The sequence below is a fragment of the Eulemur rufifrons genome, chromosome 2 (assembly GCF_041146395.1).
Source record: "Eulemur rufifrons isolate Redbay chromosome 2, OSU_ERuf_1, whole genome shotgun sequence".
NCBI lineage: Eukaryota > Metazoa > Chordata > Mammalia > Primates > Lemuridae > Eulemur > Eulemur rufifrons.
Window position 1 is genome coordinate 11,133,020 of NC_090984.1, and position 108,377 is coordinate 11,241,396.

Sequence of the window (108,377 nt, forward strand, 5' to 3'; positions counted from 1 at the left end):
CGTGCAAAGGCCCTGAGGCTGAAATAAGCTAGATGCGTTAGACCAGGGGTTCTCAGACAGGGGGAATTCTGCCCCCTGGGGCACATTGCAATGTCCAGAGATATTTTTTAATTGTTGCAACTGTGGTAGTCGGGGTGGTGGAGGCCAGGGATGCTACTCAAGATATGCTATGCTACAATGCACGGGACAAGCCCCGCCGCAGAGCATGGTCTGGCACCAAGTATCAGTCATGGTGAGATTGAGGAAGCCCAGTTTAGAGAATAGAAAGAAACCCGGGGCCAAAGTCAAGGTCAAAGCCTTCTGATCCTCCTATGAACATCAAGAGGTATCACCGAGGGGTCACAGCCATATACAGCCATACAGCGGAGATAGGTCCAAGGAGCCTGTTGGGACCCAGGGAAATGGGGGAAGGAACAGAAATTACGGTGCAGGGAAATTCAAGGTCTAGAGACGGGTGAGACGAGGTGCTAAGGGAAGGTCTGGACTGACACTGGAGCCCAGAACTGGGGCCTCAGAGAAGTCAGTGGGGTGTGGCCAAACCGGAGGGTCCGGGTGGGTGTGGGAAGGTGGCTGAATGGCCAGGTTGGCTTTGGGGTGGGGGCCAGACCGGCCCTCACTCCCCAACTCTGCCCTTCAGGCTAGTGAGAAATTTCCCATTCTGAGCCTCAGTATTCTGATCTGTCAAATGGTGACAGTCAGCTCCACTTAATGTGTCGCTACTGCTGACTAAAGGATTAACTCAGGAGGCCTGGCCTGTCCACACCCTGCACATTAAAGGTTTATTGCTTGACCTCCTCCTGGGAGTTGACCTCTACCTCCTTGGAATATCCTGTCTGATAAGAGTGTCTTTGTTTGCCTGGAGAGTCTTGAGTCACCCTAGACAGTCACAAAGTGATTTCTGGTGTGAGCTTTGGGTCGCATGGTATCAGTTGAGCCCTGGACGTGCTGGAGATTGCGGTCAGCCATGCAGGTGGTCAACCTTGCCTACATGGTCAACCCCCAATAAAAACCCTGGACACCAAAGCTCAGGGAGGGGTTCCCTGGTCAGCAGTACACCATGCGTGTTGGCACATGTCGTTGCTTGAAGACTTAAGCACTGTTCACACAACTTCACTGGGAGGAGACACCTGGAAGTTCATCGTAATAAACCACAACCACGAGTATAACAGCTTTTCTGAATTCTCAGAGTCCTCCTAGCAAATCATTGAACCTGAGGAGGGTCTGGGTGACCCCTGAATGGCAGTGTCTTTCTTGAGTGGATAAGGCAGGTAAGGGAAGTTGAGGCAGAAAGGATAATATGGACAAAGACACAACGGTATATGAAAAAGCCCAGGTTGCCCAGTAGAAGCGATATCACTGTTTATAGAGTGCCCACTACCCACTGGGCACTTTACAGACCCATCCCCCAACTGCCTTATTCATGTGGTGTCCATGGTGGATTTTGGCATTGACCTTGATCTGGTAACACATTGCACTCCATTGCCTATGGCCTCTGAGTGTCCTGAGTGGCTCTCGTTCCTATGTCACAGACCGTGTGGCTGAAGCCCCTTACGTAAACCCCCCAGGAAGGGGATGGCGGAGCCAGCGTTCAAACCAGGCTCGCGGATGCCAAGGTGTCGTCTGTTCTCTCTGCCTCCAGCGGTGGGTGGGTATAGTTGACAGGAGGTGGGCAAGGGTCAGGCCCCCAGGGCATTTTCAATAATGTCGAATCATGAGAGTCTTCCCTGGACATACAGCATATGCTGCTGAGTATTTCAAAGAGCATGTCTCAGTTTGACACCAGTAGGACCTTTGTCACCACTCAGAGGCTTGCCGATCTCCCTCCTTGTCAAAGAGAGCTGGTCTCAGTCTCCATGCAGGCGAAGATTGAAAGCTGGTTTCTCACCACTGCTGACCATTCAGAACAGGTCTTTCTTTGTGGTGGGGACTGTCCTGTGCCTTGTAGGGTGTTGAGCAGCATCTGTGAACTCCACCCTCCAGACGCTGGTGACACCCTTCCCACCAGTCGTGGCAACCAAAACTGTCTCCAGACATTGCAAGTGTCCCCTGGGAGCAGAATGGCCCCTATATGAGAACCGATGGTTTAAATAGCACACGGGGCCAGGCACGGCGGCACACGCCTCTAATCCCAGCACTCTGGGAGGCCGAGGCAGGAGGATTGCTTGAGGTCAGGAGTTCAAGACCAGCCTGAGCAAGAGTGAGACACTGTCTCTACTAAAAACAGAAAAAATTAGCCAGGCATGGTGGTGCACACCTGTAGTCCCAGCTACTCAGGAGGCTGAGGTGGGAGGATCACTTGAGCCCAGGAGTTTGAGGTTGCTGTGAGCTATCATGACACCACTGCACTCTACCCAGGGCAATAGAATTTAGACCCTGTCTAAAAATGAAAAAAAAAAAAAAAGAAAGAAAGAAAGAAAGAAAGGGAAAATTAGCTGAGTGGCACACACCTGTAGTCCCAGCTACTCAGGAGGCTGAGGCGGGAGGATCGCTTGAGCACAGGAGTTTGAGGGCACAGTGAGCTATGATTGCACAACTGCATTCCAGCCTGGGTGACAGAGGGAGACCCTATCTCTAAAAAGTGTAAATAAATAGTACACGCGGTGCCTGGACCTGGAAGGACTGTTCCTGGTTGGTGGGCGAGTGTTTGTCCCTCTCACCTTTGCTGCCGGGGCTGGGCACAGCTCCCGGCATCTCCCCGTGCACACCTGGGCTCAGGCTCCACTGACAGGGAGGCCCCGGGGGACCCAGGTGTTTGAGAGGCTGGCTGGTCCCTGGGCCCCAACGCCCAGTGCCAGGAACCCGCCGTTGCTGTGAGGGCTGGGAGCTGGGGAGGGAGCCTGTGTGTCGAGGAGATAACATCCAGAGGCCGCGGCTGGGAGGCCACTGTCTAATGTCCGCAGGTAGCACTTACAGACCGGCGAGGACAGTGAGGGGGCAGCTGGTTCAACTCCCTGGGTCGAATCAGCCTCCTGAGTACCTAGGACTACAGGTGCGCGCCAACATGCCTTGCCCTTAATAGCACCAGATTTAACTAAGTGAAATAGAAAAAGCTGTTGGAACCAGTTAAAGGGGTGCCAAGGCTGTGCAGGAAATGCCACCTGTCAGCTGTGCCTCTAGCCACCCTGTGGGGACACCACAGCCAAGAATAGGAACCAACTGGATAGTTGTAGCTAGAAGTACAAATGGGGCTCAGTCTACATCACAGGGTGGAGACTAACTGCTGCCCATATGGATTTCAATAGAAATGGGTCACAAACTGTTCCCCCACAGCGAAATCTTTCAGCCAGATCCAGGGTGGAAAAAGGCATCAGAAAAATGATACTATGCCTACAGTGTGCTTTAAAATAATTGGGGCAGGCGGGCGCATCTGTAGTCCCAGTGACTTGGGAGGCTGAGGCAGGAGGATCACTTGAGCCCAGGGGTTCGAGGCTGTAGTGAGTTATCATGACGCCACTGCACTCTAGCCTGGGCAACAGAGCAAGACCTTGTCTCTAAATGAATGAATGAATTTTAAAATCCAAGATGAAGGTGTGGGCAGGGCTAGTTCCGTCTGAGGGCTCTGGGGAGGATTTGTTTCGGGTCTCTCTCCTAGCTTCTCATGGTTTGCTGACAATCTTTGGTGTTCCTTGGCTTGTAGAAGCATCACCCCAATCTCTGCCTTCATCTTCACATGGCGTTGTCCCTGCATGTATATGTGTCTGTCCCTGCATGTATATGCGTCCAAGTTTGCCCTTTTTATACAGACATTAACCATGTTGGGTGAGGGTCCACCTGACCTGGCCTCATCTTTTTTTTTTTTTTTTTTTTTTTTGAGACAGGGTCTTGCTGTGTTGCCCCGGCTAGAGTTCAGTGACAAAATCATAGCTCACTGCAACCTCCAATTCCTGGGCTCAAGCGATCTCCTGCCTCAGCCTCCCAAGTAGCTGGGACTACAGGAGCACACCATCGCACCCAGCTAATTTTTTTTATGTTTTGTAGAGCTGGGGTCTCACTATGTTGCCCTGGCTGCTCTCGAGCTCCTGGCTTCAAGCAATCCTCTCACCTCAGCCTCCCACCTCAAAATGCTGGGATTACAGGCATGAGCCACCCCGCTCTGCCACAAAGTTGTGTTTTGATCAAAATGTGAACGTCTTGAATTTTTGCCCTACACCCTAGGGTTGTTAGAAGGAATTGTGATCCCAGCATAAATAAAGTCTGTGGAAACCTCATGCGCACCCTTTGAGATATGCAATATCATCCCTTTCTACAGCTGAGGCCATTGAGGCACAACCAGGGGACTGTGTCACCAAGCAATGGGCTCACTGCTTGATGCACGTAGACGCCAATACCGTGGCACCTGCTTCTGAGAAAGGAAAAACTCCACCGTCAGTGAACTGACAAGGAGACAGGAGGCAACTGTCAAATCCATCTCCCCGATCTGGGGGTGGGTCAGGCTTTTATGGCATTTCGAACTAGTCCCAAGTTAATGCCAATGTGTTCACAGTTAGGAGATGGCAGCTTTCTTCCATCGCGCATGCCCGGGCTCCATGACTTACAATTCTGTCTCTGTGCCGTCTGTAACAACTTAAGCAATGGTTAGTCGGTTTCAGCTGGTCCCGGAGTTACACAAGGCTTGCTCAAGGTCACGCCTTGTAGCAGATGCGCTCAGCAATCTGGTCGTGTGTGCCCTTCGTTGCCTACTGCTAGGGTTCATGCTGGAATTGCCCACTGGAAGGTCAGAAATGCTGGGAAACCACAATGAGCTGCCCCTTCGCACCCACTATGTTAGTAATGATAATGATAATAAGAGGAAAATGTTGGCAAGGATGAGAAAAACAGGAACCTTTGAACCTTTGTCCATCGCTGAGAGGAATGTGAAAACAATCTGGCAGGTCCTCAAAGAGTTAAACATAAAATTATCATGCGACCCAGCACTTACATTTCTAGGTATACACCCTAAAGAATCGAAAACATGTTTACTCAAAAACTTGTACATGAATGTGCATAGCAGGGTGATTCATAATACCCAAGAAGTGTGGCTCACACCTGTGATCCTAGCACTCTGGGAGGCAGAGGCGGGAGGATCGCTAGAGCTCACGAGTTCGAGACCAGCCTGAGCAAGAGCGAGACCTCCCCGTCTCTACAAAAAATAGAAAAATTAGCCAGGCGTGGTGGCACTGAGCCCGTAGCCCAGCTACTCAGGAGGCTGAGGCAGGAGGATCGCTTGAGCCCAGGAGTTTGAGGTTGCTGTGAGCTATGATGACACCACTGCACTCTACCCAGGGCGATAGAATGAGAGCCTGTCTAAAAATGAAAAAAAATGAAAGAACAGAAAGAAAGGGAAAATTAGCTGAGTGGCACCCTAGCCCAGGTGACAGAGTGAGATGCTGTCTCAAAAATAAACAAAAGCCACCTATTGTACGATTCCATTCATATGAAACGTCCAGAATAGGCAAATCTATAGAGACAGAGAGCAGTAGTGGACACGGCAAGATGGCAACAGAGGGGACTGAGAGATACTGTACCAGGTTTCTTTTTGGGGTGACAGAAATATTCTGGAATTAGATAGTGATGATGGTTGTACAACCTTGTGACTATACTAAAAACTTTTAAAAAGGTGAAAATGGTGAATTTGATGTTATGTGAATTTATCTCAGTTAAAGCATGGGCCAGGCGCAGTGACTCATCCCTATAATCCCAGCAATTCGGGAGGTCAAGGCAGGAGGATCACTGGAGGCCAGGAGTTTGAGACCAACCTGGACAACATAGTGAGACACTGTCTCTAAAAAAATTGCACAGCCCTCACCCAATAAAGGACAGGTTTGATGCAGAGTATAGGCATCTTCCACAGCTCTCCAGTGAGACTGAGTCCCAGCTGTCCCCAAAGGGACAACCCACCTCTCCTGGCTCACCTCTCCTGGCTGCCTTGCCTTGCCTTCCTTGGCTACCCACTGTCCCACCAAGCCACTGGTGCTTCCTGGCATCGCCTGCACTCCCACCCTTGTCTCAGTGTCTGCTTTGGGGGGAACTTAAACTAAAACAGCTGGCAAGGAATGGAGCCTGGATGGGAACCCCAGCCTGGGCGGAGCTCTGAGGGCTTTTGGTAAAAGTGGTGGGAAGGGAATTCTATGCTGGAGGAACAGCATGTGCAGAATGCTCAGAGACAAGTTCATTCATTCAACAAATATGTATTGACCAAGCCTATCAGAGCCAGATATTGATTCAGGGGCTGGGGCTGGCAGTCTCCCTGGTCTTCTGGAGCTCACAGAAATGGATGTGACAGCCATTCAAATACATCAAAAGAATTTTCAGCAAGTGATGAGTTCAGTAATGAGAATGTTAGGGCAAGCGACAGGGAATGTTTAAGAGGAGGCTCAGGCCACAAGAAAGGAGGAGCTGGCCCTGTTGGGGATGAGGGGGACAGCATTCCAGGCTGAGGGAACTGCAAGGCGGCCACACCAGAGCTCAGAGTGTGAGGAAAGAAGGCGCAATGCTGTGGAGTGGGGCTTGGACGCTTGTGCCCTGAGTCCATTGCCTCTGCAGCGGGCCCAATCCTTGGCCTGCCTGAGACTGCCTGGCACCGGAGAGGAAGCCCTGCCCTTCCTCCAGACTGTGGCAAAGGGGCGGGGAATGTCTGCTTCCCTTTCCACTTCCAAGGGAGTGGAAGACTGGAAGTGGGTGTTCCCCGTGCCAACCCACTCCCCTTCCCAGCCCATCCCCGTCTCAGAAAACGGCCCTCCCTCCTCCCAGAGGCTCAGCCCAGACAGGGGATTCTTCCCTCGTGTCCCAGCATGTCTAGTTGGCCCTGCCTCCGAAACTGATGCCAAATTCAAGGTCTTTCTCCAAGGCCACTGCCCAGTCCAGGTCCCATCATTGTTCACCTGGACTAGAGCAATCGCCTTTTCCCCGTCTCCTGGCTGCAGCTCCTGCACCTGTGAACACCTAAGTCACATCAGGTCCCTCCTCTGCTCAGAACCCTCTATGGCTCCCATCTCACTGGGAGTAAAAGCCAAAGTCCTTCCCAGGTGACAAGCACCTGCACAATCTGCTCAGTCACCTCCCTGGCTTTCTGTCCTCCAATTGTCTCCTTCACTCACCCTGCTCCAGCACACCGGCCCCCTGACAGTTCCTACCTCAGGGTCTTTGCACTTTCGGTGCCCTCTGTTTGGTACATTCTTCCTCATCTCCTTCTGGTCTTTGTGCAGATGTCACCTAAGTCTGTCCAGAATACTCTATTTAAAAGGGTAACTGGGACAGGCATGATGACTCACACCTGTAATCCCAACACTTTGGGAGGCCGAGGTGGGAGGATCACTTGAGGCCAGGAACTCAAGATCAGCCTGGGCAGCATAGCGAGATCTGTCTCTATAAAAAGATTTTTAAAAAATTAGCCAGGCATGGCGGCGCATGCCTGTGGTCCCAGCTATTTGGGAAGCTGAGGCAGGAGGATCCTTGGATCCCAGGAGTCGGAGGCTGCAGTGGGCTATGATGATGCCACCGCACTCCAGCCTGGGTGACAGAGCGAGACCCTGTCTCTAAAAGAGAAAGAAATAAAAATCAGGAAAAAGGGATTATTTATTGGTCTTTCTGAGGGCGGCAGCACAGACTATGGACACCTTCCCAGGAGGGGGAGCTGTCCTATCCCCCCCTCTTACACTTCGCCTTGCAACCAATAAAGGCCATTCTGCCGGGGGAAAAAAAAAAAAAGATTACATTAAAACCCTCTCATTTCATAATCCCCTTCCCTGCTCTATTTTTTTCTCCTTGGCACTAATCACAAACACTCCATATATTTTATTTTTGTTTCTTGTCTGTCGCCCCTACTAAGACGGCCTCTAAACAATGGCAAGGATTTTTGTCTATTTTGTTCATTGCTGTGTCCCCTGCACCTGGAAGGATGCCTGGCACACAGTAGGTGCTTAATAAACACTGCGCTGCCAGTTGAGAAAAGGACTTTGTGTGTGTGTGTGGCTGCAAGTGGCACTTTGGCCGCGCGGGGGAGCTCGCCGCCCGTGCTCCTAGGGCCCGAGCCAACGACCTGGGTCAGACCCGCTGGAGAAAAATTGCCCGAAAATAACCAGGCGGGACGTCCCCGTTCGGCTCTGTGACTTTTGCCCAGGCCGTTCCGGGGCGGGAATTCAGTCCCTCCAGCCACCCGCCCCCCCCCCGAGAAAAAGATCCCCGTGGAAATTCCTTAGGAATGACCAGGGCGAGAGGAGGGACGCGTTTCTGCACTGCCGGTGACTCTCAGCCCCCTTCCCCGGGAGGAAGGGCCCGCGCGCCCCCAGGACCTTTCCTGTCCCCTTCTGGGGCGCGACCTCTCTGGCCGCTCGGAGGTCTCCATAGCGACGCCAAACGCGCCCCATAAACAGGAAGGCTTAGGCGGCGCAGCTCGGTGCTCGGAGTCCCCAGCCTCAACACAGGGGATGACGAATTTTGAGGTCAAATGCGCCGGCGGTGGCCCAGCCCCCGCACACATTCAGTGCAGGCCCACGGGGTCCGAGCTTCGGGTGCCGCGCGCGGAGGGCGGGGGTTCGAGCCTCGCGTCTTCCCTTTTGTCCAGGTCTGAGCCGCTGCCTCAGCTTCCCCGCAGAGCCTGAGACACCAGCGGAGGAGGCTCGGCGCGTCGGGACCACGTGGCTTCCTTCCTTTTTCTGGGAGCTGTAAAGGCGCCCCCCGCCGCCAAGGCCAAAAGGGGAAGCGAGGAGACTGCGGGGGTGGGAGCACCCATGGGTGGCAGGGGAAGAACGCTGATTCCCCCGGACGTGATGCGGCCGCGCATCCTCGCTCCCACGGTTTCTGGGCGCCAAGGAGATGCCCGGGCCTGTTCTGGCGCTTCCCGGGAAATCTGTGTCAGCTGGGCGGGGACATGCCCCTTGGAGGGAGCCCCGGGAGGATTCCTGGGCCCCCTCCCCAACCGAGGGGCTCGTCCCCTTGGTTAAAGAGGCCCACGTGAGCTGGAGAGTGAAAGCTTGAGTTCGGATCGCTGCTCAGCTCGGAGCCTCAGTTTACCAATCTGTGAATTGGGCACAATAACAGTCCCTCCCTGTCCAGGGTAGTGGGCAGTATTCAATAAAGCGCTTACTGCAGTGGAAACAGCGAGTCAAGCGCAGCCTAGCTGAGGGATGGGACCCGTGGGGGTCCGGGGCAGCCCCCAGGGTCGCTGTCCCGCTGCTGCGGCCACAGCCGCCCCATTGCTTCAGTTGGGAAATTCCGGGGGCGCCCAAGCAGTAGGCGAAGGAGGATGACCGGGCTCGGGCCAGGCACGCTTGGGTCCGGAAAGGCCCTCGTTCCGGAGGGGAAGACTCGAGATTTCCGGGAAAGCAGCCCCGCCCCTCTGCCCCCCTGGCCGAAGACTATAAAGGGACCAGCGCGCTCCTCCGCGCCCCAGTGGCGGCGCGCACATCTGCCCTTCGGTGCTGTCACCCTGGCCCTGCATCGGCCCGCTATGGCTCCCGGTAACGCCCTGCCCGCCCTGCCTGCGCTCCTGGCCCTGCTCGGGGCTCTGCTTCCAGGTGAGTCTGGGGTGGGGTGGGCGCCCTCCGGCAGCTCCCGGGATCCCGGCTGCGCCCTGGGCGCCGCGGGAGGACCAGCTCCCAGGAGTAGCTGTTTAGCGGGAGGTGGGGCTGGAACCAGCGATTGGAATTCAATCAACAGCCCAACAGCCAAGGGTTCAAATCCTCCACCTGTGGGCTCGGGCTATATAAATTGCCCCTTATTGAGCCTCAGTTTTCCCAGCTGTAAAATGGGGGACGTGATAGCGGCCACCTGGCAGCGTTTCGTGTCGTGGCCCAGCACAGCACCTGGCTCCGGGACGAGCGGTCAGATGGTTTAGGGACTTACCCTCCCACCCTCTCCCTCCCCTCCAAGCCTAGTAGGCTCAAGAACATCCCCGCCCCAAAGACATATTCTGTTCCTCATCCTCTGCCCCTGGGGAAGTCCTGGGCTGCTTCTCCTCGGGGGAATTCCAGAGCTGACTTACCCAGGGGCCAAGAGCTGAGAAGGACGCCCCAGCACTCCCCTCCCCCAACTCCAGCCCAGATAGGGAAGCGGGAAGCAGGGCAGAGGGTCGCTGGAGGTGGTCAGTTTGGAGAAGCAGGACAGCGGAACTGACACCTTGGTTAACAGCGCTAAAAAGGGTTCTCATCTAGACTCCCGTCTGGACTCCATTGCCATCCACTGCTTTCTACCCGAGGTATCGCCCCTCTCCCAGCCTCACTGTTTCCCTCTGTGAAATGGGAATAATTCCAGAATCCCCCTTGGAGAATTTACAGAGCTGTTGTTCTCACACACCTCCACCCCAGATAGAACACCCCCGATACAGCAAATCTGAGGATAGGAATCTTTGAGGGGAGGCTAGGAAGCCAGGGCTCAGATAGATATTTTTTAAGCTTTGGAGGCACCAGAGTCTGACGGATCTAATCAGAACAAGCCCCTTCTTTCTTACCTGCGCTTACCAGCAAGGTAGTCACTTGCTGCCTGCCCCCGGCTGAGTTACTTGCATTAGCAGGAGGTGGGGTGACTATAGTCGCCCACTTTACAGATTGGAAAATTGAGGCCTAGAGAGGGAAAAGTGCTTATCCAAGGGAACAAGGAGCCAGGATGATTTCTGGAGGGCTGGCCCCCTTCACGTGCCCTCTTGGGAGGGAGAACGGCTCTGACTTCATGTTTTTGTTTGCATTTTGTGGGGTTTTTTTGTTTGCTTGTTTGTTTGTTTTTGAGGCAGGGTCTTACTCCGTCACCCAGGCTGGAGTGCAGTGGTGTGATCATAGCTCACTGCAGCCTCCACCTCCTCTGCTCAAGAGATCCTCCCACCTCAGCCTCCTGAGTAGCTGGAACTACAGGCATGTGCCACCATGCCCATCTAATTTTTAATTTAAAAAAATTTTTTTTTAATATTTTTGTAGAGACGGGGTCTTGGTATGTGGCTGAGGCTGGTCTGGAACTCCTGGCCTCAAGTGATCCTCCCGCCTTGGCCTCCCAAAGTGCTGGGATTGCAGGTGTGAGCCACCAGGCCTGGCCTGACTTCATGTTAAAACCGACTCTGCTAAAATCCTTCCTTGGGCTCCCTATTGCCCTCAGAACAAAGCAAACATCTTTATCATGGACTACGGTGCCCACGTGACTTTCCCGAACTCATTCCACCCTGCCCCAGGACCTTTGCATTTGCTGTTCCTTTTGCCAGGCATCCACTTCCCTTTCCTCTGGTTCGCCAGGCCTTTCTCGGCACTCACATCTCTGCTGAGACATCACCCTGCCCCCAAGGCACTCTCGGTTCTATCACCCTGTTTTGTTTTCATCAAATCTCATATTAACATCAGTTCTTAATTATCTTGTTTGTTCATGAAATGTTTCCATCTCCCAAACGGAAGGCAGAGAGTTTTGTCTAGTTCGAGCCTGTGTCCCCAGTCCCCAGTGCAGGCAGGGCACAGGGTCATGTTATGGTGATGAGCCTGATTTGTAACGCCTGTCTTCTCCTCACCTTTTTGTTCCAGGATCTGAAGGTGCACAAACGTCTGTATCCCCTCCAAACGCCACGCTGGCCCGAGGAGGCTCCGTGCAAGTCAACTGCAGTTCCTCCTGTGACCAGCAGGCCACCTTAGGCCTGGAGACTGACTTGGCTAAAACAGAGGTTGCCCGTGGAAACAACTGGAAGGCCTATGAACTGAGCAATGTGCATAAGGACAGCAAGCCGTTATGCTTTTCGACTTGCCGCGGTGAACAGACAATGGCTGCAGCCGTGCTCACCGTTTACTGTGAGTGGCAGGGCCCAGGGGGCTGGACCAGGCAGCCTGGGTAGGGGACACCTACAGGGCCAACTGGTGGGGCCAGGGAGGGGCTCACTGAAGAGCATGTGGGGACATCCTTGGAAAGTCCCGTTGTCATTTGGAAGTCCCTCGGTGAACCTCTATGCATGCATTTAGAGCACCCACAGAAATTAGCACATTTGAGAATGCCAGCTCTCTCCGCCTCATTCTTTAAACACATGACAAGGCCCTGGTAACGACACTTTAAAAAAAGATACAGATTAAGCCGTGCCTGTATTCCCAGGAGCCTGAGCTGGGAGGATGGCTTGAGTTCAGGAGTTCAAATCCAGCCTGGGCAACATCGTGAGACCCCCCCATCACTATCAAAAAAAAACAACAACAACAACAAAAAAAAAAACACCATGCAAATTAAAACTAGCCCTGAGATGGCATTTTATTTTTGCATATTGACAATGATCAGAAGAATTGATAGCAGCTGTGTTGGCCAGGCTGAGGGGACTTGGGCAGTCCTAGGACAGTGCTACATGTGGCCCTGCTCATGAGGAAACTGGTGGGGGCCTGGGGTTATTCCCTGAAGCTGTTTTTGGTTTTGTTTTGGTTTGGTTTTTGGAGAGAGGGTCTTGCTTTGTTGCCTGGACATGAGCGCAGTGGCATGATCATAGCTCACTGCAACCTTGAACTCCTGGACTCAAGTGACCCTCTCACTACAGCTTTGTTCGGAGGGCAAACGTTGGCAAACCTCTCAAATGTGGAGGGCCAGGAAGAGAAACTGTGGTTTGGCCATACCAAGGAATAGTATGCAACTGTGCAAAAGAATGAGTGAGCTCCAAGGTGTACTATAAAGTTGCAAAGAAAGAAAGTTATGCCAAATATGTGTGGCACGCCACTCTGGAGTTGGGGAGCGGCAGGGGGGAAGGAGGGAGAGGCTGTATTTATGCATAAAAGAGCCTTAAAAAGACATTCAAGAAATGACAGTACTAATTGGCTGTGAAGAGAGAGGCTCTGGGAGAGGGCTGGGGAGTGCAGAATTCTCTCTGTTGTACCCTTTCCTACCTTGGGATTTTGAACATTGAGAATGAGTTGCCAAGGCAAAAAAAATAAATAAATATAATCCAAAGGAAAATGAAACAAACAAAACAAAACAAACAAACAAAAAAAAAAAAAAAAAAAGGAAGAGAACTGGCCAAGTGGCTTTGGAATTAGCCTTGGGTTCCAAGTCCCAGCATGCCCCTTCATAGCTGGGTGACCTGGGGTGACATGGTTTCTTGCTTTCCTCTGCTGTCACGTGCAACCTCCTCCGAGGGGTGTAATGATTCAGTAAGGCAGAAAGGACGACCGACTCTCATGATGCCGGGGCAAAGGCAGCCTTTGGGCAAATACCAGCTTTGCTTCTGATCCGGAGGATGGTTGAGCAGTTGCTGGCCACGGCCCTCCCAAGTGAGGGAGTCCCCAAACATTCCCAGCGACCTCTGAAACCCGGGGGAAACCTCTTTGAAGGACTGTCTGCATCTCTGCCTAGTGCTCCAGCTTTGAGGCCTGGCTCTGCCACAGTTCTCCCTGTGTGACCACGGGTGCCCCACGCAGTAGCAAGAGGGTGAAAGGTGAGGGCATAAGGGTCACCTGGGAGACACTGACTCTGGTTTGGTCTTGCCCCAAGCCTGGTGTCAAGAAGACGAAGCCTCCCTGGATAGCTGAGCCTTCTCCAGAAAGGTCAGAGAAGGTGACCACTAGTTGGGCTTTGAAGAATGTGTAGGAGTTCATAAAGACAGGCATTCGATAGCAGAAAGCTGGACTTACAGGAAACCAAAGAGCCGTTGGCTGCAGGCCTTATCCACACTGTTGTGGAGAATAACTGTATCCAGGAAGAGAGAGGTACACAAATATTTGAAGAGCGGAATGACTAGGATTTCGTAAGGGACTTTAGATCTGAGTCAAGGACAGGTAGGGGCAGGACAGACTCCCTGCCCCCAGTTCCTGGCCCTCAAGGGAGGGAGCTGGGCTCAGGCAGTTGCTGAGTTTCCTCGGGGGTTGGCAACACCTCAAATTCTGCACCTTAAAGTTTATAGCAGGTGGTTAGAGGTAAGAACTGATGCCTTAGGGTTTTCTTGACCTTATTATACTTTTTAACAGCTTTGCTTTTTTTTTTTTTTTTTTTTGAGACAGAGTCTTCCTCTGTCCCTGGGGCTAGAGTGCAGTGGTGACATCATAGCTCACTGCAGCCTCAAACTCCTGGCCCCAAGCAATTCTCCCACCTCAGCCTCAGATTGCTGGGATTACAGGTGTGAGCCACTGTGCCCGGCCAACAGCTTTCTTGAGATATGATTTATATGCTGTAAAATTCATCCTCTTTAAGTATACCATTCTGTGATTTTTTTAGTGTATTTATAGAATTGTGCAACCATGGCCACAATCTACTCTTGAAACATTTCCATCACCCTAAAAAAAAAACCTCCTGTCCATTTATAGTGATTCAACCTGTGAAGTGGATTAATAATAGTCCTACCTCTAACAGCACCATTTTAATTTTTTATTTTATCTTATTTTATTTAGAGATAGGGTCTTGCTCTGTTGCCCAGGCTGGAGTGCAGTGGCATGATCATAACTCACTGCAACCTCAAACTTCTGGGCTCAATCAATTGAACCTTCTGCCTCAGCCTCCTGGATACCTGGGACTACAGGTGTGCACCATGACGGCCATGATGCCCAGATAATTTTTCTATTTTTAGTAGAGAAGGGGTTTTGCTATTGCTCAGGCTGGTTTTGAACTTCTGAGCTCAAATTATTCTCCTTTCTTGGCCTCCCAGAGTGCTGGGATTACAGGTGTGAGCCACTGCACCCAGCCAAGAAGGGTCCTTTTAAAACAATGTCTAGTGGACTGGGCTACTGAATTTATTAGATTTATTCCACCAGACTCCTGGTGATAGACTTGGAAATTCTTTTCCACTTTCTACTCTAAGACGCTGTCATAGGCCAGACATGGTGGCTCAGGCCTGTAGTCCCAGCACTTTGGGAGGCTGAGGCAGGAGGATCACTTGAGGCCAGGAGTTTAGGGCTGCAGTGAGCTATGATCTGGCCATGCACTCCAGCCTGCGAGACAGAGCAGAGTGAGACCATGTCTCTGAAAAAAAAAAAAAAAAAGGAGAAGAAAAAAAGGGAGGGAGGGAGAAAGAGAAAGAAAAGGAAGGAAAGAAAAAGAACAAAGGAAAAAAAGAAAAAGAAAGCAAAAACTGCTGCCATAAATAATGAATTTTTTGGACTTGGTCACAAACACTTGGAGCTTTCTCACCAGTGTCCCCAAAGCTCTTGACATTCCTGTCCACTTAGATGGAAGGGTGTGTTTTGGGGAGAAGGTGAAGCGAAGTCGTAGAGCTTCCAGGCAGGTGTGACCTGTCTGTGGCCTGGCAGTGCGGTCCAGCTCACAGGGACCTGTCCCCTCTGTTTCCCTGCAGGGTTCCCGGATCAGGTGGAGCTGGCACCCCTGCCCTCCTGGCAGCCCGTTGGTGAGAACCTCACCCTGCACTGCCAGGTGGCCGGAGGGGCTCCCCGGTCTCACCTCACTGTGGTGTTTCTCCGTGGGGAGGAGGAGCTGAACCGGCAGCCGGTGGTGGGGGAGCCCGCCGAGGTCACGGCCACGGTGCTAGTGGACAGAAGCGACCATGGAGTGAATTTCTCCTGCCGCACAGAACTGGATCTGCGGCCCATACAGCTGGGACTATTCGAGAACACCTCAGCCCCCCATCAGCTCCGAACCTTCGGTGAGGCATTGGGGGGCCAGCAGGGCAAGGGTGGGGTACCCTGCAATGGGGGCCACAGAATCTTCTGAGAAGGCTGTGACTCCAGTTAAGGGGTGCCTGTGTCTTAGGACAGGGATGACCGAGTCTCCCGGGAAGAGGATGTCTCGGTGGGGGAATGAAGTGGAAACGCCCCAGGAAAGGGCTTCAGGACGTCCACCCCCGTCTGCTCACGCCCACTTTCTCTCCCTAGTCCTGCCATCAACTGGCCTGCAACTTGTCACCCCCCGGGTGCTGGAGATGGGCACACAGGAGACCGTAGTCTGCTTTCTGGGTGGGCTGTTCCCAGTCTCAGAGGCCCAGGTTCACCTGGCACTGGGGGACCGGAGGCTGGATCCCATGAGCCAAATCATGTACCGCGGCGACTCTCTCACGGCCAAGGCCGTGCTCGAGGGGAGGGCAGAGGAGGAGGGCTCCCAGCAGCTGACGTGCGCGGTGATGCTGGGGAACCAGATCGTGGAGACTCGCCAGAGCGTGACCATCTACAGTAAGAAGGGGGAGAGGCGGGGCTTCAGAGGGGCGGGGCATGTGTGGGCGGGGCTCACTGTATGCTCCGCCCCCAGGCTTCCCTGCACCCAACCTGACTCTGAGCGAGCCAGAGGTTTCAGAAGGGACGGAGGTGATGGTGGAGTGCCAGGCCCGAGCTGAAGCCGTGGTGACGCTCAATGGGGTTCCAGCGGGGCCGCCAGGCCCCCAGGTCCAATTCTTGTTGAACGCCAGCGCTGAGGACAACGGGCGCAGCTTCTCCTGCTCTGCTGCCCTGGAGGTGGCAGGGCAGGTGCTGCAGAAGAACCAGACCCGGGAGCTCCGCGTCCTGTGTGAGTGGGGCTGCTAGACAATGACCCCTGTCCTCCAAGGCCCAATCTCTGAAGTCCCATAAGCTTTTGCCTTTCAAGCCCTATTCCCTAGGAAGCCCCCTCCCCACATTCCTACCTAAGTCCTTCAGTCCTAGATCGGGAGAGGTGTCCTGGTCCCTGACCTCAATCAGTCATCTTGTTGTGTCTCTTCAGACGGCCCCTGGCTGGACGAGAGGGACTGCCCGGGAAACTGGACGTGGAAAGAAGGCTCCCAGCAGACTCTGAGATGCCAGGCCCGGGGGAACCCGTCCCCCTACCTGAACTGTTCCCGGGAAAAGGATGGGGCTTTGCTCCCCATCGGGAACCTGAGTTGTGTCACACGGAATCTTTCCGGCACCTACGTCTGCCGGGCCATCAGCAGTCGTGGCGAGCTCATCCGTGAGGTGTCCGTGACGGTGCTCTGTGAGTGTGCCAGTGTGCAGGGCTGGGTGGGGTAGGGGCAGGGAGCCTGGCTCTGTCCTCACCACCTGTTGTGTCTTCCCGACAGACTCAGACCACCAGAATATAGTGGCCATCGTTGTGGTGACAATCTTAGCCACGCTGGGCGCTGTGGGGTCTGCGGCTTATGTCTATAACCGCCAGCGGAAGATCAAGAAATACAAGCTACAAGAGGCTCAGAAGGCGACCACCATGAAGCTGAACACACAAGCCACACCGCCCTGAGCCCATCCCAGGACAGGGCCTCCTCCTTGGCCCCCCACATGGTGAACAGAGTGGTGGACATATGCTATTCGGCTACATCCACTGCTACAGGATGCCAGAGGACAGGACAGCGGCCTCAGTCAGATGCAGATGGCGTTTGGGGTCATAGCACCTTCAGCCCTCATACATGACCTGTAGCCACAGGACTGAGCCAAGAGGAGGGGGCAAGACTCAAGGCATGATTGTGAGGAATATCAAAGTCTAACCTGGCTCCAGTGGGAGTGATAAGAGACACATACCCCCAACATGGGGACACATTGCCGGGAAATACTGAAACTCACTGCCTGCTGTGTGCACGGAGGCCCCATAGCCCCAAGGAAGAAGTGGCCCTGCACAGACACATGCAGCATGGAAACACAAATGCCCATACTTCCTCTGACAGATGCCAGCTCTGGTGCTGCTGTCTACTAACTGTCCTTAACTCTCGATGATGACATATTTATTCATTTGTGATTTTACCAGCTATTTATTGAGTGCCATTTGTGTAATCTAAGATGGTGAACAAGGTGAATTATAGGTTCCTGCCTTCATGGAGCTCCCAGCCTAATCTCATTCAGGGTCACCAGGGACAGTTGTACAGGTTCTGAACTGCACAAAAAGATCAATTTCACACTCATTGGCCAAGCTGCTTTCCCCTAGAAGGGTGATTTTTCTATCTGGCACAAAGACACTACATGGACTAGCAATGGTTACATGCTCAGGGACCACCCAGTGAGTCCTTACCCACCCACCCCCACCCCCCAGCACTGACACTGACCTTTGTTAGTCACCTCCCCACCCACATGTGTCTCTGCCAGTGTTCGCAATGGCCATGCCCTAACATGCGTGATCTGAGTCTGTTGGGAAGACACATGGGTGCCTTGGCAGCTAAACCATGGACTGCCATGAAACTGTGTCCAACACCTGGGTGTCTCCTTGTCCCACTTGTTTCCGTCTCAATGGAACCACAAGGGAACAGAATGCTTCTGCAGCTCCAAATTCCTGGAGCAACCAGGGCCCTGCAAGCAGTAAGGGGAGGGGCTGAGGCCTTGGAGGACCCCCCTGCCACCTCTGGAAGCCTCTCCTCTGTGCTAATAAAGCTTTGTCATCCCCCTAGACTTGTGTGAATTGAGGGGAGGTGTCGCGTCCAGCTGGATCCCTTTCTAAGCAGCTATGCAGCAACCCTGTCCTCCCACTTCCTCCCCCAAGAAAAGGATGTGGGTTCAAGGCCAAACGCTGAGGCTCTGGTCCAAATCTGGGGCTGTTTATGACCTTTTGGGACGCTAATGAAAACTAAAGTCTCATCTCCAGAAGAAGGTGATGCTCTTTGGCTTACAACGGGGTCTGGAATCCCACTGTGGAGCTAAGGAAAGGGAGTACTCTATGCAGGGCTACTGGGCCCTCAGGGGTGGGGGGGGGGGCCTCTCGTCTCTCTCGGGGCGGGGTGGAGGAGGCGGCGCTCCGGCCTTCTTATCTCCCGAGCCAGCTTCGGCTCTCTGGCGTGGGGCCCCTCAGTCCAGGCTCTTTGCTATGGGGTCTGTGTTCCCCCTGTCGCTGCTGCTTTTGTTAGCGGCCTCATACTGGGGAAGTGGGACCGTACGGGGGCGCCGGGTTAGGCGGGCACAAGGTCCCAGGGAAAGCCCTCCCGCACCCCCCGGGACCTCAGCGTCATTCTGGGTGCGCATAAACCCGCAGTCCGTGGCCGTGCCGCCGGGGGCCTCAGTGCGGCTTAACTGCAGCAACAGCTGCCCCCTGCCGCCGAATTCCAGCCTCCACACCCAGCTGCGGCGGGGCGAAACGTTCAGTGGGCCGGGTTGGGTATCTTACCAGCTGCTCGACGTGAGGGCCTGGAGCTCCGACGTGCGCTGCTTCGTCACCTGCGCAGGAGAAACGCGGGGGGCCACCGCCAGGATCACCACCTACAGTGAGGGACCGGGCTTAGGCCCGGCTGGGGGAGGGGGAAGGGAACTGGAGGAGCGGGATGTAGTTGACAGTCGGTCTAGGGGGCGCCCGAGGACCTTACTTAGGGGCTCGCTCTTGCCTTAGAAGCACCGCACAGCGTCATACTGGAGCCTCCGGTCTTAGAGGGTGGCATGTATACTCTGCGCTGTCACGTGACGCGCGTGTTCCCCGTGGGCTTCTTGGTGGTGACCCTGAGATGCGGCAGCCGGGTCATCTATTCTGAAAGCCTGGAGCGCTTCACTGGCCTGGATCCAGCCAATGTGACGCTGACCCACGCGTTTCACGCCGGACTCCGCGACTTCGGGCAGCCGGTGACATGCCTCGCGCGCCTCAATCTCGACGGCCTGGTGGTCGGCAGCAGCTCAGCACCCATTACGCTGACGCTCGGTGAGGGCCCCTTGTAAATCCTCAGTACTTGGGGACCGGGGGACAGGGGGCGGGGGGTGACAGGGTTATAACCCCAGGAGGGCGCACAGACAGACTCAGCGTGAGCTCCAAGCCAGTCATCAGGCCTCCACGTGCTCCGTCCCTAACTCTCACCTCCTGCCCCAGCTTGGAGCCCCGCGTCCAAAGCCTTGGCCATCACTTCCATCGCAGTTCTTGTGATCATCCTTGTCGCTGTGGGGGCTGCCTACCTGCGTAGGTGCCTAGCGATGCGATCTCTGGCGTAGACGGGGCGTTCTATGCCGGCTGAGCAGGGGAAAAGAAGAATCTGGAACAATTTGGGGAACCCTCCCGGATCAATAAAGCCTTCCTCAGCCAACCTTTGTCTCGAGGCCTCAGGGTCCCCATTACTGCATCTCCTGGAGGGAAGTGGTCTCCTTTTTTGGCCCCACTGCTGCCACTTTCTCCAAGTTCCTTGTCTCCCTGAGGGCACCTGAGGTTTTCTTACTCAGGGCCCATCTGGGGTCCCAGACCCCCAGGCCCGCACTCCCAGTTGGTGTAGGAAAAACCTCTCCTGCTGGCATTATTCAAGCGGCGCAGACGGGCTAAGCAAGGGCCGGGGAGGGCCACAGGCCGGGGTGGGGCGGAGGGGGTGGGTTCATAGTATGGCTTTTCCTGATTGGCTCTGCCGCTACCACGCAGCAGCTCTGATTGGATGTTAAGTTTCCTGTCCTAACCCCACCTCCAGGTTAGAACCGGTGCTTCCCAGGAGATCCACCCAACCGTGCGTGTAGCCGGAGCTCACCATTAACGCCGGGGGTCAGACCACACATGTGGGTCACATGGACATATAGAGAGACATGGATCCGCAGAAGAGGTATCCATATAGAGACAGCGGGAAGGGGTAATCAGATGGTCCACATGGAATGCCACAGACTTGCGTCCTGGCAATGTCCTTGTAGTCACCAGACCAGGTGGGCACATGCGGCGGGTGTCAAAGCCTGGGGTCCTGGATGCGGGGTTAAAAGCGTCACCGTCGGCCTCTTGGTGTCGCATGGAGGCAGAATCCAGGCCCATACTAGGTGCTTAGCAGAGCCGGCGCCATCCAGAGCCCCGCCCGCCGGCGCGGAAGGCGGATTCGCGCTCACACACGCCGAGAAGACACGTGCCCGCTGCACCCTGGGTAAATACAGACCCGGGGCTGAGCCGATTCTGATTTAGACGCCCGCGAACGCTGCGCGCACGCACCCGTGTCCCCAACTCGCTGGCACTTTCGTCCCGCCCCCTCCGTCGCGTGCTGGGGCCGAGCGGGAGGGGGATTAGGGGTGTGGCGCCGCGGGGTCAAAAGGAGAAGCATCAGTGAGGGTGGCATCCCCACGCTCTCCGCTAGAACTGTCCTTTCTCCATCCTGTGCTTCCCAAACCTCTCCAAGCCCCCACATCAATCCCTGCCCTAAGAGGCGCTGGTAGGAGGAGCTAACGTTGGGGGCGGAGCTCGGAGTCCAGCTCATTATCATAGCATCCAAACCAGGGCTGGGGAGGGGGTTTGAGAAGGGCAACCCAGCATCCCCCGACCTCCGAGTCGCCGCTGAGGATGACGCGGGAGAGCGTGGTCGCCCCCAGAAGGCTCCGGGCGATCGGGCCAGCCGCCGCGTAGACCCTGGGGGTCGCTCGCTCCTGTCAGCCTGCCTTCGCCAAGGCCAGGAGCTTAGCGCACGCTCGCCTGCCGCCCCCCCGCCGCCTCTGCCGCCGCCCCCTCCTTGGAAACCAAGTTACCAACGTTAAACCAATCCCCGAGCGCAACTCTGCCTCCCCCACACCCCACCCGCCGCGCCGCGCCGCGCCGTCCTCTAGCCCAGCTCCTCGCTCGCGCTCCCCTCGCCTCCTGCGCTTCCCCCGTGGCGGCGATGCCAGGGCCTTCACCAGGGCTGCGCCGGGCGCTACTCGGCCTCTGGGCTGCCCTGGGCCTGGGGCTCCTCGGCCTCTCAGGTAAGAGCCCGCCCCGGCTCGAGATGGACAGAGCGGGGGCGGAGTTGCCGGACCCGGGAAGCGGCCCTGTGTCCCTCCCGGCTCCTCCCTCGCCTCGTCCCACGCTTCTGTCCCTGCCTCCAGCCAGGTCCTCTCCCCTCTCCCCCGCGCCCCCACACACACCAAGACCCAGCTTCCTGACTCCTCGCTCGCCCCTACCCCCTTGAAGACCCTGGGCGCTCTTCTGCGCCCAACCCCGCGCCCTGGAGACCCCGTGGCTCTCGTGTCCCCTCCCTGGGTACCTCCTCCCGCCCTGCTGTGCACCACGGTCCACGGACTGGCATCTTCTCCACTCGCGGTCCGCGAAGACTCCATCTCTTCAACTACCGTGACTCAGAGGCGCTGTTCCCGCTCCACCGGGAGCCCTGGCAACCGGCTCCCTCGGCTGTTCCCGCGGTTCCTTCCACCAGCCCAGCCCCTGGGCCTCTTTCCATGTTCCCCACCCAGGTTTAGGTTCCTTCCTTATCCTTCACCCAGTTTCATATCTCCTTTGCCCTCGCCCAGCCTTAGTCTCCTCCTTTCCCGGCAATGTGCCAGAACCCGAGAACCCGTTGGTTCCCCCTCCCCCACCTGGGGTCCCATTCTCCCGGCATTGCTGTGTGCATCGAGGACCCCATCTTTCCTCTCGTCTCCCCCCTTCCCTCGTGCTTTCCCACTGCTTCATCGGCGCTTTGCAGACCAGGGCTCTCTGCTGCCACGTCCCAGAGACACCCTCGAGGTTTAGACTCTGGGAGCACGCGCCTCCAAACCCGAGGCCTGGGCAGGACGCGGGACTCTTGGGCTCTTTCCTGGCTGCGGCCTCTGCTCGGTCCCCGGGAACCCTTGACTCGGCATAGGGGCGCTAAGATCTCAGGGAGTTGGCTCCCCAGGCTGAGCCCGCGTTTCCCTGGGCAGCGGTCGCGCAGGAGCCCTTCTGGGCGGACCTGCAGCCCCGCGTGGCGCTTGTGGAGCGCGGGGGCTCGCTGTGGCTGAATTGCAGCACTAACTGCCCTCGGCCGGAACGCGGTGGCCTGGAGACCTCGCTGCGCCGAAACGGGACCCAGAGGGGTTTGCGCTGGTTGGCCCGGCAGCTGGTGGACATCCGCGAGCCGGAGACCCAGCCCGTCTGCTTCTTCCGCTGCGCACGGCGCACACTACAGGCGCGTGGGCTCATTCGCACTTTCCGTGAGTTTTGGGTGGCCCCGCGCGTACTCCACTACTTTCCCTCCCTTCCAGGCCCCGCCCCCTGGGTCCCGGGGTCCTCCCCTTCAGGCCCCACCCTCTGGATCTCCAAGCCCTCCAGTCTTGGACCAGGCTCCCCTGGCTTCCACGCCAAGTCCCCCTAAGTCCTGGCGTTCCAAGAGCCGCTGTTCCCTCCTTGCAGAGCGGCCGGATCGCGTAGAGCTGGTGCCACTGCCTCCGTGGCAGCCCGTGGGCGAGAATTTCACCCTGAGCTGCAGGGTCCCCGGCGCCGGGCCCCGTGGAAGCCTCACTCTGACCCTGCTGCGGGGCACCCAAGAGCTGATCCGCCGCAGCTTCGCCGGCGAGCCACCCCGAGCGCGGGGCGCAGTGCTCACAGCCACTGTACTAGCTCGGAGGGAGGATCATGGGGCCAATTTCTCGTGCCGCGCGGAGCTGGATCTGCGGCCACACGGCCTGGGACTGTTTGAAAACAGCTCGGCTCCCAGAGAGCTCCGAACCTTTTGTGAGTAGGTGTGGGGTGGACATGGGGACCAAGTGGAGTAGGGCGGGTTTTTAAGAAGTTTCGAGACAGATACATCTGAACGCTAATCCTTCAACATTCACCAACTGTTTTCCTCTCTGTGCCTTGAGGGTGATAATACCATAAAATAGTGCATATAAAGTGCTTAGTACGTATTGAGTGCTCAGTACATAAGTTCGCTCAAGCTCGGTACTTCGACCCCCTAGCCCTGTCCCCGGACACCCCGCGCCTCGCTGCTCCCCGGCTCTTGGAAGTAGGTTCTGAAAAGCCCGTGACCTGCGCCCTGGACGGACTGTTTCCGGCCTCAGAGGCCAGAGTGTACCTAGCGCTGGGGGACCAGAGGCTGAGTCCCGATGTCACCCTGGAGGGGGACGCACTCTTGGCCACTGCCACAGCCACAGCTAGCGCCGAGCAGGAGGGTGCCAAGCAGCTGGTCTGCAGCGTGACCCTGGGGGACGAAAGCCGCGAGACCCGGGAGAACCTGACCATTTACAGTAAGAAGGAGAGTGGGGAGGGGGTTGGGGGTGGAAACAACTGTGGCTTGGGGGTAGGGCCAGAGGAACGCGAAGGCGGGGCAAGGAGTGGGCGGGGCCTCAATTCCGGAACAGGCGTGGCCCGAGAGCCCCCAAAGGGGCGGGGCAGATGGAGGGCGGAGACTGAACAGCTGGAAAGGCGGAGCCTGAGAGGCGGGGCGTGATGCTCTTGGTTCAGGCAAATAAGGGGCGGGCCTTGACCGGCGGGAGGGGCGTGGTCAGCGGACCCCAGCCAGTGCTCCGCCTCCAGGCTTCCCCGAGCCCCTCCTGACCCTGAGCGAGCCCAGCGTCCCCGAGGGGAAGATGGTGACAGTAACCTGCGCAGCTGGAGCCCAAGCCCTGGTCACACTGGAGGGAATTCCAGCCGCGGTCCCGGGGCAGCCTGCCCAGCTACAGCTAAATGCCACCGACGACGACGACAGGCGCGGATTCTTCTGCGCTGCCACTCTCGAGGTGGACGGCGAGACCCTGAGCAAGAACAGGAGCGCTGAGCTTCGGGTCCTATGTGAGTTGGTGTTAACCCCTCGCCCCGCTCCTTGTGCCCTCCAAGGACCTGCATGGTCCCTGGCCGTGTCGTCTAGGTAGGGCCATTCCTCACCGCCCACGTCTAGCCTCTCTGTACCCCACGCCCCTGCCCGCAGACGCCCCACGGCTGGATGATTCGGACTGTCCCAGGAGCTGGACGTGGCCCGAGGGCCCAGAACAGACGCTGCGCTGCGAGGCCCGTGGAAACCCAGAGCCCTCGGTGCACTGCGCGCGGAGAGACGGCGGGGCCGTGTTGGCGTTGGGGCTGCTGGGTCCTGTCACTCGCGCACTCGCCGGCGTTTACCGCTGCACAGCGGCCAATGTCCAGGGCAAGGCGGTCAAGGACGTGATGCTGACGGTGGAATGTGAGTGGGGATGTGCAGAGAGCATCTCTGTCTCGTTGAGGGTCTGGGGGTGGCTGGCCTAGGGTGTGAGACGTACCTTTGGGCGGGATTTTGGGAAAGGGAAGGGGCTGGTTACTGGGATTGGGAAAGGATCTTGGCGAAGGATGGAGAGAAAGGAATTGGTGTGTCCATAAGCTGGGGCGTGGCGTTTGGGCGGAGTCTTAGAAACGTGGGCGGTCCAGGCAGTCTAACAAATTTTAGGCCCCAAACTGGGGAAGGGCCTTCGAGGCTCATGGATCCCCAAAACAGATGGCTGACTAGACTAGCGCGACACCTCCTGGGATCGGCATCCCTGTGTAGACCAAAGCCTTCCCAACCCTTCGTGGCAGCCCAGGGACACGAAAGAGGGGCTGGAGACATTAGACTGGCCCCCAAACCCCAAAGCTAACAACACACATTCCCCTCTCCAGACGCGCCAGCACTGGACAGCGTGGGCTGCCCCGAACGCATCACTTGGCTGGAGGGAACAGAGGCCTCGCTGATTTGTGTGGCGCACGGGGTCCCACCGCCCAACGTGAGCTGTGTTCGGTCTGGGGAGGGCGGGGCTCTCATGGAGGGCCTGCTGCGTGTGGCCCGGGAGCACGCGGGCACTTACCGCTGTGAAGCCACCAATGCTCGAGGCTCTGCCGCCAAAAATGTGGCTGTCACGGTGGAATGTGAGTAGTGGCAGCACAGCGTCTGTCGGGACAACCCTGGCTGGACTTCCTGTCCCTTGTGTGAACTGCTACAATCCTGCTCCCCAGATGGCCCCAGTTTTGAGGAGCTGAGCTGCCCCAGTAATTGGACGTGGGTGGAAGGATCTGGTCGACTGTTTTCCTGTGAGGTCGACGGCAAGCCAGAGCCCAGCGTGGAGTGCGTCGGCTCTGGGGGCGTCAGTGAGGGGGTGCTGCTGCCGCTGGCACCCCCATACCCTAGTCCCAGAGGCCCTGGCACCCCTAGTGATCTGGCACCCGGTATCTACGTTTGCAATGCCACCAACCGGCACGGCTCCATGGTCAAAACAGTCGTCGTGAGCGCAGAGTGTGAGCGGGGCCCGGGCGGGCAGGGTGTAGGGCTGCCCACGGTCCGGGCCCCTCCCTGACACCCCCCATGGCTGCTTTGCAGCGCCACCGCAAATGGATGAGTCCACCTGCCCAAGTCACCAGACCTGGCTGGAGGGGGCTGAGGCTGCCGCGCTGGCCTGCGCCGCCCGGGGTCGCCCCTCCCCAGGAGTGCGCTGCTCCCGGGAGGGCGTGCCCTGGCCTGAGCGGCAGCTCGTGTCCCGAGAAGACGCGGGCACCTATAGCTGTGTGGCCACCAATGCGCATGGCACAGACTCCCGGATGGTCACCGTGGGCGTGGAATGTGAGTGAAGGCAGCATCGGATGAAAGAGACACAGTATCTGGAAAAGTGAACTGCAGGGGTGGTTGAGCCCATGAGAGTTCAGGGCATCTGTCCCAGTGCCATTCTGGGGGACAGGGAATCCCGACCTAAACCTGTGGATAATGAAAGGTTTAGGGAACAGGACCCACGTCCCTCTCAAATCCTGGGTCAGAAGGACACTGGCCTGGGGCTCCACCTCCTCCCATTCAGTGAAGAAGGGCGCAGAATTTTAGTCCCAACAACAGCCGGTAGTGGGGGAAGGGGGCTCGCCGGCCTATCAGAGGAGGGTGGTCGCAGACCTGTGTGGTGGGCCGGTGGAGGGCACCTGGTCAGCGCTGGGCCTGCGCTAAGCCCTACTTCACTCTCTGTCCCCCTGCAGACCGGCCGGTGGTGGCAGAGCTGGCCGCCTCGCCTCCCGGAGGCGTGCGGCCAGGCGGGAACTTCACCTTGACCTGCCGCGCGGAGGCCTGGCCTCCAGCCCAGATCAGCTGGCGCGCGCCCCCGGGGGCCCTCAACATCGGCCTGTCAAGCAACAACAGCACGCTGAGCGTGGCGGGTGCCATGGGAAGCCACGGCGGCGAGTACGAGTGCTCAGCCACCAACGCGCACGGGCGCCACGCGCGGCGCATCACGGTGCGCGTGGCGGGTAAGTGGCAGCTAGGGGCGGGGCGAAGGATATGCACGGGGGCGTGACCTGAGCGTGGGGTGCCTGGGCTTGGGGCCCCTGACCACGTCTTTGCCTCCCTCTCAGTCCCCATAGGTGAGACCAGAGTGCACCAGAGTAGAAGTCAAGGGCACCTGACCGGGTGGGGTTGTTGATCGCAGGGTGGGAGTGGGAGGTGCAATTCCAGCGGAGGGACCCTTCAGGGCTGTCACTGCTTTGGGGAGGGACTTAACAACTTGGGGTGGGTTGTGCGTGGTGGAGACGTGACCCAACTTACTCTCCACTGTGTCGCTGGGGGAAAGAGGGGTTGGAGGGTCACCAAGGGCAGAAGATGGGGGGGCGACCAGATCTCCTCCTCCCACTTCCTGTAGCTTCTAGGGCTTGGGTCTTTCTGGGGTGCAGAGACTGACCTGATCCTGCCAACCCTCATGCTTCTGAGGATGGGGAGAATTGACTTGTCACCAGGGGGCTGGCTGGTCGCGGGCTTATATCCCCATGGGGCTGATGTGCGATGTAAATTAGGTCTGGGGTCTGGGGTCGCACTGGCGCCGGAAGTGGCCTTATTGAATGGGGTCTCTTCTTTCTCCCAAGGCCAGATTGTGAGTTCCTTGGGGCATAAGGACTGACCTCATGCCTGTAGGCGGGGGGAAGCGGTGGCGGGGATTCGGGGAGCCCCCACCAACTTGGCCACGCTCCGTGAGGGTCTCCACCCCTCAGGTCCGTGGCTGTGGGTCGCCGTGGGCGGCGCCGCGGGGGGCGCAGCGCTGCTGGCCGCGGGGGCCGGCCTGGCCTTCTACGTACAATCCACCGCCTGCAAGAAGGGCGAGTACAACGTGCAGGAGGCCGAGAGCTCGGGCGAGGCCGTGTGTCTCAACGGCGCGGGCGGCGGCGCCGGCGGGAACGCGGGTGCGGAAGGTGGACCCGAGGCCGGGGACACCGCCGAGTCACCTGCCGGGGGTGAGGTCTTCGCCATCCAGCTGACCTCCACGTGAGCCTGGTCCCCTCTCCCCGCGGGCCGGGGGACGCCCCCCAGATGCGCACAGGGGGGCTTGTTTATTGCTTTATTTATTTATTTATTTATTCATTTATTTATTTATTCAACTCCAGGGGCGTCACCCCCGTTTTCTACCCGTCTCCCCCAATAAAGTTTTTATGAAGGACTTCGGGTCTCTGCTTCTGCTTCTGCCAAGTTAAACAAGCCCAGGGTTCAAATCCCGGCTTTGCCATGCATGCAAAAAACTTTCTTTAAAATTTTCGAGCCTGCTGTGCCTCAGACACAATCCGTGGCATCTTTTTGAGGTGTGACCTGGAGATTGTCCTCCATCCCTGCCCTGTTTCCTGCTCTTATGAGCCCTTGGGCAGGGGTGGGGACCTTACTCCTTCCTTCTCCTCCCGGCGGCTTATCTCTTCCGCCCAGCACTGCCCTCTGGTGTGGGTCATTCTAGGAGGTGGGAGCTAGGTGCTTCCCCGGGCCTGTTTACTTACTGGCAGGGGCAAAGGCAAGGCCACCTTGCCAGGATGGGCAGTCCCCTTTTGCCTCGCCCCTGCACTGACACCTCACCAGCTATGAGTGTCAGCCCTCAGGATGTCTCTCCTGCTAAAGGGTGCGCCCCTGCCCCACCCCTCAATGCCTCCTCCATCCTGTGTCCACCCACGGTGCCTCAGTTTACCCCCAAGTGCCTTTTCACTGGGCGCATCATGATTCAGAACAGACACATGATCGCAGCTGCAACCCCCACTGTGTATCACCCATCCGCTCACCCCCAACGGCATAAGGCGGAACAGCTGGGCCTCCTCCCCACAGCCTCAGAAGCAGGAACACAGGGCCCTGGAAAAGGAAGCCACCCTGGGCTGCTGAGCGCCATTGGCTGCCCCATGCAAACACTGAATGAGCAAGGATGAGACGAGGAGGAAACAGCACGAGAGGGCAAGCCAGTGCTGGGTGCCTCGTGCCAGGTACAAAAGGCACAGCAAGGAGCAGCCCCTGTCACCCCTTAATCATCTCTCTCCACTCCCACTGGCCTCTTCGAGGTTTCTGGAAGCCCACAAAATCCTGCTTGCTACGTGGCCTTTGCTCTTGCTCTTCCTTCTGCCTGGTGTGTCCTCACCTCCAATAGTCCCAGAGCCAGTTCCTAACCCTCAGGTCTGTGTGCAAATGTCACCCCCTCAAGGAAGCCTTCCCTCAGTCCCATGGTAAGGGGCTAAGGTAGCCCCCCAACTTTGTATTTTTTTGAGACAGGGTCTCACTCTGTCTGTCACCCAGGCTGGAGTGCAGTGGCACAATCATAGTTCACTGCAGCCTCGAACTCCTGAGCTCAAGCTATCTTCCTACCTCAGCCTCCCGAGTAGCTGGGACTACAGGCATGCACCACCATACCTGGCTAATTTTTCTATTTTTTGTAGAGAGGGGATTTTGGTCTTGCTCAGGCTTAGGATTATAACTTAAGATCCTATTGAGGCCGGGCGAGGTGGCTCACGCCTGTAATCCTAGCACTCTGGGAGGCCGAGGTGGGTGGATTGTTTGAGCTCAGGAGTTCGAGACCAGCCTGAGCAAGAGCGAAATCCCATCTCTACTAAAAATAGAAAGAAATTATATGGACAGCTAAAAATATATATAGAAAAAATTAGGTGGGCATGGTGGTGCATGCCTGTAGTCCCAGCTACTCAGGAGGCTGAGGCAGGAGGATCCCTTGAGCTCAGGAGTTTGAGGTTGCTGTGAGCTAGGCTGACGCCACGGCACTGTAGCCCGGGCAACAGAGTGAGACTCTGTCTCAAAAAAAAAAAAAAAAAGATCCTATTGGACATTTAATTGAATATTTATTTTACTGTCTCCCTAGAACCTCAGCCACCCTGGAGCAGGGATCTTTGTTCTAGTCACAGCTGAGTGTCCCCATTGGGGCCTGGCACACATCATTGCTCAACACATGTTGAATAAATGGGTAAAAGCAGCCTTCAGTTTGCAGACACTCAGTTTGAGACCTTCATGAGTTCAGGGTATATCACCAAGAATTTCTCTATGCTGAGTGCTGGGGAGGTCATTCATGGACACAGATGTGGTGAGTCAGACCTCAGAAGTCACTGTCCAGTGGGGCAGATGGGCCAGAGAATTGAAAAATCTAGTAGCTTCTGAGGTGGGCATGGTGGTGCGCACCTGTAGTCCCAGCTACTCAGGAGGCTGAGGCAGGAGGATCGCTGGAGCCCAGGAGTTTGAGACCGGCCTGGGCAACATAGTGAGACCCTATCTCTTAAAAAAAAAAAAAAAGAAGAAGAAAGAAAGAAAAAGAAAGAAAGAAAGAAAGAAAAAGAAAATTCTGGTAGGTTCTAGGAGGGTGAAGACCAGCAAGGAGGTGGATGAGAGGCTGACATAGGGTGGGAGAGGGTGTCTATTTTAGACTGGGTCTTCAAGGAAGGCTTCTTTGATGAGGTGATGGGGCTAGACCTCCCCACGTGACAAGAATGTGGCAGCCCCAGGGAGATGTGGAGGGAGGGTGTTCCAGGGGAGAAAGGGTGAGACCAGATGATTCAGGGATCTGACAATTGGAAGATCTAGACCCCAGCCCTGTCCCTACAGGGCCACCCAGGAGAGACAAGGAGGGTCTCACTGGCCTTGTGCTCATAGCAGGGACAATCCTGCCCTTGTTTCATCCCAGCCATTCTGGACTCTCCCTTGAAGTGAGCGCTGGGGCTCTGTGTGTCCCACTTGCCCAGGGCCGGCCTCTCACAGGTAGCTTTTGGCTCTAGGCTTGGGGGAGAGGGGACACCCTTTGGCTGGGTTAGGGAGATCTGGAAAGCAGGCAGGGGACACCGCAGGGCTGCATGTGTAAGGACTGAGACAGGGTGACAGTCTGCAAGCTGGGGTGTAGCTAACCGATGAAGGGCCCCCTTGGGTGTGCACCTCTGTTATCCGTGTGCGTCATCTACATGTGTTTTGTGTGTCTGTTGATACATGTGTCTGTCAATGCTTGTGTGTCAAGGCTTGTGCCTTGCTGTCTTGTGTGTGGTCTGTGTCTGTCTCCATGTATGTCTGTTGATGCGTGTGTCCTTTGGCACACATGTCTATTGGCACACATGTGCCTGTTTTGTATGTCTTTCTAAGTGCGTTGTCCGTTTCCGTGGGTGGTGGCTGTTTCCCCAAATGGGACAGTGTGGTGAATGTGGCTGATTCTGTGTGTCAGACCATAGCCTGTATATGACTGTCCCTGTGTGTGCACGTGCACGACCCTCGCAATGAGAAAATACCACCCCACTGTCCCAGGCTGGGAGACGGGCACACAAGATGGGATCCCCAAATCACACCTCTTTTTCTCTCTGAGTAACTGTTTTATTGTTCTTGCTATGAACAAGGTAACCATCACTACCCACTGCGTTTCCCGAGTGGGGCTCAGCCCAGCCTGACTGGAGAAAGGACCAAGCAGGGGACGGGTGACCCCGAGACAGGCTCTGGGGCCTGTGGCCTGGGTCTTTGCCCTGGGATCCCTGAATGGGGACACAGGGCAGGTTGGCTCTTAATCCACTCCGCCTAGGAGAGCTTCTGTCCATTCTCCGTCTGGGGAAACTGAGGCAGAATTGGCTCATAGCTTTTTTTTTTTTTTTTTTTTGCTCCAGATGAGGAATCAGTGAAGGCTCGGGGCTTAATCTGCCTGAGCTGGGCTTTCGTGTGGGTCCAGGGCCACTCCACATCTGCCACATAGCCTCCCGGGCTGGACACTCTTCCTGGGCACCAGCCAACAGCCAGAGCAGCGGATGCCATACTTCTTGTACCTGGGGTGGGGGTACAAGAAATCACCCTTCAGGACGCAGCGGGGGCCCAGAAACCACCGCAAGAAAACCACTTTCCCCAAGAGCTGGATGTCGATAGACTGATTTGGGGACCCCCCCCAATCCCGATTCCCTCCTCCATTCTGAGGACCTGATACCGCAGGCATTGCAGAGAGGGGTCCCATCTTCGGCATCTCTCCAGAGTGGAGTCGTCTGGGTCCTGCATGAGGCACAGCACCGGGGCCCTGAAGGGTCGGGTGGCAAAGGGCAGGGGTCAGAGGCCAAGCATGTGGGCCAGAAGGGCTGGTATTTTGTAAGGGTCTGTGTGAAGGCCCCACCTGGCTCCGGGCCAGCCCTGGGGTGTTGCCAGATCTAAGAGAGAGTGTAAACCAGGAAGGGAGACAGATGGCACTGCTCGGCAGGGGAGGAAGCTGGGGGTGGGGTGATTCAGCCCGAGTGGAGGGGGACACTGTGACTCCCCCTGGAAGGGTCTAAATGGGGAAGCGGGATGGGGAAGGGGGGCAGGGAGGAAGATAGGGAAGATAGGAAATTGGCACCCCCCAAAATATTTATAGCTGTCAAGTCTTCAGAACTCACCCAGGGCCTCGCTGCCTGCAGGGTGGGCCTCCGGAGCCCTGGCGGGGCACGCAGGGGGCCCCTGAGAGCGGCTGCTACAGGCCAAGCTGGGGGGTAGACAAGGCGTTAGCATTAAGGGGTTTGTATCTTGTCCCCGACAGCTCCCCCAAAATAAAAATTTGCTATCAAGACATCAGGCACCTCCCGAGGAAGAATCTGATGCTGAAAGGCCTGGCTTTGCCCCTCATTCATTATCATTATCATCATCATCATCATCATTGATATTATTTTAAGAGGTAGTAAGCCTGGGGTCAGCCTGCCAGGTTCAAATCCCAGTTCTCAGCCAGCACGGTGGCTCGTGCCGGTAATCCCAGCACTTTGGGAGGCCAAGGCGGGAGGATCACTTCAGGCCAGAAGTTCGAGACCAGCCTCGGAATATAGCGAGACCCTATCTCTACCAAAAAAAAAAATCCAAAACTAAAAATCAAATCCCAGTTCTCCCACATTCTTGCTATGTAACCCCAGGAAGTTATTTCCCTCTCTCTGCCTTAATTTCCTCATCTATAAAATGGGCTTCCCAAGGCTTCAGTGAGCCCATACATATCAAGTGCTGCCTGTTACCTCTTATTGCTGTTGTTCTCATAACCATTACCATTATTGGGCAAAATAACAGCAGCCATTGGTAGCGTCCGGCCTGACACATAAAGAGGAGACCAGGTCTCACACTGGCAGGTACACCTCAGTGGCAGCAGGGCTGGGTCTTGCACCAGCCTGAGGTCTCGATGCGTCAGAGACTGGGCCTTGTGTACTGTGGGGCTGGTGTGGGAGCCCATGAGCTGATGCCTGGGAGCACCCGTCCCCAAGCCTCTGCCTGGCACCCTGAGTGTTCTCCTTGTTACTGATATGAAGGGCGTCCTGGCCCCTGCCAGCCCCTACCTGTATGTGGAGATGATCTGCAGGCTGGAATCTGGCTTTATCTGAAACTTCAGAGTCACCCCCTGGAACCCGGGGTCCACTTTCTCAGTGCCCCGGCAGGGGTTCTGCTGTTTCCGGGGCCTTCTCTGGGGTGGGGCCGGGGGAGTTCCTGTGGGGTCCAGGCTGTGGCATTTCTTGCTGATCTGGGTCTGCATAGCCTTGGAAGCCCTGTCCAGAGGTAGGGGGCCCGGAGTCCTCAGAGACATCGGCTCGCAGTAGGGTCCCAGGGCCTGGGTGTTGTGGGCAGGGGGCTGGGCCAGCTCCTCTGCCGTCACTTGGAGGAAGTGCAGGGCGGTGACTGAGTCCGGGCATGCAGGCCAGAGAGACCTGGGGACAAGGGGCAGTGGGGTCACCCAGTTCCCTGGGTGACTCCTGGGCCCAGCAGGCCTGGGGGGTTCCAACCTGTGTCTGCTCCTTGTTAGCTGTGTGCCCTCGGGGAGGCTACATGCCTGTCTGGAGCCAAAAATTACTCCTAACGCTGGGTTGAAGGTTTAAAAGTTGCAAAGTAATTGCAAACACCACGTGCCTACTGTGTGTGCGCCCGGCACCATTCTCAACCCTCCACATCAGTTAACCACGTCATCGATCCAGTAGGTCGCCCAGGCAAGGACCACCCTAGGAGACCGAGTCAAGATCTGAAGCCTCCGGTTTGCTATGATGATCACGATGATTTTTATCATTATTACTGGTTTACGCTCCATAACCCCTGGATGAACCCTTCCTGGTGCCTACATGGGCCTCAGAGGCATAGAATTGCACAGCCTCTGATCCCTGGATGACCCCAAGTGTCCTTAGGAACCAGAACCTCTTCTTTTGTTAAGTACCAGTAACTAACATTGCCACCCTGGATAACCCCGGGAACCAAAGGTCATGACCCCTTGACCGCTGGGTCAGGTGCAGTCAGAGGGGCGTGCATGATGGGGGAAGGAGGGAGCCCGGCCTTACACACCTCCTACTGAGTCTGCAGCATTCTGGGGTCCTCAGCTCCTGCTGGGTGGGGGACCCTGGGGGCGGCTCTGGGTCCAGACAGGGCGGCGCCAGTAGCTCTGGTGCCATCAGGCAGTCAGAGCAGTCTGGGCCTGGCTCAGCTTCCATCACGCCACCGCCCAGCCCACCCCCACTTCCCAATTTCACCTGGCCCCAGCCCCGCCCCCGCTGGGCCCACCAATGAGCCCCACCTGGGCAGCACGGAAGGGCCAGCACATCTGACGAGGATCAGAGGATCAGCTTTGGCGCCTCCATCCCTCCAAATCCCTCCGCAGCTGCAGGGGCGGGGCCTTCCACGAGGGTCCCAGGCCTCCGCCCTCAGCACACTAACTGGCCGTCACCGGCCATCACTGCTCGTGGAGGGGAAGGGGGGTCCCCAGCATATGCAGTTGTAGACCCGGGACCTGCCCCCCCCACACAAAGGACACTCAACATACTGAAGGTCTGTGAGACAGTTTTATTGCAGCTCTGATTTAAGTCCACCCCTCCTGGCACCCCAATTCTCAGGGGTGTGCGGGAGGCCGCCCCGGTAGCGGCCCTATCCCCACCAGAGCCTGGCCAGGCGATGGGATCTCTCCCAAGCAGGGGCTTTGGCCTTCTCCAGGGCTTCCTGCTTCTTTCTCCGGCCTCTCAGTGCTCTGGGCTGGGCTGGCAACTTGACTATTCCTTCAGTCCTCACTCTGGCGCCACGGCGGTCCAGGCCTGTCCAGCTGCCCATGTCAGTGGGGCTTGGGGATGTGGCCGTCCACGTAGAAGTTCCTGGTGATCTTGGGCAGGGTGAATTCCGCCCCTTCCAGCTCTGGTGTCAGCACGATCTGGCAGCCCAACCGGGAGTTCTCCTGCAGGAGGGGGGCCATGTCCAGCATGTCATCTTCCCTGGGGTAACAAGGGCAGTGGTTAGGCTGGCTCGGCTGCTGGGGAGATAGGGGGTCCGCCGGGAGCAGTCAGAGGGGCAGCTCCCCTTCCAGGAGCTGGAGGTGGGGTGGGGTGGGGTGGGGTGGGGAGGGGAGGGGAGGGGAGCACCTCTGGACTCCTGGAACGCAGAGGCCCGTGGCCAAGCCTGCAGCTGGGAGGAGCTCACCTCTCCTCAGGAGGCGGCAGCAAGTCCAGGTGGTCCTCACTCACGTACACATGGCAGGTGGAGCATGCCAGGGAGGCTTCGCAGGCCCCTGGGGACAAGAAGTGAGGGGTCCGGTCAGGAGGAGAAGCCTTGTTTTACCACATGCCTCATCTGTCCCTCCAGGGCCTGCACACGCACTGTGCACACCCTCCACCCTGTCATTTACCTGGCTAGCTGTTCCCAACTCTTACTCTGTCAGTCTCACTCTGTCACCCTGGGCAGAGTGCCGTGGCATCAGCCTAGCTCACAGCAACCTCAAACACCTGGGCTCAAGTGATCCTCCTGCCTCAGCCTCCCGAGGTGCTGGGACTACAGGCATGCACCACCACACCTGGCTAATTTTTTCTGTTTTAGTAGAGACAGGGTCTCGCTCTTGCTCAGGCTGGTCTCAAACTCCTGACCTCAACCGATCCTCCCGCCTAGGCCTCCCAGAGTGCTAGGATTACAGGCATGAGCCACCGCGCCTGGCCTAAACAGTTTAATCTTCACAGCAATTCAGTGAGATAGGAACTAAATTATCCCATTTTATAGATGAGGAAACAAGGGCCCAAGAGGCTAAGTACCTTACTCAGGGTTACACAGCTGGTAGGAGGCAAAATGAGAACACAGGCCACCTGCTTCTAAAACTCATGTTCCAATCTCTGTCCCAGATGCTAGCCAATGGATTCCACGACAGAACTTGAGGAAAGCCTGCCATGATCCCCCAACATCTCTGCCTCATTTAATAATTAAATCAGGTTCCCTATTATAGTCACCCCCCAAAAATGAACCCTGTACATTTTCCTTCTGACCACCCTTCCCAGTTGCTCATGACGTAGTTATATGTTTAGTTATAGGATTACTGTCCCTATTAGGCTGAAATTGGTGTGAGATGATAGAGGCCTTATCTGTTTTGTACACTGTTGCCTGACACACAGTAGGTATTCAATGGTCATAGACGAGTACCACAGATTAGTTGCTAAAGTGAGCTGGACTGAAATCTAGTTTTATCACTTACTCGTATCCTGGAGATCACTTTGCTCACCTATAAAAGGGAATAATGGTCTCCCCTCCCATACAAAGTTGTCATGAAGATTCGATCAGTTAATATGTATCAACAGCCTAAAGTGATTTCTCCTATTATTATCTTTCCCTCAACAAATACTGATAAGATCAATATAAGAACCACAATAGGCAACAGACAAGTGTGAACAAGGAGAACATGGGTCTTTGATCTCATTGGGGGACAGGTGACAAAGAAGGAAATGAAACACTGAGATGTGCTATGTGTCATATCATATCACACTGATACGATACAGTGACTAGGGCACGGGGACTTTAGCTGGACCCAGGGGGATAAGATTGTCAGGGAGATGACATTTACATTGAGATCTGAAGGATGAGAAGGAGCCAGAATGTATCTTGGGAAAGGACTTCAGACAGAGGAAACAGCCCATGCAAAGGCCCTGAGGCAGGAATGAGTTTAGCTGTTTGAGGAACAGCAAGAAAGCCAGTGTGGCTTGAATAAGGGGAGGAAGAGAGAAGAGACCAAAAGCTCCCGGAAGGCAGGAGTTCTAGTGGCCTCTAATAAATAACAAACAAGAGCTAGGAACGGAATAGGGCCACAGTGTGAAGTCTGAATTTTAGTCCATATTTGGTGGGAAGTCATGGGTGGGTTAAGTAGTGGAGAGACATACCTGATTTGTGTGTTTTTGAACGAATGGATAAGGACCTCCTCAATTCCCTGTGCCCGGCTCCTACCTTCCAGGTCCACCCCGTGGCGCTGGGCCAGGTGGAGAACATTGTCCCCGACTTTGCCGCTCACTGGTATCCGCTGGCCTGACCGGTCTACGAACACCACATTCACTCTGGGGACAGACAGAGGTGCGAATGCTGAAGTGGACGATGGGCTCAGGGGCCCGGGTAGAATCTATGGTTAGAAAGTTGGGGCTGAGGTTTGACGGACAAGGACCGAACAGAGCGAGGTAGCATAGGGACCTAGGGACGAAGCTTGAGGGCAAAGCGGGGACCAGGGGAACCTTGTGGTATGAGAAATGGGGGACTTGGCCCCTGCACTCACACGTCCCCGGGCCGCTCAGTGCCGCCGGCCTCCTCCTCTCCCGTCTGGCGAGAGCCTAGAAAACACGGTTGGGTGAGCGGCTGCGCCCCACCCAGCCGGCGTCCGACGAGTTAACGCTGCCTATCCCGGGCGTCCTAGGTACCTGTCCCCTGGAATTTTCTTGTTATCGCCGGCGCTGCCGCCTCCCCGGACCCCGAACAGACCTCAGGCCTGCTCCACCAGGTGCCCCTGGCAGCCCGCAGCAGAACCTTCGCATTCACGCCTCCTCGGGCCATGGAGGCGGCCATGACAGTCATCACGTGACCCGGCAACTGAGCATGCGCTCTACCGGACAGGCGCGCAAAAGGCCCGTAATTACCCGAACATAAGCGCCAAGCGTTTGAGGACCGCGGCAGTAAGAGGCCCACGTGGGGACTACCAGGGTGGAAAGGTGCAGGGCAGGATCCGGCGCATGGAAACCTGCTGGGGTGTCCCAGACCTCCCACCCAGGCCCACTGTTGTGCCAAGAAACAGCCAGCTCTGATTTCTTTAAAACCATTTACTTACAAACTTTAATTCAGCAAAGGTCTGTGTGGTGAGATTGGGGAGAGAGGACATCCCCTGGAGTGGATGTAGGTCCCCATTCAGGGGAGGGAAGCTGGTGGCCCAGTTGGCCAGGGGCAGGGCCCAGGGTCACCTCAGGTCCACAGAGCCTGCTGGTGGGCAGGTGCAGAGCTTATCTGCACAGAGCTGTTGGTTTCTGGGGCTGGGCCGGAAGGAGGCCAGCTCCAGTGATCTGGCCTGGGGCTGGAGGGTGTAGTTCAACAAGGGGGTGGACAGCAGAGGCTCAGTGAGATGGGCGCCATGCCTGACTCCCACAGACAGACAGCAGGGGTACTGGTTTAAGCTGGCAGAGAAAGTCCAACTGGGCAAAGGAGTGGTGGGGTTGGTTTGCCAAGAAGGCTTTGGCCTACTACTGTCCCCAGGGTGGAGACCCTAGGCAGGGGGGGCCCAATCCCCAGGCCAGAGCTGTTTGGTCCATAGTCAAGCTCCCAGAGTTCGGCGTCTGAAGCTCTGGCCAGCAGGGCCTGGGGCCCAGCTTTAAGGCATCAGAAGGCAAGGGGGCTGTGGCAGGGAGCCGGGGACCTGGAGCTGGGGTACAGGCCAGAGTGGGCAGGCAGAGGCAGGAGAACAGCCATGCCTGCAGCAGACACGGGAAAAGAGAAAAGGGCTGAGCTGTTTCAAACCGCAAAGTGTGGAATGAAGCCCAGACAGGCTGGACCTTGAAGGAATCAGAGCTGGGGGTTGTCCTGGATGGTTTAAAAATTAAACATTAGAAAAGGAAACAAAAGTCAATTGTCAAAGTTAAAAAAGGGGGACAGTCTCTGATCCTCACGGGAGGTCAGGGAAACCTCCAAGGCACTCGAAAGGCCAAAATACAGGAGTGACGAGGCAGGAGAAGACTCCTAGAGAGACGGGTACAGGCAGAGGACGGGAGACAGGGAGGGAGAGAGCAGGCCAGGGCCCCTCTTAAGGCTGCAGGGTTTCGGCTCCGGGAGCTGGCCAGAGGGGCACTGAGGCCCCTAGACGCCCCCACACTCCTTGGGCTCCTGAGGCTCCGGCTGGTTGGTCAGTAAAGTCTTTCAGAGATTTTTCTATTACCGAAAGAAAGAAAATGTTTTAAAAAAAACACAAAACAAAACACCAGAAAACCCAAAAGCGATTTGGTGCAGGTCCTCAGGCATCTCTGGTGCCAGCCCCTTAGAAAATTCTCTTCCGCTTCAGGTAGGAGTCCGCGTAGTGCCCGCCGAGGCCCTGGGAGTGCTGGCCCACGTAGCTGCCTTCGGGGCTGGGCTCGGGCGAGGGCAGCAGGTGGGCAAAGCTGCGTTTCTGGCCGCCCAGTGGGGTCTGGGGACAGAGGGCAGGGGGCGGCGGGTCAGGGGCTGCCCGATGGTCAGGGCTCCCCAGCCCTGCACGTCCCCACACCCTGCCCGTACCTTCAGCAGGTGGCTGTGACCGTTGGGCCCAGGACCAAGACCCAGGAGCCCTTCTCCGGAGCCCAGTGGGGAGGAGCCGACAGCCTGGGAGAAATGAGAGAGGTGGGACAGGTCACTTCTTGGGGAACACAGGGAACACCCCCAGAGGGAAGTTGAGGGGTTTCAGGTTCCAGTCTTGCCTCTGCCACTTACTATGAGACCTGGGGCAGATCACACCATTTCTCTGAGCCTCAGTTTCCTTATCTGTCAAATGGGACTAATACCACCCACCCCCTGGGCTGCTGGGGGAGGACATGAGGGAAGACTAGCATGGAGGGAGGACCACAGGCTGCTTCCACTCTGTCCTGAGCAGGACTGACCCCTGCCACCACCCCAACCTTGGCCTAGGCAGCGAAAGTCACAGAGCCCTGGTGGCAGGTGCCTCCGAATCCTGGCTGTCCCAGGGGACCTGTCCTCAGCTGGGGAGGCTCCTTACCTTGTTGAGGTGGCTTTGCTTAAGGCCAGCCTGCAGGCCGCTGGTGAAGTAGGAGGTGGGTGAGCCCGAGTAGAAGTGAGAGAGGGGCCCGCCTCCGCCCCCACCACTCCGCTCGCCAAAGCCGCTGGGCGGGGGAGACATCTGCAGAGAAAGGGTCAGCTCACTAGAGTAGGTGACTGTAGCATCCACTCCCTTGCGTAGGATCCCCCCAAACAGCTCTGCGCTTTGCCCTAACTAGCTGTGGCCAGCAGGATCGAAGAGATCCCGCAAATAGCACAGGCTAGCAGCACAGAGATGAACCGTCCCAGCCCGTGGATGACCAAGGTATGTGAGTGAGGCCATGTGCCCCACTGAGGCCCAGGAGAGCACCAGGTGACTTCAGGGGACCACCCATAGCCCTGCAGAATGGTGAGACATTATAAAATGCTTGCTGCTCTAGGCTAAGCAGTGGCATGGCTTGTTACACGGCAAAGGCTAACTGCTACACCCGGCAGGTGGGACATGCAGGGCAGCTCTTACCTTGTGTCGGCTGGGTCCGTGAGGCCCGAGGGCTGGCTCCCGTGGGTGGGAGAAGAGCCGCCGAGGTCCCACATCCTGAATGAAAGTGGGAGAAGCACAGTGGGTCAGGCTGGCTGAACTCCATGGCATAGTGGTCACCAGGGAAGTTGTCCCCTACCATTCTGGGGCCAGGAGGAGGCAAACGTGGCCCGTAGGGGCCGTGAGAGGCTGGGGAGCTGGAATGAGGCAGAACATGCCCCGTCCCAGGGGGCAGCTGCCCCTCGGCCCCAGCAGTGGCTGCTGTGAAGGTGCATGGCCCCAGCAAGGCCAGGTGTTTGAAGTTCTCAAGGCAAGCTGGGAATCCATGCTGTGTGACTTCTCAAAATTCCCCTGTGTTGACATTTATTTTAGTTGTGATTTGTTTGAAGCCCTGTGTGGGGCAAACATAACACAGGCGGCCTGTAGGCGGCCAGTTTGCAATTTCTGACCTGGAGGACGTTGGGATCATAAAAGGACCAACTCTCCAGGGACAGAAACGAGAATCAAAGGCAGGAGAGATGGACAGAGCCGGGCAGGAGGCTGAGCCTGTCTCTAGGGGGACCGAGCATGGCCTAAGGCCTGTCGGGAGGGACAGAAAGACTAACAGACAGATGTGGGCTGAGATCACCAGGTCTTGGGAACGGACAGACAAGAAGCAGGGTCGGATGTGCAGAGACAGATGGACGGGAGGGGTAAGGGCAGCAATGCATCCGGCACAGTCCCCACTAGCTCGTGGCCTGGCAGTCAGTATTAGAGAAATACCAGTCAGTATTAGAGAAATACCAGTCAGTATTAGAGAAATACCAGTTTGGAGAATGGTTTGGTCTCAGGGGATGAAGGGCTACGCAGCCAGCCACTCACCGAAGGGTAGTCGAAGCCGTAGCTGTCGGGTAGCCCTGGTTCGGGGGGCAGGCGGGCGCTGGTGAGGGGGCTGAGCAGGCGGGACTTAAGCTGGAAGGCTTTGCTGCTACTGCTGCTGCTGCTGCCGCCACCGCCGCCACCGCCAGGGGCTGCGGGGTTAGGCAGGGGGCCCTCAGCTGGGCGGCGGCTTCTCCCGGCGCCTCCCCAGCCCCGGGCCTCCTTACCCGCCAGGCTGCTGGCCGGGAGCAGGCTGTGTAGGTTCAGGTAGGGATTCAGGGGGATCCGGTAGTCCTTGGGAGGCTCCCCCAGCAGCGAGACCTGCAGCGGGAGGGCCGGATTCACGAGGGCCCCCGGCAGGGGCGGACCTGGCTGGGTGGGAGGCTGGGGTGGGTGGCTGGAGTGGTGGCAGGTGTAGAGCGAGGCCTTACCCCAGGGGGCGTCGGCAGAGGCCCACTGTCTTTCTGGAGGCCCCTGAGGCCAGTGCCTCGGAGCCCTACGGGGGCTGGGGGAGGAGTGTGCTGGGTGGCTGGGGGACCCAGGCCCATGGCCTCCCGGTCACCCGCAGCGGGCCCAAGCAGTGGTGGCAACAGGGGTGGTGGCTTCCCTCGCCGGGGTGGCAGCTCCGGGGGCAGGCCCCCCCCTACGGAGAGAAGGAGGAGTTCAGTGGCCCGGCCACACAGGACCCCTCTTCCCAGGGCAACTAAGTGTTGCCCGCTGAACAAAGCTCACGGCCACTCCGTGAGGTGGGCACCCAACTGACAGATGAGGATGCTGAGACCCAAAGCGGCTGTGTCACTTGCCCAAGGCCACACAGCTGGGAACTTCCAACTCCAGTGGGGAAAAGGGGCTTGGGAGGGGCAGAGTGCTGGTGTCCGGAGAGACGCGGGGCGGGGTCTATGTTACCTGCAGACAGCTCTCCCAGGAGGGGGGTGGCCGGCTGGGCGCCAGGCTGGAGGGTGCCCAGGGGTGAATCTCCTAGGATCCCGGGCTTCTAGGAACAGAGCACAGACAGCTGGAGATGGGGCAGGGTGGCCTGGGCAGCAGATAGGTGTCACCCAGAGTCTTGAAGGTCGCAACACTCAGCATATCGAGACCCTATAGCTAGTCCCAGGCAGACACACACGGTGTTTGCCCATGCCTGTGACATGCCACCCTTTGCCCATCTGGTCAGCCAGGCCACTGAGGGTCTCCTGCATGCCAGGGCCTGTCACCCCACACTGCCCATCAACGTCAGACACAGTGACGGTCCTTCTTAGGCACACACTCTCCAAAACCCAGCCGCTGGCAAATGGTCACACAGCATGGTGTAGGGGGTCCTAGTCATTTAGTCACACAAGGTCTGAGCCCACAAGCTTCCACTTTGTCTGTTACCACTGAACACACCCATGTCACCAACTAGGCCCCAGGGAACCCAACCAGACAGGGTGGGGAATGGGTGCGTCTGTGTCTGTCTGTGTCTGTATACGTGTACCCGTACACGTATGTCCACGTGTGTGCGTACTGAGGGGGCCAGCCTGGACTTTCTTCCCCAAGTGGCTCCTCTGCAGGGGAGACATCGAGCAGAGTCTATTCACAAACTGGTGCCCAGCAGTGGCACTCCCAGCCCACGCCCCGTCTCAGAATGTAAATGGGTGTGTGTCCAGGTCCCCTGACCCCGCCCTGGCCACCAAGGCCAGGGGCCCTCCCAGAGCAGAGGGAAAGGCAAACCCTGCTGTGTGGGATTGGATGGGGTGAGTCAGCATCACCCTCATCCTGGGCCCCAGGGACACAGCCAAAGGTCCCCCAACGCCACTGACGGCCACCCTCAGGCAGGCCAGCCGTGCTAGGAAGGGCTGTGCGGGTGTGGGGAGGGGCGACATTACCTTCTGGCTCTGGGTCTGCAGGGCGAGCTGCAGCAGTGCCGTGGACAGGGCTGGCCCGTTGAGCAGGGGCATGGCCGGCGGGGCACCCAGGAGGCCTGCGGGGAGACATAAGGGAATGGGCGGTGGTCCCTGTGTCCCCTCACCATGAAACACAGCACCAAGTCTGTTGCCAGAGCAAGAAACTGAAGCTTTCAGGGGATAACAGATGTGCCCAAAGGAAGGGCTCAGAAGAGGCAGAGTCCACTCCAGGGAGGGACGGCCCCGTCCTCCCACCACCTGCCCTGGCTACGGGCTGCTCTGCTGTCCCCACCCCTGGGTGGGCAGCAGCAGTTCCCTCGGGCCACCTCCATTCTCCTGAGCCCTCCCCAAGGGCTTGTGCCTGCTGCTGAGAGGAGAATTCCAGGGAACACGGAAGACAGGGCTGCGGCCCCTGTTCTGAGCGCGCTGGGTTCCCGCCTGGCCCCGCCTTACCCTGCTTGCCCCCTGCGCTGCCATGGAGCAGGGGGTTGAGCAGCAGCTGGAGGGAGGCGGACGGCCCCAGGTTGTTGAGCAGCTGCAGGATGTTGGGCTCAGGCAGGAGCCCCTTGCCCCGGTTGAGGGCCTGCGGGGAGGAGTGGAGGGCAGCTCAGTGCTCTGCCCGGGGTCTCCCCATCCCCACCCTGGGGCGCTCCCACCCGAGCACGCTCACCGTGGCCTGGGCAGCGATGAGTGCAGCCAGCATGCTGCGGCCGGGGGGCCCAGGGGCGCAGAAGGAGATGCGCAGGTGGCTGCCCCCCAGGGCCAGGCCATCCGCCCGCTGCTGTGCCTCCTCCGCCATCTCTGCCGACTCGTACTCCAGCACCGCAAAGCCCTTCAGCTGCCCGTCCTGGCCACAAGCCAGCTGTGGAGAGGAGGCAGGCAGGCATGAGTGCCATGGTGGCAGTGACTGCACCACCCCGTGAAGTGACGACAGTAACCAAACGTGGCTCCTGATCGTGACAGGGACCCTCCAGAGAGGGGGACCTTAGCGCCAGGCACCGTCCTGAGCTCTGTTCCTGCACCGGCTCATCTGATCTTCTCCACGGCCCTGGGAGGCTGCACCAGACTCATTTTCCAGAGCAGGCAACTGAGGCAGAGGGTAGCTCACCCAAGGCCACACAGCGGCTGGGAGGGCAACGCCACAGAGAGGGACTTCCACTGGGATTCCAGAGCACACCGAGGTGCAAGGTGGGAGATAGGCAGGTGGCTCCGGAGCACCCCCTGACCACAAGGTGAGGACACTGCAGGCAGGACCGGGAAGGGCGCACAGCCTGTGGGTAAGGCAGGTGGCTTCCAAGCTTGGGTTCGAGGCTGCCGGTGCCAGGCAGGCAGTGATCACGCAGCCAGGGAGCACTAAGGACAGAGGTACAGCCACAGCTAGGGTAGGGGGGTCTCTTGCCTTGACAGCAGCCACTTGGATCTTTGGGCCCACAGCCCCTTCCCTGGACCCCTGGGGCCAGGTATGCTCCAGGACTGAGGTTTTGGGGAGATTGGAGGGGCAGAGTGCCGCACACAGCGAGTGTTATGTACCAGGCACTCCCAGTGGGGTCTGGGGCAGCTCCCCGAACCACAAACACACGAACCACTACGTGGCAAGACCAAGACGTAAAGATCAAGGCCACAAGGGGCCCGCATTGGTTCGGGGCAGGTTTGGGGCTGCCACAAACTCAAGGGACAAAGCCCTTGGTTGTCAGGGCACTTTGGGTGCTGGAACTGTGGATGGGGGCTGTCCCACAGCAAGCAGAAATTCTGTGAGGGCACCCAACCCAGGCCCTGCCTGGCACCGAGGGACCACGCTGCACACCTGAGGGCTCGGTGCCGCTGGCGTTATGTCACCACATCGCAGAGGCAGGCATTTTCAGCGCCCCCCCTGAGGACACTGGGGAGTGAGGGGGTCTCTTGTCCAGGCCATGGAGCTAGACCTGAGATCAGACAAGGTCAGGCAGATGCCCTTCATGGAACTGGCCACCCTGGGCGTGGTGAGGGCTGTCCCAAGAAACAATGCTGTCTCTCCTGGTCTGAAGTGACAAGCGGATGGCTGGGTTGTGGCTCGGGACCAATGCCCCGGGACCAATGCCCCGTCCACCAGTAGGGGTTAGCATAGCATAGTGTCCATCAAATGGAACATGCCCAGCCACAAAAGAACTAAGAAAGCTCTTGTGCCTGAGCACAGAAACATGCCACAGAGCAGGTGGAGAAAGGAGACCAAACCAGGCACAGCAGTATTTGGGTCAAAAAAAGGGGACAGGCCGGGCGTGGTGGCTCACGCCTGTAATCCTAGCACTCTGGGAGGCCGAGGTGGGAGGATCGCTCGAGGTCAGGAGTTCGAGACCAGCATGAGCAAGAGTGAGAGCCCGTCTCTATTAAAAATAGAAAGAAATGATCTGGACAGCTAAAAATATATAGAAAAAAATTAGCCAGGCATGGTGGTACATGCTTGTGGTCCCAGCTACTGGGGAGGCTGAGGCAGAAGGATCGCTTGAACCCAGGAGTTTGAGGTTGCTGTGAGCTCAGCTGATGCCACGGCACTCTAGCCCAGGAAACAGAGCAAGACTGTGTCTCAAAAAAAAGGGGGGGGGGGGGGAAGCTGGAAAGTACACAGCATATGTATTTTGAAGTGCACAAAACAACCTCATGGGTTGTTTTAAACAAGGAACATAGCAAACTTGAGGCCAGCAAGGAGGGAGCCTCAGCTTTCCGGATATGCTGAATGAATTCTGAAGTGAGACTGGACTGGCCATTCACAAAAATAAGTGCAAAAGGCTTTTTAATAACACCCAAGGTCTTATGAGACTTGCTTTATACATTTGCATGGTAAATATTTATAAGCAACTTTGTAATAAAATGAAGCAATTAAGACATGTCAATCTGCCTATGAATAAATGGCGGAACGCACTGCAGTGGGTTTCTGTGGGTTTCCCCACGAGTCTCATCTTGACTACCTAGAAAACAAACACCCGGCTCCCTAACCCCCACAAGGACAATAAACTCGCAGTTTGGCATCTGGCGATCTCAGGGGCCGGGGGTGCCTGACTGAAGCACCTGGGCCCTGAGGTCAGCTGTCCCACCTGGAATCCCAGCCCGCCTCTTGCCGGCTGGCCAACCTGGCTGGTCACTGCACTTGCATGTCCCTGTCCTCCTCTTTCCTCATCTGCAAAATGGGCCAGCAACTGGCCCTACCTCATAGGGCTGTTGTAAGGATTAAATAAGATACTGAACAAGGGGTGGAGAAGGGAACACTCCTGTTCCAGGCAGTGGCCAAACCAGGCAGCGACGCTACAGGACGTGACCAGGCCTGGGCCCTGCACTCGCTGAGCCCCTGGCCAGGAAAAGTGTTGGCTCAGTTGGGCCGTGCATCTTCTCATAATCACGCCCATCTTACAGATGAACAGAGAGAGACTCGGAGCGGTCAAAGGGTGACCAAGGCCACATGGTTACTAAATAGGTATCACATTCAACCAGGACATGTAACGTGAGCTCCTCGGAGGCAAACTGCTTCAATGCCTAGTACTCAGCAGGTGCTCAATAAATGTCTGGTGGAGGGGTGGGGAACCTGTGGCCTTGGGGCCACATGTGGCCTTCTGGATCTTTGAGTGTGGCCTTTTGGCTGAATCCAAATTTTACAGAACAAATCCTTTTAATAATAATTCACCCTGTGTCCTCCTGGACACAGGTGTGCGACAGCAGGCAGCAGAATGAATGGTAAGTGGGCAACTTTCCGAAAGACGACTGGTTTAAATGGGGCACCAACACCCCACTTACACAAGGCAGCCGGGACCCGCTCAAAGCTGCAGAGCTGGGGTCTGAGCCTAGGACTGTCCCATCCCAGCCCAAGCAGTGGCCTCCTCTCGGCTGGCCCAGGGCTTCGGATCTAGGCAGCAGCCTGCCCATCCCGGCTCTGCCAGGCCCTGGCTGTGTGACCCTGGGCATGTCACTCGACTCCTCTGTGCCTCAGTGTCCTAACCTGAAAATGGGGATGACACCTGCCTCTCCAGGTAGTTACAGGAGCAGTTGCAGGTAATGTACCCAGGACCCACATGAGTGCTGAGGGACCCTTGCAGGTCTGTGGACAAGGCTATCAGAGAGCTGGGCCTGGCCTACCTTGCCCCACTGCACCAGTCACAGGGCAAGCAAGGTACACACAGAAGTGCCTGGCACGTGTGGGTTGAATGAAGATGGGATTGTCTGGACAAACCCAGTGGGGGCAGGTATTGAATCCCTACTGACAGAGACGGGAAACTGAGGCTCGGGGCTGAAATCTGGCCAATCCCCACTTTCCTTTTTTTTTTTTAGAGATGGGGTATTGCTATGTTGCCCAGGCTGGTCTTGAACTCCTGGCCTCAAGCGATCCTCCCACCTCAGCCCCTCTGCAACACCTTCCTCAAAGCCTGGCCTAGGGTTGGGGCCTGGTAAGAACTCAACAAACATGTGATGAGGGTATCAGCGAATGAGGGGTGAGCACGCGTTGAGATCGGCAATTATAAGGGCAGCCTTGCTGTGTCTGACCGGGCAGAGAGGGGCCTGAGGTGGCCCAGGGATTCACCCCCAGCCCTCTGGCTCAGATCCGGGCCCATCGCACCATGAGGCCTCTCTAGCAAGCACCCCGTTCAAAGCTGTGTTGCTGCTGCTTTACTGAAAAGGGAACTAGGAGATCAGAGAAGGCAAGTGACTCCAAAGAACCCCTCTGAGGTGCTCTGGGCCTGGCATCTGCTCCCCAATGCCCCCCGCGCCGGGCACAGGGCTCACCTGGCAGAAGGTGGGTGTGTGGATGGCGGATAGCGCCCGGCACAGGGCATCCACGTCGCTGAAGCCGGGTGGCAGGCGGTCGACACAGAGGCAGCGGGAGTGCAGCAGAGCAGGCGTCAGCTGCCCAGCGTCTGTCCAGTGCACGTAGAGGGTACGCGAGCCCAGCGGCTTGCCCAGCAGGTCTGACTTGGCGCGGGCGGCTGAGTCCTTCTTCATGTACTCGGCAAAGCCATAGCCTTTGGAGTGGCCGGTGCGCTCGCTGTAGACCAGGAAGCAACGCTCCAGGCTGCCAAAGGGCCGCACCAGCTCCTCGAACTGCTGCTGCGTGAGGCTGGGCGGCAGGTTGGCCACACATAGCAGGGCATCCGTGGGCTGCAGCTGCACCGACAGCTCGCGCTCCCGCAGGCGGCTCTGATGAAAAGCGCTGATGGCAGCCTCGGCCTGCTCCCCGTTCAGCAGGGTCACGAAGGCTAAAGCGGCAGGAGGAGGGCAGCTCGGGGTCAGTGGGGCCCCGAGGGCCTGCTCCTCTACCCCTCTGCCCTCAAAACTAGGTGTGATATCCCAATGCTGGACATCTCAGATGGTGACACCTTGGGCACCACCCCGTATGAACAGTTGCCAGCCTTGAGCAACTCGCATGGGCAAGTGAGCCCACTCACACACACAGCAGCGCTTGCCTGGCTCTGTCCTAAGAACTACGTGGGCAACCGAGGTGACACCAAGGGTGGTGGTTAAGCATGTGGTCACTGAGCTTGGGTCTAAGTCCCAAACCTTAGGAGGCTTTGGGGGCCTCAGTTTCCTCATCTGTCAAATGGGCACAAGTTAGTCCTCACAGCCATCATTTTGCCAGCGAGGAAACAGTGCCTCCTCACCCAAGTGGAGTAGCCTGGACTTGAACCCTGGCAGTTGGGCTCCAGAGCCCTGCTCTGAACACCCTCCACCACCTTTCCAGGCCACCTGTGCCCCTCGGCCCTGCTGCCATGTGCCGCTCCCAATTCCCCATCTACCCAGTGGCCACAGGAAGCTTTGTTCAAAATGATAAGCAGAAAGTGCCGCACCCCTGTCTGGTGGCTTCTCGTTGCAGGGTCCAGTGGAGCCTGTGTGGGCTCGCTCACCACTGTTTCCTGGGCCATGCCAGGCACGCTTCATCCGGGGCCTTTGCAGCTGCTGTTCTCTGAGTGTGGAACACTGAGCCCTACCTCTTTACCTGGTTAACCCTGGCCCACATGTCAGCTCTGACCTCAAAGGTCACTTCCCCCATGAAGCCTACCCTGACTGCTCCTGCTTCAGATCCCAGCTCTGTGCTCCTTCAAGACCATTTCACCTTCACACTTGGAGTTGTCTGAATACCATCCTCCTCCCCAGACTAGACCATCTCTGTCTGGTTCACCACTGTGTCCCTGGTACCTAGCACATAGGAGGCACTAAATAAATACTTGCTGAAAGACTGTGTGAACAAAAGTGTCACTCAATATCTGCATCCCTGATGTGTGGCACCTACCTAGGTGCTCAGTAAACATGTGACTAACTGACTGCTTCTTTCTTTCTTTGTTTTTCTTTCTGTTTTCTTTTTTTTAGAGACACGGTCTCACTCTGTCGCCCATGCTGAAGTGCAGTGGTGTGATTATAGTTCATTGCAACCTTGAACTGCGGGGCTCAAGGGACCCTCCTGCCTGAGCCTCCCAAGTAGCTGGCACTACAGGTGCACCCTACCATGCTCAGGGTCTTGCTATATAGTCCAGGCTGAGCTGGTCTTGAACTCCTGGCCTCAAGTGATCCTCTTGTCTTGGCCTCTCAAAGTACTGGGATTATAGGTATGAGCCATTGCATCCGGCCTTCCTGCCACTGTTTACTAAGCACCTACTATATGCCAAGTACCCAAAGCCTTTTAGGCATTTTAATGTGTTTGGTTCTATGGCCAACTCAAGCAAGTACAACACATGTTATGGTCACAGTCAATTTGCTGGTGAGCAAATGGAGCCTCTGGAAGGGTAAACCACTTCCCCAGGACAAAGCAGGATGTGAACTCTAGGTCTGTTTGCCAAGACCTTAACCACTATTAGCTCTCCAAGGGGCACCTGTCCTTAGCTCCTTCTCATCCATGTTACAGATTGCAAGCGAAGGCCCTGGAAGGTCTAATGCCGGCACAATGCCTGGTGGGCACTGACATCCACCGAGGGCCAAGACCTGTCCCCGTTGTAATGGAGCTGACCACTCCGGGCAGAAGGTAGACAGGAGAGCCAGCAACCACAGCCCAGAGTGGTCAATGCTCTGAAGGGCAGCTGCCTGCTGCCACCTGGGTGGGGCCTGGATGGAAGAGGGGACAGCCTGGAATCTTATGGGTGGCCAAGGAGATGGCGAGGCTGGGGCACATGTTAGGAGGAGCCGCAGACAGATCGTGAGGAGAGAGGATAACGGTGAGTGTTAGGATCAGGTCTAATCGGGTTGGCGGTGGTATCGGAGCTGGCTTCCTCGGGGAGGGCAAGTAGCGGCATGAAATCACATTGGCCTAGAGGCCGGAGGAAGGCAGCCATTTAGGCAAAGACAGAGGGGCACAGCCCAGGTGGAAGCCAAGGGTGTGGAAGGCTTCAAAGGGAAGACCACACAGGATGGGGCGAGTAATGTGGGAAGAAGGTGAGCCCAGTGCCAAGGTATCTGGCTGCACAGCCTGGAGGAGAACATGAAGGCTGCCCCAAGATGGACACCCAGGACCAGAGACAGATTGAGGCAACCTACTGCGCAGCCTGGGGGCGATACCAGGTCCCTAGGAGAGGAGACACTGAGCCGGGACCCTCCCATCTTCGAGGACTGTCACCCCCTGCCCTGGTCCACCCCACGGCCCCACAAACCTGTCCCTTTGTATTTGTCCACAAAACAGTACTTGAGCTCATAGTCGCTGAGCAGGTCGTGCACTTCCTGCGGGGACAGAAGACAAAGGACCGGGAGTCACCAGACACTACAGGGAGCAACCCGGTGCCACCTTCACGTGGACCAGCTATGAAGGCAGGTCACTTACCACCCCCCTATTACAAATGGGGAAACTGAGGCTTACAGCAGTTATTTGCCCAAGGCCATTCAGCAGGCCAGACCCAGCATGGCTGCAGGCCCTGTGCTATTAACCAACACAACACACTCTTAGAGAATATGCCTTTAGGGAAGCCACGTCACCTGTCGGAACCTCCTTTTGCGAGACTGTTTCCAACAACTCTACAAGTGAAGTATTAATGAACCCATTTTGTATATGAGGAAATGGAGGGTAGAGAGGTGAAGGGACCTGTTAAAGGTAATGCAGCAGGTCAGGGCAGCGGCGGGAATGCCACCCAGGGGAACCTGACTGCAGTACTTAATGAGCCCACATTGTGGATTCACATACGTTCTAACTCTCTCCTGCTGACAGGACCACCCTCTCGCAAGCCAGCTTTCAGAGCAAGGTGCTGGGGCCTGCTTGTGTGAGACACGCTGTGCACTTCGCCGGAGAGGCAGTGTGTTCCCAGCCGAGGGAGTGCAGGCACCAAGAGGAGGACTGGCTCCAGAAGCAAACCAGATTGTGCTTGGTGGTGCCTGCTCCTGGTCTGTCCCCACATCAAGCCCCTTCCAACACTCCTGGAGCCCTATCCATGGGCATATGCCCACCCATGGGCAGGAAGGACCAGTGGCAAGTGTGCTGGTGGGCCAGAGAGCTGGGGTTCTCAGCAGTAGATAGACAGAACCCATTCCGCCGTCACAGGGCAGGGCAGCATGGATGCCACTTCCCTGAGTCCAAAGAGCACTGGAAAGCCTTGCTGGACGTAGGCCCCAAGAGAAGGGCCCTCCTGGCAAGCAGATTGGCCAACGGGTGTGACCCAGGCCCCCTTTCCTTTCTGTAGGTCTGTGGGCTGGTGGCAGGAGACCCAATTTTTCCAAATTATTCCCGGGGTTTTGGGGGATAAGACCTTAGGGGCTGCCGTAACTTCCGGATCTACCTCTGAGAGGAGTGAATAAACGCGTGATATGAGGGGCATGCTCCAGACACCCCTGAAACTTCTGGATATGAGGTCCCGTCACCCCATGATACAGGGGGTGGGGATAAGCACGAGAAAGGGCAACTGGTGTCCCAATCTAGAGGCCCATTCACAACCCCCAAAAAGGGCCAAATCTGCCCGCCCCCGCCATTCCCCGCCCCCTTCAATCACTTGGTCTCGCCCAAGCCTCTGGTCGCCCCTAGCAACGTCCTCCAGCCCAAAGTTGGTTTCTCCCTTCATCATCTCCCCCCCCCCAAATCCCGCTCTTGGTCTGTCCCGATCCCGCGTGGATCCCGCGCCCCCGCCAACGACCCCCGGGCACGTCAGCGATGGTGTGGCCCTGTTCCCCCCCGCGCACGCGCACGGTGGTATTTCCCGCCACGCTCCCACACCGCCCCCCCCATACCTGGTTGGTCACGTCCCCCGGGAGGCCCCGGATCAGTATCTTGCGGCGGTTACGGAACTGGCGCTCGGTGTGTTCCAGGCGCTTCCGGATCTCTTCTGGATCTAGCGGCGGCAACTCTTCTTCGGGCGCCCGGCGCTCCGCGGCATCACCAGCTTCAACCTCGGCCCCAGACTCCGGGTTCAGCGGGGCCCGGTGAGTAACGGACACGTCGGCCGCCATCTTGGGAAACCCGGCGCCTTCTGGGACCAGCGAGCCGGGGCGGAGCGGCATAGAGCGGCAAGGAGGGAACGCCCTCCGATTGGCTGAGAGAAGCCCCACCTCCCTCCCGACCCCCTCAGCCCATTGGCTAAGGCTCAGCCCGCCTCTCAAGAGTTCAACCCGCGTCTGGGCGCCACAGACTCCGCCCCCTTCCGCAGCAGCGAAGGTACGCGGTGGGCTCGCAGCACGGTGGGCGGTGGGCTCGCAGCGCGGTGGGACGGCCCTGCAGCGCAGGTGGAAGCAGGCTACACACTACCGAGTTTGGGGGCTTTATTGGTTGGGGTATCAGGGGGTACAGCCAAAGTCCCACCGACTTTGGCCCAAGGTGTCAGCATCCTGCAGCTCAGGACGGTTCTTCCGCCACGGCCTCGATGGGCCGCATAGACGTGAGGGGCAGCGAGGAGCTCTCCGGATTCACCTTGTAGATGCCTCTCCGCTTCACCGCGTAGAGGTATTTTAAGGCCACTGTGACAGTCACCAAGCCCACGATCACTAACACCGCCATGAAGATGGTGACGAAGGGGTGGTTCCGACCTGTGCAGAGAAAGCGCGGAGTAAATACCCACGCCCCAGTCCGTCCTGGACTTGCCTGTCCAGACCCGTGACCCCGCCTTGGCTCACCCTGAACGTCCATCACCACCACCAGGGTGTACGTGCCCCGTGAGCTGGACGCTTGGCAGTGATAAGTGCCATTATATTTTAACTTGACGAAGACTGGGATCCCGATGGGCACCTCAAGGTTCGAGTCTTTCTGCAAACAGTGTAGCTGCGGGGCTGGGTTGCCCCGGGCCTGGCACTGCAGGACCTGCTTCGTTTTCTCTTTCCATTTCAAGCGCTCGGGACAATTGGCTCGGTCAATCTTGGGACCATCTGTGGAATCACAATGTGATCAGACACCCTCAACACATCCAAGGCACAGTGGGGCAAAGGCATGTCCAATCTTTCCAGGGCAGGGTTCAAGGGATTAAAGGTCAGAGTGACCAACTCACACAGGACACGCAGCTGGACGCTCCTGTTCCTCTTGAAGATCTCCCCGTCCACCTCGAGCATGGCACTGCAGAAAAAGCTGCGCTGGTCGTCGATCTCGGTAGCATTTAGTTGAAGCTGGGCGGGCTGTCCCGGGGCTGCAGCCGCAACCCCGTCCAGCAAGACGTTGACTCGGGCCCCGGCCATGCAAGTCACGGTCACTATTGACCCCTCGGGGGCGCTGGACTCGCTCAGGTTCAAAATGGGCCCTAGGAAGCCTAAGGGCAAGGCATTGCGCAGGAGCTTACAGACCAGGACCCTCCTGAGAGTCAGGCTGCGCCCTCCCCGGCTCCTTTCTTCTGGGGGTATCCGGGCCACACCTTTAGGCTTCTCAAGCCACCCCCTCCCTCTTTGTGGCCTTGTCCTCCTTGGGGTGCTCCCAACCCACATTGCAACTCCTATTGGGCAGCTCAGGCCCCGCCTTTTCGGTTACTCTCCGCCCCTGTCAACACCCCCCCCCCCCCCCCCCACTGCTGAGACCCCTGTCCCTCTTACTAAAGACTGTCAGGTTCTCCCGGGACTCTCGAGTCTCGCCCCCCAACGTCACGTTGCAGACAATTTCCTGGGGACCTTCCTGATCTGCCCGCGCTGTGACTGTGGCTCTGGCCATGAGCCTGTCGCCGTGCCTTGTGACTGCAGGATTCAGCATCTGGTCCCCCAGTGCCAGTTGGACCTGAGCCTCAGAGGATGGAAACAGCCCGTCCAGGGTGCAGGTGACCTGCCTGGAGGTTCCCACCTCCAAGGACCGGGGAGCCACGAGGTGAGGGAGAGTCCCGGGCAGGGCTGGGGAGAAGGGTACGAGTGAGCAGGAGGAGGACTCACGCAACCACAGATGCTGTTTTCCTCAGCACACCTCATCCCCCCAGCCAGGATCCTCGTCCCAGGATAGCTTGAGGCCTGGGTCACCCTCTTTCTCAGGACACACTCGTAGGGCCATGACCACACATTCTCAAAAGCCCCCAAACAGCATGAGCCTCCCTTCTGGGACCACCTGACCAAATGGCCAGGGGCATACCTTCGCAGGAGCCTGTGAGGTCCAGGGGACACCCCCTACCCTAGCTTAGCTCATCACCCACCATCTGAAGCCCCTTCCCTCACCAAAGGTTCGGAGCTGGTGGGGGGTCGAGGTGTTCTTGAACAGCCCCAGCCCTTGGGGCCGCAGATCCAGTTCTGTGTGGCATGAGAAACTGGCGCCATGGTCACTTCTGCTCGCCAGCACCGTGGCTGTGGCCTCGACCTCGACCTGGGCGGGCTCCCCAGCCACCCGCTGCCGGCTCAGCTCCTCCTCCCCTCGGAGCAGCACCACTTTGAGTTGAGACCGGGGCGCCCCGCCGGCCACCTGGCAGCGCAGGGTGAGGTTCTTGCCCACGGGCTGCCAGGGGGGCAGGGGTGCCAGCTCCACCTGATCCGGGAACCCTGGGGGAGGGAAGAGGGAATGGCACTTGTCACCTGGCCCTGCAACCCCCAACGCAGGGACAGGGGAAGACACAGGGAAGCTGTGTGCAGAACTGTGAGCTTTGAGTTAATAAACATGTAGGGCTTAGAACTGTTCGAGTACCAGTGTTTATTATTTCCTGTGTTCTCAGACACCTTGCTAGGTGCTAAAATAAAAGGAAAATCTTCTGTTACCAAAGATGTCACAGTTGGCCAGGCACGGTGGCTCACGCCTGTAATCCTAGCACTCTGGGAGGCCAAGGCGGGCGGATCGTTTGAGCTCAGGAGTTTGAGACCAGCCTGAGCAAGAGCGAGACCCCGTCTCTACTAAAAAAATAGAAAGAAATTAGCTGGACAACTAAAAATATATAGAAAAAATTAGCCAGGCATGGTGGCGCATGCCTGTAGTCCCAGCTACTTGGGAGGCTGAGGCAGTAGGATTGCTTGAGCCCAGGAGTTTGAGGTTGCTGTGAACTAGGCTGATGCCATGGCACTCTAGCCTGGGCAACAGAGTGAGACTCTGTCTCAAAACAAACAAACAAAAAAAAGCTCAGAAAATAAATAAATAAATAAATAAAAAACAAAGATGTCACAGTTAAGAGAAAAAAAAGGAAAAGGGATGAACTTTTATGACCATTTATGATATTAATATTAATCATAAAAGTTCCTGTTTATCTAGAACTTTCTCTCCAGGACAGTCATCCATCTTCATGCACACAACATCCTCACGAAATTTCTATTTTTCTCTTTTATGGAAAGAGGAACATAGCAGCCCAGAGAGGTGAGGTGATTTGCCCAAGGACACACAGCAAGGAAGTAGCAGAACCCTGGCTAGAGTGTGGGTCTCCAAACAACTGCCTTGTTGATGTCATGTCTAGGGACTCACTTGGACCCTCCTCCCAGCTTCTGGCCTGGACTTTTGACTCAGCCTGTCCCAGAAGTTGGTTCAGCTCTCTGCAATCAGTCCCAGCCACTCAAGGCTTTCCCCGTCCACCGGCCATGTGATAGCTTCTCAGGGTGTTCTGGCATAGTCATGGGGGACTCACACCCCCAAGCTGAGTCCTCTGCTACAAAACCCCAGGCCTCCTTTGGGAAGCATCTTTCTCACCCTTGACAGCTCAAGCCTTGGTCTTGAGCTGTGACACAGAGACCTACAGACTGGCTGCTGTGAAAGATATTTAACATCTTGGCCGGGCGCGGTGGCTCACGCCTGTAATCCTAGCACTCTGGGAGGCCAAGGTGGGCGGATCGTTTGAGCTCAGGAGTTTGAGACCAGCCTGAGCAAGAGCGAGACCCCATCTCTACTAAAAATAGAAAGAAATTATATGGACAGCTAAAAATATATATAGAAAAAATTAGCCGGGCATGGTGGTGCATGCCTGTAGTCCCAGCTACTCGGGAGGCTGAGACAGGAGGATTGCTTGAGCTCAGGAGTTTGAGGTTGCTGTGAGCTAGGCTGACGCCACGGCACTCACTCTAGCCTGGGCAACAGAGTGAGACTCTGTCTCAAAAAAAAAAACAAAAAAAAAACCAAAAGATATTTAACATCTTAATATTTATAATCACAGAATATTTAACAAGGCGGCCCCCACCTTAAACTCGGGTACCACTGGTCAGGGATAGTGGTATGCTGCTAAATGGTGGTCATGCCAGTGATCAGGATCTCAAGGTTGGGTGGGAAGGAGGAGCCCCAATTTACAGCAGTTGCCAATTCCTGTGGTGTAAATACTCCCTCCATAGGTGATTTCAGTGTTGAGGGAGAGTTGGAAAGAGATGACCACAGTTTGCTGCCATGAGCCAAGACACCCAGCCCTGGACAGAAGCTTCCCAGTGAGTGTCAGCTGGGGGCTACACACCCAGGTCACAGTCACAGTGAATCTTACAAACACACAGAGACATACACAGATACACTCATCAGCAAACGCATCCATACACACGGATGTGCACGTCCAGGTCTGGGCTCTGAGTCAAAACCCTGGTACATTCCTGCAAACTCAGGGTCCCCATTGCCCCAAGCCATTAGCCATCTGTCCCTACCACTGCCCGAGGTCAGTGCCACCTCCAGGCACATCTACTCACGGTACACAGTGATGTTAGAGGAGCTTATCATCTGGGAGCCATTGCAGAACCCGGCGCAGAGGACTCGACTGTCACTAGTCACGTTGCTGAGCTGGAAGGCCGCCCAGCCTGGGCCATCGCCCACTGGCTCCTTCAACAGGGATGTCTCCAGAATGATGAGCTTCGGATCGGGACATTCAGTACTGCAATTCACCACCAGGGACCCGCCAGCAGGAAGCACCGGGTCCTGGGGCTGCACTTGCAGCGGGAACTGCTGCCCTTGGGAACCTTTGGGAACATGGAGAATTTCCACTGGTTGTTCTGGGGACCCCTGACCCACCCATCAGCAGGCCCCACCATTCGACCCCTCCTGTAGCTGAGATGTAATGGCCCCTCCCCTCGTGATGCTGCCAGTACAGTGGGAAAGACAGAGAATCCATCAGGGATGGAGGAGGGCTCAGAGGGAGGCCCGAGGTGGCTCCGATCCAGCACAGAGAAGGAGGTGAGTCAAGGAAGGCTTCCTGGAGGAGGTGTCAACATCCACGGGTTTTGAAGGCTAAGTCAGAGTTAGCCAAGTGAAAGAGAAGAGTGGTCTGGGCAGAGGGAACCCCATAGGCAAAGATCAGGGGTCCAGGTGGAGCAGAAGAGGAGAGAGAGAGAGAGCCCGAGTGTGTGTGTGTTGCAGTGGGGGGCCTGACCATCTGAAGGCTGAGCTAAGGAGCCAGAACTTTCTCCCCAGGAAGCTGAGACAGTGGCTAGGGCTGCAGGATATGGGGAGCTTCACTTTCTCCGTTCCCCCACCCTCACCCCTCCCCCAAACTCAGCTCTCCCCAGGTTGACCGGTCTCACCTGGGGACAGGAGACAGCAGACCAGCAGCAGGAAGAGAAGCAGAGTCTGGCAGGTCCCAGGCAGTGGCCCGGAGGGCACCATGGTGGCCAGCCTGAGGCAGGAAAGTGCCTTCAGGAGGTGCCCCGTAGGGCAGGGGTGAGGCGGGGCCGCCCAAGGGGAAGGAAGCACAGTGGTTGAGATTGCAGAAGTCAGGGGGGCTGTACCTTGCCCAGGCCTGGTGTGGAGGGGGGATGCTCTGACCCTGAGGGCCTGGGGCGGAGGGACACAGGCGGGGCACAGCAAGATGGCTGACACCCCTGGGTCTCCACCAAGGGTAGGGCAGCCCTCCCTGCACTGCTGACACCCCACCCCTTGAACTCTCAGGAAATGCTGACACAATTGGCTTCCTTTGTTCTCAAGCACTGAGGCCTTGGGGTGGGGGGAATGAGACACCTCCTTCCGGGTGAACTTAGGTGTGGGGGAGATTCTGTCCCCAGAAAGGAAGTTAACAGGGGACCTGCAGCACTGTCCTTAAGGCAATAAGGGAGGATTTCAAGGCAACGTATTAAGGGGGCCAAGATGAGGAGGACTTCTAGGCACAGCCGCAAGAGTTTTTGGGGGTGGAAGCTGGACATGTTGGCTGACACGTGTAATCCCAGCTGCTCAGGAGGCTGCAGCAGGAGGATCGCTTGAGCCCAGAGTTCGAGACCAGCCTGGGTAACATAGTGAGACCCCCCCCTCTTAAAAATAAATAATTTAAAAAGTAGTTAAAATGGTAAAATCTATGTTATATATACTTTACCATAATAAGAAAATGATATCCCAGCCTGAGCAACATAGCAAGACCCTATCTCTACAAAAAATAAAATAATTGAGCCAAGCATGAGGGCTCACACCTGTGGTCCCAGCACTTTGGGAGGCTGAGGTGGGAGGATCGCTTGAGGCCAAGAGTTCCCTACCAGCCTGGGCAATATGGTAAGTCTGCAGCTCTACAAAAATACAAAATAATTTAGCCAGGCATAGTGGTGCATGCCTGTAGTCCCAGCTACTTGGGAGGCTGAGGCAGGAGGATTGCTTGAGCCCAGGAGTTTGAGGTTGCTGTGAGCTATGAGGACACCACTGCACCCTAGCCTGGGCAACAGAGTGAGATCCTGTCTCAAAAAAGAAAAAAAAAAAAAAAAAGACAGCCATCTATTTTGATTTGTATCCAAAGAGACAGATTGAGGGACAGGCAAACCAATGGACAGATATAGTAGAATAAAGCACATGTAGCAACATGGTCATTATAGAATGTTGGGCGCTTACCACACAATTCTTACAATTTGAAAAACTTTTTTTTTAAATGTTGGAAAATACAAAGTGTCCCTAATGGATCTTGATGGCTGCTCATGTCAAGGAAAGACAAGGAGGACTTGTGTGTTTCCTGCTAAGGGCATGAAGGAATCTTTCCAACAAAATCAAAACTGAACCTGTTTATGGTCAATCGAGTTCCACTGGATAGAGGAATGTGTTAAACCGAACCACAAAGATGACATCAGATTGGTAAAGTCTACGAGACACACAGCCTGGTTTCGTCAACAAACATGTTGTAAGAGGGGGAAAAGGAGAGGAAGGGAACACCAGAGGCTAAAAGAGATTTAAAGAAAACTGGCCTTAATTAAATGCAGTTGTGGACCTTGTTGAACACACTGTAAGCAAACAAAACACAAATATTTACGAGTCAAGGCCGGGCGCGGTGGCTCACGCCTGTAATCCTAGCACTCTGGGAGGCCGAGGTGGGCGGATCGTTTAGAGCTTCAGGAGTTCGAGACCAGCCTGAGCAAGAGCGAGACCCCGTCTCTACTAAAAAAATAGAAAGAAATTAGTTGGACAGCTAAAAATATATATAGAAAAAATTAGCCGGGCATGGTGGCGCATGCCTGTAGTCCCAGCTACTCGGGAGGCTGAGACAGGAGGATCGCTTGAGCTCAGGAGTTTGAGGTTGCTGTGAGCTAGGCTGATGCCACGGCACTCACTCTAGCCTGGGCAACAGAGTGAGACTCTGTCTCAAAAAACAAACAAAAAAAAAGAGTCAATTGAGGAAATCTAAACACTCGCAGGCTACACAATGACATTGAAGAATTATCGGGCTTTTTTGGTGTGATAGCGACACTGTGGTTATTGTTTGTGGTTATATCTTTTTGAGATACACATCAAAGTTTTTATAGATGAAAACATATGTTTGAGTGATGGATATGCCACTTTACCCTGATTTGGTACCAATCAGGGTGTATGTACAAAAACAAGTACCCCCAAAATATGTACGACTATTATATATCAATAAAAAATACATAGAAGTCCTAAATCCAAACTTTATACACATTTATCCATATTTTTACAAAGTAAATAAAATTCACCTATAATCACCCCACTTAAACATAACCACTAGTAATATGTTGGCATATATTCTTCCCGTAGGTTTTTTTCTGTGCAATATGTATATTTTTACAATACGGATCGTTAAAAAAATGACTATGTTTGTGATTGGCTTCAAAATCATCCAGTTGTAGGGGTGGGTGGGGGAGTAGAGTTGAAACAAGACTGGCCATGGGTGTTGAAAACTGTCCAGGCTGCCTGGTGGTTAAGCGTAAGTTCGTTACGTTACTCTGTCTAGTTTTGAATAATGTTGCTAAATGGTCGACAAAAGGTTTATTATAATAATAAAAGGTGGATGTTTATAGTGGCTTTATTCATAGTAATTTCCAAAATTTTGAAGCAACCACAATGTCTTCCGGAAGGTGAGTGGATACCTAAACCATGGCACATCGAGACAGTGGAACACTATTCAGCGTTGAAAAGAAATGAGTTATCAAGTCATGGAAAGACGTGGAGGCATCATCAATGCATATCACTAAGCGGAAGCGGCCAATCAGAAAAGGCTACACAGTGTATGATTCCAACTACATGACATTCTGGGAAAGGCAAAACTATGCAGGTAGTAAATTATACACAGTCAGTGATTGCCGGCGGTTAGGAGGAGTGGCAGAGCGCAGAGGACAATGGAATTACTCTGTATGATACCGTAATGGTGAATGTCACAGCTCTTTTAGAATTTGTCTAGCAGGTTTTCCGGTCCTCACCAGAAGATGCACCCCTCCCCCCAAAAAAATACTATAATGGTGGACACATGTCATTATACATTTGTCCAAACCCACAGAATATACAACACCAAGACCAAGAGTGAACCCTAATGGAAACTAGGCGTTCATTCATTCTCACACACACACCTAGGAACTCTATACTTCCCACTCAACTGTACTGTAAACTTAAAACTACTCTAAACAAAGTAAGTTTGTTAATTTTAAAGCACATAACTGCATAAGAATAAGTCAAGATCATTTTGAGAAAAAGAATGAGGAGAGAACTGCCCTGCCGAACATCAAAGCATATCTCGGTGGCGACATCTTTCCAAATTACCAGCCAGATCCTGAAGACAGTTGCTCCCTCCAGGGATTTGACCCACAGCTATCCTAGCATGTGGGTGAAACGTGTGTGTCCTCGGTTGCTCACTGTAGCAACACCATGGGAACGGCAAAGGATTGGAAATTACTACATAAACACCCATAGGAAATGAATGCTGATAACGTTTAAATGATGGGCTACAACATAATTATAAAACACAACGAGGAAACTCTGTATATCTTGATATATGGGACCATCCCCAGGACCTGTTATTTGGGAGGGAAAAAAGCAAGATACAGACCAGGCACAGTGGCTCATGGCCTGTAATCCCAGCACCCTGGGAGGCTGAGGCAGGAGGATCGCTTGAACTCAGGAGTTTGAGACCAGCCTGAGCAAGAGCGAGACCCCCGTCTCTACTAAAAATAGAAAAATTAGCCAGGCGTGGTGGCATGTGCCTGTAGTCTCAGCTACTGGGGAGGCTGAGGCAGGAGGATCACCTGAGTCCAGGAGTTTGAAGTTGCAATGAGCTATGGTGATGCCACTGAACTCTACCCAGGGAAACAGACCGAGACTCTGTCTCAGACACACACACACACACACACACACACACACAAACAGCAAGATATAGATTAGAACAGTGTATGGAACATGCTACTATTTTGCACAAGATGAGAAAACATAATATGTATGCAGATTTCCTTGTATCTGGGTAAAATATCACCAGAAGCATACGTAGGAAACCTGACGACATTGGTTGCCTCCAGGGAAGAGAAAGTAGTAGCTGAGGGACAGAGGAGGGACACATTTCACTGTCTACTTTTACACGCTTTTGGAATTTGGAACAATGTCAATATTACCTATTCCTCCCAAAAGATTTCAAATTATAGTGAATATTTAATTTTGAAAAATGTTATTAAAAGCATCTGTCATTAGAATAGCATAGAATTGTTCAGTCAGAAAAGTTGCAAGGCATAAAGTCTTTTTTTGTTGTTGTTTTTTGAGGCAGTCTTACTCTGTCGCCCTGGGTAGAATGCAGTGGCATCATTGTAGCTTACTGCAACCTCAGACTCCTGGGCTCAAGGGATCCTCCTGTCTCAGCCTCCTGAGTAGCTGGGACTACAGGCGCATGCCATGACACCTGGCTAATTTTTTCTATTTTTGGTAGACATGGGGTCTCGCACTTGCTCAGGCTGGTCTCGAACTCCTGACCTCAAGCAATCTTCCCGCCTCGGCCTCCCAGAGTGCTAGGATTACAGGCGTGGGCCGCCTTGCCCAGCCTGCATAAAGTCTTTAGAAGAAAAATTTCTAACTGCCTTTCACAAATGTGACTGACTCCATAATCCATCTTAAGTCACATCCGGTAAGTAGAAACAGTTTGGCAAACATCAGAATAACAATCATATTGAATGTTTATTAAACACTTATTTGCATGTCCCTCTGCTAAGCATTTTGCATATACCACCTCATTAGATCTTTACATTAGTCCTATGAGCTAGCAAGCATGACCACTGCATGTGAAGAATGGAGGCCCAGGGGGGTGAAGCCATTGGCCTGAGGTCACACAGGAATGAAAAGGTGAAACTGGCAGTCTTATCTATGTGGCATGTGGTCCTCACCAAGTAATGTGTACACTTAACAAGTAGTTATTGGCTAGTGGAGATGGTGGACCCCAGTGTAGGAGTTAGGGGATTAAAGGCCTGATGCACTCCCTGCTTGTCCTGGGTTCCTCAGGGTCATGGTTGGGCTCGCAGCCATGGATGGAAAAGTCAGTTCACAGAGGTGGGGTCTCCGGACAGAAGTAAGGCACAGCAGGTAGGTGAGGCTGATTTCTCCGTCTTGGGCCCACTCTGTGAGTACTGCCTGGTCCAATGCCCCCAAGTGGAGGCACCACTGGGCCTCAGCACACACTGAACACCGAAGGGGCCTGGCTTCGGTATTTCTCCTGGACTGTCTTGAGGATGGGTATGAGGTTCTGGAAGGTGGGGCGGAAGGAGGCTTCTGTGTCCCAGCAGTTCTTCATGAGAAGATAGATCTAGGAAGGAAACACCCGGGCTGTGGTGGCGGCTCTCTCCATACCATGATAGTGGGGGCAGGAGAAGACACAGGGGGGCCTCACCTCGGGGGGACATCTGTCAGGCCGGGGCAGCCTTTCCCCTCGTTCCAGCAGCTCTATGAGTCTCAGCACCGTCATCTGGCCCTGGGTGTGGCCTATGAGCTCGATGAATTTCTATAGTAGAAATAAGACGAATTCTTTTCAAGAGGCAGTGAAGGCTGTGTGGGTTCTTTCCCCCCCCTCTTTTATTTATTTATTTATTTTTTGCTTTGTCGTTTTTTCATTTTTTGAGACAGTGTCTCACGATGTCGCCCTGGCTAGAGCACAGTGGCATCATCATAGCTCACTGCAACCTCAAACTCCTGGGCTCAAGTGATCCTCCTGCCTCAGCCTCCCAAGTAGCTGGGACTACAGGTGTGCGCCACTATGCCTGGCTAATTTTTCTATTTTTTGTAGAGATGGGGTCTCGCTCTTGCTCAGGCTGGCCTCAAATTCCTGACCTCAAGCAAACCTCCTACCTGGGCCTCCCGAAGTGTTAGGATTACAGGCATGAGCCACCACGCCTGGCCAACCACGTGGGTTCTAATCCCACCTCCACACACTTCTCGGCTGTATGACTTTGGATTTGGGACTTTTCCTCTCTGGGCCTGTTTCCTCATCCCTAAAATGGGGTGACAGCATCTACCACCTGGGGTTACTGTGAGAGTTGGATAAACTAATATTCACAGAGTAAGTCTGAATCAGGTGTTTGTTGTTATTATTAAAGCCTTACAGCAAGTAGTTCTTATCCATCCAGAATCTTCTTTTTCTTCTGTAAAGGTTCTCTGGCTTTGGGAATAAACCCCTAACATATTCTGGGCTCCTCCTTCCAGTCTAGGTCTGGCCAATCACTGTGGACCGTGGTGGCTATGCAGTGATTGGCCACTTACGTGGACACATGAGCCAAGGTGGACCAATCAGAGAAAAGTCCTGAGAATTATGGCAAGGGGGACCACTGGCCCCCAGCCTGCAGCCAGCAGGCAGGATACCTGGAGGTCTGGGGTTCACTGCTGGCACAACAGGGGGAGATCTTACCACAGAGAAGAGAGGTGGAGAAAATGGGATTCCTGATGACACCTGAGAGTCCAGTGTAAGCCCCACCCTCGGCCACGCCCTTTCCCATGCAGTGTATAAACAGTGGAGTATACTGTTCCTATTTTGCCTACATCAGTTGGAGTGGGGGTTCTGTCACAATCAAAGCCCCCTGCACGCACTGTAAGTGGCCCATTTTATAGATCAGGACTGGGAGACTCAGGTAGGTTAAGCGCTTGCTTGGGTAAGGAGCTGGGATGTGAATGCATGTCTAACTCTTCTAGCAAATTCTGGGGCGGGGGCCTGGCTCTCACCGAGGGGGGGCTCTGGCTGGAGTCGCAGTGTGTTAGCAGCTCATACAGGGTGACCCCGAAGGACCAGACGTCGGACGCATAGTAGAACTTACCGTCCTTCAGGCATTCTGGGGCATACCTAGGGGGAGGGGACATTCAGGCCTGGGGACTAGACTCGGGGTTTGGGGTCAGACCAGGCTGGAGCCCTCAAGTGGGACTGAGGGACCCCTCTGGCCTCAGTTAGGACCCACCCTTAAGGGCGCAGCCTGAGTGGGGGTGAGACGCTAATTGGCCAGGCCAGCTTGGCCCCGCCCCCTCACCTCTCCAGGCCCCACCCATTTCCACTGGGATTTTTCTTTTTTTTCTGGTCGGGGGAGGAGGGGGTCACCTCAGACTCAGCGTCTGTCTCCTCCACCCTGCCTGTTCCAAATAACCCTGGCACCCCACCCCCAGTGTGCGCCCCTCCTGGTCACCAGAACACGGGGCTGTCCCCATCCTCGCGCACGCAGTAGTACTCGTGGCCTTCGGGCACCGCCTTGGCTAGGCCAAAGTCCCCTATCTTGACCAGCCTGTCGTTGTCCAGCAGCACGTTGCGCGCAGCGAGGTCTCGGTGGATGTAGTGCTGCGCGTGCAGGTAGGCCATGCCCTGGGGGCGGGGCGGGGCAGGTCAGGACCTATGGGGCAGGGGTAGGCCTGCGCTGGCGGGCCTGAGCAGCCAGGAGGGCTGGGGGCGGGTCAGGTCAGGCCTGGGGACTGGCTGCTAGAGAGCGCAGGATGACAGGTGTGGCCAAGCAAGGGGGGCGGGGCCCGAAAGCAGGGGCAGGGCCAGACGAGAGATGCTTGGCAGGGGGAGGGCCAATTGGGCGGGACTGAATCTGCTAGGCGTGGCCAAGCGAGCGGAGGCGGGGTGTGCGACCAGACAGGACTGGACTGGCTCAGACCAGGCCAGATCCAAGAGGAGGGGGCGAGTTCTGGAAGCAGCAGCGGGGCCGACCCACCTCACAGATCTGCTGGGCGAAGAGCAGCAGCTGGGCCAGCCCGACGCTGTGCCGGGGCAGGTAGTCTCGGAGGCTGCCCAGGGGCACGTACTCCATGACGAGCTGCACCGACTTCTCGCCTGGTGCGGAGGGCGGGGGGACATAGAGGGGCCGGGGACAGCCCACCCTGAGCCATGCAGAGTCCCCTCCAAAGTGGAGAGGGAAGGCCAAGACCCGCGCACGCTAGGCCCAGTCCTTAGGTGAGAAGGGCCCATCCTGTACCCCATCCCCATGCGAGGGAGCTACCGGTGACTCTACCCATCCTGGGTCCACCAGGCAGCGCCCGCGAGGTGGGAAGGAGGCAGCCTGGGCTCAAGAGGCTCTAATTGGCCAAGCCAACCAGGCCCCGCCCACAACGCCACACCCACGTCCTAGCCACACCCCATACACAGCTAGGCCCCGCCCCGCCCGGCCGGGCCCACCTTGGTCCTCGCAGCAGCCCTTGTACTTGACGATGTGCTCGTGATAGAGCGTGCGCAGGATGTCTATCTCCCGCCTCCAGCCGGAGCGGAGCTGGGGGCCGCAGTCCGCCTTGAGGGCTTTCACGGCCACCATCTCGCCAGTGCCGTCGTTGGTCGGGTCGTAGCAGTACAAGCTGACCTTGCCAAAGTGACCCTGGCCGGAGCGCACGACAGCTGGTCAGCCCCACCCCCGAGTTCCCAGGCTCTGCCCCCATGCAGATCCACATTAAAAGTTCCAGGTCCCACCTACTCCGTGTAGATGGGTCTCCTGGGAGCCCAGACCTCTTCCAATTCCCCAGGGCCTCACTCAAAGCTGAGGGTCTTCTATGCCACGCCCCACTCACTTCTCCCCAAAACCACCCTTAGGCAGGACTTTACTTAATTCCCAAACTTCTCCCCCACCACGTGGGCCAGGACCCACCCTCACCTCGCCCAAATCCCGGATCTTTTTCAAATAGCGCTTGTGGAAAACCGTGGGGTCCGACGCCGGGGAGTCGGGGTTCACAGTCACAACGTCAGCAAGATCTGGAAGAGCCCCAGTAAGTGAGGCCAGACACTGGCCCTTTCCCCAGTGGACCCATGCTTGGGGGTCCCGAAGTGGCCGCTGCTCCACCAGCCTCTGCCCCCAGAGGTAAGAAAACATATTTTTGCAACAGCGGAAAAATTACAGTTCCTGTCCAACATGTGCAGAGTGGGCCACATTAAAACTGACACTTGAATGTCCTGAGATTGGATAGAGTGCACAGACATTTCATTAAGTAAAGAAAAAAACTATGGTGGTCTCATATCCAAAGAAGTTGTGGAAACATTAATAAAAAGGACAGCTCAGGACAGCCAGGGCCTTTAAGTGAATTGGAAACGAGCACACACCCTGTGCCACTGTACACCTGGCCACAGACCTTGGGCATACTGTGGGTGCATCAGCAGGAACGCCATCCCTGACCCCTTCCCCAGGGTCCCAGCACTGGGAGGTGGCTCACTGTGTGGCTGCAGCCGAGTGAGGTCGCGCAGGATGGTGCGGAATGACGGCCTCTGGCCTGGCTCGTAGGTCAGGCACTGACTGGTGAGCGTGGCCAGTTCGGGGCACGAGGGCTCAGGCAGCTGGTGCTGCTTCTGGTAGAAACGCTCTTTCTGTAGGGCAGGGGACCCACAGGAATCAGCAACCCCCATACTCCCCCACCCCTTCCCCAATAAGCAGAGGCAGGTCCCTGGAGCAGCAGGGCCAGACCAGCCAGGTGCCTGCTCTTGGCCAGTTCCATTCTGCAGACAAGGCATGGGCAAAGGGGGACAACTTGCTCACGGCCCCAGAGCCAGGACTTGGAACCCCAGTCCTGCTGACTCTGCTGAGCTGAGCTGGGACACTTGTCCCTTCTGGCCTGGCTTCCATTCACCTCCCCTGGACGTACCTCGGAGGGGCCTCGGCCCTGAAGGGGGGCTTCCCCATCGAAGCAGATCTCTAGGAGGGTGGCACCAAAGCCCCACTTGTCGGTGGCGGTGCTCAGGCTGTTGGCTCCGCCGGGCAGACACTCAGGGGCCATCCACGGGATCCGCTCCACCCGCTCTGGGGGCCAGGGTCAGAGGTCACTGAGGGTGGGAAGAGGAGAGGAAGCCCCTCTCTGCGCCCAGCCCTGCTCAGGTTCTCACCCTCCCTGGAGAGGGCACTCAGGCCCACGCCTGGGTCACTCAGCTTGATGAAGGGGCTGGTGCCTTCTGCCAGCCCAGGCCGTGCCAGCAGGACGTTCCGGCCACACACGTTACCATGAACCAAGTTCTTGTCCTCCTGGGGTGTGAAGGAGAAGGATGTGGCCATGGGGGAGGGGCGCAGACCTGACTCCCAACCCCTAAACCATGGTGCCCCTGCCAGGGACAGCCAATGTGAAAAAGACAATTCTGGTGACTACTGGGATGCCAATACACTTGTCACCATGACGAAATAGCGCTGGGGACTGTGCGGTACTTCCTGTTCTCCCAGAGCTGGTGGCCAAGGCTCTCCTCAAACCCATGCAGGCACACTCCTTCTCCAGAGCCTTTGCACTGGCTGTTCCTTCTACCTGGAATTCTGTTCCTTCTACCTGGAATTCTGTTCCCTCAGAGCCCTCAGAGCTCCCCCCTGCCCCCCTCCTTCTGGGGCCACCTATTTAAAACTTCACCTCTTCCCCAAACCATAGCAACTCTTCATCTCTGCCCCTATGCTTTTTATCTTTTAATTTAATTTTATTTTTTTAAGAGACGGAGTCTTGCTATATTGCCCAGGCTGGTCTCGAACCCCGGGCCTTTAGCAATCCTCCCACCTTGGCCTCCCAAAGTGCTGGGATTACAGGCTGAGCCGCTATGCCTAGTAATTCTTATTATTTTCTAACATATTGTGTCACATACTCATTTTTCCTTGTTTGTCCCTTCCTATTAAAATGCCAGTTCCCTGAGGACAGGGATTGGTCTGTTCTGTTCTCTGTTGTGTCCCCAGGGTCTAGGACAGGGCCTGGAACATAGAGGGTGCTCAGTAAACACTGAATGAGTAGGTGAAGGGGGAGCTTTGGAAACTGGGGTGACCAGAGCAGGAGGGGCTGGAAGAAGGAAGGGTAAGAGAGAAAGACAGTCAGAGGAGGCCACATGGCCAGGCCCCAAGGGCCTCGGCCACTAGGCAGAGGAGGTTCATGTGCCAGGGTCTGCGTGTAGACTGAGCAAAGGGTGGAGGCCTCCCACCCCAATGCTAAGACCACCCTGGCCCTCCCTAATGCCAAGGGTCCCAGGCACAGGCCACGCACCAAGTAGCTGAGGGCACTGGCCAGCTGCTGGGCGACCACCACCTTCCAGGCCACAGGCACGTGGCCTCTCTCTCGCCGCAGCCACACATCTAGGGGCCCATGTTCCACATACTCCGTCACCATGATGTCTGCAAAGACAAAGCTGCTCCAGAGGCTGCCTGCCTGCTTCTACCCTCTGGGGGAGGGAGACAGGGGCAGGATTGGACTCAGGGACTGGGCTTATGGCTGGGGAGGTGTCAGGGCAGAGGTGTGGGCAGGGTTTGGTCTGGGTTGGGCGTGAGTTTGGGGAGAGGAGAAATGCAAGACGGGGCAGAGGCTGCAGTGGGCGCAGGGTAAAGCAGAGGTGGACAGTGGCGTGTGAGTCCAGGTGGGCCGGGGCATTAAGGAAGGTGAAGTTCAAGTGATAAAGGTGACCACGGAAGTGGGGAAGTAGGGTGCTTGAGGCTGGGGCAAAGTGATGTTAGGATGCCAGGCCGGGTGCAGTAGCTCATGCCTGTAATCCCAGCACTCTGGGAGGCTGAGGTGGGAGGGTCACTTGAGGCCAGGAATTCCAGACCAGCCTGGGCAACATAGTGAGACCCCATCTCTACAAAAAAATAAGTAAGTAGCTAGGCATGGTGGCGTGCGCCTGTAGTTCCAGCTACTCAGGAGGCTGAGGCGGGAGGATCACTTGAGCACAAGCATTCAAGGCTACAGTGAGCTGTGACTGCATCACTGCTGTACTCCAGCCTGGGTGACAGAGCAAGACCCTAAAAAAAAAAAAAACCCAAAATGGATTCTTCCAGAATAGGCAGGAAGATGCGGGTCTGGGTATGGGCCAGTGCCAATGTGAAAATAAGAGAAATGTACACACATGGGGTTGAGGGACCAGCGGGTCTGGGGTCACCTGTACAAGGAATTTTGAGGTCCACACAGAGTTGGGGTGTGCTGCAGCTGGGCTTTCAGTAGGATTGGATGTCAGGGTCCCGACAGGGCTGGGGTCTGCCTGGGGCACTAGTGCTGATGGGGTCAGAGGGTGGACAGGGCCTAGGTTGTGGAGGTCATGCCGGTGGCAGATGTTAATTGAGATGGAGTCAGGAATCAGGGTGTAGGTCAAAGGTCAGGGTGCCGGCGAGGTCAAGGGATGTAAGTTGAGGGCTGGAATATAGTCAGGGCTGGGAATATAGGTTGAAGGTCAAGGTGTAGCCGAGGGTCAGGGTGCAGGGGAGAGTGGAGAAGTCGTCATAGGCTGGGGTGTAAGTTGAGGGTCCGATGCCACCCAGGCAGCAGGTAAAAGTGGGGGGTGGCCGGGAACAGGGGGTTGGGTGTGGCGGGGCCCACTCACTCTCAGAGCCGCGCACACAGACGCCGTGCACAAAGGCCAGGTGCACGTGGGACACCTGGCTCATGAGGCTGGCCGTCTCGTAGAAGGCCTGTGGGGACCAGGCAGGTCAGGTGGCTGCAAACCCAACTCGTCCCATCCTGCCCCCCCGTGCCCTACTCTGCAGACACACGCAGGCTGGGCCGTGTCACTCACCAGGGCAATGTCATGGTGACTAGGATCCAGCACTTTGAGCACCACTCGTAGCTTCTGCCCAGAGTTCCCACCGGGCACGAGGGGGTCCCCGCCGTCCACTTTGCCCTCCTCGGGGTCCCCGCCCTCCACTTGCAGGACGCCCTCATACACGTTGGTCCTCGTGCCCTGGCCCAAGTGGGACAGCTACAGGAACAAGGCACAGAACATCGCCATGAGGACAGTTGGCAGCTGACCTCCCCGGGGCCCCAGCCCTTCCCCGCCACCCACCTGAGTGATCTTGTCCTGGCCGACTCGGTGGAAGCTGAGCTGGCTGAGGTTGAGCTGCCTGCTGCTGGCCCGAGGCCCCCGCATGACGATGAGGTTGGAGATTTCTGGGGGCAGGGGCGATGTCACTGAGGGCTGGCATGGGGCAGAGATGCCACCCCCACCCGGCGGTCCCTATCACCTTACCTCCCGGCCGTGGCAGGCAGCAGCGGTGCAAAGAGAAGCTGTCGTTCCCAGCCCGCAGCCAGCAGCCCTGTAAGGCGGCCCGCAGCTCCCGCACGCTGGGGAAGGAGCGGCCCCAGCCCTCCAGCACGAAGGCCCCAGCCCGCTGCTCAATGGGGAACTTGCGGAGGTGCAGGCTCTGTGCGTGGCCAGGTGACTGTGTGGAGGTGGCAGGGGTGCACACGGTGAGCAGGGGTCCAGGCAGGGAGCATGCCCAGCCCCAGCCCAGGTCCCCTGCCCCAGGACCACCTGGCCACGCTGGGCCACTGTGAGGATGAGGCGGTAGAGGTGGCTGGTGCTCCAGTGGATGAGGTACAGGCCGTCCTCGGGCCGCAGCTTGGCCTGCACAAACGGCTCCCTGGGGAAGAGGGGGATGAGGGGACACCATCAGGCCACCCAGGGCCACTGCTGGACACACACTGGGTAAACAACACAGAACACCTGTCCAGAGGGGCACAGCCCAGCTGGGACAAGTGACAGACACATCCACTAAAGTTGTGACACTAAGTCTGGACACACACACACATATACGGCCACTCACATAGGGATACAAGCACAAGAACAGGTACAAACTTGTGCATAACAGACACAGGGGCTAACAAGGTTGACACACCCAAGACAGGAAACAGCCACCTGGGGCCACTCTCAGGGTGACAGATGATGGATGATCTGTCATACACCCAAAGGACAACAATCATAGATACACCTGATTATGTAACACAGCAACACGGGGGCCCTGACATCCCAAACCCAGAGGTGACAATTATCACAGGCACTACAAGGTGACACAGCCACACAGGCCCAGATAGCAACACATGCAGTGGCTGACATAACAACATGGCCCCCGACACCTGTACCAGGGGCAGTACACACCCAGCCGTGAAGGCAGGCACGGCCACAGGCCTCACGAGGTGGAACAGCCACTCCCCCCTGCCCGTGTCACAGGTAAGGACAAGAGACAGCTGAAGACCAGATAAGCACACAGTCACAAACCATGACCTGGCAGCACCCAGGATGGCCACGCACACCCCTGCACCTGATGGCCCCACGGGTATGGACACTTCACACTCTTGGCCCCACAAGTCACAAACAAACCTGCTGAGACAGTGACACACAAATTGCCAGCACGGCACCTGCCTGCAGAGGTGGAAGTGCCCGACACACCCCGAATTGTCACCAGTGTCAGTGCAACACATGGCCCCATGGACATCACCCATTTTGTGCAATGACAACCTCAATATGCAATGACAGTCTCAAACACAGTCACTGGCGCAGTGACATAGCCACATGACAAACAGGCAGTTGTACATCCAGAACTGCACAGTGACAGTCCCGAACACAGGATGCTCGTGATGACATGCAGTCCATACCACCCTGTCCCATAACCCCTGGTGTGCATACGTACGTGTGCTCACTCTCATGTACACACAGTGTGTGCACACACAACCATGCGCACAGGCAAACACGTGTGCATGCACTCTCATAAATGCACGTGTACGTGTGCACTCACATAAGCACACACTGGTGCACGCACGCACACGTGTGCACACATGCACATGATGTACTCACACACTGAGAAATAAATGTACACATGTATGCACACGTGGGCAAACACATATGCACACACACAGCTCCTGGTGCGCACAGTCTAGCTGGCAGCCTCGGTGGTGCCCCCCTAGGTCCCCTCGGCCCCCCTGCACCCCCGCCCCCGGGCACTCACAGCAAGGGGCCGTGGATGCCATCCTGAATGCTCATCACCAGCCGTGGTGGGGCCACCTCGTGGCACAGGTAGTGACTGGAGTCAGCTGTCAGGCGGAAATAGCCATCCACGAGCGACACGAAGGACAGGGCCTCGGCCCGGGAGGGCAGGCTGAGTTCCTACAGGACAGGGGCAGGTCACATCAGGCAGGTGGCCCAAGCCACAGCAGCCCCCAGCCCAGAGCCCCCACTCCCACCCGGGCCCCACCAGGCACTTGTTGTCCTGCTGATGGATGCTGACACGGCGTTCTTTGAGCACCACGTGGGTGATGTCCCGGAAGTCGCAGAAGTAGGCCCATGGTGGCTCTTGCGGCCTGTCCACTGGTGGGTCCCCCACCTCGTGTACCTTGGCTTTCTTCCCAGACAGGCTGGCGTGGGGATTCCTGCCACTGATGTTGCTGCTGCCACCGCCACCACTAGAGCCCTAGACACCCAGTGTGTAGGGCAGGGGGTCGGAGTAGGCGATGCCTGTTAATTTCCTTTGCACTTTTGCTCAGGAGAGAGATGGGAGCCAGAGGCGCCAGGCACCACCTCAGGTCACCCTCCCAGGAGTCCAGGTGTCACAGGCAGGACAGGGACCCACCCCCAAGAGATAACACATGTCAGCAACCTCTGGGAAGGCAGAGTGCACAATCCCGGTCCACTCATCCCCTGGTGCCAGGTCCCCAGACAAAGGGATTTCCCAGGGGTGCAGACTCCAGAAATCAGGACCCCAGGGGGCAGGCAGATGTAGCACACTCTCCAAGGAACAGACCCCAGGGGACAGCCAGCCGAGAGCCATATGGGGAGAGGGCTCACCTCAGCCACCCTCAAAGATGAGCAGAGATCCCCGCCCCAGCCCTACTTGGAACCCCAGAGCGGAAGAGGCACCCTGCTCACCTCCGTTTGTATAGGGCGCCACTGGATGCCGCCGGTGCCTGTCACCAGCACCTCGTGGGTGGAGGGCCCAGCTGCAGACTCAGGGTTGGGGTCCGCGGGGGACTGCCCGCTGTCCAGGGTGTAGCAGGGCTCAACTTCGGCCTGGGCCAGCAGCCTCAGGTGGCACACCGGCAGGCGCTCCGTGCCAAAGCGGGGCGCCAGCCGCTCCAGTGTGGCCAGGTATTTGACCATGACCAATTGCTGGGAGAGGAGGCCTGGCTGAAAGGCCCGGATGAACTTGCGGAAAACACTGCGCAGGCGCAGCCGCGTCAGCACGTTGTGCTGCCGGATCTGCCTCCGGAAGGAGCGTGGGATGCAGTCCTTGAAGCTGTGGGGGCCACATGGAGGGACCTGTCAGGGACCTGTGTGGCAGGTCGGGCAACATGGGGCAAGCGGCTTAACCTCTCTGAGCCTCAGCTCATCTAGAAAATAGGCACACCGGCCGGGGGCAGTGGAAAATGCCTCAAATCCCAGCACTTTGGGAGGCAGAGGCGGGAGGATCACTTGAGGCCGGGAGTTCAAGACCAGCCTGGGCAACATAGCAAGACCCCATATCTACAAAAAATAGAAAAATTAGCCAGGCGTAATGGCGCGCACCTGTAGTCCCAGCTGCTTAGGAAGCTGAGGCAGGAGGATCACTTGAGCCCAGGAGTTTGAGGTGGCAGTGAGCTATGATGACACCACTGCACCGTAGCCTGGGAAACAGGGCAAGATCCTGTCTTTAAAAAAAAAAAACCATTAAAAATTTCTATATTCAGTTGCCCTGGAAACGGGCCTTTGCCACCTTCTGCCTCAGCCTTCATGTATGCTATCCCCTCTCCCTAGAATGTGTTGCCAGTGTAGTCTGGCAGCCAACTCAACTTATGGTCTCAGCAGAGAAGTCACCTCCCCCAGGGAAGCATTCTTTGATGTCCAGCCTGCACAGGGTCCCTCCTCTGGGCTTCCCAAAGCCCTGGACTTTGCTGCCACAGGCCTAGTCCTTCAGAGGATAACAGGATAGAGATGGCAAAATTTATGCTTTAAGAAAAATGGCTGTCTTTTTTTTTCTTTTGAGGCAGGGTCTTGCCCTATCACCCATGCTGGAGTGCAGTGGCCCAATTATAGTTCACTGCAGCCTCCAACTCCTGGCCTCAAGCGATCCTCTCATCTAGGCCTTCCAGAGCGCTGCGATTACAGGTGTGAGCCACCGTGCCCAGAGAGAATGGCCGGTTTTGAAAGATCCAGCTCTTGTGCTGCCTCCTCCAGGCAGTATGCCCTGAGTGGCCAGCCCACACTGCGATGCATGGATCCACCACAGCTCTGTTGGTGGGAGTGAGAAGAGTTGGCTCCCAGCTCCGCAGACTCCTGTGTCCTTCCTTCCCTTGAATTAGAATGAGTTGTCAAAGTCAATGGGCTTTGAGGGTCTGCCAGGTCCCTACTTTCCTGTTCCGATTTCCTCCCCCACCCCACTAACTGCAGCCTCCAACTCCTAGGCTCAAGCGATCCTCCTGTCTCAGCCTCCCAAATGGCTGGAACTACAGGAGTGAGGCACAGCACCAGGCCTGTATATTTCACTTTTGTATTTTGTTAACTGCCTGACTCCATGGGATGGGACCTCCAAGAGAGTGGAAAGTTTTGTCTGACTTGTTCACTGTTGTGACCTCAACATTTAGAACTAGTGCCATTCAGGAATATACCTGCCTTTATTTTATTTTATTTTTTTGAGACAGGGTCTCACTCTATTGCCCAGGCTAGAGTGCAGTGATATCATCACAGCTCACTGCAATCTCAAACTTCTGGGCTCAAGTGATCCTCCTGCCTCAGCCTCCCAAGCAGCTGGGACTACAGGCATGTGGAACAATGCCTGGCTAATTTTTCTATTTTTTTGTAGCAGTGGAGTCTTGCTATGTTATCCAGGCTGGTCTCGAACTCCTGGGCTCAAGCAATCATCCCGCTTTGACCTCCCAAAATACTAGGATTATAGGCATTAGCTGCTACACCTGGCCTATACCTGCCTTTAAAACAGACAAAAAAACACAAAAAACTAGTGCCAGTAGATGTTCAGTAAATGATAAATGGATAACAGCATGGCAATATGCAAAGTCCACCCTGGCTCCCAGATGTTTGGGGCATTCCCACCCCCTGCCACCCAGGCAGTATCAACACCCCATTCCCAGACACCTGATCTTCTTGGCCACCTCCTCCAGGGGTACACCGCGGTGGAGGGCAAGGTGGCAGAGGTGCAGAAAAGCCATGCCCAGGCTCTCATTCTTAAAGTGGTGGATCTCCTCTTCGTTTGAGAGCTCCCACAGTGATGCTACATCATTCACAAACTCGTGCTTGCCCTGGGGACGGGGGAGTTGGGCAGAAAAGGAGCCATAAGAATGCATTCACTCTCTAGCCAGAGGACTCTGGTTTACTGTTTCTGGCCACCTTGAGGAGGGGAGAGATCACCATTTTCTGGAAAGACCAAATATACAGCATACATACCAACTCTGTCCAATCCTGTGCCTGTGGCAGACATCACTAATCAATCACAACACTCTTTCCCCTTCAACCCAAACTCAATCAGTTCAGGCAACCAAAAGATCCCAGATGCCATGAGTTGAAACCTATTGGCTATATTGAATCAGGGAGGGAAGTGGAGGCTCCTCAACTGCTCGTAAGTCCCCCCTAAATAGTCCTGCCACCCCTCCCCAGCCCTGCTCACACCTGCTCAAAGAGGTACTCAAATGAGGCTGGGTCCAGGAGTTGCACCCCCTGCTCTGTCTGTTCTGAGGAAGCCTCGGTGCCTGGGGGCCCGCAGCGGTACACAGCTGGCTCCTGAGGATTCATGCCATGCCAGTTCCGGAAATAAAACCTGCAGGAAGGTAAGGGCACAGCTGGGGGCTTAGTATAGACTCAGATCAGCTCCAGAAGAGAAGGGGACAAACCTTCCAAGGGGCCTTCACCTACCTCATGCGGAAATACAGCACCAGGCTTGTGTCACTGGAGATCTCTAGGATGTGGTTTGGGGGCAGCCAGACTTGAGCTTGGGCATCGTACAGGGCAAAGAGATTGACGCAGGGAGGAGTTATGCCTGCCTCAGGGGAGAAATGAGGTCAAGGTCAGGTCACCTGATGCCATCAGCAGGGAGGACCCCCAGATTCTCTGTCTCTCTTTACACTCCTACCCTGGGCCACCTCCCCTGCCTACAGCTTTGGTCTCACATTGCTCATGGGCAGAGGACAATGCATGGGTGACTATGCTGTGGCCTCACAGGAGGACTTCATTTCCCAGTGTCCTTTGCAGCTAGGATGGGGGCATTGGATTGGTTTCTGGCCAATGGGAGGTGGACACATTTCCAAGCTTGGAATTAACCCCCTTACCATCTTTCCTGTCACCACCTTGTGCCAGGTGGTGAAGATGGAGGTGAACCATCCAACCTGTATTCGATTTTAGGTAAACCTTGATTGTCTTAAAACAGGAAGATTTGGAAGTTTGCTTGTTATTGCAGCAAAACCTACCTTAGCCTGACTAACACAACCCTATAAGCTGCTGGCAATTTGCCCAGTGTCTCCCCTAAACTCCAGCCCCAAAGACACATGCAACCTCCTCCTGGGATCTCCCTGTGAACATCAGAGGCCCCCCTTAGATGTGCCTTATTCCAAACATATCTCATTCGTGGACCTCAAACCTGCCCCTCCTCTGCCCAGTTCTCTGAGCCAGGAACGTGGTCCTTGTCCTCAACTTCTCCCATCCCCTCCACAGAGGATTGGTCACCAAGGCCTGCGCTTTCTGCAGCCTCCATGTTCTTGGGATCCATCTGCCACCTTCAAATCCAAAGCTCAACTCTAGTCCAGCCTCCAAACTTGCCATCATTCTCCATAGCCACCCAAGGCATCTTTCTTTTTCTACATATCATTTTAGAGTTTTATCTAAAACAGTCCCTTCAGAATAATTTATGATCATGTATGTACCAGCCACCAGATAAAGAAATAAAACTTGACAAGTACAACTGAAGCTCCTGACTACATCTTTTTTGTTTTTCCTCCTTCAAAGAGGTGGTCAGCATACTCCCAAAGTAGTGTTTATCATTTTTGTGTCCTTTCCAATCTAGTCTTGAATGTCACAAACTTGAAATGTGTGGCATTATACTACAGATGTCCTTCTGCAATGTGCTTTTCATGCTACAGTAGGGTTTTATTTATTTATTTATTTATTATTTTTTTAGAGACAGGGTCTCACTCTGTTGCCCAGGCTGGAGTGAAGTGGTGCTATCATAGCTCACAGCAGCCTCAAACTCCTGGGCTCAAGGGATCCTCCTGTCTCAGCCTCCAGAGTAGCTGGGACTACAGGCGTCCACCACCATGCCCGGCTAATTTTTCTATTTTTTGTAGAGATGGGGTCTCACTCTTGCTCAGGCTGGTCTCAAACTCTTGGCCTCAAGTGATCCTCCTGCCTCGGCCTCCCAAAGTGCTGGGATTACAGGTGTGAGCCACCGCACCCAACCACCATTTTTAGCTATGATAAATGAGGCAGCTCTGAATGCTATCATAGGTGTCCCCTGGGACACATGAGCTAAGTGTTTGTAGAGTGAATATCCATCCAGGAGTGGAACTCTATGGCCTCAGGGAATGTACATTTCAACTGTTAGAAGATGTCAAGTTGCTCTGCAAAGTCATTGCATTTAATTGTACTGCCTGTGGCAAAGGGAGGATATCTTCCTTGTGAGACTTCCTGAAGAACCAATCAGATTGCTTCAGTCTCTGGCTTAAACCTTCCATGGCTCCCTGTTGCCCCCTGAAAAAGCTCAACACCTGCCCCCGCCGCCCGTCCCAGCACTGAGTAACCATGACCTTGCTTCTGCCTATTATGTTCTGGTTTCAATTCTTACTTCCTTTCAAACTGTCCAAATTGAAACCCCAGTCACCCTGAAGGTCTTTTGCTTCCTCCAACTGACCGAGCTCTCTGGGCACTCTATGCACACTGTTCCCTCTGCTGGGCCTCATTCACGCCACGCAGCTAACCTGTCCAAGTCCTGTAAGAATCAGCCATGGATGGGGAAGTCTGAGATGCAGACATCCACTGGAGCGCCCCCATCCAGAAGCAGGATGTGGCGGCCGAGGGTTAAGGGGGCTTTCTGGAGGAAGGGACAGGTAAGCATTGCCTCCTTGGAGAGAGGCCTTCCCTCCGCCAACAGGTGAAATCATACTTCCGAGAACATCGACTGCAGCTTCTCTAAGCCATTCTGGGGTTCTGCTCCCTACTGCTCTCAGGAGGTCTAAACTCTAAAGTCCTCCGTCTGGCATATAACTTACTGGAAGATCTGGCCCTGGTTCACCTGCCCCCTTCATGTCCCACCTAGAGGTCTCCTCTGCCCTACTCTCCTTTCTCATGCCTTGACCGCCCCAGTCTGTTCCCCTGACTGCCGCCAGAGGGCGCCTGTAAGCACCCAAGTCCAGCCATGTTTCTCCTCTGCTCACAGAGGAGCCCTCCCGGGGTCCCATGTCATTCAGAATAAAATCCAAAGTCCCCTCCAAAGCCTACAAGCCCATACATAATCTGCCTTCTCACGTCCTCCTGTCTCCCCTTCACTCACTCTGCTCCTCACTGTTCCTGACCAGTTCCCACCTCAGGGCCTTTGCACTTGCTGTTCCCTCTGCCTGGATATCACCATGCCTCCCGCTCTTACCTCCTTAACTTGTTATCCAAGTGGCACCTTCTCAGAGAAACCTCTCTCCACTCCCAGCACGCCGCATCTCCCTTCGCTGCTTAATATTCCTCCATTATCTCTGGACGTTCTCATGCGGTTTTCTTATTTTTTTATTTTAAAATTTATTTTACTTATGTTTTCTTAGAGACAGGAACTCACTCTGTCACCCAGGCTGGAATGCTGTGACATGATCACAGCTCACTGTAGCCTTCAAATTCTGGGCTTAAGCGATCCTCCCACCTTAGCCTCCTGAGTAGCTAGGATTACAGGCGAACATCACCACATCTGGCTAATTTTTCTATTTTTTTTTTTTTTTTTTTTAGAGATGGGGTCTTGCTATGTTGCCCAGGCTGGGCTCAAACTCCTGGTCCCCAGTGATCCTCTGGTCCTCCCACCTCAGCCTCCCAAAGTAGGGGAGCCACCACACCTGGCCATTTATTTATTATGTTTCTGCTGTCTTCCCTACTAGAATATCAGCTCTACAAAGGCAGTGATTTGGGGCTGGCATATAGTAGGTGCTCACTCAATGGCTGCTGAATGAATGTGCAGATGGACGGATGGATGGATGGGGCCCAGCGGCTGCCTGTACCGCCACCCAGCCCCGATGGTGTCGATGTCCCAGACTCACCGATTTTGTGTGCGATATGGATGCAGACCTCCTCAGCGGTCAGCGAGCCGTCACTGAAGGTGACCCAGGGCTCCCCACCACCAGGGCCAGCCCAGTGCAAAAGCACCTTCAGGCCTCCCATGGCAGCCATAGGCTGAGCTCCGTTCTCATCGGGCTTGCTGCCCCTGGAGCTCCGCCGTTGGCACAGGGGCATGCTCCTCACGGCTGGCTCGGCTGGGAGAGAACAGTCCATCAGGTCCCAGGCCTTGCCTGGAGGCCCCCTTTAGCACCTCAAAGATTCTAGGTCCCCCTCACTGTGTGACCTTAGACACCTGATTCCCCATCTCTGAGCCTCAGTTTCCACATTTGTTTGACAGGGCTGGGGTATGCGTCCCCACCTAGTAGATCTGTCATCAATGATAACACCAAAACCACCCCTCTTTTTTTTTCCCCCCTAAGAGACAGGGTCTCACTCTGTCACCCAGGCTGGTGTGCAATGGCTCAATCATAGCTCACTGAAGCCTTAACCTCCTGGGTTCAACCAATCCTCCCGCATCAGCCTCTGGAGTAGCTGGGATTACAGGCACATGTCACTATGCCTGACTAATTTTTCAATTTTTTTTCTGGGCTGGGTGCAGTGGCTCACACCTGTAATCCTAGCACTCTAGGAGGCACTCTAGGAGGATCGCTTGAAATCAAGAGTTCAAGACCAGCCTGAGCAAGAGTGAGACCCCATTTCTATTAAAAATAGAAAAATTAGCTGGACATCATGGTACATGCCTGTAGTCCCAGCTACTGGGGAGGCTGAAGCAGGAGGATCGCTTGAGCCCAGGAGTTTGAGGATGCTGTGAGCTATAATTACACACTGCACTCTAGCCTGGGGCAACCAAGTGAGACTCTCTCAAAAAAAATTTTTTTTCTTCCTGTAGAAACGAGGTCTTGCTGTGTTGCCCAGGCTGGTGTCAAACTCCTGGCCTCAAGTGATCCTCCCACCTCAGCCTCCCAAAGTCCTGGGATTACAGGTGTGAGCCACTGTGCCCAGCCCCTCCCCTCTTTTGACAATATGCACCAATATAAAAATCCACTCTGAACCCACCTCCCTGAGATCAGCAGGCAGACAGGCATAGTCAAACACACCTGGGGGTGAGTCCTGGAGCTCCCTGTGTCAACTATAGCAAGTCACTCAGCCACTCTGGGCCTCAGTTTCCCCATCAGGAAAAGGGAGGTGCTGGGAGCCATCGAAAGATGGTTGTGACGTTTCAACGAAGTTCAGCATGTTACACGTTCAGTTCAGACCTTGATGTAGACATGAAAAAGATAACAAATAATGACCAAAACGAGAATAAAATAATTATGATTAATTTCATCATTGTCATTGTTTTTCTCGTTTAGGCCGCGATCCCTGTCCCCCACACCTACCCTTTCGTCCCATGAGTGACTCCAGTCCTTGCTGACTCCTAGGAGGATTAGGGTCCAGCTCTGTTTCCCCAACCCAGGGCCTAGGCCTCCTGAGCGAAAGGTTAGGTCTCCGGTATGGTCAGGGAAGGGCTGTCGGGGATTCCACTGATGTCGCTGGTTTAAGACAGTGATGGGAAGAGGAGGATGTCACAATGGCAGAAAGTCAGATGCCTCAGGACTTGGCTCCTCTCTGAGTTTATGTCGTTGTCTGGAAAATAGGTATGTAAGTCTCTACTTCAAAGGGTTGTTGGGAAGATTCAATGAGATGGGGTAGGGGAAGGGCCTGGCACACAGTAAGTGCTTAAATAAATGCCCAGTGCTAACATCTACTAATGTTTCAGACGGGATCCAAGACATGGGGCTTTCCCGGTGCTCACTTCCTCCTTCCTCGTCCGCACTGGATCCATACCCGCCTTTGCAGATGGGGTCGGGGTGAGGTCCGCACCTGGGAAGGCTGCACCCCCCGCCCCGCAAAACCTCCAGAGCCGGCTGACAGGGGCAGGAACCGGGATGTGCACCCACCGGGCATCGGACTGGACCCGAGGCAGCGGGGGCATCCAAGTGCTGCCTGCCAAGCGCAACCAGTCCCCGCGCCTCCTTCCTGATGACCTCCTGGGAGCGCCCCTTCCATGTCCCCCTCCAGACTCACCCTTCCCCCAGGACTCTGGACTCGAACCCGGACCCCGCCCCGCTGCCGCCGCCGCCGCCGCCCTGTGGAGCCGCAGCTGGTTCGCCACCGAGACGCCGCCTCCCATTGGCCGCCTGAAACGCACACGCCCATTGGCCGCTGCCCTGCCCTTTCCTACGCAATCATTGAGCTGTTCGCCGCAACGGCGGCGCTCCAATTGGGCCTTGGTGTTACTCGTGACTCAGCCTCGATTGGCTGGATCAGCCCCCGGATGCACTACAACGTCTGCGATTGGCTGCCACGGGAAGGGCGGAGATACGGAAGTAGGCGGGAGAGCTGGGTTTGGGGGCGGTGAGACCAGAACCTGGGTTTCCCAGCTGGGCTCTGTGCTCAAGTCAGGTGTATGGGACCCTGACCCGGGGCGTAGGATCTTGTCTTCACCTCGGCATTCAAGGCTGCACCCGGACGCCATTCAACCCTCCAAACCCCTGCCTTGTGGCTCCCCCTTCCATCCCGTCCCACCTCCCTTCTCTCGGCTCTACCTGGCCAACTCCACCTTGCGGGCTGGGATTCCCCACTTAACTTCCGGGAGGCATTCCTGACCTACCAGTTCCTGTTCCCTTCCTGATCACCAGCAGCCCTGTCATCTGAGGCCCCCTAGCGGTCAAGGTAGCAGCTTGGACTTCCCACCACCAGATCTGAGTTTAGATCCCCACTGGGCGAGTCAGTGGTTGCCATTTACTGAGAAGGCTACACGGTGATCGCTTTACGTTGCATTATCTCATTTAATCCTGTCAGCGACCCTCTATGTGGGGCCTCTTATTATGCCCATTTCGCAGGGGAAGAAACTGAGGCATGGAGAGGTGACAAAGACTGTCTCTCTGACCAAACTTTAGTCAAACGTTATTCTCTGAGCCCTCTTCTGGACTAGGCTTTGATCAGTCCTTGACCATGACCCTGAGCCTGTCTTTGGCCTGGCCTGGCCAGTCTTAGCAAAGGACGCTACGTATCATCCCTCACCCGTAATATCTGATCAAGTTCGTCATCCCCCACTTTTGACGTATAAATCCTTGTCCTGCCTTTAGCAAGAGTCTTTTTAGATCAGTTTAGCAAGACTCTTCTTACCCTTGATATCACCTCTTAGTAATAATATTCCCTCCACGACCCCCTCACTCTGATTTCTGGCTACTAATCCCCAGCTGTCTTTGCTGTATTTGGAACTGAGCCTGATTTCTCTCCCTTATTGCAATACCCCTATTGTACAGCCCTGAATAGAGTCTTCCTTACCGTTTTAATAGTGTTAGAATATTTTTTTTTTTCTTTAGCAGACAGGCGCAGACAGGTCAGACTGTTTCTGGAGTTGGGGTCTGTTTGCCAAGGACAAGGGCACATGGCTGCTCCTCTCTGAGTCTGAGAAAATATGGTGAAAAGACTGTCTTGCAGCGCAGCTGTGGAGATTCACTATGAAAATGTGAATAAAGACTTAGCCTGCGGTGGCTCACTCCTGTAATCCTAGCACTCTGGGAGGCCGAGGCGGGCGGATCGTTTTGAGCTCAGGAGTTCGAGACCAGCCTGAGCAAGAGCAAGACCCCGTCTCTACTAAAAAATAGAAAGAAATTAGCTGAACAACTAAAAATATATAGAAAAGATTAGCTGGGCATGGTGGCACATGCCGGTAATCCCAGCTACTCGGGAGGCTGAGGAAGAAGGATCGCTTGAGCCCAGGAGTTTGAGGTTGCTGTGAGCTAGGCTGATGCCACGGCACTCTAGCCTGGGCAACAGAGTGAGACTCTATCTCAAAAAAAAAAAAAAAAAGATTTAATTGTCCATTCTCCTATTGATAGCCTTTTATGTGGTTTTCAATTTTATTGCTGCAAGGAACATTCTAGGGGTGTGAATGCACACAGGCACAGGTTTTTTGTTTCATTTTGTTTTGTTTTGGTGGCCTTAAGGAATCTTTATATATATATATGTGATCAGACCCAAGGCCCAAGTGTATCGGTTACAGAATTTTAAAGTCATTTAAATGCACACACCAAATGGTCTCCTGTACTAAGATAAGGGCATTGGTTTGGATGTATTGGGTCCCTGAGGTTGAAATGGGAATATTGGGCAGACAAATGAGTCTGACAACTCTGAACCCACAAATATCCTTATATCTGAAGGAATTGACCTTTCATGTATTAAAAAAGAAAGAAAAACAGAGCCAAGAGGATCACTTGAGCCCAGGAGTTCGAGGCTGCAGTGAGCTATGATTGTACCACTGCACTCCAGCCTGGGCAACAGAGTGAGACCCTGTCTCTAAAACAAAACAAAACAAAACAAACAAAAAAACTCTTTCATGAATTTTACCTATGGGTCCCGTTTTCTATTTCTTTCTTTCTTTCTTTTTTCTTTTTAGAAAAAATAGAGATGGGTTCTATCTTGCCCAGGCTGTTCTTAAACTCCTGGCCTCAAGTAATCCCCTGCCTCAGCCTCCCAAAGTGTGGGTCCAGTTTTAAGGGACAATGATAAAACAAACCAAGCTCCCAAGACAAAAAATAAAACCTCACCACTTCCCAGAAGCTCCTCATTTTGAATCAGTAACTCCATCACTGTGTTCCCGTTGCTTGTGTATTTTCTTCACAGCCCTTATCATGACCTGCCATTTCACTGGAAATTCTTCTTTTTTTGAGACAGAGTCTTGCTCTGTCACCCTGGGTAGAGTGCAGTGGCATTATCATAGCTCACTGCAGCCTCAAACTCCTGGGCTCAAATGATCCTCCTGCCTGAGCCTCCCAAGTAGCTGGGACTACAGGGGCGCACCACTGCACCTGGCTTATTTTTCTATTTGAGTAGAGATGGGGTCTTGCCCTTGCTCAGGCTGGTCTTGAACTCCTGACCTCAAGCGATCCTCCTGCCTCAGCTTCCCAGAGTGCTGGGATTACAGGCATGCGCCATCACACCTGGCCTGGAGTTTCTTTGAACACCAGACTGCCTGCCTGACATCTGTTCTTGAAGGTCGGCTCCACCAGGAAGGGGTCTGTCTTGTCATCTGCTGTGTCCTCAGCGCCTAGGAATTGTGCCTGGAGCCCACTGGGTGCTTAAGAAGCCATTGCTGAAGGAGAAAATGGCCTGGAAGCCGTGGCCTTCCGGCCCAAGTTTCCTCTGTGTCGCTGCCGGGAGTGCAGCAGCAGGAAGCTAATGGTGCCAGATTCTTCAACAGTCAGCCTGGGCGAGGCCCTGGGGTTGGACACCAGACCACAGAGGATCAGGCTGGCCTGGGACCCGGTATCCATTACTCCAGAAGGAACCAGCAGGACATGTAGGATGGGGTGACTCATAATAACAATCGTGCTAATAATCCCAGTAATCACAATAAATTCTAACAATAGTTCCAATTTTCCCAGGCTGGTGCTTGGCCAAGGCCTGGCCACATAGCTCTCCCTGAGCCTTCCCGGGTTATATTCAAGTGGGACCAGCCCCCCAACTTGCCAGTGGAAGAGAAGAGGCCACGGAGGCTGTGAAAGCCTCATGTCCCAGGGCCCGAGGCCTCTTGCCTGCACTGCAAGTTCTAGCCCTGGCCTATAACAGAGACCCCAGGCACTAAGAGTGACAAGCCAGGCCTTCCTAGGACTGAGGGATTTCCCCGATGAAGGACTTTCCATGCTAAGATTGGGACAATCCCAGGCAAACCAGGACAGTTAGCCACCCTGTCAGGAAGTCGCTGGAACTGGGGGATTCCCCTGCCCCTGCCAGACCTGCAGGGAACCGCCTCCCCACAGCTCCCACCGGGCCCGGGAAAAGCCAAGAGTTGATGAATTACAAACAAAACCTTTTCATCTTCGTTTGAGTGGGAGAGTTCAGTGAACAGTCAGCCCCCTCCCCAAAACAGCTATGAAGTGCATTTCCTGGGGATTTTTCCAAGAAGGTTCCACACCCCACTGGGCACATGGGAGAATCTGTGTTCTCTAGAAAATTCTCAGCCATAGAAGGGACACTCTGTGCTGGCCTGAGAGGAAACGGAGGCTCGACGCGCACAAAGGCTGGCGTCAGGCAGCCTGCGTTCAAATCCCAGCTGGGCCACTGTGTGACCCTGGGCAGTCCCTTACCCTAGCTGTGCCCCACTTTCTTCCTGTGCCTAACAGAGCAATTCAGGGTCCCAGACTCAGTGGAGTGTCGAGGGCATCAAATGAGGAAATACGCACAAAGAGCTTAGAACTGCAGTGCAATCAATGTTGTCATCTTTTTCCTTTAACAATATTTCTTGTTGATTGTTCCTTTCCACTACCTATAGATCTATATTGTGAAATTTATTTATTATGAAATCTTTTAAACACCCCAAAAGACATTGAGAGAAATCAGTACATCACTAGGCAAATGGTGGAAACAGTCCAGGCGCGGTGGCTCACGCCTGTAATCCTAGCACTCTGGGAGGCCGAGGCGGGAGGATCGTTTGAGTCCAGGAGTTTGAGGCTGCAGTGAGCTATGATGATGCCACTGCACTCTACCCAGGGCGACAGAGTGAGACTGTGTCTCAAAAAACCAAAATTATGCTAAGTGAAATAAGCCAGACATAAAGAACAAATGCTGTATGATTCCGTTATATGAGATCCCTAAAGTAATCAAATTCATAGAGACAGAAAGTAGAATGGTGGGTGCCAGGGGCTGGGGAGTGGGACGGGGAGTTACTGTTTAAAGGGGACAGAGTTTCAGTTTGGGAAGATGAGAAAGTTCAGTTCTGGAGACGGATGGTGGAGACTGGGTGGTTGGAGACCTCCATTTCCACCTGAGGGAGGTGGGAAGGGAGCCACAGGGATGTCCAGGAAAAGAGTGTACCAGGCAGGAGAATAGCCAAAGCAAAGGCCCCAAAGAGAAACCTGTTCTTGAACTCCACAGACTGGAATCTGTAACTTGCCCCGTGCATATCATGTTCCTGAATCTCATCCTTGTTGATGCAAGAAGGCCTACTTCACTCACTGGTATTGTTCTATCATGCAATATTGCAAAAATTAACAGACCAATTTCTTTTTTTTTTTTATTGAGACAAGGTCTTGCTCTGTTACCCCAAGTAGAGTGCAGTGGTGTGATCCTAGCTCACTGCAACCTCAAATTCCTGGGCTCAAGCGATCCTCTGGAATAGCTGGAACTACAGGTGCGCACCATCACACCTGGCTAATTTTTCTATTTTTTGGTAGAGACGGGGGAGTGGGGGGGTCTCACTATGTTGCTCAGGCTGGTGTCGAACTCTTGACCTCAAGCGATCCTCCCCCCTTGGCCTCCCACAGTGCTTGAGCCACCGCGCCAGGCAACAGACCACAATTTATTTGTCTCTTTTCTCATGATGGATATATACGTGGTTTTCAATTTTGTGGATTCAATGGCTCCAGGAAACATCCTTATCCTGCTATTTTTGCGTTTTAAACATTTTTTTTCTTGTTTCCTTTTGAATAAGTAACTCATTCCCGTGGTTCCAAATCCAGAAGGCACCAGCGGGCTTTGAAGACAAGTCCCCAATCTGCTCCTGGGTCCCTGACACCAGCTCATTACTGAATTCAAAAGAGGCTTCCATTTTGGCAATTCCTAAAAAAGTTCAACACAGAATTGCCGTGTGATCTAGCAATTCCACTCCTTGGCATATCCCCAAAAGAATTGAAAGCAGGGACTTAGATACTTACACACCCATGTTCACAGCAGGTACAAATATCCGAAGAGTCCATCGACAGATGAATGGATAGACAAAATGTGGTCTATCCAAGTGGCCACCGGAAGGGACTAATCCAAAATAAACGCTGACCCCTGCACCTACTGGAGCTCTAAGCAGTTAGAATGAGGAAACTGATGTGAGACTGATAAGGAAAGCTCTGCAGGGTGAATTGTTCGGTGAACAAAGCAAAATGCATACAGGTCACACAGACCGTAGAGTGTACTATATTTTGTGTAAAACAAAACAAGTAAGGGATAAGAATATATTTGATTTTCCAAAAAGAAACCCTGGAAAGATGTGCAAGAAACTACTAAGAGTGGTCCCAGCCAGGCAGGGTGGCCATACTTGTAATCCCAGCACTTTGGGAGGCCAAGGCGGGAGGATCAATTGAGTTCAGAAACTTGAGCCCAGCCGGGGCAGCATAGCAAGACCCTGTGTCTAAAAAAAAAAAATAGAAAAATTAGCCAGGTCCAGTGGCATGCGCCTGTAGTCCCAGCTACTCAGGGGACTGAAGCAGGAGAGCCCAGGAGTTCAAGATTGCAGTGAGCTATGATGGAGCCACTGCACTCCAGCCTGAGGAGTAGCTGGATAAATATTTCAATGCAATATTTTGAAAAGCTGACATTAACACAAACATGTCCATGATGAACGAAATGTCAAAATTTTAAATCAAGACAGAATCAGTAACAACAGTTGAGCCACACTGTAGTCTGAGGCCAAAGGAAAAATCAGTGATATTGAATCTGTCTGTGAAAGTTTTCACAGTAAAGGATCAAAAAGAAGTTGAGGCCTGTAGTCTCAGCTACTTGGGAAGCCAAGGCAGGAGAATCGCTTGAGGTCAGGAGTTCGAGGCCAGCCTGGGCAACATAGTGAGTCCCCATCTCTTAAGGAAAAAGTTGAGGATTCAGGTGGGTCGGCAGCCCCCACCTGCCATTCCACCCATGCACAAAGCACCAAGGAACACCACTTGACATGCAGCTCACGTCTGCCCCCTGGTGGTGATAGGCAACAGCAACTGGAGGCCGGGGATGTCCTTTGCAAACGTTCCCAAGGGCTCCCTTTCCCGTGCTGTGGGTATTGCAAGAAAAAGGAAAGACTCCGTTTGTCCCCTGACGGCGCCCACATTACATGGGAGGGTGACAACACACAGGTCGGCCAAGCAGGGCATGAAAGGCAGGCTGGGTGGCTTGGCATGAGGGTGACTCAGAATGCGGGGTAAGGAAGGCCTCTGGGAGGAGGAGGCATAAGTTGTGGTCTGAGTGACAAGCAGCCCCCAGACGGTAGTGTAGCCCGGGAGGGGCGGGCAGAGGGCTCCACTGGGAGACATTTCATGCTCAAGTTCATGTGTACGTAGGTGTTATAGTACTCTTCTTTAAGCTCTTTCTGTGGCAGAAGTATTAATATTTCATGATTTTTTAAGGGAGTGCACCCTTTTTTAAGGCAGAGGGACAAGCAAGAGGCAAAGTCTCTCTCTCTTTTTTTTTTAAAGAGACAAGATCTTGCTCTGTTGCCCCAGGCTGGAGTGCAGTGGCATCATCCTAGCTCACTGCAGCCTGGGGCTCCTCCCGCCTCCTGAGTAGCTGGGGCTACATGCACAAGCCACCATGCCAGGCTAAAGTCCACATTTTGAGCATGTAAGTGCCAGGTGCTGTGTTTGCCTGAAGCAGTATCACACTTAATCCTCCTCGAGCTACAGCCCTGGGAGGAAGGCACTAGCATTGTTACTCTTGGCATATAAAGGGGGGACACCGAGTGTAAGTCCCCTAGGGCTACACTGGCAAAGGGAAACCTTGAGTGTTCAAGGATCAGCAAGGAGGGAGCGGGGACAAGGCAGAGAGGAAATGGGCAAGTGGTGCGAAGACTGGGGAGCCCAGCAAGGCTTCTGGGCCAGACCTGCCTTGATGCCTGTGCTCCTAGGCGCCCTCTGGCGGCCACCTGTTGGGGACTGATGTGTTGGGGGGAGGAAGGGAGGAGGCTGGGGCATGAGTTAGGGCCTAGGCAAGGGTGTGAGTGGGTGAGAACTGAAGGTTGAAGGCTTTTGACAGGAGGCCTCTGGAGGAAGACTGTTCCAGGCAGTGGAACAGCATGTGCAAAGTGAGGACCCAGGACGGCTGAAGGGCAGAAGCCTGGGGTGACCTAGGCTCATCCTCCAACCATCCACACAGGGTTTTTTTTTTTTTTTGAGACAGAGTCTCACTCTTGCCCAGGCTAGAGTGCGGTGGCGTCAGCCTAGCTCACAGCAAACTCCTGGGCTCAAGCGATTCTCCTGCCTCAGCCTCCTGAGTAGCTGGGAATACAGGCATGTGCCACCATGCCCAGCTAATTTTTTCTATGTATTTTAGTTATCCAGCTAATTTCTATTTTTAGTAGAGACGGGGTCTCGCTCTTGCTCAGGCTGGTCTCGAACTCCTGAGCTCAAACGATCCTCCTGCCTTGGCCTCCCAGAGTGCTAGGATTACAGGCGTGAGCCACCGCGCCCGGCCCACACAGGGTTTTCCTCCCCTCTCCCCAAGAGAAGGGCAGTGCCAACAACCCTCGCAGCGGCCCTGGTGAGCATCTGAAATCCTTTATTGGAAGAGCACTGCCGCTTACCAAATAGAAGACTCAGACAGCAGATAAACAGTGAAAACAGAGCCCAGTAACGGGAGCAAGCCCCTCCGCTGGGGACCCTCCCCCTACCATCTGGTGGACCAATCTGGCGACCTCTGCCCCTCCCTGGAGCCCCGGGCCTTTGGCATAATGCTGATGTGGGGTGGGGGGGACTGCAGGCATTGAAGCCCCTCGACTCAAAGCAAAGACTCGGATGAGTGCTGGGGAGCAGGGCAGTGGTGTGGGGACAAAGTGGGCCCCCCGAGCTGGGGGGAGCAGCGAAACTGGAGGAAGCCAGGAGCTGGGGAGATGGTATCTATTTTCATTTTCTCAAAAGAGGGGCACAGGGGCCTGCAGGCAGGCAGGTGGCAGTTGGGGCGGTTCACACGCTGACATCTTTGTCATCGCCCGGCTTGGCTTCCAGCAGCGGGTCCCCAGGACCTGCATCCTCCCCCTCCTTGGCCTCGCTGGACTTTGAGTTGGGGACCCAGAGGCCAGAGTCGATGCAGCGCTGCATGTGGTACTTCGCATCCTGTGGGAGAAGGGAGAGTAGGTGAGGCTAAGCTGCCACTGCCGGGTGGCCCGCCTGTCCCCTGCACATCCTCAAGCCCGCTTTCTGCTCATTCTAGGTCATGGCTGGCCGACATGGCAGCAGCCAGCAGCCACATGTGGCTACTGACCCCTTCAAATGGGGCTGGTGCAGCTGAGGAATCAAACTTTAAATTTTACTTTAAATTTAAATAGTGTAATCTAGAAAAAAGGCCAACAAACTTTTTTAGTAATGGGCCAGACGGTAAATATTTTTGGCTCTGCAGGCCATATGGTCTCTGTCACGACTCTATTCTGCCATTGTAGAAAAAAATCAGTTGTAGACAATATATGAAAACAAGGGAACACAGCCGCTGTGTTTCAATAGAACCTTATATATATGTTTTTTTGTTTTTTTTTTTTTTGAGATAGGGTTACTCTCTGTCCCCCGGGCTGGAGAGCAATGGTGTGATCATAGCTCACAGCAACCTCAGACTCCTGGGCTCAAGCAATCCTCCTGCCTCAGCCTCCCAAGTAGCTGGGACTACAGGTGGGTGCCACCAGGCCACACCGGGCTAATTTTAAAATTTTTTGTAGAGATGGGGTCTCGTTATGTTGCCCAGGCTGGTCTCGAACTCCTGGCCTCAAGTGATCCTCCCACCTCAGCCTCCCAAAGTGCTGGGATTTCAGGTGTGAGCCACTGTCCCTGGCCCAATAAAACCTTATTTATTGTAGTTTGCAGACCCTGGTCTAGATGTTTATTCCCATGGAAGCTTCTAGAAATCAGGTCCTAGAACTAGATCCATTTTACACATCAGGAAGCCAGTGTGGCCAACCACTGTGCCAAGTGGCAAGAAATAAGATCAAATTAGGCCGGGCGCGGTGGCTCACGCCTGTAATCCTAGCACTCTGGGAGGCCGAGGCGGGTGGATTGCTCAAGAGCAGGAGTTCGAGACCAGCCTGAGCAAGAGTGAGACCCCGTCTCTACTAAAAATAGAAAAAAATTATATGGACAACTAAAAATATATATATAGAAAAATTAACCGGGCATAGTGGCGCATGCCTGTAGTCCCAGCTACTCGGGAGGCTGAGGCAGGAGGATCACTTGAGCCCGGGAGTTTGGGGTTGCTGTGAGCTGGGCTGACGCCACGGCACTCACTCTAGCCCGGGCAACAGAGTGAGACTCTGTCTCAAAAAAAAAAAAAAAAAAAAAAAAAAAAAACTTAGTTAAAAATTAAAAAAAAAAAAAAAAAAAAAAACATTACCAGCCAGTGTTTACCAGAACCTGCCATGTGCTTGGCACCTTCCCCAGGTAATTTGTGAGCTGCTATCAACAGAGATACTCTGGGTTAGACAAAGGAAACTGAGGCTGGGCTCATAAATGGCCCACAGTGACAGGCATCGTACGTCCTGAGGACCACGCACTGGAAGCTCCGCATCCATCACTGGATACTAGGTACACAGTAGGTGCTCAATAAATGTAAATGAGCATGTGGCACAGTGACACAACCCCCGTTACTCCTTGGAGAAGCCCAGGAGAGACATCTTCACCAGCCTGCTTTGGACTCAGGGAGCAGGGCCAAGGGACACGTGGCTTGTCCCCAAGGGCCTGGGACTTGGTCAGTCACTCACAGTGGGGTCCATCTTGCTGATGGCATCTTGCAGCATCTGTACGTCCTTCACGTCAAAGCACTTCTGGAGTTCCTGAGGGTGCAGAGGAGCCAGGGTCAAGGCGTGGGTCCTTATGACCTCGGGGGAGGTTCCATTCACTGCCCACCTACCGCCTGCTGGGGAGCCGCACCTCAGGGAGGGACTCGTAGACCTCGACGGGGTCTAGGCCGCCGGGGCCCAGCCGCTTCTTGCGCTCTTCCTCCTCATACTCCTTCATGGCCTTCTCGATGCGCAGCTTGGCCCGGCCCCGCACTCGCTCCTTGAAGGCTTCCAGCTCATCATTGAAGCCCTCCATGTACTGGCGGTCAGCCGTCTACAGGGACGGGCAGTGCTCACTGGCCCCAGCCCAGCGCTTGGCCAGGACCCTCCAGCTGAAGGTCCTCAGAGCTCCCCAAGTCTGGTCTTGAACTACGTGATGGGCACCCCAAAGCTTGGGCCTCTCCTTCCCTCTGTCTAGGCCTCCCCCCACTAGGACCTCATCTGCCTATACAATAACAACCACCTGCCTGCCTGTGAGGCCCCTTCCACCACAGACCTGTGACACCCACGTCCTCAATGTCCTCACGTGGACGCCTCTAACTCCACACAGCAACATCCCAGCTCCTAATTATCCCTCCAGCTTGCCCTGCCTTTGGCCTCCCTAAGGGTAAGCCCTTTTCCTCGAAGTGCTCCGATAACAAACAAACAAACATGGAGGCATCCTTAACTCTACCCCTTACCCCAAATCAGCAGATCCTGTTGCCTCCTCATTTAAAATCTGGCCAGGATCTGCCTACTTCTCACCCCCTCCCAGGCCCTGCTCTCTTCTGATGTAAACCCAGTACAAGCGGACACCTGTCTGCCTCCCCAAGGACCATGGGCTGGGTTCCCTGAGGAGGGGCCCTACCTTAATCTTTGTGAAGAACTGCCGGAAGCAGGCCCGGGGGTCCACCTTCAGGCTCTTGGCCAGCTCAAGGATGAACTGCATGACGATGGTCTGGTGGGCTACCTGCTCCATGAGTGCACATTTCTGCCAGGGAGAACAGGCATGGTGTCACCAAGTGGCAGTCTCAAGGTAGTGCCTTTCCCCAGCCCTGGGGCAGGTTCCACTCACCTCTTCCACCTCCAGGTCAATGCACCAGATGACCAGGTAATTGGCTGTCTCCTCGCACACCAGGTGGACGTTGTCTGACAGGTACTTCTGGCTGTCATCCCAGCGGCGGAGCATGCCTGCGGGGAGGTGCTGGCAAGATGCTGCAAAGGCCCTCGAGGCAAAGGGCCAGCCCCTACCTCGTTCCCCCTCATCCTCCTGGGGCGGGGGGGGGGGGGGGGGGGGCCCACACCTAACTTACCAAAGTGCTTGATCTGTTTCTCGTACTTTTCCACAAACGTCTTGTGTTTCTGCTCCCTCACCTCCTCCGAGTCCTCCTCCGCCTTCTCGGGCTTGATGTTAACCATGCTCTGTGGTAGGGTGAGAAGGGGAGTGGGCTGGGGCAAGGCTGTGGGGCGCCTCGAGCGCGGCCGGGGCGGCCGTGGCCGCAGCGCCCATCCCATCCACGGCGGAGGTGGTGACGAAGCCATGAGCATCAAGGAGGCGGGAGCGTGGGCATGGGCCTTGGGGCAGATCAGAGGGGGAACCGGTGGGGTGTTTCATCCGCTTGGCACCCCCCCCAAACCCGTCCCCGCTCCCTCTGTCCTTCCTCCACCCCTGTACCCTGTGGCCGCGGCCCTCCCCCCACGGTCTAACTTGACCTATCCAGTCCTTGCCCCCATGTGGAGCTGGCTGCGCATGCGTGCCCGCTGCGCGTGCGCAGTGTCCACCCCACCCACCTTGCTGAAGCCATCTTTGCTGAGCGTGTCCACGTTCCAGGGCATGCTCTTCTCCTTCTTGCGCATCTCCTCTAGCTTCTGCTCCCAGCTCCGCTCCTCCTTGCGCAGCTGCTGCGCCTCGGCCTGCAGCCGCTCCAGCTCCGCCTTGCCGCCCTCGGCCACCTCCAGCTCCTTCAGCTTGCGCTGGCACTCGGCCACCTTGCGCTTACACTCGCGGCAGCCTCTGTCCAGTTCCTCCTTCTCCTTCTGGAACTGCTCCATGCGCTCTACCCGGGCCTGCGGGCAGGGGTGGACAGCGGCCTGTCACTCAGGGGAAAGGCCTGTCCCTGCCCCACAGCCGGTCACTGCACTGGAGACGACCCCAGGAAATGTCTGCGCCCACCCCCCTGTCCTGGCCTCCCAGCTCCCACCCTCACCAGGTGCCCGTGCGCACCAGAGCCCCAGTCCTCAAACCAGCCCATCTTACCTCTCAAAACCAGGTCTCTGCTGTACCCTCCCTCAGCAAAGGCCCCGTCTCCCTTCCCACTCCCAGCAAGTCCTGGCAGTTTTCACTTCTAGATGCTTCTCCACTTCGTCCCACCCCTGGCCTTGCCAGGATCACTGCCAAGGCCCTCTCAGCTCTGTCTGAGCCCCCAACTTGGTGTCCATCTGCCTCCTGCCCACCCCTACCCTCTGATGTCACTCCCCAGGCACCTTCTCTTCCGCTGCACCCCAAGCTCCACGATGGCGCCGTGTCTCTTCAGACTCCTGGCCCTGCCTTCAGTGCCCGTCTCGCTCAGACCCCCACCCGAACCCCTAATTATCACTCGGCCCCCTCTGCCCCCAACCCCCATTTGGCTCCTCCTTCATGTCACATCATCTGGCTCCCTGTGGGGCCTGCTCTGTCCAGAGCTGCTGCCTTCAATCACTGTCTGATCTAAGCTTGGAGGCCGCCAGAGGGGTCTTTGACACCTGTACATCTGACCACCTGACCCCTGGCCCTTCCCGCTACCTCACCTTGGAGTGGTGGGTTCAGATGGGATTCCTGATGCCTACTGCAGGTCCCACACAGATGCTGGCTCTCTCTTGCTTCTCAGCCTCTGCACATGGGGTTCCTTCCCCTGCTTTTGCTCCCAAGTACCCCGGCCCACAGTGCCATTGACCACCAAGGGCCATCAGACCGTGTGATGAGGTGCTAGAGGATGGCCTCAGGGCACCGCACCTTGGGTTGGATGCCCCAAGGCTATCCCCTAACCTCTCAGAACCTCGGTTTCCTCATCTGTCAAACACAGACAACAGCACCAACCTCACAAGCTTGTACTAGGAGAAACAAAGGAGAGCATTAAAGTAAAAAGTCAAGGGCCATGCTGGGCACTCAGGGAACACCAGTCCTGTGCTGCCCACTGTCATTACCATCTGTCCAAGGGCACAATCTCTCTCTCTCTGGGGACTGCTCTGGGGCTTAAACAAGTAAATGTCCTTCAAGTGCTTAGCTTGATTTCTGGCCCGGAATAAATGCTCCATAATCGGGAGTGGTTGTTACCACGTGGTCAAAGCACTCAGCTCTGCTAACGTAACTTCCCACACGTCACCTAAACCTTTCCTGGCCTTTGTTTTCCCCTCCGTGAAATGGGTCCTCACAGGGTTGCCGTGAGGACCAAATGAGTAACTCCATGGAAAATGCTTCCAACACAGCACCCATCACTGCCACCAGAATGTTCTGCTGACTCGCTACCATGCCTTATTTGAGGCTGTGTCCCCAGGTTCTGTCACAGGGTCTCACCCATCGGTGAGGATCACGGGGAGATCTGGCCCCTATTCTAATACCCAATAGGACTGACACAGCCAATCCTGAGCCTCAGTTTCGCCCATATGGATTAGGGCCTGAGGTGGCCCATGCCTCGTGGCTAGGTATGAAAAAGCAGCTGTGGCCTGTGCCACCTCCCTTTCTCCATCATGGGCCTGTGTCACACTGCAGTCTCCCCACCACCCTCCTGGCCTCTGTTGATGGCCACCACTCTCCCCAGTGTCCTCTGAGCAGCCGCCAGGGAAGCCAGAGCTAAAAAAAGCCTCCTGGAACTAGTGGGGTTGCGCAGCCTTGGCCTTACACCTCATGTGGCGGGCAGAACAGGGCAGAAGCCACCACAGCACGCAGGGCCTGCAGGTGTCACTGCGCCCACCTTACCGCCAGGGAAACTGAGGCTCACAGAATCTCAGCGTTGTACAGTTCATTGGAAGGAGCCACAAGAAACCACTCACAGCAGCCGTCTCTGGGCAAAAGAGTCAGGGAACTAGGGCTGGGAACAGAGACTCCCTTGTCCCCTTCTGAAACTTTTGTAATTTTTTTTAAACCATGAGCAACAATTGCCTAAATAAGGATGACAATAGTAGTTACTGCCCCGAGAGCATTACAGACATCAAATAAGGTAACCCTCACAATGACCTTACAGGGTGGATATTATTCAGATTCTCAGGTGGGGAAACTGAGGCACAGAGCAATCACAACTAACTAGAAGTCACGCAGCATGCGAATGATACAGAAGGCGCCAGGATTTTTTTTTTTTTTTTTTTAAGAGACAGAGTCTTGCTCTGTCGCCCAGGCTGGAGCGCCATGGCACGATCACAACTCACTGCAGCCTTGAACTCTTGGGCTCAAGTGATCATCCTCCTGCCTCAATGTCTGGAGTAGCAGGCACTACAGGTGTGTGTCACTACGCCCAGGCATTTTTTTTTTTTTTTGAGAGATGGAGTCTTGCTAGGTTGCCCAAGCTGGTCTCAAACTCCTGGGCTCAAGTGATTTCCCACCTTGGCCTCCCAAAGTTCTGGGTTTACAGGTATGAGCCACCATGCCAAGGAACCAGGATTTGAACCCATGTGGTCAGGTCTGTGTTCAGAACCAAGACACCAGGCCTCCTTTTTACTAATCTCCTTCCTTTTCCAAAAGGTTTACCCCATTACCCTGTCCCAAGTTTTTATGGACCTACTTTCATTTCATTCTTAGAAGGGTTTCATGGAGGTGGGGCTGTATTATTCTACAGCTGGGATTAGAACCCGAGCTTGCCTGTCCTAGAACTTGTGCTGGAGACGCTGAGGTCCCCTGCCTCCCCTCCACTGCACTACTACAGCCACTGGGCTCTCAGTGGCAGGACAGGAAAGGTTCTGTGCCAGCAGGGAGGAGGGCGTGGCAGGCAGGCTACTCAGCGGCAGAGGAAAATCCTCCTACCCAGCAGGACCGAACCACTCTCCACACACAGTAGTAAAGATTAACCTCTTTACGTGACAGAAATAGGTGTTCCCAAGAATAGTCTTTGGAGCTTTGCGGAGGTCTTAAATATTTCATGATAAAATGTTACACGCAGCAAGAAATAGAAGTGCTAGAACCTTCTTCCCACACTCCAGTGGCTTGCCTGGCAGGTACGCTACCCAGGAGACTGCAGCTTTAAGGAATAGGTTTGGAGGTGGGGACTGGGAACCAGATATAGGGACTAATGCCAACAAAAGGATAGGGAAGGGCCCTTCTAGGAGTTTTGGGATAAATGATTGGGAGTTACCCTATGGGAGGCTGGGGTGAGGAATTCCTAGCCAGACGGTACTGAGAGGTATATGCCCTGAGTTTGAGAGTACAGTAAGCACAGGTATGTGGGTGCAGGCATTCTGATTTAGGGGAGCAGGAATTTAGATTGTTGGGTTTTAGAGCCACCCTACTGGCCAGTGAGCACCAAGGGGTGGTAGGAGATGGATTACCCAGATTTGGGGTTCTGAGGTCTGGATTTGGGGGTTCTGTTGTGGGCAGAAAAATAAAAGATGCGGTAGTGAATTTGGAATCATACCAGGAAGGACCCTGGGATGGAGGCAGGGACAATTTGGATGTGAGAGAGTAGCAGATCAGGCTGGGGACAGAAGTAAGGTGGGATGGGTTTTGGGTCCCGGGCTTGGGTGGGGGAGAGTTTCCCATGCTGGCAGAGGTTCATACAGGAAGTCAGCCTTGGCGGTGGGCGGGTCTGCAATACTAAGTAGGAGCAGGAGCTCTGGCTAGTGCCAGAAGCCATGTGGGCAGGGTCTCCTGGAATAACAGGGACTACAGAAGGTGTACTCAAAACAGAGATGCCAGAATTGGAGGGTCCATCGGGGTGACACTGGTGGTTGGATCCGGAGGGGAACCCAAGCCATAGGTGGTATTGAGGATGTTGGTGGGTCACGGGTCTACACTACAGAAAGGGGGTCCCGGGAGTGGGTAGGGGCTCCCAGGACAGGAACAGAAATCTCAGGGTAGGACAAAGTTCCTTGCTGTGTTTCCAAAATGAGTGGGGTATCAATTGTGGGTCAAAACCCGGGGAAGCAGATCCCAAAATAGAGCCAAAGTATTGGGGGCCCAAACTATAGGGTTTGGGGAAGGGGCAATGGGAAATCCCAAATCAGAAGCGGGTACTCGAACAGGATGAGGGATCATCCAGCAGGATTCGGGGTACAGACTCTGAGGTAAATTTCTGGGTGTAAACAGACGGTCCCAGACAGGATTAGGGGGACCCTCCAAGGCTCGTCTTGGGAGTCTAGACTATGACGAAGCCCAAGGAGTGAAGAGAGAGTCCCACACAGAAAAATAAGGGGTGGGGGGGTCTAGAGATCGCGGGCAGGGACGCAGGGTCCCATCGGTACTGGGGTCCCGGAGTTGAATCGAGAGACCGGAAAGTCCAGACTGTGGGCTGAGAATCCCAGGTGTGAGTAGCGAGGTCCCTGGGCAGTATTCGGGCTCAGAACGCTGAAGCGGGGTCCAGCACGGTGGGGGGAAGGGGATGGACGCGCACGCTGTACCTGGTGCCGCCAGCGGAAGAGGCTGGCCGTGTCGATGTTGGGGTGCGTCTCGTCCTCATCGTCAGACACCTCGATGTGGTCCCACACGCTGTAGTCCACCATCTTGCCTCGGCGGCCCAGCCCGCTCGGGCTCCGGTGGCAGCGGTAGCGGCAGTGCTGAAGACTCGGTGCACGGAGCTCCGCCCCTTCCGCTTCCGCCCGGCCGCGTACGCCCCTCGCGCGTGACGTCACATCCCTAGTAACCGCGGCAGCGGCACTGGAGACTGAGCTCGCCTTAAAGGGCCCTGCTCACGTGTTCCTAGCCCCCGGAGTTCCCGCCCAAGCCCTGCGTTATCGGGCGCAGGGGCTCCGCTGGGCATCGTGGGGGCCATGTGGGTGGGCGCCCTGACTATGAGCCCCCTTCATCTCCCGCCGCACCGCGGTGGGTGTCTGCGGCTGCAGCTGGAGGACAGATGACGAGGCTGAGGGAGAGGATTGTGCCCTTAGCCACGCCACAGCGACGTCTGCAAGGGGCAGGGCCTCGGCGAGAAGGCCTGCCCCCTGCTCCTAGTGAAGGGGGACCCAACCCTGCGCTGGGGAGGAGTGGCTGATCTGAGGGATCTTCCCGGTCCGAGGGGGCCGTGGCCCTGCCCTGGAAGGATCTAAGTATGAGGGGCGGTGTGGCCCTGCCCTGGGAGGGTCTAAGTGGGGAGCAGCATGGCCCTGCCTGTGTTGGGGGTTGAAGGTATGGGGGGATCGTGGCCCAGCCTGGGAGCTGGTGTTTCCCCGCCTCGGACCACCCCGCCTCCACCTCCTGCCACCCGTAGCGAGGACTTGCGCACACACACCCACTCTGGAATCACCCAGACCCCCCTAACGGGTCTCGGGCACCCCTCGGCGGCGTCTCCCCACACAGCCGCTGGGTGTCGCTGAAGTCTAGCCAGCGGTCAGTGTTCCTGAACCGCGCTCGGTGGGGGATCGTGGAGGGGTGGAAGGGGGCTTTCCTGGTCGTCCCAGTCTGAGGCCACGCATAGCCCCTCCCCGTTCGTCTGGGGCTCCCTTCCTCGGATGGGGCTCTAAGGACTCCATTACTCTGAGCCCAGGGGACCCCCAATAGCACACTTCCGTACATCCCAATCCTCGCTTTGATACAGGGATAAAAAACCACGTTGCAGCCTAAGGCTGGGATTATCTCAGATTAAAGGATGCCCCGCGAGGGGTAGGCTGGGTGGGAGGAGCTCCAGCCTCCTAGGTGAGGGGCGCCTCCACTAAGTCTCCCCGGCAGTCCGGGTTGGGGACCGGGTCTGGGGAGAACGGAGAGAAGGGCGCCAGATGGGGGGATTCCCCGGCGCGGGGAGGGGGAGGAGCCATCCGGACAAAAGCACCCTCCCGCTATCGCCCCTCCCCCTCGGGCTCCATTCAAACCCGCGAGTGGGCAGGCAGGGGCGGGGGAGTCCCCTCTCCTCCCCCTCCCCCTCCAGCCCAGGCAGTCCAGCACGGCAGCGGCTGTCACGGCCCGGGCACGCGCGCGCACAGACACCCACCCCGGCGGGTGTCACCATCGCACACACACATACACACACACACTCACACACCAGCAAACAAAGGGTCTGGACACCCCCGTCCCCTCCCGCCCCCCAGGCTGGAGAGGGCGGGGCATCCCCTCCCCAGCCCCCCTGCAAGGTAAGCTTCGGGCTGCGAGCTGCGGCGGGGAGGGGGGCCCGGCACCACAGAGGGAGGGGACCAGGACCACAGGGGCTTCCTCGGCTCCCTAGGAAAGTCGGGTCCCCCACCTCATAGGCCCTTTGAAGGCTTCTGCCGCGCCGCCAGGCTTGGGGTGTGTGGGAAGGACCCCGGATGCCGGGGGTTCCTGGGTAGGCGCGGGGGGCTCTCCCCAGCTTGGGAGACTGGAGCTGCCCGGCCCCAGCGGAACGGGGTCCCCGGAGCCCCAGCTACCAAAACTGGGGACAGGGGACAGGGCGCCGGAAGCTCCCCCATCAGCGCCAAGCATTTCCTAATCTGCCAGCACAGCCTCTCCAACCCTGGGGACTGAGAAAGAGAAAGGACCCCCGAGCTGCTTTGCACTGTCTCTGTCCCCCACCTTCGCGCCCCATCAATGATCCCCTGCTGTGTCTCTTGTTCCTGTGGGGTGGGGTGAGGGGGATCTAGGAATGTTTTTGGGGGATACCCTTGCTCTTCTGCTGCATCGCACAACCACGCGCTACTAAGCTGCCGTGGGATCGGCTTTGCCTTCCGGGTGAGCCTCAATTTCCTCATCTGCAAAGTGGGTGATTACACACACTGAGGATTCGGCGAGGTCATGCTTGCCGGGCCTGTCTTTGCGCCATAGTTTATTTCTCCGCGCATTTATTCAGCGCCTATTTCCCAAGTGCCTACTATGTACTAGGCACCGTGGCCAGCTCCTGGGGCCGCCGCAACCAGCAAGCCCAGCAGGGTCCCTGCTCCTGGCTGGTGAGGGACCAAGATCAGTGTATAAACAGAGAAATCCCTGAGGCGATTTCAGACTGTGAAGACCAAAATTCTGTCCTACGGCAGAGAGAGACTTGGGGGCGTGGGGTGCGGTGCAAGGCCCTCAAGATTAAATGAGATTTCTGGTTCAGGTCTGCCTTCCTCCTTCCATAAGGGTAGGGGTCAGGTCTCCAACAGTGCCTGGTATGCAGTAGGTACCCAATTCATGTTGAAAGAAATAAAGAAATGATTAGATTAAGACTAGATTCATAGTATAGGAGGGCACAGGGCTCACCCCTGTAGTCCCTGGGAAGACTAAAGTGGGAGGAACGCTTGAGCCCAGGAGTCTGAGGACAGCATGGGCAACATAACAAGACCCCATCTCTAAAAAAAATGTTAAAAATAGATTCATAGAACTGTAGATCAGGAAGGAGGCTTTATCATGAACCAGTCCAACCCCCCTCGCAGTTTTCACCGGAGGCAGTGAGCCCGGAATGTCCTTGTTCCTACAAAAGTGAAGATGGCTGAAGGAAGGGTTGTGAACGGCTGGGAAAGCAAGGGACAGAGATCAAATTGAGCACAGGGCCTTCCAGGAACTCATGAAGCCCAGCCAGTGTCCACCCCTCCCCACATACCGCACAGACACAGCCTGCATTCATCCATTCAACGACTACTTAAGTATTTATTCAGTGCCTACCGTACACCAGGTGCTGGGCACAGAACAGTGAACAAAACATGACTCCCTGCCCCCATGGAGCTGAGCTTTATTGGCAGAAACTGAAAAGAAACAACATAAACTAAATATCTAACAACACATTGTGATTAGGACCACGACTTCCTGGAGGAGGTGAATTGCTCTTCAACACACACACACACACTCAAACCCAGACAAGCACAATCACACTATTGAACACCACAAACAGGCCTGAACCTATGACAATGTCCCCGAGGCCACATGGGTAGTGAGTGGCTGAACAGAGATTTGAAACTAGAGCCTGCATTTCTAAGCACCGTGAAATAGTGTTTTCTGCCGCATCAACACACAAATTCCCCTCTACACATACATACACACTTCTATTACAGTCACACGGAGGCACATCCAACTTTACACCCACGTAGGTAGACTGATGCGATGTTGCCCTGACACACACACACACACACTCACACACGCACTCCCCGCAGGTACAGTCTGGTCTCAACTATGTATGACTTAGACTCATAGAAAATTCCACCTGACCAGTTGCACATGCACAGCTGTGCATGAAGACTCATGCATATATACATGCATGCGTGTGCAGCGCACACACTCATGGCTGGAGCACTCCACGATCCTTCACAGACCTGCTTGGGCTCTGGGCGTGCAGCTTGGGTAGCCGTGAATGCTCCGGGCCACAGCGTAGGCGTCTGTCCTCACTTCCTTCTTCTGATCTGCTACCTTTCCCCACATCCTTCTGTCGAGAGAAGTGGGGGTGGCAGGATGTTGGGCTGGGTGAAGTCAGCTTTCCTCTGCCAGCCCAGGCCAGTGGCTCCCAGGCAGAGCTGGTGGCTGACAGCACTGACGAGCTGGGTGGGGGAAGAGGACTTTCTCAGCCTGAGCCTGGTGCCAGCTGCCCAGAGCAGCTTGCTCTGCCATCTGGACCCCTTCCCCAGCGTCCTGTCATCCAGGGGAGGAGGAAAGCTTAGAGGTATTCCTCCAACAGTTCCTGAGGCCCTGCCTCCCTCGCCTGGGGTTCTGCCAGGGCTAATTTCTGCAAACGTGCACTCGTGTCCTGAAGGTGGTAGGGCGCCTGTCTCTGCCTCTCCTCGCTGGCCTGTCACTCTCCTCTGGCATGGCTTCTTCCATGACTTCTTTCATTTGGCAAATCCTGGAGCACCCATCATAGGCTGTTCCAAGCACTGGGGATATAGCCAGGACCAGCTACAGAATTTGCAGGGTCCAGGGAAAGTGCAAATTCAGGCTCTCTGTTCAAAATTACAAAGAATTTCACCTGGGTGTGGTGGCTCATGACTGTAATTCCAGCAGTTTGGGAGGCTGAGGCAAGAGGATTGCTTGAGCCTAGGAGTTTGAGGCCAGCCTGGGTGACATAGTGAGACCCCACCTCTACAAAAAATAAAAATACAGCTGGTGTGGTGGTGCACACCTGTGGTCCCAGCTACTTGGGAGGCTGAGGCAGGAAGATCGCTTGAGCCCAGGAGTTCCAGGCTGCAGTGAACTATGATGACACTACTGCATTCCAGCCTGGGGCAACATAGCAAGACCCTCAGCTCTACTAAAAATAGAAAAAATTAGCCAGGTGTAGTGGTGCGCACCTGTAGTCCCAGCTACTTGGGAGGCTGAGGCAGGAGGATCGCTTGAGCCCAGGAGTTCCAGGTTGCGGTGAGCTATGATCACACCACTGCACTTGCCACTACACTCTAGCTGGAGTGACAGAGGGAGACTCTGTATCAAGAAAAGAAAAAGAAAGCTGAGTGAGGGACAGAGGGTGATGGGGTAGAGGGGAGACATCTCAGGAAAGCCTTCTGGAAAGAGGTGATTTTGAGCCGAGACCCAGAAGAGGTAAAGGAGTCAACCATTCGTTCATTCATTCATTCAAGAGAATGTCCCGTCTCTAAAAAATAAAAAATAATTAGCTAGGCACAGTGGCCCACACCTGTAGTCGCAGCTTAGTAGGCTGAGGCAGGAGGATCCCCTGAGGAGTTCGAGACCAGCCTTGGTGATATGGGAAAACCCTGTGTCTAAAAAAATTTTTTTTTCTATATTTAGTACCCTAGCTATTTTTTTCTATTTTTAGTAGAGATGGGGTCTCGCTCTTGCTCAGGCTGGTCTCGAACTCCTGAGCTCAAGCAATCCTCATGCCTTGGCCTCCCAGAGTGCTAGGATTACAGGCATGAGCCACCACACTGGGCCTAATAATTGTTCTTGTTACTATAATATTGGCTACCATTTTGTGAGTACCTACTAGGAACCAGGTGCTGTGCTCAGAACTTTATGCACATTGCTTCACATCATCCTCACAGTAACCCCACCAGGTAGGCATGAATATTATCCCCATTTTACAGATGAGGAAACTGAGGCCCAGAGAGGCTGCCCAAGGTTTTTTTGTTTTTGTTTTTGTTTTTTCTGATGAAGGGTCTCTGTCACCCAGGCTGGAATGAAGTGGTGCAATCATAGCTCACTGCAGCCTCGAATTCCTGGGTTCAGGTGGTCCTCCTGCCTCAGCCTCATGAATAGCTGGGACTACAGGCATGCAATCACCATGCCTGACTAATTTAAAAAAAAAATTTTTTTAGAGACAGGGTCTCCCTATGTTCCCCATCCTGGCCTCAAACTCCTGGGTTCAAGCGATCTTCCTGCCTCAGCCTCCCAAAGTGCTGGGATTACAGGTGTGAGGCACCATGCCCAGCCCTGCCCAAGGTTATACAGGCATAACTCAGAGATATTGTAAGTTCAGTTCCAGACCACCTCAATAAAGCTTATATCGCAATAAAGCAAGTCAACACAAGTTTTTTGGTTTCCCAGTGCATGTAAAAGTCACATTTACACTATACTGTAGTCTGTTAAGTGTGCAATAGCATTATCTCTTTAAAAAAACACTGCACATACCTTAATTAAACAATATTGCTAAAAAAAATGCTAACAATCCTCTGAGCCTTCAGAGTATCGTAATCTTTTTGCTGGTGAAGCGTCCTGCCTCAATGTTGCTGGCCGCTGACTGATCAGGGTGGTGGTTGCTGAAGGGTTGGGTGACTGTGGCGATTTGTCAACATAAGACAACGATGAAGTTCGCCACATCGATTGACTCCTTTCACGAAAGATTTGTCTGTTGCATGCAATGCTGTTTGATAGAATTTTACCCACAGTAAAATGGGTAACTTCTTTCAAAGTTGGAGTCAATTCTCTCAAACACTACCATTGTCTTGTCAACTAAGTTTATGTAATATTCTAAATCCTTTGCTGCCATTTCGGCAATGTTCACAGCATCTCCACCAGGAGTAGATTTCGTCTCAAGAAACCGCTTTCTTTGCTCTTCCACACTAAGCAACTCCTCATCTGTTTAATTTTTATCATGAGATTGTGGCCATTCTGTCACATCTTCAGGCTCCACTTTCTAATTCTAGTTCTCTTGCAATTTCTACCCCATCTGCAGTCCCTCCACTGAAGTCTTGAGCCCCTCAGAGACATCCATGACAGTTGGAATTAACTTCTTCCAAACTCCTTTGTTAATGTTGATATTTTGACCTCTTCCCATGAATTCCGAATGTTCTTAGTGCAATCTAGAATGGTGAATCCTTTCCAGAAGGTTTTCAATTGACTTTGCTCAGATCCATCAGAGGAATCACCATTCATGGCAGTCATGGCCTTATAAAATGTTATGTCTTCCATAGTAACACTTGAACGTCCAAATGACTCCTTTTATTCATGGGCTGCAGAATGGAGATTAAAACGGCATTCATCTCCTTGTACATTTCTATCAGAGCTCTTGGGTGAGCGGGTGCATTGTCAATGAGCAGTCATATTTTGAAAGCAATCTTTTTTTCTGAGCAGTAGGTCTCAACAGTGGTCTTAAAATATTCAGTAAAACTTGATATAGAAAGAAGTGCTGTCATCCAGGCTTTGGTGTTGCATTTGTAGAGCACAGACAGGGTAGAATTAGCATAATTCTGAAGGGCCCTAGGACTTTTCAGAATAATACATGAGCATTGGCTTGCACCGAAATCACCAGCTGTCACCTTAGCCCCTAATGAGAGAGTTGCCCTGTCCTGTGAAGCTTTGAAGCCAGACATTAACTTCTTTCTAGCTATGAAAGTCCTAGATGACAACTTCTTCCAATATACATTGAAAATATGTTGTTTAATGTAGCCACTTTCACCGATGATCTTAGCTAGGTCTTCTGCATAACTTCTTGACGATCCTACACCAGTGCTTGATGCTTCACCTTGTATTTTTATGTTATAGAGATGGCTTCTTTCCTTAAACCTCATCAACCAACCTCTGGTAGCTTCAAACTTTTCTTCTGTGGCTTCCTGACCTCTTTCAGCCTTCACAGACTTGAAGAGAGTTGGTGCTCTTCTCTGGATTAGGCTTTTGTTTAAGGGAATGTTGTGGCTGGTTTGATCTTCTATCCAGACAACTCAAACTTTCTCCGTATCAGCAATAAGGTTGTTTTGCTTTCTTATCATGAATGTGTTCACTGGAGTAGCTCTTTTAACTTCCTTCCAGAACTTTTCCTTTGTATTCATAACTTGGCTGTTTGGCACAAGAGACCTAGCTTTTGGCCTATCTCAGCTGTCTTTTGACATGCCTTCCTCAGTGAAGCTTAATCACTTCTAGCTTTTGATTTAAAGTGGGAGACATTTAACCTTTCCTTTCTCTTGAATACTTAGAGGCCATTGTAGGGTTATTCATTGGCCTAATTTCAACCTTGCTGTGTCTCAGGGAATAGGGAGGCCCAAGGAGAGGGAGAGAGGTTGGGAAATGTCCAATGGAGCAGTCAAAACACACACACACAACATGTATCAATTAGATTTAATGTGCTATTGGGCCCGGTTCATGGCACCTTGAAACAATTACAATAGTAACATCAAAGATGGCTGATCACAGGCCACCATAACAGATAGAATAATAATGCAAAAGTTTGAAATATTGCAAGAATTACCAAAATGTGACACAGAGACACCGAGAGAGCACATGCTGTTGGAAAAATGGTGCTGATAGACTTGCTCAACTCAGGGTTGCCACAAACCTTCAATTTGTAAAAAGTACAATAAAGCAAAGTGTAATAAAGTGTGCCTGCATGGCTAATAAGTGGCAAAGCCAGGATTTGAGCAGAGGGCTGACGGTGTCATTCCAGAGCCCGAGCGTCTTACTACATGGCCTATTGTGTGCATATCTGTATCCGTATTTGTCTGCATACACAGAGAAAGGTTGTCTCTCTCTCCCTGTGTCTGCCTTATTCCTTCCTCCCTTCATTCAGCATTCATTGAGACTATGTGTGGGGGGCCATAATGAACAGATGCCATTTCTTACTGGAGAACAAAGGTAATTACAACCATGACTGATGAGTGCTTATTAACCTGCACTTGGGCTGAAAAATGGAGGTGACTTTTAAGCTATCTCTATACATCCATTAATTCATTCAACAAATGTCTGTCAAGGGCCTTCCAGGCACTAAGCACTAGGTTGATGAGATGATATTTACATCCACTTTTACTAATTGACATTGAACTGAAGTGCTAGCTAGTGCAATAAGGCAAGAAAATGAAATTAGAAACAACATAGGGAGCAAAGCAGCTAGTCCACAGTAGACCTGCTAAGAACATTATAAATACGCTCTTGGGTCCTCAAAAATAATAACCAGACATTGAACAAAAACTTATTAAGAACCTATTATCATCCAGTCTCTCTTCTGGGCACTGGGGATATAATCATGAATAAAATAGAAAAAAATATTCTTGCCCTCTTGCAAGACAGGGTACGCTAGGGTGAGGAGAGACATAATAAATGTAATAAACAAATGTAGTGTGGTATGAGGCCATAAGTGCTGTGGAAAACCAGAGCTGGTTAAGGGTGGGTGGTCACAAGTCCTGGAGGTTTGTAACTTTAAATGGGGGTGGGGAGAGGAGAGAAATGCCTGAAAGGATGAGTTGTAAGCAAAGATCTGGAAGAGGTGAGGATATTTGGGGGAAGAGAGATCCAGGTGGAGAACAGCAAGTGCAAAGGCCCTGAGACCACAGCATGCTTGGTGTGTCCAAAAGTAGCCAGGAGAACAGTGTGGCTGGAGCCCAGGGCAGGGAAGTGACTGGGCACATCCTGCAGGACTGCATGAGCCACGTGTTGAAGATTTTGACTTTTCCTCTCAATGAAGTGAGAGCCATTGAGGGTTCTAATCAGAGGAGGGACAGGATCTGACTTGGGTTCTAAGAGGCTCCCATGGGCTCAGATGTTAGTAGCATTTATTAAGCACTTACTGAGTACCTGACACTGTTCTGTTCAATATAGCTTGATCTCATTTCATTCTTACATGGATCTCATAGGGATTATCATCCCATTTCACGGAGGAGAAACTGAGGTTCAGAGAATTTAAGT

General features: G+C 55.0%; 9 protein-coding genes and 1 pseudogene across 13 annotated transcripts; 4 read left to right on the forward strand and 6 right to left on the reverse strand.

The window, feature by feature from the left end:
• The first annotated feature begins 9,384 nt into the window (after positions 1-9,384).
• Positions 9,385-18,177, forward strand: ICAM1 (intercellular adhesion molecule 1). The gene is made up of 7 exons (XM_069478182.1): positions 9,385-9,494; positions 11,475-11,735; positions 15,197-15,502; positions 15,732-16,025; positions 16,102-16,356; positions 16,549-16,797; positions 16,883-18,177. The coding sequence occupies exons 1-7, from the start codon at positions 9,428-9,430 to the stop codon at positions 17,056-17,058; spliced, it is 1,608 nt and encodes a 535-aa protein (XP_069334283.1). The 5' UTR covers positions 9,385-9,427; the 3' UTR covers positions 17,059-18,177.
• Positions 18,178-18,584: 407 nt separating this feature from the next.
• ICAM4 (intercellular adhesion molecule 4 (Landsteiner-Wiener blood group)) lies at positions 18,585-19,846 on the forward strand. Its single transcript, XM_069495463.1, has 3 exons — positions 18,585-19,000; positions 19,123-19,425; positions 19,591-19,846. Exons 1-3 carry the CDS (start codon positions 18,607-18,609, stop codon positions 19,707-19,709), a joined length of 816 nt encoding a protein of 271 aa, XP_069351564.1. The 5' UTR covers positions 18,585-18,606; the 3' UTR covers positions 19,710-19,846.
• Positions 19,847-21,114: 1,268 nt separating this feature from the next.
• On the forward strand, positions 21,115-27,800 carry ICAM5 (intercellular adhesion molecule 5). Its single transcript, XM_069495476.1, has 11 exons — positions 21,115-21,410; positions 22,344-22,613; positions 22,813-23,133; positions 23,358-23,645; positions 23,935-24,189; positions 24,326-24,574; positions 25,024-25,269; positions 25,357-25,635; positions 25,718-25,957; positions 26,356-26,622; positions 27,358-27,800. The coding sequence occupies exons 1-11, from the start codon at positions 21,329-21,331 to the stop codon at positions 27,630-27,632; spliced, it is 2,772 nt and encodes a 923-aa protein (XP_069351577.1). The 5' UTR covers positions 21,115-21,328; the 3' UTR covers positions 27,633-27,800.
• Positions 27,801-31,271: 3,471 nt separating this feature from the next.
• ZGLP1 (zinc finger GATA like protein 1) lies at positions 31,272-34,044 on the reverse strand. Its single transcript, XM_069491243.1, has 5 exons — positions 33,899-34,044; positions 32,911-33,321; positions 31,996-32,081; positions 31,550-31,643; positions 31,272-31,401 (listed from the first exon to the last, which is right to left on the reverse strand). The coding sequence occupies exons 1-5, from the start codon at positions 34,042-34,044 to the stop codon at positions 31,272-31,274; spliced, it is 867 nt and encodes a 288-aa protein (XP_069347344.1).
• Positions 34,045-34,400: 356 nt separating this feature from the next.
• Positions 34,401-37,449, reverse strand: FDX2 (ferredoxin 2). The gene is made up of 5 exons (XM_069495489.1): positions 37,258-37,449; positions 37,116-37,170; positions 36,797-36,903; positions 35,018-35,105; positions 34,401-34,812 (listed from the first exon to the last, which is right to left on the reverse strand). Exons 1-5 carry the CDS (start codon positions 37,409-37,411, stop codon positions 34,656-34,658), a joined length of 561 nt encoding a protein of 186 aa, XP_069351590.1. The 5' UTR covers positions 37,412-37,449; the 3' UTR covers positions 34,401-34,655.
• Positions 37,450-37,567: 118 nt separating this feature from the next.
• On the reverse strand, positions 37,568-52,238 carry RAVER1 (ribonucleoprotein, PTB binding 1). 3 transcript variants are annotated; one of them, XM_069478204.1, is made up of 14 exons: positions 51,998-52,238; positions 50,440-50,506; positions 47,591-48,060; positions 43,515-43,706; positions 43,298-43,427; positions 42,827-42,921; positions 41,868-41,955; positions 41,393-41,604; positions 41,189-41,282; positions 40,965-41,113; positions 40,086-40,160; positions 39,567-39,707; positions 39,092-39,175; positions 37,568-39,002 (listed from the first exon to the last, which is right to left on the reverse strand). In XM_069478204.1, exons 1-14 carry the CDS (start codon positions 52,214-52,216, stop codon positions 38,856-38,858), a joined length of 2,163 nt encoding a protein of 720 aa, XP_069334305.1. In that variant the 5' UTR covers positions 52,217-52,238; the 3' UTR covers positions 37,568-38,855. The 3 variants fall into 3 exon arrangements, with proteins under 3 accessions (XP_069334305.1, XP_069334296.1, XP_069334312.1); XM_069478195.1 differs by having other exon boundaries at positions 40,965-41,282; XM_069478211.1 differs by having other exon boundaries at positions 37,568-38,749; positions 40,965-41,282; positions 51,998-52,227.
• Positions 52,239-52,380: 142 nt separating this feature from the next.
• Positions 52,381-57,930, reverse strand: ICAM3 (intercellular adhesion molecule 3). 3 transcript variants are annotated; one of them, XM_069495509.1, is made up of 7 exons: positions 57,623-57,930; positions 56,795-57,061; positions 54,380-54,697; positions 53,777-54,064; positions 53,245-53,499; positions 52,877-53,125; positions 52,381-52,789 (listed from the first exon to the last, which is right to left on the reverse strand). In XM_069495509.1, exons 1-7 carry the CDS (start codon positions 57,702-57,704, stop codon positions 52,599-52,601), a joined length of 1,650 nt encoding a protein of 549 aa, XP_069351610.1. In that variant the 5' UTR covers positions 57,705-57,930; the 3' UTR covers positions 52,381-52,598. The 3 variants fall into 3 exon arrangements, with proteins under 3 accessions (XP_069351610.1, XP_069351619.1, XP_069351601.1); XM_069495518.1 differs by lacking the exon at positions 53,777-54,064; XM_069495500.1 differs by having other exon boundaries at positions 52,381-53,125.
• Positions 57,931-60,671: 2,741 nt separating this feature from the next.
• LOC138381124 (U7 small nuclear RNA) lies at positions 60,672-60,737 on the forward strand (annotated as a pseudogene).
• Positions 60,738-62,479: 1,742 nt separating this feature from the next.
• TYK2 (tyrosine kinase 2) lies at positions 62,480-81,842 on the reverse strand. The gene is made up of 26 exons (XM_069478224.1): positions 81,790-81,842; positions 81,102-81,348; positions 80,820-80,978; positions 79,704-79,916; positions 76,336-76,459; positions 76,093-76,240; positions 75,562-75,725; positions 73,363-73,729; positions 72,692-72,907; positions 72,446-72,603; positions 70,975-71,083; positions 70,690-70,882; positions 70,507-70,610; positions 70,240-70,422; positions 70,048-70,135; positions 68,724-68,851; positions 67,603-67,738; positions 67,365-67,519; positions 66,939-67,089; positions 66,386-66,483; positions 65,920-66,112; positions 65,459-65,577; positions 64,934-65,106; positions 64,482-64,599; positions 63,160-63,270; positions 62,480-63,075 (listed from the first exon to the last, which is right to left on the reverse strand). Exons 4-26 carry the CDS (start codon positions 79,894-79,896, stop codon positions 62,941-62,943), a joined length of 3,564 nt encoding a protein of 1,187 aa, XP_069334325.1. The 5' UTR covers positions 79,897-79,916; positions 80,820-80,978; positions 81,102-81,348; positions 81,790-81,842; the 3' UTR covers positions 62,480-62,940.
• An 8,163-nt stretch (positions 81,843-90,005) lies between these two features.
• CDC37 (cell division cycle 37, HSP90 cochaperone) lies at positions 90,006-99,018 on the reverse strand. Its single transcript, XM_069495531.1, has 8 exons — positions 98,843-99,018; positions 94,052-94,327; positions 93,574-93,682; positions 93,336-93,451; positions 93,129-93,251; positions 92,373-92,555; positions 92,204-92,275; positions 90,006-90,575 (listed from the first exon to the last, which is right to left on the reverse strand). The coding sequence occupies exons 1-8, from the start codon at positions 98,942-98,944 to the stop codon at positions 90,426-90,428; spliced, it is 1,131 nt and encodes a 376-aa protein (XP_069351632.1). The 5' UTR covers positions 98,945-99,018; the 3' UTR covers positions 90,006-90,425.
• Between the last annotated feature and the right edge of the window lie 9,359 nt (positions 99,019-108,377).

Bases quoted from the DNA above. Each gene is read 5' to 3' on its own strand.
- ICAM1 (XM_069478182.1), top strand. From the start codon at position 9,428: ATGGCTCCCGGTAACGCCCTGCCCGCCCTGCCTGCGCTCCTGGCCCTG. The intron at 15,503-15,731 runs GTGAGGCATTGG...TTCTCTCCCTAG, and splicing joins CCATCAGCTCCGAACCTTCG to TCCTGCCATCAACTGGCCTG. The intron at 16,026-16,101 runs GTAAGAAGGGGG...CTCCGCCCCCAG, and splicing joins CCAGAGCGTGACCATCTACA to GCTTCCCTGCACCCAACCTG.
- ICAM4 (XM_069495463.1), top strand. From the start codon at position 18,607: ATGGGGTCTGTGTTCCCCCTGTCGCTGCTGCTTTTGTTAGCGGCCTCA. The intron at 19,001-19,122 runs GTGAGGGACCGG...CTCTTGCCTTAG, and splicing joins CGCCAGGATCACCACCTACA to AAGCACCGCACAGCGTCATA. The intron at 19,426-19,590 runs GTGAGGGCCCCT...CTCCTGCCCCAG, and splicing joins ACCCATTACGCTGACGCTCG to CTTGGAGCCCCGCGTCCAAA.
- ICAM5 (XM_069495476.1), top strand. From the start codon at position 21,329: ATGCCAGGGCCTTCACCAGGGCTGCGCCGGGCGCTACTCGGCCTCTGG. The intron at 24,575-25,023 runs GTGAGTGGGGAT...TCCCCTCTCCAG, and splicing joins CGTGATGCTGACGGTGGAAT to ACGCGCCAGCACTGGACAGC. The intron at 26,623-27,357 runs GTAAGTGGCAGC...TCCACCCCTCAG, and splicing joins CATCACGGTGCGCGTGGCGG to GTCCGTGGCTGTGGGTCGCC.
- ZGLP1 (XM_069491243.1), bottom strand. From the start codon at position 34,044: ATGGAAGCTGAGCCAGGCCCAGACTGCTCTGACTGCCTGATGGCACCA. The intron at 33,322-33,898 runs GTGTGTAAGGCC...TGCTGGGCCCAG, and splicing joins TGCTGCAGACTCAGTAGGAG to GAGTCACCCAGGGAACTGGG. The intron at 32,082-32,910 runs GTAGGGGCTGGC...TCTACCCCCCAG, and splicing joins CAGATCATCTCCACATACAG to CTTGGCCTGTAGCAGCCGCT.
- FDX2 (XM_069495489.1), bottom strand. From the start codon at position 37,411: ATGACTGTCATGGCCGCCTCCATGGCCCGAGGAGGCGTGAATGCGAAG. The intron at 35,106-36,796 runs GTAGGAGCCGGG...TCTTGTCCCCAG, and splicing joins CCACGGGGTGGACCTGGAAG to GGGCCTGCGAAGCCTCCCTG. The intron at 34,813-35,017 runs GTGAGCTCCTCC...TTGTTACCCCAG, and splicing joins CTGCCGCCTCCTGAGGAGAG to GGAAGATGACATGCTGGACA.
- RAVER1 (XM_069478195.1), bottom strand. From the start codon at position 52,216: ATGGCGGCCGACGTGTCCGTTACTCACCGGGCCCCGCTGAACCCGGAG. The intron at 42,922-43,297 runs GTAAGGCGGGGC...GTCTCCCCGCAG, and splicing joins CAGCGCAGGGGGCAAGCAGG to GCCTCCTGGGTGCCCCGCCG. The intron at 41,956-42,826 runs GTAATGTCGCCC...CTCTGTTCCTAG, and splicing joins TGCAGACCCAGAGCCAGAAG to AAGCCCGGGATCCTAGGAGA.
- ICAM3 (XM_069495500.1), bottom strand. From the start codon at position 57,704: ATGGTGCCCTCCGGGCCACTGCCTGGGACCTGCCAGACTCTGCTTCTC. The intron at 54,065-54,379 runs GTGAGGGAAGGG...CCTTCTCCCCAG, and splicing joins CCACCAGCTCCGAACCTTTG to CCCTGCCCGGGACTCTCCCT. The intron at 53,126-53,244 runs GTGAGTTGGTCA...GTGATTCCACAG, and splicing joins CGTCCAGCTGCGTGTCCTGT to ATGGTCCCAAGATTGACCGA.
- TYK2 (XM_069478224.1), bottom strand. From the start codon at position 79,896: ATGCCCCTGTGCCAACGGCGGAGCTCCAGGGGCAGCAAGCCCGATGAG. The intron at 72,908-73,362 runs GTGAGCAGGGTG...CTGGGTGTCTAG, and splicing joins GGCGCCCTATACAAACGGAG to GGCTCTAGTGGTGGCGGTGG. The intron at 70,423-70,506 runs GTGGGTGGCGGG...TTGTTCCTGTAG, and splicing joins GCCAGGACAAGATCACTCAG to CTGTCCCACTTGGGCCAGGG.
- CDC37 (XM_069495531.1), bottom strand. From the start codon at position 98,944: ATGGTGGACTACAGCGTGTGGGACCACATCGAGGTGTCTGACGATGAG. The intron at 94,328-98,842 runs GTACAGCGTGCG...CCCTGCCCGCAG, and splicing joins TCTTCCGCTGGCGGCACCAG to GCCCGGGTAGAGCGCATGGA. The intron at 93,683-94,051 runs GTGGGTGGGGTG...ACCCTACCACAG, and splicing joins GCAAAGATGGCTTCAGCAAG to AGCATGGTTAACATCAAGCC.